Source organism: Homalodisca vitripennis, chromosome 5 (genome assembly GCF_021130785.1).
Source record: "Homalodisca vitripennis isolate AUS2020 chromosome 5, UT_GWSS_2.1, whole genome shotgun sequence".
NCBI lineage: Eukaryota > Metazoa > Arthropoda > Insecta > Hemiptera > Cicadellidae > Homalodisca > Homalodisca vitripennis.
In genome coordinates, this window is record NC_060211.1 from 73,176,624 (window position 1) to 73,301,667 (window position 125,044).

General features: G+C 33.0%; 3 protein-coding genes across 5 annotated transcripts; all 3 read left to right on the forward strand.

Annotated features, from left to right (window-relative positions):
- The first annotated feature begins 625 nt into the window (after positions 1-625).
- LOC124362361 (brefeldin A-inhibited guanine nucleotide-exchange protein 3) lies at positions 626-106,122 on the forward strand. Of its 3 annotated transcripts, none has more exons than XM_046816797.1 (31): positions 626-718; positions 912-1,025; positions 6,021-6,154; positions 8,877-9,011; positions 9,863-10,028; positions 10,528-10,654; positions 11,452-11,733; positions 12,989-13,121; positions 16,229-16,326; positions 17,149-17,333; positions 18,028-18,185; positions 22,681-22,791; positions 23,740-23,887; positions 25,636-25,781; positions 41,711-41,867; positions 43,651-43,758; positions 44,472-44,693; positions 47,319-47,544; positions 48,649-48,822; positions 57,690-57,854; positions 60,502-60,802; positions 61,291-61,470; positions 61,567-61,783; positions 63,996-64,146; positions 65,733-66,022; positions 67,407-67,577; positions 69,682-69,796; positions 92,782-93,010; positions 94,558-94,799; positions 95,221-96,334; positions 100,998-106,122. In XM_046816797.1, exons 2-31 carry the CDS (start codon positions 941-943, stop codon positions 101,211-101,213), a joined length of 6,186 nt encoding a protein of 2,061 aa, XP_046672753.1. In that variant the 5' UTR covers positions 626-718; positions 912-940; the 3' UTR covers positions 101,214-106,122. The 3 variants fall into 3 exon arrangements, with proteins under 3 accessions (XP_046672753.1, XP_046672752.1, XP_046672754.1); XM_046816796.1 differs by having other exon boundaries at positions 632-807; XM_046816798.1 differs by having other exon boundaries at positions 632-807; positions 48,649-48,819.
- Positions 26,145-26,927, forward strand: LOC124362364 (paxillin-like). Its single transcript, XM_046816800.1, has one exon. The coding sequence runs from the start codon at positions 26,316-26,318 to the stop codon at positions 26,877-26,879; it is 564 nt and encodes a 187-aa protein (XP_046672756.1). The 5' UTR covers positions 26,145-26,315; the 3' UTR covers positions 26,880-26,927.
- LOC124362363 (paxillin-like) lies at positions 39,105-40,041 on the forward strand. Its single transcript, XM_046816799.1, has one exon. It carries the CDS (start codon positions 39,305-39,307, stop codon positions 39,917-39,919), a length of 615 nt encoding a protein of 204 aa, XP_046672755.1. The 5' UTR covers positions 39,105-39,304; the 3' UTR covers positions 39,920-40,041.
- Positions 106,123-125,044: the final 18,922 nt, after the last annotated feature.

Consider the following 125,044-nt stretch of genomic DNA (forward strand, 5'->3'; position numbering starts at 1 on the left):
GTTTGAATTAATAATGATTTGTAATCATTTTATTGAAAAGTGTATGATTATTCTAAACTACTTCAAAGACTACAAATGCTTGTATAACTATAGTTTATAAAATGAATTAAACGTAACACTCCACACTGCAACTCGAGAGTTTCCATACAACCGTGTTTTTGTAATAGCAGATGAGCTGCTTGCTGACCATTGAATGTTAATACTGTATATATCTCATAATTATAAAATAAAGGTTTTGTAAAAACTAAAAAAGCGCAGTTTTTAGACAATAATATTACTACGTTGAGGAATTCCTAGTGCACCCGTCACATTTGTAAGTGTAACTTTCGATATTATAAAAAAGTCAACGTTGATTCTATTATTACCTATTATTAATAGGTAATTTGTTATTATTATTATATACTTCTTTCATATATTGTTATTTTAAAATACAAAAGAATCTAGCTTTATAATGGTAGTAATAAATAAAGATATTCTGATTTGAAATTATTGATGTCATTAGTTTGATCTCGTCTGAGATTTTTATATATATACGTGTCATTTCCTCAAACTTCCCCCCGATACTGTACCTCCTCAGCTGTAATTTGTGTGACAGCAGAATTAATTGGCTTGTCTATAGTGTGGAGAAATGTCGTCTGCTTTAGAATACAGAATAGTGAAGCGTCTCCGGTTTGACATTTGAGTGTAATGACATTTTGTTATCTGAATATGTCGTAAAGTAAGTGTTTCAGAAGGATTTAAACTCCTGAGCGGTTCCATCTTTACAAAATATGAGCTAAATTAATTATTACAATAAGATATACATTGGTAAATTTCTTTTACTTATCTCGTTTATTGTCATCTAAATGTAACCATTTCACAGCAGAGCTACGTTTAAAACAATAATAATTATTTGTATACTTTTGTTTTAGGTAAGTTTGTGCAGGTTTTAGAAATCAACATGGAAGATTTGTTATTGCAAGTGGCCAGTGAAGCAAATGGTCAAAAATTCACAGAGCTAAAGAAAGCTGCACAAGAGGCATATGGTAACATATTTTAAAATTAGTTTTAAATATGTAGGAAAAATTCATAAGGAATTTGAAAGATTATTTCCCATTTCACGGTTTTTTTTACTAGGTTTTTAATAAGCTATAATGTTATGGATTTTGTAAACAATTCAATTAATGCATTTAAATAGTGGAGCTTATTTAAAAAATTTTATAAGGTTTGAGAGCATTGTCAAAATTTAAGCAGGCCTAAGCAATTTTTTTGGTAATTGTAAAGTTAATGGCCTGAGCACCAAGATACGAGTTTCGCCTCATTAATCTATTGCTTTGTCCTGCCGAACAAAAAACAATAGTAGGTTTCATTGGATGAAAATAATAAATAATAAAGTTGTAGAAAAAAAATGGAAGTACTTTTCTGACGCAGAGTAATATTTCATTGTTCTATGGGCGTTACATGGTTGTGTTATGATCTTAAGTTAACCTCATATTGATTTCTGCTAACTTCAACTGTTACGCCATATTTGGATATGTAAAATAACAATAATGCTGGAATCAAGGGAATTTGACTCAAATACAAGACTTTTTGTTAATTTAGACCTTCTGAGAATAAAAGTTTATATACACTTTTACACTTATATACACTGACAAAAGTGCCCCAGGCCATCAGCGGAGGCTACAGCAGCATTTTCGGGGCTGTCCCGCGGTGATGGTGATATACAAAAAAAATCCCTCAAGGTTGTGCCTATCAATAAAAAGTTAAATTCTAAATGGTCATGAATGCCTCCGGCCATCACTGCTTTATAGGAAACGCAACTTGAAAAATACAGACAAATATTGTAAATTCACCTAACCATAACTTCCTATTATCTTGCAAGAAAAGTAGTGCTACTTCATGAATGTTCTAAAATTCATTACTTGACATTTTCTTAGCCTAATTTAACCTTATATTGTTTTTTTCAGAAGGATAATAGCAATTGGTTAATAACTTGAGTCTTATTTCTGCTGTAGATAAAAATAAATTTAAAAATAAGGCTGCAGTATAGTAATCGTCGAACACTTGAGTGATGGTCAATATCGAATCATCATTTAGAATGCTTTAAATTCTTTTAGACATGTTTATCCTGTTAAGTAATTGTAAGTACTATGCAGCTCAGACCTAGTGTAAACAAAGTTATATTAGCCTATTTTCTATAATTTAAAATGTATATATTTCTTTGACATATCAAAATATAGCTTCAGTATAATACAATATTAAAAGTCTAATGTAGTTCAGTTTGACATTATTGTTCCAAAGTAATTGAAACAAGGTTAAATCACATGTTTGGTATTTGAGTAATAGCCGCTAGAGACCAGAAATACTGTTGTTTGTCAATACCTATTACCAAATAATGTGTTGAGTTATTACGTTCCTGTAGCTGATACCTTGACCACTAGAGATGGGAAATACTGTTGTTGGTCAATAACCTATTAGAAAATAACGTAGTAATATATCCAGTAACCTGTTACCATGGTAGCATATTAGTATAAAAAATTAACTAACATCACAATTTGATATATAGCCTACTGATTAAACTAACAAATTTATAAACGTGTTCATTCAAATTTGACTATACAACACAATTATTGGTAGGCCTACTCCGAAGTCTTTATCTACTATTTATTAGTTGGCTATATATACGTATTTACTATAAATATAAAAAGTTAAATATAACCTTAACAAGCACTCACGTGATGTAAGTTTGAATTTGAGTTCTATCTCAGGGGAATTTTTTCTCATTTTGCCAGAAGTAAGAGTGGCATCAAAGGCGCCACCAGAGCTTGCATTGATCGCCAGGGGTATTTCTGATTGGTATTTTCCCGTCACAGATCACGTTACGTATGTTTATGTACAGTTCACAGAACGTGGTCTAAGGTCGGGAAAGTACAAATCAGAAATGCTTCTGGCCATCACTGCACCCCGCATTGTACGGTCCCACTTTATGCCTTGCACCCCGCACTGGCGGTGAAAAAGGAAAAAAACTTTCCTCGAGATTGTACCCAAATTCAAGAATAGAACACATAAGTGCTTCTAAATGTTATGTTTAACTCTGGTAGGCTAATAATATATTTATGATAACCTGATCTAAATCTACTTATATCGCATAATAACATTGCATAGTATAATATTTCCATTCCTGGCCTCATGCTTTCACGAAATGACCTCGGCTGTTACTGGTTACCGAGTAACCCAAAACCAAAATATTATGAGAACACCAAATAATTCAGTCCAGCTGTTACTGAAAGTACAGTATCCCGGTAATAGATTACCATTGAATTACCTGTTACTGACACTAATATTCTCTGTAATGGCAGCCGACAGCAAGTGCAGTGGTTATGCACATGTTTTATTTGTATCAGACACATTTCCTAGATTGCTTTTTATTCATCATAGCATTATTACTTTTTATACTGTAATTTGAAAAACAATATAATTTGGTTTAAGTAGTTGTAGAGAGGATTCTTTACTCATGAATATCAATGATTCAATATTATAGATCATTTGAGTGTTGGGTGCTTATACTTTAGCTGAAAAGAATGCATACAAATTGAATCAAACTTTCTACAAACCAATAAATAGTGTAAAAAACAAACATAAGTTTAATAAATAAGCAAAACTAATGTAACCATAACTTTTTATGTATGTACTATGTACTTACATACCACGTGTATACTTCTGATCATATAAAAATAGCTTTTCTTAATTTAAAAATATCACACAATTACATAACAAACTTATACGATTAGGAAAAAATAAAAATAATAAATAAAATGAATAAATTAATTTCCTAATATTTTAACTGCTCATGTAATCCGCAATCAAACACGTAAAAAACTTTAACAACTGATAAAATGTATTAGAACTAACGCGCTGTGTATTAGAATTAAGTAATAGACCCCTTATTGAAGAGACTGGACGGGACAGTAGATGGTGCTTAACTAAACTGTTCTTATCACAGAATATTCATATAAGCTATTGGAAGCAGATAATGCTGAAAATCATAGATAACAAGAAGTACAGTAAAAAATTATAACCATAAATGTATTATATTTAAATTATTAAAAAACAATGTTATTTGTGATTTCCACCCCCTAAAACCATATATATATATATATTTGTGTTCAGGAGTATGAGCAGATTATGTTAATAACGTTGAAATTTTATTTACTATTCCGGCCATTAACCCTACTGATACTAATTTTTTTTTACAGTAAAAATATTTTAACATCTCAACAGTTTAGTTTTAGGCTGGCGTTTTGAGGATGGCGCTGTAACAACATATAATTTGAGCAAAGCCTTCGACTTTGCTGTGCATCCTGTTATTTTTTTTAATCATATCTTTCTAATTAGCGACAAAATTGTATTTTTAGGGGGAGTTTTTCAACTTGAGCTACAGTTATAACAAGCATTCCACAGGAATTGATAATTGGGACTGTTTTAATCCTTAGTTATGACTAATGACCTTGTATTTAATGTGCCTGCAAATACTTCATGTTTGCGGAAGTTATTACAATTTTATCATCTGATAAATTGTTGGAGAGTTTAATGTTAAAGATGAGCAAAGTATTAAAATACCTATGCAAGAATCTTGTGCGGTGTAAACAAACTTATACTAAATCCTTCCAAAACACAAGCTTTGCATTTTTTATTCAAGAAATATTGTTAATAATATAACTAAAACTAAGGTATTAAGCATTTACTTAGATCTTAAATTAACTTGGAATGATCATATAAGACCATTTGTGTGATAGGCTAACCAGAACAATACAAATAATTAGTCATCTGATGGTTTGTATAACCATAACATATTTGTAAAATGTGTAATTTGCTATTTTTTATAGTGTTATGTTTTGACCTATGGTATATTGTTTTGGGGCTATGTTTATAAAATTAAAATAATTTTATTATTAGACTAAGAAAGGTTATGTAATCAGTACATCTTTGAATGCCTATGTTACACCAAAATAAATTTTTGAAAGTTAAATCTTAACAAACATACACGGCATTCCTATAGTACAAAATCTCAATCTTCATTCAGATCAGTAGGTATTACTTTGTTTAATAAACTGCATCGTGATGAACATAATGTATCTATAGTCATATATAAAAGCACTTCATACTTGGTTAGTGGAAATCGCTATTTTATTGTCTAGATGAGACCCTAAACCCACAACGGTAATAAATAAATCGATGATAAATTTTATTTTCTGGTAAGTGTACATAAAATAAAATTTTAATACAGGCCTAATTTTTTAAACTTTATACACTCTAGGTATGCCTGGTATAATTTTAACAAAAGATATGTTTTGTTGTTAACTATTACTTTATCGTACTGGAAGTCAATTGCCTTTATTGGTTTAAGGCCAAATAAATCCATTCATCTTCCTATTTAGAGAGTTGTAGCCTTACTGTTAGGCTAGGGTGAAAGTCAAAATTGTGCATCAAATTTGAGTCAAAATTGAAGAATTTGGTACTTGTTAGTTATAAAGATGCATGGTTTTTTAGCAGGGGAAATGACAATTAATATAACATAAGTTTTGGTTATTGTTTGGTTACTGTATTGTACGCAGTAGTCAAGTAGTCAGTAGTCAGTAGCACTAGTCAAGGTTCCCGCCAGATGTTAGGAGATAATGCTGAGCAGTTTAGATCAGATAATGCTGATTACTCTCATAGCTGTCAGTAGTAGCCTGTACGGATTTTATAGATTTCATGGAGCCTGCAGAAGTGTACAGGTCATCAACATCAAGTTGCAGCAAACTGTTGATACTTTGTATTTAAAACTGGATTTTAGCATCACATCCATTTTGGTGTAAGGAAAAAAGAAGAGTTAAAGATGCAAAAGTTTTTGCAGAACATGAGCAATATATTTCTTTTACTGGAAATATGGATTAAATTTCACGTATTCAAGTTGGAGTAAAAAGAAGATATTTTGATAAGCCTGTAAAATTAAGTCAAGTATTAGTATGGAACTGATTAACTAAAACGTTTTGTTTCAGACTTTCTGGAATCCCAACAGGGTCTTCTCCGAGATCCTGCTCATGAATTACGAGCCAAATGTCTGCATGCATTCAAATTGGCTCTGGAAACCAAGCGGAGCAAATTTGTTGCTTTTGGCCTCTCGGGATTGCATGTAAGTTTCTTAATGGCATACTGTAGGTAGTGAAATATTAAATTCATATTCAATATTTATTCATCATATAGTTTAGTTTAGTGAATTAAAATTTATTATAAATTTAGTTTTGCTCTTTTGCACAAGTGTGCTTTTTTTGTTTTATACTTATATTCACATTATTAGCCGCAGTCTACAACAACTTAGTCAGTAGGTACGGTCAACTAATTTTAAATGAGCCATTATATCCGTGAAGGTATTTTTAATAACAAGCAACAATAAGTGACAACAGTTATTAAAAAGTTATAGAAAATTAGACTAGATTCTGGTAGAGAGATGAAAAAGTGATGATGTGTACTAAATGAAATGAAATGAAAAACGTCTATTATAGATGTGATGTTAAGACTCAAAATTAGATATTAATAATAAACTACATAGTGTGTCTAAAAGATTTGCATTTAAATAGTCTATTAAATAGTCAACTAGATGTGAAGTATCCTGTAAATTTCAAGCTCCATGTTATACTGTAGGCCTAGTATTTAAATATATTGAAAATAAATTTGCAATTTACCTTATCAGCTTCTTACCCACAAATGAAACGATTATCCCCAATCAAAGTTAAGTAAATTCAAGCTACTTCAGAGCATTTGTTCTGAGATGAAAATAAATAAACTTCTTGCATCTCTTTTTATACATTTCAATGTATTTCTTATTAGTATGTTTTTTCCAACAACTTTGTTTTACAAGTAAGTTTTTAAAAATTTGTTTTATAAACTAATTCAGTTTGCAAGTGAGGTACCAATCCATCCTCACGCTCATCAGTCATGCTGCTGGTCATTAGTTTATCCATTGTTCGAAAATAATACTTAAATTTAAATAATTTATAAAACATTAATTAATTCATTGTATTTTATTCATTATTATAATATTTTTTACTTCAATTGGTTTTTGATCATCGGTTATTTAATTAATCATCCTATAATGAACTGCAGTTTTAAATTAAATTAAAAAATGATTAAATTAAACTAAAATACAAAAATAAATCAATACAAAATGTTTTAATATTGTTTTTAATTTAATAGGAAAATTAATTTTTAATACAATTTCTATTAAAAATATACAAGATTTATTACTCAAAACACAGAATTTTTACTGTCATATGAGTGTATTACCAACATATACAAAGCATGTATCTTTTTAAATTAAACTGGCTGAAAAATTCTGCTGTACTTTGCAGCTGCTGCTCCGCTCTCCTTTTCACTTTTTATTATCTTTTCCAGTGCTCTAGGACCTTTAATATACACTGGTGTTTTTAATATTTATTTCACTATATCTATTTAGGTTAAATTTAACATATAAATAAAAAAAATACTATTTAAAGCAAACCTAGATGGTAAAAATTTATTTTTTATGGTAATAGTAAAAAATCACAAAATACTCTATCAACCATATACATTCATTCACTGTAATTGTAATCCGAGGTCATACTTTGTTCGACAAGTCGTGACCTCTGACCCTCATCACTAAACACCTGGCTGCTTAAACTCTACTACCTACCAGCTGTCAGCCATCAACTGGCACCATGACGCACAGAAACTATTTTTAAAAGTTTTAATGTACTGTATTGATATAATTTAATAAAATGTTGTTCTTTGTGAAAAATAAATAGAATTAGATAGCAAAGTATAGGTGATTTGTTTAAATATTGGAATGCATTTTACTAGAGCATTTTAATATAGCTCTAGTTTATAAATGTTCATATTAGCTTTGCTCTTTCATAAGTATATCATACATTGTTTTGGTTTGTATGATATTTTACAAATTCTATGTTTGTAATAAAATTAAGTAAGTAAATGAGAATTAACAGTACTGATTATTGCATAGTTGGAACATAGTGGATGATTGAAAGGGTGGTCTGACCATTAGGGCTGTAAGAGAGTGTGCAAGTGTTTTTTTTAGGTTTAAAATCCTTTCGAGATCATGGATACCGGACAGAGTTTAATATCCACTGCGGAGATGAGCTATTGCGGTTGTTTTCATGGTGAAAGCGATTGGGAGGGTGAAATGTGAACTGATCCTGAGTTAGCCTGTGGAATACATTTTGAATGTCATGGTTTGACGATTATAAATGTGTCAAAAAAAGTATAAAGGTGATTTTAAAATAATAATGGCGGGATTTATTACTAGTCCTTTATTAATGCTACAACATATCTACCCATGAGTAAAAAATTTAAGAACCCCTGCAACTTATTACATTTATTTAGTAGTTAACATCAAGAATTACAAATTATTGCAATAATTCATGTGAACTCATAGTGGTATTTTTGGGTATTGCTTCTTTGTTGTTTAAGGTTACAAATGATTTAAAATTAGGAAATACTAAATTAATTACTATTAACATTTGCATAAAGATTCAAATTGCCTTAGAGGTTTGGACTAAGATACAACCATGGTCTCAGATTCTAAGTTTACGCTCACATCTTAAGTGTTTCAGTGACGATTACTGAAATCTCAGAAACAGGTCAACAGAACGTCAGGGAATACAAGGAATTTGCATATAAATAGTGATTAAAAACCTTAATTTATATTTAAAAAGTATTTATTTAACATAAACGACTAATGTTGATTGTGGCTGGACCATTGATAACAACATATGGATATTGTGCCTGTCTGTAAGTTCTTATAGGCCAGTTGCTACAGTCAATTACACAACTATATTTTCATCATGTGATATTTGATGCAGAGATTGTTGAGGGATGACCGCTTCCAGTCCAACTTTGAACCTGAAGATGACTCGTTGTGGCTTCCATCTCAACTGCTTCATGCTATTTCATCGTTTCCCTCCCAATCTGACGATACCCAAGTTGACATGCTCAAGGTAAGAGATTTACAGAATCAGAATTATTTTTTTCATAAAGTAATAAAGTGACAAGAGGTCACATTGTCAGATCGTAGCTATATCTCCTCATTATTTTCAGCAAGTTGATCACCCTCACTGACATCTTACAAAAGTTAACGTATTAAATCAGAACAGATATTATCCTGTGTAATAAGTGTTCATAATAAATTATTTTCAGTATTGAGATAATTATCAATACTTCATGGCTTTACCTTAATGCATATGGTTGTGATGTAATAATAGTTTTATTAAACTTTTTGAGTAATTACTATCTGTTATCAGCTGTGTGATCTGAAAACATATGCTCATTGTGATTGCCAAGTCTTCAGAACAGTGCTCGCATTCTAGTTGCTTAGAGACCTTGTATTTGGAAGATTTTAGAAACACCTAAAAATTCTATTGCTCAGGCACTCATAGATTTTAGATTTTTGCTAATTATTGTAAGGGTATCTAATCAAAGATACTAGTACATCAAAGTTGACAATGATATTTTCTTTTTAGTTTAAAGAAAAGAAGAAATAAATTTATATTATTATTATTTGCCTTATGAGCACTAATAGAATAAGAAAAATTTGAGTATTGAATTGTCAGTTTTGGTATCAATAACATCAATAACGTTATGTTTCAAAAAATGAATTAAACACAGAGATCCTTTAGTTTTTCTAGTCACAGGGCTGTAGATTAAAAATAGTATTTTATGAATCCCAAGTAAAGTATTATAATTAATTCTACAAATTTCTCTTTCCATATTCCAAGATTTTGATTGCTAACCTTAAAAAATAAAAAAATACCCCTAAATTGTATGATGAAAGTTAAATTTCGTGATGTAGGTACTATTGAATGTGGCCTGTTCTTCCTACTGGACCATGAATGGACGGATTATCATTCAGATCCTGATGCTCTGCAGTGAGGCGTACGAGTCCGGGAACCAAGCTATCAGAACTGCAGCGCAGGCTGCCACCAGTCAGACATTACGATCATTTTGCAACATGCTAGGTCAGTGTCGGAGATTTGTTTAAGTTTGCCTACTGAAATATGCAGTTTATCAGTTTGATTTTCTGAAATGTTGGTTCATTTTAGAACCTTGGCACTTCCTGGTCTTCTCTTTAATGTTTAATTGAATTCAAAAGAAAAGTAATTTTTTATTATCCATCACTATAATATCTTATTTATAATGCATCTTTATTTTGTTGCTTCCATTGATGTCGCGTTTATGTGACACATTGTGTCTTCATCGTTTATTTCTATACCGTTCATCCATTTGTGAGGTTATACACCCAAATTTTGGAGACCAAGCAAATATCAACCATTTAAAAACATTTGAAAGTTCACATTTAATACGATCATTTGTTTCATTAATAATATTTGTTCTAAAATTAGTTTGGTTAGAAGAACTATTTGGACTGAGAACAATTTCTTGTATTATGTACTTTAATGTTAGGCAGTAACTTTTTTAAACGTGCATCAGCATTCTGAAATCTTGAGGGTGTTACAGACGAGGAGTCTCAGGAGACAGCACAGAGCCCCCAGCTGCGGGAGGTTGGCAGTGGAGGTATCGATTGCTTCAATGAAGTCATTCCTATCTTGCAGTTCATCTGCAGTAAACTGGACGAGGCACAGAGGTATAATAATAGTAATAACTCATTGGCTGAGCATCAAAGCCTACCACTCAAAGGGCTAGAAAACTTCATTTCTCTCTGTCTGCACAATATCTCAAAAAAGAACAGACCTATAGACTTGAGATTTTGCATGAAGCCTAATTTCTGTATGGGCAATTTCAAGTTTGATAATGATACGTGTTGTCACTCTATAGGGTTTAGCTAAGCATTAGCAAACATTTTTACATTGATTTTATGGATAATCATGATAGCAACAGAAAAATCCAGAATAAATAAATTTGTTAGCAAATTGATTACAGCCATGTAAAGTTTTAACATTTGACGTAGTAACAAATATGTAGCTTAACTATCCATAAGATATCACGAGAAAGATTAATGAAGACTTAACATTTTGAATGAAACTTCACTCAATAGACAAAAATGAGTTCTATGATGGTGAATGTCTACCCATCATCTATAGCATTTGGTAGCATTGAAACCTATCACTCAGTAGACTGGCACAATTTTTCTGTTGTCTGTTGGAGGGATGTAAAAATTTCTTTTCTGTATAACTGACTGTCTGTCTGGCTGCTGGTCATCACAAGAATGAAATGCTATAGACTTGAAATTTTGCATGTGACATCAGTGAAGCTTGTTACATAACACGTGGTGTTGCATACTCCTTCCTACCTTGTACTTTTAGAAACATTTTTCCAAATGATAAGTTTGTTTGTTGTTTGGTTGGATGACCATTAGGTATCAGGGAAGTTTATCTTGTATTTCTACAATCAATATTTAACTGGATGTTACTATGTTGGCAGCACTGACCGCAGCAGCCACAGTGTGGTGTTTCTCCTGGAGTGTCTGCACACCCTGGCGTCCAGCCTGCCCCAGAGTATCCATGCCAACCGCCACTTCACGGCTTTCCTATGGCAGAAGTTGTGTCCTGCTCTCATCGCCTTTCTGGGCTCGCCGCGGGTCGACAAGAAGATCGTGTCCCGCCAGGACCGACAGGTTGGGGGTGAACTGGAGGTGGGCAGAGGTTCTGGTGGATTGCCATCTGCTCCCAGCTTTGACACTTATCAGGCGAAAACTGTCTATAGGTTAGTAATTTGTGTGAAGGATAATATTGATGCATGCAAGGTTCCGAGACAATCTATTTTTGTATTTTCAAATTTGAGAGCTTTAATTTGTTAATACACTTAGAAAATAAAAACCAAGTGTTCATGGTATAAACATTTGTTGTTTTAACTTTGGATTTTGTATATGTAACTAACCAATATTTCAGATATTGCATTGAGCGGAAGGTGAAATGGAGCTATACACAACATTCGCATTGCATCAACCCTTTCCTCCATAGCTATGTTTTGTAGAAAACTCTGCAGCTCTGCTGTGCTTCGGGATTGTGTCTAAAACATCGTAGTACACATAATTGTGCACCTGCTGAACCAATCAGAATGCGTTTTCATTTAGATTTCACTGCATGGCTGCCAGGAAACCAGAAAGACCTCTTTTGTGGTCTAGGTGTCTCTGACATCGAAACAATGCAAAGTTTTTTAAAAATCTTCATTGTCGACTTTTTTCTATCTCTTCAGTTTCCAGATTCCAGGAGTCAAATCAGTGACTGTTTCAGATTTCAGGTACTGCATTGAGTGGAGGATGAAGTAGAGCTAAATTCAATATTTGCATTTAACCAATTTTGTAATCATAGATTCTTAGTGTGCAATGTTTTGCTCTACTACACTTTATTTATCAATTAAGGATAAGACATGTACTCTTTGTGTTTGGTCCAGAAAGTGTGTAAAATATTTTAACTAATGTAGTTTATACAATAATTCTAGTTATTGTCCACTCATAAATATTGTTGTTTTTTTAATTATAGCCTACATTCAGTTAGTCCAGCCACATTATAATTTGGCCACAATTGTCTTGTTCTGTGGCGGCCAGATGAATTGGTTTTAATCTTCACTTTGTATTGGGCTAATATCAAATTAAGTATAAAAAATGTTAGTGATTAAAATATATTAAAAACAAAATTTAATTACAAAAGTAATTGCATGATATTTTTATTCAACATTATTAGGTAAATTACTTGCCTAGGTGTGTATTGTAGACTGATGGTTCGAAGTTATTCTTTAATGAATGTCGAATTTAATTTATGATCCTATTGCAAAATGTGAATTTATCTAAGAAATTTTGATTCTAATAATAAACGTTTTAGAAAGGAAATATGTTATTGTGACGTTTTATGATTTCTTTCCATAGTTTGTTCATCAATTATCATGTAATTTTTTTTATTTATTTATTTGTGTAAATAAACTTTAGGCAGTATGTTTCAATTAACTTGAATATTTACAGTATTGGGAGTCAGCTGGTGAGACTGGTCGGCTGTGTTGGGTCTCTACGTCCTGTACTCGAGTCTGTGTATTACCGCATGTTGCTATATCCTCCACCACAGCATAGACTGGAGGCCTTAAAAGCCCTTAGGGAGGTAAGATGTTGGCTTAGGTGTTAAATCCAAAATAAATAATTGTTTGTAATATGTTTAGTAATAAAGAAAATATATCATATTCTAAATGAAATACAGGGGTACAATTATAGTATTTTCTAAAATAAGTCAAGTAGACAATGCAAAATACACTTGTCTATGACTTACACCATTTTTCACGGGTATTGTGGCTTTATCATTCACATCTGTTGCAAAATTATAGTTAATATACTGGGTGAGTGGCAGTCCGTTTTCGGGTAAATTGCCGTGATCGTTAAACTTATTTTTAGAAAATATTGTCTAAGTGATAACCTAGCAACATGATATATTTTTGTTTTCCTTATGAACTATAGAATAAGAATAAATATAATATTTGGTTCCTTATCTTTATTTTCAGATGAATATCATTGTACATGTGTAAAGATTTTCTTTTAGAAAAAATATTTTTTGAGTTTTACTGTCCGTCACTTTGAAACTACTGGAGCTACAAAATAATGTCAAATTCATAGAATATACACAATTTTATTCTAAACATATTACTTCCTATACATTTTTTTTCTATTTACAAGAACAAAAAAGTTAGATGGGAAAAACTAAATCTATGTGCAAACTGGTTTTATTTACTCCGAGTCACTAGAAGGGGCTTATCTTTTCCTCCCAGTAGTGTAGGGCCTATAATAGTGGCTTAGTTTGTCATAGCACAGTGGATGAATGCCACAGTTGCAGCCTGGGCAGGGTTCTTTGCCTTACTAGTTCCATATTTAGTATCAATGCTATAAAGGTTTTTATTTCACTTTCTGTGAGGTGAACCCATTCTTTCAGCCTAGAAAATCGTCTAAGCTAACCAGAATTCCTTTTGTCCCTCATAGTTTTTTCAGCATAAAAGTTAGTTCCGTTTGTTATCAGATTCCATAGGTAATTGGTAAAGAAAAGGTAAAAATATTCTATAGGCCTTGAGTTTCTGGCAGGACAGTCTTTGATTCCAGGGTTTCTGACGCTGAACTCAGCTTCAATATTTCTGTCTGGCTCGGGTGGAAGTACTTGGATCCAAGTACGAGGTTGTGGGGGTTGTGGAAGTCTATGTACAAGGGTGGTTTCAGAGTCAGATGCACTTGAATCTTCATCACTAAGTTGATTTTCGTCTTCATTGCTTGACGAAAAATCTCGCATGGAAACATTATCCGGTATTTCATCAGCGGGCACATCACTTTCCTCGTCAGAACTAAGAGTTTCCTCTTGCAATAATTCAAGAATATCACTAGAACCAACATTGGTACTTTGGGATTATACCGACCACACCCAGACATGAATCGTTATTTGACATTTTGCTTCTACTGATTACTAGATTAGAAAACAGGAATTGTCTTATTGCAAACCCCTCCCCATCCTCAGACACAGGTCAAAGTCGAGCGGTCTAGTAGATAACGTGACTACAGAATCTCGCCGCCCGTTCTGCCCGTTTTGTACTTTCGTGCCGAAGTGTCTGTCGAGTGCGTCGCTTTGTTGTACTTCCGTGTACATTGCTGTGTGTGTAATAGATTAGTGATGGGTGACACTATGAGAATTTGGGATTTACCCAGGAGCGAAGAGGGAGCCATTCGTCTAAAATATGCGTGGCGGTCGGCAGTTGCGGCTGAAGGCGGAAATCCACTACACTCACTCATCCTTAATATTGCTGCATTCTGGGCGTCACAGGAAACCCATTAACAATTAATAATTGTTGTAAGTTTGTAATTTTGTAATTGAAGAGTTGCTTTTTCGTTCTATAATGTTTTTTTCTATAAATTTATATGTTTGTGTTCCTCATACTGGTGTGGTCGGTATAATCCCAAAGTACCCCAACATTTTTCATGACGAACGAATAACCTAAACATTTACTGGTAACACAAACAATGCGATAAACAATAATATACTGACAATAACAGTACGCAAAGTCACCAAACAAAACAGTGACGAGACGAGTAGACAGCTGTTCTCTCGTCTGCCGCCAGGTCAAACGAAAACTGTTGGATTCATTTAAGCCAGCAAACATTAGTAACATGAATACACACTATACTATATGATATGTATAGAAAATTTCATGGAGAATATGATAGTTCAAATTAGGCCTAAAAATAATGGACGGTTGCGGAGCAACAGCGTTAAATGTGAAGCGATGGCTGTGACGGTACTTGCCACTTCGCGGCGGTGTGAATCATACGTCTCAGACGGCCCTTGCCACTTATAGGGTTAAACATGTTATCCGATTTTTTTATAGTTTTAAAGTTGTTAATTTTTATACTAAACTATTGACTGTTATAATGTGGTTATGTAAACAAAATATAAGTGTAAATTGTTAAGATAATTTCTTAAATTTTTTTCAAAACTTCCTGACTTTAAATTTATCTGACTGAATTAGTCACTACACATATATCCATGTTATGTTGAAAAATCATTGAATATTAGGAAACTTAAAATTCTTGACAGTTTTAAAATATTTTTACGCAAATTAAAAATAAAAATCTTATTAATTTTTCTTGGACATATTAATGTTAAAACATGTACATTTTGTCACCTATTTACCCTAAAAACATGACAGTGCTATCTTAATCACACCATACCTCAAATTCCATTCAAAACGCATAGAGCCAAAAATATGTATGTGTATACAAAAAAGGATATACATACATACATTGTGACAACAAGGCAAACTCTACTAAGGCGTATGAAGTATCCTTAGTATTCTTCCATTTTGGTCTAAAATAGTTGAAGTGCTACTGAAATTGTTGGAGGCATTTTTTCTAATATTATGGAATATTGGAGAAAAATTTGTAAATTTCATGGGTACTCATAAATAGTGTTTCACTCTCTGACTTCAGGCCTCTAAAATATTGCTCTTTAAATGTAAAGTCCAATTATTCTGAAGTAGATCAGAAGATTGGAATATCTTCCAGTGACCATAACTTATTTTCAGAAGTGTTTGTAATTTTAAAAAGGATGTGCTATGACGTACTAATTATTTAATAGGAAGTCATGTGTAAAAGGGAACTGCTAAAAGAATTCATTAAATTACAATAATCATGACATAGCATATTATGAATATTATTAATGTTAATGGTATTTGATTTCAGTTACTTCGCAGTCCAAGCAGAATGATGGACTTTGCAGGACCAATCTTAGTGGAGGATGAGAAAGGCTGCCAGCAGAGTGACATGGCTCTGACGAGACTGTAAGTGAAACTGTTAATATTATATGTACAGTGGTCACTGATTGACTGCTGATTTAATTTGTTTTTTTACCACTTCACTTGGTGCGGAATTTTGTTTCCCAAAACATAAAGTTTTTAATGTATTTAAAATTTATACATGCCACTTATACATATGCCAATTAAGAACTTTGTTAGTTGAGAGAAAATTAAAACAGAACTGAAGGATATTGAGTATAATTCTGTTTCACTTTCTGTGTAATGCATTGTCTGAAATCTGACACTGGTACAGATTGGCTCCTGGAATTGACTTCTGTTCGAAGAGATCCGTACAAAGTTGGTGACGAAGACGTTCAATTGAACTCCGCATCATTTTGGCATCAGAGATACCTAGGCTATAAAGGAGCTCTGTCTGGTTATCCGGCAGGTATCCAATGTACTCCAGGTGAAGTCTATCCAGTGTACTTGAGATGAACTCTATCCATTGTACTCTGAGGTCTGTCAGATTTTAGACGCTGCAAATAGTGAAAGGTGAAATGGAGCAAAACTCAATATTTGCATTAAATCAACCCTTTTGTCAGTAGCTATGTTACATTTAAAAAATCAGTTGCTCACGGAGCCTTGGGATAGTGTCTAAAACATTGTAGTGCACTCATTTGAGCATCTGATGAGACAGTGACAATACCTCTATAATATATATTATGTATTGAACCCATATTTATATTTATGTAAAGGTTTATAAATCTTTTGGATATTTCTGGTTATGAGTAGTCAAAATAATTTAGGAAAAATCCAAGCCTAATTTCCTTACAATGGAAACTAAACCTGTAATTTATTTTGTGATAGGGTGATGGACTCTATAGAGGAATGCAGCCAGTGTACGGACCCGGCCATGGTGTACACCAGCGCCTCGTGTATCGTAGCAATGCTGACTACTCTACAGGAACTATCAACAGGCAAAGGGGTCACCACCAAGTACATGGACAAGATAAACGCTCTCTATCCCATTCTCGGAAATTGTGATTACAAAGGTAGCTGTGAGGTTTAACGTATTCATAATTTTTCACTTTCTGCGTTGTATGATTGATGGATATATGATATGGTTTTATTATTAAAAACATTTTTATGAGTAGCAAAAAATTGTATTTCAAAAGCGCGTGATGCACTAACTGGTGAAAGAACTTTTCAAATAAAATTTTGTGGCAGTTATTTGTAAAAACGATTGAAGTTTTAGATTCAGGATCATTAAAGTTGGGTTATTTGCAGTTTTAGAGGTATCTTTTAATATCAAGACATTGATGAGTAAAACTTAATATTCTAACAATAGCTAGTGTCCAGTCCAGCAGTAGAGAGCAGTCAAACAGATTTCCATGGTTTTGGTATCATTTCTATGAACCTCCAGCAAATACATTGAACAAATCTTGAATTTAAAACATGTGGTTCAAACTCTTAACTAATACATATAATTTGTTTTTAATGTTTTCAAATAAGTTAACCTAATTGTTAACCAGTTATTAATTATAACCTGATTGTTATTAACAGATGTTATAAACTGATTTTACAAATGATCAAAGAATGAAATGGTACAAGTTTTTGTTAGCATTTTGTCTGATAACAAACTAAAGTTCTCTTTATTGTTATATGACTGGAATTCAATTTTAAGCTTGTTTTAAAGTATAATTGTAATGCATCTACTATGTGGTAAATAGTCAATGTTTCCCTCAGGTGCCCTGACGTACGCCAGCATGGCTCGCCTGCCCCACCTGTATATGGAGAAGGAGATGAACGTAGAGCTGAGTGACGTAGAGAGCAGCAGCAGCAGCAGTGGTCACTCCTCTGGGCCTACAGAGGGACCTGAGGACGACTACCAGATAGATTCTGATGTGAGTCCAACAACTTAAACTATTTTGAGGAAACCTGTAAGGTCTAATGTAAGTAAAAAAGGCTGTAAAGGATAGTGTAGGGTCAACTCCTGTCTGAGATCTATCACATTTTGTCAATACTGTACGGTAGACCTTGTGTACTGTATCAATTCTCTTTCTTATTCAGTTTGTTACGAGATCAAATCAAATCAAAAAACATCTTTATTTCCATTATGGTACAAAAAATTTAGAAATCATAGGAGCACAATTTTTAAATTTATAATATAAAATTACTTAATGTAATTAACACCAAAACATAAAACTGCAAACAAATTAAATACTTATATATATATATATATATATATATATATATATATATATATATATATAAATATACATATATATACACATAGTATTGTATATATATATATATATATATATATATATATATACACATAGTATTGTATAGACTGCTCTAATGATTATGGAAATGTTTCCTCACATAGGTGCATAGCACCTGTGCGTGAGAGAATGAGTCCCATTAATTCAAAAATAATTTTCTTAGGGAAATAAGATGTTAAAATAAAATTGTTTAGTAAAAAAATATATAATAGAAAAATAATTCATTTAATAATTATAAATACTGATAATGCTCATAGTGGTAAAGAAGAAAAAGCAATATGAGGTTACAGAAGAGACGCAATAGCAAACATACTTATCAGTGAATGTAGGTAATTAAAATAAGGATAAACTACAAAATATTAGTTGATAAGAAATAAAAAAAACCGACAGACAAACGGACTCCTCAGTCAGGACAATGCTTGAGGCCTCTGCCCCTCCTTTCAATTAGCCTACCCCAAACTAATCTTACCCCGCACCTCTACCTACCACGTTGGCCACCAACACCACACGCTCACACTCACACGCACGAACCCACACACAACACCCCCCCCACACACACACACACACACACACAAAACTATCACCATGTGATCACAAATATAAAAGCACGCTCCCATCCTGTAATCCAATTTTGGACATTAAATTCTGTAATCAGATGTTATAATCCTTTCCATATAATCACGACCCACACTTTTTAACCAGTTTTTTACTTTTATTTTATAAGTTGATAATTTATATAAAAACATATCCTTGAGAAATTTTGGTAAATTTCTATAAATAATGTGAGAAACATAAAATGTATTTGTTTTTGAAAAAGTTCTATTTAGCCTGGGTGTAAATATGGAGGATGTAAAATTTCTTATTGCGTAATGGTGATTTGGAAATTCGAATATACTTCTGTAATTTTTGAAAATATATACAACAACTACTCTAACAAACAGCTGTCTTATATCCAAAACATCCATTTCGGTGAACAGCGCCTCCGATGCGTAATGCCTATTTTTTTCCCAGTGTTGCTTTAAGTATTGCTTTCTGAGTTACAAACAGTGGATTTAAAATACTTCTATAACTAGCACCCCACATTATGATCCCCTCCTCTAAAAGCGATTGAACATATGCGAAATAAGCTACTCTTATTTCTTCTAAAGTTAAAAAGTCATGCAGTTGACGAAAAGCATAAATGAGTTTTCGAAGTCTACCATTAACATAGTGAACATGTGCAGATGAATTCATTCTGTTGTCCAATATAACCCCTAAATATTTATAATTATCAACCCTTTCTAAAGATCCGTAATGACAAACCAGACTTGTGGGATTACCACACGTGTGTAGTTTAATTAAATTAATGAGAGTGTCACTGCTGTCTCTCAGGGCAATAGGCATAAATTTAGACTTAGATATATTTAAGGAAAGCAAATTTTGATCAAACCATTTTTTTATTAGATAAAGGTCACTATGCGCTTTTTGGAAAACTTCTTCCCAATTGGACCCCTCAAAAAATAGAGCAGTATCGTCTGCAAAAAGTGAAAGCTTACCAGAAATTCTAATTTTAGAAATATTATTTATATAGATTAAAAACAGAATAGGTCCTAAAGTGCTACCCTGGATTACTCCATAATTTACAGATGCCAGATTACTATTGATTCCGTTAATTGTGGTTATTTGCCTACGATTTTCGAGATAACTATCAAACCAATTAAATGAATTATTTTTTATTCCAACTAATTTTAATTTTTGGAGTAATTTGTATCTATCAACGGAATCAAATGCTTTGGCTAAATCGAGGAATGCCAATAAATATTTTTTGTTAGATGTTATTGCTTCGTTCAGACTCCTAGAGATATTAAAAAAAGCATCTGCGATATTTTTAGATTTTCTAAACCCGAATTGAGAGTCACTTAATATATCATTCTCTTCTAAATAAGTGACTAATTGGTCTTTAACTACCTTCTCCAAGACTTTGGAAAATACACTTAACAGGCTAATCGGTCTGTAGTTTGACATCAGGGTAACGTCATCCGCTTTAAATAATGGAATGACTTTGGCGATCTTGAAAACGCCTGGAAATTTGCCTGTACGTATACTTAAATTAACTATGTGAAGAAGCGGAATGCAGAGGAAATGATAATTTTCAATCAAGAGGGACGCGGATATACAATCATACCCCGGAGCTGAGCCACCACGCATGCTAGTAACGTACCGGTGAAGTTCTGTCTCAGTGATAGTGTGAATTGAGAATTCTGTGTTAACCGTATAGTCATTGTCATCAACGACAGGTGGACCGCTCGAGTCAATAGCCCGAGCTAAATTGTAACCTACTTGTGCAAAATAATTATTAAATTCTTCAGCCACCTGTCGACACTGCAGTTTCACGTCAGAGTCCGAGTTCATGGTTTTATCACCTGTAAATTGTGTAATGGGGAAACTGTTTTTTTTATTCACCCTCCCAGATAATTCATTTATTATTTGCCAAAAAAGTTTCGGATTATTCTTACTACTGATAATTTTTGATCTTTAATAGTTAAATTTTGCTGATTTAATTTGCGAATTCAATCTGTTTCTCAATTGTATGTAGTATTCTCTTAGATTCAGATTGAACGGCTGTTTTTTGAGGAGTTTGCTTACTTTATCCCTTTTCCTAATGCCCTTTTCCTAATACCAACTCTTCCGAAATCCATGGTTTAATTTTTTTTAGTCTATGCTTCTCATTTGTAAGAATCTTCTTCGATTTTTCAGTAAAACTGTTTTAAAATTTGTAAGAATAAGTTTGAACAAACATTGACGTCTGTGATATTTGTGACACAGGTCCAGTCGCAGTTCCCTAAGTAATTACTAAGTAACCTTTTGTCAATGATAGTAGTTTCACTAGGAGTCTTATGAATTTGTCTTGGCATTTTAATACTCAGGGCAGTACAGTGGTCAGTAATACTAGTCTCGATCACTGCTGTTTGTAAACTGTCAAAATTATCGTGTTTAATAAAAATATGGTCAAGACAAGTCTGACTGGCCCCCGCCTCTCTAGTTGGATTGTATATGCCACACATAAACCCACATTCATACAGTACGTCTAAGTATCTTTCGGTCTTGTTGTCAGGTGTCAAAATGTTAGCGTTTATGTCACCAATAAGTATATACGTTTTGGTTTTGGTAAGGCGGGAGTAGTGCTCACTGAGCGCAGCAGTAAAGTCGTCTAGATCGTTATCATGAGTTCTGTACACCGCCAGTAGGTTGAATTGTTTATTGTTATAAATCTCTTATGGATCCTCTTACATGTCTCTGATCCATGGAGACAGGGAAAAGAAAATCAGTGAAACTTAAAAGACAAAAAGTACATTACAAACAAAGATAAATTTAGGCCTTACTTCTTCGATATTACTTGATTGAAATTTCAGATCCAGGAGGGAAATTAAATTGTTGGGAAATTCTACATTTTCCCTACTCTGTGCAAATGACATTATGGATGTTCACTTATTGTTAAAAGCACACAACACACATACAGATAAAGCTGACAGGAATATGCACATTGCAGTGTATGCATCTAAACTCGGAGGTACGAGTTGGCTGACCCAAAATATGCAAGGTAATTGAAACGGGCAACATTGAGGATGTCTCTGTTAGTGTACCTAACTAACAAAACATCTGACGGACAGATGTTTCCTGCGCACACAATTAGGGTCACAATCTCTCCATGTGCAAGGGTTGCCTAACACATATGTACTATGGATATATGAAAGCAACTGTGTCTTAGAGGTTTTAATGCAAACATTTTGGCCTTGCAAGCTGTTAATGTAGTGATCTATGAAGTTTGAACCTGGACCCACTTACTCTAAATGTTTAAAGACCAGTTACTATATGATATGGAAGCCCAGTCAGATATATCATTATATTTATTTCTGATTTAATGCTCTGGATAAATTGTACTTAGAATGAATATCATTCTGTTAGTTTTAACAAATTTATAAAAAAATGTACAATAGTTCTATATTGTATTTTTTATTTTAATTGTGAAGGTGCAAAAGAATGGATATTTAATAAGAGAGTAGAAATTTTTTTTTAATAAACATACGGTTGTTGTATTTTTATTGATTGAAACATAATTTAATGTGTATGACAGATGGATGAGCTGGAAGCAGAGGCAGAGAGGAGACGGGAAGAGAGGGAAGCACAGAGACTGGAGAAACTGCAAGAGGCAAAAACACTCCAAGAAGAGGACACTCAGTTTCTGGTAAAAGATTTTTCATGTGGTCATCATAGCTATTTTTGAGCATTACTTTTAACCTATTGTCGTGCCACATTTTCTATTGCATGCTTAAGTGAAAAATAAAAGATCTCAGTAGATAATACAATGTTTAACTGTGCATATTTCTGTATTTCCATATTCCTATGAGATCACCAAAGACCAAACGATTGTGTTTCACCTCCTTGAAGGACACAATATTCAGGAATGTTTCCTGTGATCCTAGATATTTGTGTAAACATTGAAATCCTACATATAGACATAAATAGTCAGACACATAACTCATTGTCTGATCAATTCTGAATAAACTGTATTTCACTCTCCTTAGCCATAATCGTGAAATTCTTTTCCTGCTGTGTATTGTTTTTGGTCATTCAATATGAAAGTATTTTAATGACTTTCATTTTGAAAATGAAAATATTTGAGTCAATCCCTAAAATTATAAGGTACACAATGACCATGGATGGTAAAAATCTATTGCTGACCTACGATCTTGTGAAAATGCATCCAATCATAATACAAGCCATTGCTTAAAACCAAATTAAGTAATATTTTTAGAGCTATGTTTGGTATAGAAAATTCTATGTATAATATTATTTTTATTGGGTTCTATTTTTCAAATGATTAATAAAGTAGAACTTCAACAATCAAATATAAAATGCTTCTATACACATTTTAAATCACAAAGAACATGCAGAAAAATAATCTGTCAAAATAATGTGGAGCTATTTGACTAAATAGCAAAACAGAGAATACTAATATGTTTGGAAGTCCTACTTGCAGGCTTTCAATCTACCCACTAGACAGTGTTAGAATCCTGATATGCAAGTGGTAACCACGATTCTGCTGTAACTTGGAACATTGTTTAGTAACTTTAAGTTTATGAAGAATATCGTAATCTTAGTTTAGATCAAGTAAAGACAGAGTTATTTCCAGATGCCAGCGGAATCGATGGATGTGGAACGTCAGAATGCAAGGTACTTCATGAATGCTCTAGTTGCTCTACTACCCTCTCTGCTGTCACTGCGTTCCTCCATTCAGGTGGATGAAGCACTCCAGGAGTTTGCTTCTAAGTATTGCCAAGGTATGTATGTGAATTTTGTTGTGGTATAATTTACTTAAAAAATATTTGTAGATGGTTAATATACCGAATCTTTTATTGAACGATAATAGGGACCTAATAATCAAATTGATTTTTAATAAAAATATGTATTTAAAAATGTGGAATATTTTAATAGGTCAGATATTTAGACATGAAACTAGTAACAAATTAAATAGAAAATAATACCCAATAACCTGACTTATCTCTGTGAAAAAAAGATCAATTTTGGAATAAGTGTGTCCTTGTTGCCTGGCTATCTTTATCAGATCTCTTTCAGATTGCAAGACATAAGTTTATTAGTTATTCATCTTTGTACCTTATCGGTGGAGCTTCAGCGAAGCCTATCACTCTTGGGGCTGGAAAAATGTAATTTCTGTTCCTGGTTTAGTGGTCATGTGGTACAATAGTTTGGCAATTGAGGAATAATTTAAATCCCTTTTGGGTGCCATAGTGTTTCATACATCCCTGGTGTAAACATGCATAAGTGCCAGCGTCGTGCATGTTGTCAGTTTTTTTTTTTTATAATATTTTATATTGTACTATGTTATTCCACCTTAAATGTTCTGGCACAAAAAGTATGAAGTATGAATAAAAGCTTATGAAAGGTTCTTCACTTGTTTTAAGAAGGCAGTCTAACATATCCTGATTTTTTTCTAGATTAATATTTGATTTAGATTTGATTCTGTTACCTCCCCTCCTTCCACACAGCACCAAAAAGTAAGAGATGTGTGACTCAAGTAAGCAGTAGTAGACTGACTGACTTGATCCAACTACAAGTTGACCTTCAAAACCATTACAAAGTCCACTATTGTTTATAATGCATCAACATTGGAGTGTTTAGGTATTTAACAAAATTAGAAAGTATTCAGCAAATAATTATCAATAATATATTGATGTTGTGCCACTATACAAGATAGAATTATTCAACTTACAAAAGGTACAATTGCAACCAAATTATAGCTTTATGAATTTGTCACACCTCATTGTATCATAAAGGAGTGTAACTTTAGAAGACTTGTGGCAACATGGAAAATGTCCTTTTGAATTAGTGATTGTCATTTCTATTGCATATAAATGGTATCTTTTGTTATTAGAGTACTATTAGTTATCTGCAGCTTCACACACAATTTTCAAAATCCAAGCCTGTATTCATGTAGTGAATGCACTGTTGGTGTAATATAATGAAGCCCTAGTATATTTTTCAAACACAGGTAGGCCTATATCAAGTACATATTATTTCGGTGTTCATGGTTGAGAAAATCAGACTTATGCTCTGTAAAAATTGTAAATGGCTACTAGTCATGAAAAATGAGTCACATGAGCAATGGTCCTTAGCCACTAAAAGAGAGTAATAAATGAAAGTAATGTGAGAGGTGGAAATCTGCCTATCAGGCTATCACTGGGGTTTTCTCAAGTGACCCTGGTGCTGCCTTGACCCTCAGACATCCGGATCCAGGCTATCGCCAGAAGTGCATATCATCTCCAGCAGGAAGGGCACTGATTGGTGTATGGCTGCACTCATGGACATTGAAAAACCACCAAAGTGGTTCAGAAAAATGGTCTATTGCTCACGATCTTGCTCAGAAGTTTCAAATGTTCTTTTAACAAATTCTTACCAGGTATAAAACTTATTGAATTTAAAAATGAACTACAGGTGTAAGTGAAAATGTTATTATTTATTATGAACAGCGTTACAATGTTGATTTGTAGAAATTATTATTTGTTTTCAGATCAGTATGCAGAGAAAAATTTCCAAGTGACAATCATGAATGCTGATGGTATTTACTTAGCAACATATTCAGCCCTTCTTCTCAACCTCAAGCTAATACAACAGGGTTATTACGAGAATGAGTCCAAGAATGTGCCTCTGAATGAGGTATATTAGTATTTTATTATTGTTAGTTTAGTTCTTATTTTTTGTTTTAACTTTTAATAATAATTCTCTATGTATAACATTTTAATAATTGCTTTTGTTGTTATGCTTAAAAATAATAAACAATGGACAAAAATAATGTTGAAAACATAGTAAGAAGTATGAATAGATTGATATTTTAACGCTATATTGATATAAACTTTATTGAAGGATAAAAAGTTCAAGTATACCGTATACCTTTTATATTCTTAATAATACATTGAACTTTCAAAATTAGAAAACATGTTAAAAATTTACTCCATTTATGTGAAAGCAGTTTTTTAAAATTTTATACTTTAAGTAAACTAGTATTGTTGTAAATTTAAAACCATAGGAATAACATTTTAACATGTGTAAAAAAAGTAGAGGTGTATAAGTAATTAAATTTAATATATTTTAATCACCATTTTTCAATGGTGATTAGAAATGATAAATTTTTGTTGTAATTTATAATCAATTGTTTCCACATATAATTAAAAGACCAAATTTTCAACCACAATGAGCACTGTGAACATCGTGAAACCGGCGACTACGACAGTGGAGTGTGCTAGTTGCCATCAGCCGATAGCAGACATGATCGTGCAAGCGATGGACAAGTCCTGGCATCAAGAGCATTTTGTCTGCACCCACTGCAAGCAACCGATCACGTCTCAGCGATTCCACGTGTACGACAACCAGCCGTACTGCGAGGTAGACTATACGGAGCTGTTCCTCAAGAAGTGCACTGTATGCGGAGAGCCCATCAAGGACGTGGTGGTGATGGCATTGGCCAAGCCGTGGCATAAAGAGTGCTTCAACTGCACCGACTGCAGTGCAGCACTTTCACAGAATGGGTATCACGAGGAGGATGGCAAACCTTATTGTCAGCACTGCTTTGAGGTCAAGTTCTGCCCACGGTGTAAACTGTGTGAAAAGCCGATCGTGGATACATCTGTCATTGCGCTCGGAGACAAGTACCATCCCGGCTGTTTCCGCTGCAGCAAGTGTGATGAACCTGTGCTGGACCGTACATTCAAGATGATCAAAGGCGTCCAGGTCTGCTCTAACTGTGATAAACATTGAAATGTTCTGTATTGGACTTTTGCAATAAATAGCAGTTTACTTTTTGTATTTATCAAAGTTTTGATTTATTATATTATAAATATTAAATATTTATTTGATTAAAAACCAAAGTATACTTTTGTTGAATATAGGCTACTTGTAATTTTAAAAAGTACAATTACAGAGGTATGTTTCTATAGGAATGTTTTGTTAGGGAGAGATGTGATTACTAGATCGGGAATGTGGTAATTGTATTAATAACCACTTAGATTTCATTAGTACAGAGCGGCAATGATTATTCATGAATCAGATATTGGTTATATTAAACCAATATTTTTTATAACCAGGCTTCTAGTAAGTACAGTTGTCAAAAATTTAGTCAATCAAATTCTTCTCTTAAATCCATTTTATTGGTATTATTACCAGTCAGATCACATTTCTACCTATTCTATATGAAAGACCAAGAGTTTTCTTTTGTGGTTTTTTGATTTCTCACAGTTTGTTCCGAACATTTTGTTCAATACAAAAATAAACCGGCTAAACCATCTACTAAGTGAAGTATGCCCCAGCCTCTTGGTTCTAACAGAACACGGTCTCAAGCAAAGCGATATTGAAACCACAAAACTTCTAGGATACTCTCTCGTATCTGAATACTGCAGAAAAGAACATAGACTGGGGGGGGTTGCTATTTATTGTAGAGACAACTTAATAAACAATATAGAGGCCATAGACATGAGTAACCACTGCGAAGAAAACCTATTCGAGGCTGCAATGGCACATATTATAATCAAAAGGAAGCATCTCTTTCTCCTTGCGTATACCGCCCTCCTGGGGTAAACATTCAAAATAGCTTGGACATCCTGTCAAACATTCTGGACAATAGTCAAGCACATAATAGGTAGTTTATTCTGACAGGAGACATAAACATTGACAGATTAAAACCCAACAACCCGGACAGCCTGATGTTTGACAACGAATTGGCAACACACAACATAAGAAGGCTCCCTTTGCCACCAACTCGCATTACAGTTGACACAAGCACTTCAATTGACTGTATATGCACTAATATTCCAGAACATGACCTTAGTGCTACAATTTTACAAACTGGACTATCGGATCATACCGCCCAAATATGTAGCCTGGACTTTTGTAAAAATGACGACAACACACAAACTCTTCGGCGACAAATGGGAAGGAGAAACCTTGACCAGCTCAAGTCACTGCTTTCTATAAAAAACTGGGATACTATCTATAATGCTGAAGATGCGGAAACAGCATATAACATATTCGAAGGAGTGCTGCAAACTGCCCTTGACATCTCCTGCCCTCACAAGAAGAACAAAAATAAAACTAAGAGTAAACCAATTCACTACTATGACCAAGAATCAGCTGAGATAAAAGCTGCCTACTTAAGAGCCTCAAACACCTATGAAATTACCGGAAGGGCACAAAGTAAAGAAACTATGGTAAACATAAAAAAGAAGTACGACAGAAAACTAAGGATGTTGCAACAAAATGCAAATACACAGAAAATAATGACATCTGACAACAAATCCAAAGCTGTATGGGACATAATACATACAGAGACCAATGCCAAACAACTTAGCAAAACGTGTCCTAAGCTAAACATTGACGATGCAGTGGTAGACAATCCTCTTCAGGTAGCTGAACAACTAAACACTTTCTTTACTCAGATAGCAGAAGTGACATTACAGCAAAACAACCAACAGCCAGGAGACAGCAGATTAGAAGAGGACCTAAACCTCTTAAACCACCCTTTAATACAACCATTTGATCTGACCGCCACAACATGGGAAGAAGTAAGTCAAGTAATACACAACCTAAAAAACAAATCATCGAGTGGTACAGACGAATACTCATCAAAAGTTGTAAAGCATTGCGCAGTGGAATTGATTCATCCTCTTACATCAATTATAAATAAATCATTTTCCCTGGGCCAATTCCCAACAAAGCTTAAAGTCTCCAAGGTCTATCCCCAGCACAAAAAAGGACCAAAAACTGACCCAAAAAACTATAGACCCATTTCCTTAATATCAACGTTTTCAAAAATTATTGAAAAAATAGTATTGAAGAGACTAATGACACATCTTACACAACAGGACTTAATTACTGACTGCCAGCATGGCTTCCAGAAGGGAAAATCTACTTTATCTGCCATCATAAGTCTGGTCGAATCTATAATTGACAGCATAGAGGAGGGACAATTTGTCACTGCCTTATTCCTAGACTACAGTAAAGCCTTTGATTGCTTAGGACACAGCCTCATCTCTAAAAAACTTGCAGCTTTGGAAGTAACAGGTCTGGAAAACAAGTGGTTTGATAGTTATCTCAAAGGGAGATCCCAAATTGTGGAGATTCAGCATACTACATCTGGCGTCACTAGCATGTTCAGATCTTGTCCTCAACCAATTACTAGAGGAGTCCCACAGGGATCTGTGTTGGGACCCATTTTGTTTATTCTGCTGACTAACGACTTTCCCAGCTCTAATTCAAAATGAAAGTACGAGCTGCATAATGTACGCAGATGATACCACTCTTCTTCTAAGAAATGACACAGCTGAACAATTGTACAGTAACTCTATCACATCATTAGAAAGCGCCATAACCTACAGTAAATTAAATGACTTAGCAATAAACCCTGACAAAACTACACAGGTACACTTTAGCAGGAAGAAAGAGGTACCAGCAAGCATTCCCAATATATCAGTGGCTAACCAGATCAAGTTTTTGGGAGTAACTCTCGATAGCAGACTCACATGGGCAGATCATGTAAACAAAATATGCAATAAAATTAGTACAGGCATCTACGTTGTTAAACGTATTAAATGGGTAGGCTCTCTGGAAGCAGCAAAAATAGCCTACTATGCACTAATAGAGTCTCACATTAGGTATGGCCTTATAGTCTGGGGAACCTCCCAAGGAAACCTCAAGAGAGTTCTGGTACTCCAAAAGAAGGCAGTTAGGACCCTTGCAAACCTTGAGCCACTACAAACTTGCCGACAGGCCTACCAGACCCTAGGCATACTTACAGTACCTGCACTTTACATTTATGAAGCCATCTTGCACGTAGATAAACTACATCTGCAGACTCACATGGACCTCCATAATTACCCCACACGCCATGCCTCAAGGCTCACCCTACCTCAACACAGAACAGCTTTATACGAGAAGAAACCTTCATACATTGGCCGGAAATTTAAAAACCTTCTACCAGACTACCTCCGCAGCCTGACAGGAAACAGACTAAAGAACCTACTTCGAGAGTTTTTGCTGAAGAGACCTGTATACACCACTGAAGAGTTCCTGGAATCTGCTAACACTGGAACCACGTGATTTTAAAAATTGAAGCATAAACCTCCTAAACTCACAATGATGACACTATTAAACTGTAATTATCTAACTTTGCATTATGTATTATATTTTGACAAATTACTGTACTTAATGTTCATGTAATAAAGACATTTTCATTTTGATTTGATTTGATTTTGATTTCATCATTTTCATCAGCTGTTGTTTCCAGGAAAGCACATATGCGTAGTGTGTTGTCACTTAGATACGTAAGAGTACATTTTGTTATTTAAAGTCTTTTTAATGTTTGTTTCTTTTTCATTTTGTGGTTATATAATTTAATAAATAGTATTAAAATTTTTAGAAATGATTAATTAATGTATACTGAGCAATATTATTTTACAAAGTGATGTCAATGATTTTGTTGAATTCAGGTGGAGGTAAATATTTTCAAACGCTCTTAAAATAAAAAAAAAAAAAAATAAATACCAAGTACTGTATTTTATATCTAGGATTTGTTATAGTAAAAATATATATGTGTATAAACCACTTGATGACCAAAAAAGTAAGAGCGTATCAAAGTGTTAGATAACTACCACAAGTAGAACAAAATTTCAAATGTTCAAATAAAGCTTAAAAAACATAAATTTTACAACATTGTACATTTTTGTCTTCATAGGGAAATTTCCTACATTGGTAGTGGTAGGATTTTTGGTATGTGTAATATTTAAAAACATGTGCGTGCTTTTTTGCTGTAAAAATATCACTTAATAGAATTAATATTATAAATCGTGATTATTTTTTGTCAGTTGGATAGTGACAGTTTATACTTTTTTAGTGTTCTAATCTTCAATTTGTGATTTATGCACTTCTTGCTTGTTGAAGATTGTCCTTTTTCTACACACAGATGTGTAGTTTTAAGTGAAAGAATGATTTCATTTTTAATTTTTTTTACAGTAGACTCTCTCTAGTTTGGCCCCGGTTGGTTTAGCTGCTGAATAAATTGGTCATCTTCTTGGAAATAATAAACCACCCGTGGCCGTGGGATAGTTTCCCACAGCAGAAATTAACAGGAATCAACTTGTGTATTACATTTCCGGACAAAACGTAAATTAATCATCTCAGTTGAGGATTGATTTCATTGTTACATTTAATATGTTTTTAACTGTGTTTAACTGTGTTAAGTGTCTGCAGGAAAACACGTTTTAAAAAATGAGTTGTAAACGTAAATACAAACCGGTGAAAATGCAGGATAGACTTAATATTTTACAGTGCCTAGATATAGGTGAATCAGTGCAAAGCATTTGTAGGGAGTTCAATGTACTTAAAAGTACTGTTAATGACTGGCGTCATAACAGACAATCCTTTTAGGCATTTGTATGCAAATTGAAACAGTTCTGACTACTAGATCTACCTTAAAAAAACAAAAAAAACACAAACTGGTTGATGATGCATTGTAGCTGTGGTTTATGCAGGGGCGTAGAAGAGGAACTCCAATAAATGAATCTGTTTAAAAGGAAAGACAATTATTCTTCACACAAAACTTTGTGAAAAAGGAAAATTTTCAGCTAGTGATGGTTGGCTGACATGATGGAAAAAATGCCGTGGAATACATTTCCTAGGAGTGTAGGGGGGTTGCTCTCATCAACAGTCTCCTAATTTCTTGTGAAAACTGAGCCCTGAACAAGTTTACAATATTGACAAGACGGATTTAAACTACAAACTTTTGCCTCCGAAAACCATTACTTTGGCTCAAGAATCTTCAGCGCCAGAATTTTAATAAAAAGAGAATCACTGTTGCGTTATGCTCCAACTCAACCAGTTCACACAAGTTAACTCCATTTGTCATAGGGAAGTCAGACAAACCCAGAGTATTTAAGAAACTTAAATATGTCTTCTCTTCCAGTATACTACAGAGCTCAAAAGTCTGCCTGGATGGACACATATTTGTTCAAAAAGTGGTTTATGGCTGAATTCGTTCAAAGAGTTAAAGAACACTTGATATCTTAGAAGTTACCCATTAAAGCACTTCTTGTACTTTATAATGCACCTATGAATACCGTGGAGGACCGGTACTGCATGATGGCAGTGGCTTTGAATCAGTGCAGACGTTTTATGAGTTGGTTCCTCCATAAATCTATTAATTTAGTGTAATAGAATCACCCTATAAATGTTTAGATCGTGATTCTATATTGTGTACTGAAGGCTATAATTGTGTATAATCTGTGTGTTTTTGTAGTTATCATTAAGAAAGTGTTTTTATAGTATGTACTATTGTCAACATAAACTGAAAAAATGGCCGTCTGTGGTGGTATCATCAAACCTTTGGGCTGTAGGTAGAAGATCTCCTGCTTTGATTGTAAAAGTGATTTTCATTTTGCCCGTTTTCCTGTGTCAAAACTATAGTAAGGTATAGGGTTAGACATAGAATATTTCCAAAATGAAGGAAGCAGTATGTGAGATGTGATCCTTGTGCTGCCAATAGGAGGACCAGTTTGCGGTTAGAGTCTAGAGCTAACGATGGAAAGCTTTCATTACAGGATGTATTAACAGCAATGAAGATTTAAAAGTGAGCAAAAAAAAACACAATCAAAGAATTTAATATCTCCTATGAGTCCTTAAACAGTTAAATTAGATGGTTAAAACTAATGCCTTAAAACAAAACTACTTTGATAAATGGATGAATACTGAAGATAATAGGATGCACTTCTTGTAACTGAAAACAAACAATTAAAAGAAAAAGGTTATGTTTAGAGAGTAGATATTAGATCGATTTGGAGCAGTATTTCCAGAAAAAAAAATAAAAAAAAAAAAAAAATAAAAAAAAAAAAAATAAAAAAAAAAAAAAAAAAAAAAAAAAAAAAACAAAATAAAAAAAATAAAAAAAAAAAAAAAAAAAAAAAAAAAAAAAAAAAAAAAAAAAAAAAAAAAAAAAAAAAAGAAAAAAAAAAAAAAAAAAAAAAAAAAAAAAATAAAAAAAAAAAAAAAATAAAAAAAAAGATAAAAAATAAAAACAAAAAAAAAATAAAAAAAAAAAAAAAAAAAAAAAAAAAAAAAAAAAAATAAAAAAAAAAAAAAAAAAAAAAAAAAAAAAAAAACTAAAAAAAAAAATAAAAAAAAAAAAAAAAAAAAAAAAAAAAAATAAAATAAAAAAAAAAAAAAAAAAAAAAAAAAAAAAAAACTGCTTAGAATTCCATGGGACAAGTACCTATAGTCCTAGTGATTGAGGATGTTTTAACCTAAGGTTAAAAATGATTGGCCAAGCTCTTAGGCCATGGGACATTACAAGATCAAATGATTGACAATTGTCATTTTCTGGGTGAAAGGCACAAAAGGAGGGGACTCTGGTATTATTGTTAAATTTGTCCGGAGAATTGATGTAGAAAACTTACTTCAAAAAAGAGAAAAGGGAAAAATGTCCTCTCAAACTAGTGCATTAGGGTTACAGACAGACTCAATCAGTATTTATTAATGAATCCTCTCTCCCCCGCCAGAAGGAGGTTGTTTGCTACGGCAAGAGCAGGTGAAGATAAAAAAAGAGTACAAATGGTTGTGGGTAAGAAGTGGAAAAATATTTCTAAGGGAAGGAGGAACCAATGCACCAGCTAAAAAAAATTAAACTGTTGTAAAATGCAAGCAGATCTTGATGTATTGTAAGTGTTTAATCTGTCTGTGTGTATTTATGTATTATGTTTTGTTAGTGTATAAGTAGACTAAATTTTGGTTAATAGATATCAAAAATAGGTTTTTTTGTGTATTTTAGTTGTTGGAAATGCCGGATCATTCGCAGTATTATGAAGGACATTAAATTCTATTGATAAGGATACTGGATTTGTGCTTAGTTCATCAAAACATTAGAAGTTGAAGAGCAACTTTTGATATTTTATAGCAGAAATGTCAATTTTATATCATCAACCAAAATTTTTTATTTTACTGAAAATTTGGGAGATAAATAGTTTGGATGCAGTGTTTATATCACCTTCCAGATTTATAATTCATATTTCATACAAGATGAACAAAATTCAGGTCCTGGAGGAGTAGGCTGTCTTTGGTACATAATAGCATTGGTAACATTACCCTGGGAAATATTAAATTTACCTCTGCTGATGTTCTAGAAATATCATTTGAAATGTTCGGTTTATATTTTTTTTAAAAAAAAAAAAAAAAAAAAAAAAAAAAAAAAAATACTTCATGTATATAGGTTACAGCAAACAGACTCCCGAATCATTTATTAATGAACTCTTAAAACTCCTATTGTCTCCACAGATGTAAATCAGCTCTAACTATTAATTGTGGGAGATATGAATATAAACTTGTTAGACGATAATTAATATCACAGGAGAATATAAAACAATATTAGCGGTTAATGGTCTTGAATCATTAATACAATAGACCTACCGAATTACCGACATATCACAAACGTGATTGTCCATGTATTTGTTCCGAGTTAAAAACAGAAATAACAGTGAAAGCTGAAGAATCGACTGTCATATCCACGGATTCATTGTTTATCAGCTGTTTGGCCTGCGAGCTGAGTTGGTTCAAGGTCAAGCAAAGTGGTCAACTGATCGCATTGATTCATGCACAACTCGCGATAGTTTATTAAGTAATCGCTTGAGTGGTCTGATGTTTTATAAATGAAAGGGAAATGCTTCCAATGGCATTCGATGAGTTATATTTAATGCTTAATTACTTAATAAGTAAGAGTAAAAAATAATTAGAGGAAAGACATTTTAATAATAAAAAGATTAAAGCCATGGATTGATGAAATTAAGTTGTAAAGCGCTTTTAAAACGATGAAACTTGTTATTTTAAGGAGAGTACAAGTTGAACCTTACAATGAATTGATTCTAAAATCATTTTAAGGGAAATATGAACAACACTGCAATAAGATATTAGAATATTAAAAAATAATTATTTTCGTAATCTTTTCCAAATTATAAATGGCAATTCTAAAGGAAAACATGGAATTATTTTAAATGAAGTAACGGGACAGCAATATAAAACTTTTACTCCAATTATTTTGGAGATAATAATAAATGTGAAAATGACCAATATATGTTGTACTGAATTTAATAAATATTTTTTTGTCTCAATAGCTGAATATCTGTTTCTAATCAAAGCACACAAATACATTTAAATGACGTGCATCTATAAAATGTTTTTAAGTGACATTACGCAGTCGATGTTCTTAAGTTCCGGTTCTAGGAGCAGGAATACTCACTGTGATGAAGCTCTTTAAAAAAACCATTTACAGCACTGGGATTGATGGCATTTTTAGTTCTCAAATTATTAAGAAACATTCAAGAAAATTAGGTTAAGTACTAACGTATATTATAATATTTAAGTTTTCAATCAGAAAAATTGAGCTAGGAGGCTGTGGTAATCCCAATTCATAAAAAAAGAATCAAAACTAAACCGCTGGTAATTATAGACCAATATCCCTTCTTTCATCATTTCACTAAGATAATGAAAAAGATTATAAAGAAAACAGTTAATTACATTTTTAGAAAAACATAACTTTTGTAGTTCTAATTCAATTGGTTTCAGGCAGGGTTTAAATACAGTGTGGCTCTTTTAAAATTTATGCGGGAGAGGTCTCTGAGGGGATAAATATATGGAAAAAAAGGTAAGCGGCTGTCCTAGATATAACTAAAACATTTGATATGGTGAATCATGATATATTACTGCAAAAATATATAGGTGTGGAATTAGGGGTAGTTGTTTTTAACTGGTTCAAAAGTTATATTTTAAGAAGAAACACAGCGTGTAAAGTTGAATGGAGTGCTTAGCGATTTACGTGAAGTTAAAGTTGGAGTTCCACAGGGGTTCTGTTTTTGGGGTGCAGTTCATTTTTTTAATATATATTAATGATTTAATGTAGCGCAAGTTTGTTGGAAAAAGTAACTTTCTTTCGCTGATGATACTGCTTTCTCTTACGTTTGGGAGAATCATGGGCTGATGTAGAGTTGTAATATGAAACCTAGAATCTTTCAAGCTTTACAGTGGTGGTTTTCATAAAAAAAATATGATTTAAGTACCGCTATAACAATATTATTTAAATTTTTTAATTTAGGGAAGGTTATCATTTTAACAAATAGGATATTCTACAATGTATTGATTGGCATTTGTGAGTAGGAGTGGTACTATTGTATTAATAAATGTATTGAAAGTAAAAAATTACTGACAGTATTAAAATATTTTGGGAATATTTTAGATAAGGATTTTGTCATGGAAAAAAAAACATATATTAGATTTAAAGAAAAAATTAAATAATGTTTTGAGACTATTTTATTTTATTACAAAACATGTGTGATAAATGATACACTAAGAATGATATATTTTTCACTGGTGCTCATTGTAGAATGGAAAATATGCGAATTTCAGTTGGGGAGGGACAGGGACATAATACTAACACAAAATCCTTTGTTTATTATTCAAAAACATTTCGTTAGGCTAATTTTACGAAGAAATATAACTGAACGCCAAAGTTTTCCTTTATTGTATCAACTTAAAAATACATACCATGTAAGACATGCGTATTTTTATAAAGTCTTGAAGATTTATTAATCGTCGTAGCAGGAATAGTACAGATTTAAATGATTACAGATCAAAATTAAGACAATGCGTCAGATGTATGTGTACCTAGGCCATTCAAACCACATTTTTTACTTTTATAAGCTATAATTTTTGTGGCGCCAACGAATAATTTAAAAATTACCTAATCGCATTCGCTACGTCAATTCTTTAATAAATTCAGCTCTAAATTAGACAGTGGTTGTTGGAAATTGAAAAATAATAGACGAAATATTTTCTGAGGATAATTACAGTAAAAAAGTTTTTGTTTTTAAAGTTTATGGCAGATTAAAAAAATGTAAAATCTTCTTTGAATTATGGATATACGTTATTTTTTGTTTATATATTATTTAAAACTTATATAAATATAAAGGTTTGCTTATTAATTTTTTATGTACATAAAATCAAGTTTAAGGTTGATTTTTGTTTTGTTGTAGGGTAAAATAGACACAGTAGTGTTTATTCATGAAACTAGAATATTTTTGTTTAATGGTTTTATAATATTTGTATGGGCTTTAAAAGAAAGACAAATTATTTAATTTGAAAAGTGTTGTATTTTTTTATGAGTAGACTTTGTTGGTTTTGGAGAAATTATTTTTCAGTCTATATGTAATTGAAAATAGATCTCCAGGCATTTGTAAAATAAATTCAGTAAAGACCTCAATCAGGCTGTTGCCTTGAGGAGTCTATTTCTCATAATTATATTATATTATGCATTGTAATTGAAATTATAAGTTTTAGGATCTGACTTGGCAATTGTTTTATTTTATTTTTATGTATTGTATTGTGCCAATGTTACAAATGGTCTGCAATGATTTGTAACATTTTGTTGTTTTGAGAAATAATTTATTATTATTATTATTATTATAAAGTTCTTTCTGAAATCCTGGGTGAAATGGAAGGTGACAGCAGCACACGTCTTGTTCAGACCCTTAAGACATTTAACATTAACATCATTATTTATATGGTGTCAAAGTCTTATGATGAGATACCATCATCTATATTTACACAGTCCTGGAGAAAGGTCTGGCCGAAAGTAGAAGATACCGTAGAGATGAGCAAAGAAAGAAACCAGAGAGCAGAAGAAAAATGTTTTCTGAATTGGACGACTACCAGTCCATGTTGAATGATCTACTACTCCTGCCCAATTCTACAGATCTGCTAGAGAATGTAGTTGTGTAATGGGTTTCTCAAAATGATGATAAAATTGGGAAAGAGATACTCAATGACAATGACTTAGTCGAAGCAGTCACGACTTAAGAAAAAGAATTAGAAGAGAAAGATGAAGTTATCGAAGAGGGAAACAGAGAGGGAATTTTGAGCAAAAGAGGGAATGGGAGTGCTGGAGTGTGCAACAGCCTATATTGAGCAACAGGTTGTCTTATTAGCTGTTGACATAATGTTTATGAAAAAGTGGCGTGATTAGGCTTTTAAAAAAACAGTATAAAAGAAGGAGCAGAAAAAATAACAGTTTTCTTTTAGTATTGTTTGCTTCATTTATATCAGTTTTAAGAGCCAACGATGTGTGTCGATGTATTTCAAACATTAATTTCTTAAGTTTGGGATGAAGATTTTTATTTATTATATATTTATTCTTATTGTCTGATGTATTAATATTTTATGTAACTGGAACACCATGACAGTATAACAACACTACTGTTTAGATGATTATGCTGTACTTGATTGTTAAAACCATCTTAGAGTTCATATTTGATTCTATTGGTTATTAAAAAATACCGGCGGTTAGTCCTGCCATTTTTTAATCTGGCTAAGGGTCTGGTTCTAAGGTGGCTGAACTAGAGGGAGTCTACTGTATTTTTGTTTATGAAATAAAATTTGTTCACTTGGCTGGAAAAGGCTATAAATGTTTGTTTTTTCTTCATGTTGGGTTCCTCTTTTTTATTCACATTTTAGTTATTCATGAACGTATTGAAATATAGTGAGGTAAATATGGAACTAGTGTTTGTTTTCAAACTAAAACTTTGTGATATACAGAAAACTTTTGAAAAAATATTTTGGTTAGTTAAAATAATTATACTAAATTAAAATAAAATCTATTATATTGTATGTTATACATTAGTTTATAAGAAAAAACTAAAATTTAAAAACTTGTCCATTAAATACAAATTTTAAATACTTTAGGTGGCTTGTATCTGGGATTTTATGCATATATGGAATGGAAAGATCCGAGATTTCTCGCAGATGGCTGCCAAATATTCTCTGAAAAGAAATGTAGTTATTATCAAGTATTTCTATACTATAGTCATTAAAATTACATCCTTTCAATATGAACAAAATTATAAAATATGATTTTCCCATATGAATACTATAAGAAAAAGAAACTGAAGTTTTGATGTTTAAAATAGTATAGTATTGTTGTTTATCCATAGAAATAGCTAACAAAAGTATTTAAAATGCAAATTTCAACATATTTTGTCATAAATCATATGTTTTAGGAAATTTCGGGAAAAAATAAAATAAATTTTGTATGAGTATAAATTTTAAATTAAAAACTACAGTTTTATTCATTTTGTGGTGCTTAACAAAGTTTATTATATATAATGAGCTCTGTACATGTAGCAAAATCAACAACAAGTGCAGACTGTGTCTCTTGTAAGGAACCGATCAAAGATGTGATCGTGCAGGCAATGAACAAGACCTGGCACCAGAAGCACTTTATCTGTACCCACTGCAACAAGCCAATTGTCTCCCAGCGATATTACGTGTACGATAACAAGCCGTACTGCGATGTCGACTATACGAAACTGTTCCTCAAGAGGTGCACTGCGTGTGGGAAGCCGATCAGGGATGTGGTGGTGATGGCGCTCGACCAACCGTGGCACCGGGAGTGTTTCGTTTGTGCCAACTGTGGTGCGATGCTCTCCAACAAGGGGTTTTATGAGAGTGAAGGCCGACCAATTTGTGAAGAATGCTATGAGTCTCAGTTCTGTACAAAGTGTAAACTGTGCTCGGAACCAATCGCTGATGTTTCCGTTATTGTTCTTGGTGATAGGTACCATCCTGAGTGCTTTCGTTGTAAGGTCTGCAACCAACCTTTAATGGATTGTACCTTCAAGATTGTGGATGGTTGTCAGGTCTGTGCCAGTTGTGATCCATCTTGTGCTGATTGTGATCGATCTTGTGCTGATTGTGATTTATCTTGTGCTGATTGTTGAGTAGTGTTTTGGACACTTTTCTGACTTATTTGTTCTTAAAGAAAAAAAAAAAGTATAAAATGGAAATCATTTACTTGTTAAATTCATTTGCTGGTAAGGCATTACTTACACCTTGAACTGATCAAATCAATCATTGATTTACTTCCAAACTACATTAAAAATGTATTCTCCAAATTTTCTCTTGTTATCCCATAAACTTGTCTTCTATCCCATAAACATGTAACACAACTCCACTTACAAAATCCCCTGTCACACTAGTGTTCAAAAGCCAATATATTGATTTAAAATATTTGTTCACATATGATTTTCTTTTATTGGCTTTCATTGTTGTTTTTAACAGCTACCCTGAGAACTGGACAACAAAGAAAGAAGAACTTAATAGACTACTATAAAAAAGTTAATATTTATATTGTTGGAATTCAAACTCAAATACCTGAAGACAAAGCTGACGGTCCCATTGTTGAAACAGCTATTGAATAACTGAAAATCTAAGCAAAAGTAATTATTTTTGACACAGATACCAATTTGTTGTTATTGTTGGTAGCTAGGCACATAAAAATTAATACATTTATTTTTGTAAACAGAAAACTGGAAAATCTACAATTAAATTATATTGTGAGTGCTGTATTATTACCAAGTGGTCTAAAGCATTAGCCTTTGGGTCCGACTTTAAAATAGGTAGATTGCAGGATTTTCTAAATCAAATCAACTGAAGTCTGATTAGCCCTGTTTTCTACTAGTTCATTTAATAAAAATATTATTTAAAATGCCTTTTTGTTACATCACTAAACGATATTGTATAGTCTGGGTGTCTGATGTTGAAATGATGTAAAGAGTTAATTTTCAGCTTCTTCATCACCAACATTTTTTTGGATCTTCAGACGAACATAAATCCAGAATCTAGGAGTCAAGTCTGTGTCAGTGTCAGATTTCAGACACTGCACTAAGAGAAAGGGGAACTGAGCTAAATTCAACATTCACACTTTTAAAAATCAATACAAAATAAGATGAAAAAGTAAAATAAAAATGAAATTTAAAACATAAGAATGATAGTTTTTAGTTAAAAATTATATTAAAACCTTTGAAAATCAGACATCCGTTAGTTGATCTCAATCATCAATTTGTATTGTATTTTATTATAAATAAAATCTAACTCTTTAGGCACTCTTTAGGCTTTCAAAGAGAACTGTCAAAAAGCTTCAGTTTGTGGCACTTTTTTATGCATCTAACTGATTATATAGATAGTACAAATTTAATACAAATTATTTAATATTTGTATTTTGACTAAAACAAGTTTTCAATGAATAGAATAAAAAACTTGAAAAAATTTTAACATTTATAATGTTTAGAGGATAAGGTAAATAATCTTGATGATTATTAATATATCCAAATATCAAATTAGGGTTTAGTTTGGTAACTATTAATTCTTACTTAGGTACATATGTTTTCCAAAATTTTGATTAAAATCATTACTTTCTGTTTTGGAGTGTTGGGTTTATTACTGAAGAAGTTATTTCCAGATATAATCAAAATTATTTGGTTATTTGAACCGTCTCAACCATATTCTTTCCTATACTGGAAAATAAAGAGGGTGGAACTTTGGAAGATAAAATAACAGGAAACCATAATAGTAGTATTCTGGTATCTACGATATTAATCCCTCTTATCCATCCAACTGTAACTTATGGGACAACTCTTGACTGTAATCCTTGCATCTTTGTCAGTTATTCAACAAGGTTCATAAGAAGAGTTGCTCTTGCCTCTTTGCTCACTACTGGAATCTATCTACAGATGGAGTTTGTACAAGAGGTCCACGACAGCGGAGTGCTCGTCTACCTTTCCGCCACATGGCTTTCAGAACTCTACCAGCTGGTTCTGTCTGCCTCTCCCCTCCACAGTTACAGCCCGGAGTCTGCTGAAAACCTAGCCCTCATTAATCTACTAACAGGTTGCCTACTCGTCATCTAACACTTTCATTGCCAAACATCCACATGTCGCTTTTCTGTCGTCCACACTTATTTTATTTCTTAATCTCGGACACTCCTGTTGTTATTATTGTTGTTTATTTTTATATTTTTATAATTTTGTATTAGCTGTTCGCAATTTTTTTGTTTTGTTCCATTCTTTTATTTTACAGTTGTGCTTCAAACCTGCATGTGCTTCAATTAAAGTAGAAGAAATTAATTCATCACAAGTAGTTTAGGTTTTATAATGCGTACCAAGAGTTTAAAATAAGAAACTGTTTCTATCATAGTCATCCTATAAATTGTATGATCCTCAATATAATCATACATGATTTATAATACTGTACTGTTATAAAGAATAGTTTTTAAACATGGAAAAAATGCACAAAAATATATATTCACTTAAGATTTGTTTTCTTTACCATACACTTCCTCACTCCAGCAGTCAAGTAGTCTATCTTTTTATGTACGTTCCATTACTTACAGCACCATTTCGGATTTCGACCTTCCTCTACTTAGCATGCCCGAGTAGTCTTATAAGGCTTGTTTATAGTTGTAGTTTGTAGTTTATTCAAAATGTCATTTTCTCGATTCCTTTTATTTTTATCTTTGTTCTTCCCCAACAGACATACAATCAACGACTTGTATTCCTCGCACTTCTGTTATCCTACAGTTATGGTTAGGTCAATAAAATGCAATTTATAAAACTGTCAAAGCTATAATTTATATTGACAATATTATGTTATGATTAGATCATTAAAATACAATTTATTAAACTATCAAAGCTATAGATAAATTGTAAATATAATAGTCATATACTATGAAATGTGCACATTGTAATATTATATTGTATAAAATGGTTTTATCACAGTTTAATACATTATTTAAAAAAATTACCTAATAGAAAGTATTTTAATATAAGACATTTTAAATTTGTTGTTACAAGCTAGTTTATTGACAGTGTTTGCTTAAAACATTCCTAAGCAGCAAACCAACAAAGATATTATATAACATAAATTTTCCTTAAACATGTAATAATGTAAAAATGGTCAGAACAATGAAATACACCAAGGTAATATATTTTATTATTTACAAGAAAAAAATTTTGAAGTTTAAAAGTGTTTTAATGATACAGTATCAAACTGTAATGTATTACGAGACATGTGCATGTTGTGACACTATATTTAAAACAGTGACTAATTATGCATTACAATGATATTAATTAGTATAAAATACTTGTAAACTGAAATAGAGGACAAAATTTCAAATTTTAAATTAGCAGCTTCTTTACAGATTATTTTATTGCTACAAAGTTCCGGATTTAATATTTCTTTTGCTGCAAAAGTAATAAAAGAAAAAAGTTGATAATACTATGTTTTGATCTGCGCAGAAAAGAACGGAAAATTGTGTGACATCTTGTAGTGGTCCCAGTCTCAAACTCAGAACGTCACCATGCAAATAGCAGAAATGGATTTATAGTGATTGCTTCCTAGCATCTAGCTGCCTATAAAGTGATTTCCCAGGCAAGAGTTAAACTTAGTTCCATGCATCCTAGTCTTCCACACTGGTGCATCAAACTGCTCTTGTATTTTTTTGACTTTTTTCAATCTGTCTCCCTCCACTATCAAATCATCAGTTGTAGCATCAATACTGAGATTTTATTACAGCAAAATCAATGCTACAGTGTAAGTTAAACATTATTACAGCCAGTGTAGTTAGTGATACCAATAAGGTTGTGTGCTGTATGAGTTACTGTTGTGTTGGTAGACCTGGATGGGCTTGGAAGCAGTCAGCAGGGGGGCCAACTGTTATCGGACTTCCAAAGGCTGGAGAGAGCCACTACCAGAGTTGAGGTCAGCCCTGAAGTTGAGGCAGGTAAGGTAGATTTGAAAGTCAGGAAGTTTTTTTATTTGTTCTGGCTGAATTTTAGTAAAATGTACAGAATACCCATGCATAAGTGTTATAATTACTTTTAAATGAAAAGAAAATGGTGAAAAGTACAGAAAGATTATGTAGATGCAGAAAAGATTGTTTTTTTATGTGGTCTGTAAATTAAGTTTCAGATTCTTAAACAAAAACCCCACTCTTCATCTTCAATTTAATATAATGTTTTAGAAAAAAATGTTCTAGAAAAACATTTAAATCTTTTTTTGTTATAAACTAAAAACGTGAATTTGGCATGATTTTCTTTAAACTTTTACAACTGTTTTTACGGTAGAAAATTTAATTCTGAGTTAAATAATTCATATATGCTAATGTTTCAACCTTGGAGGTTTCTGGTTCGTGGAAGTGAAGAAAGCTTAGAAAGTTTACTTGCTCAGTGAGATTCATTTCAATGTTTGAAATTTTGGCATTTATGTTAAACTTGTCACCTACATACAATGTGTTTTTTTGTAGAACATATGGTATCAAGAAAATTGTCCTAATAATATAAACTTGTATGATTTTAATCATATTTGTTGAATTAACTTGTATAGATGTCACACAATGTTAAAAAGACCTACAAAAAGAAGAGTTTTCAAATTCTAGGATGAGATATTTAGTGAAGATTTATAAAACAGAATGAAGTTATTGAGTGTTTGCTGCAGGGGTGAAACTGAGTCGTCGCGTGCTGACGTGTTGCTGGGACTCAATGTTGACTGTCCTGTCTGCACCGCTCAAGGAACCCTCCCTCTCCACCAAGGGTTCCCGCAAAGTGTCAGCCATGCTGCTGTTGAGTAACGAGGCAGCCAAAGATGCCATCCGACGAGATGCTGTTGTGTCCAGCTTGGATGCTCTGCAGAGGGCAGCCACTCTCAGTAACATCTTGGGTAAATATCTCTACAGATATCCATGGCTATCTAAAAAATAGAATGAAAGCTGAAATACTCCTTGCATTGGAACTGCAGAGTTAAAGATGGTATAGAGGGGTTCATAAATTAGGTGTTTCTGAAGTGTGAATACAAACATTCCCCTCAGTATAGCTGTCATTTATTGTCACTTTCTATATGTACACTAGCTTTACTGGTTCTCTGACACTATTTTTTTATTTCCTGTATTCTTCACAATGTTTCAAGCAATGAATAAACCTGATGCTTGTAAATCTTGTTGAAGTTAATGGTGAAGGGATGAAAATGTGTAAGCTTTTAATTACGGAAGCAAATGTTTGTGATGAGGAACAATCTGAGCGGCAATAACGGTCGGACTCACATTGCAGCAAGATCGCTTGGCCTCACGTTGCAGCAAAATCGCTCATCCTCATAATGGAATAAGAACAAATATGTAATGGAAAAACTTTTTCAGGAATTTCTGGACCATGAGCATGAGTACGGAACCTACTGCTAAAACTGCTTATAAAACTGAAAATGATAATAAATTCTAGTAAATGTTTTGAATTTATAAAAATGTTGACAGATCAAATTTCTGAGCTGAATCAAAATCAACTTGAACTAAAATCAGTTGAGAATTATGCAAGCTTAGAATGCAACCCTAATCTTGATTATAAATAATCATATGGAGAACATTGTTTTTAACATGTTTAGTTGTAATAATAACAGTGTTTCCTATGGTAGTGTTTTTAAATCCACTTTGCCAAACACAGCCTCAGCGTTTTTGGCTGAAGATATCAGTCAAGTTGGCAAAAATAGTGTCCAAGTAAGTAAGGAGTAACAGACATTTTGACTTAACAAACCATTTTTGTTTCTGATCTACCTGCTGAAGGCAGTAGCAATTCAGTGCTGCCACCGAATACCTCAGCATGAAATAAAAATATAACAATATCATCTGGAATGAACAGGATCAAGAAGGCAGTTGTGTCCATCAGTCTAGTAAAGGAGAGGACAGCAAGTTACATGGCAAACTTCAAATTCCGTCCATTTTGCACTGCAGATTTGAAACAGTCATTCCTTCTCCTAATAGTGGCTGTTGAACGAAGATGTCATAAGTGACTTTATTGAAGTGAAATGCAATAAATGCAATTTCATGCAATCACTGAGAAATTTTATAATTTTAATAATTTATTTGTAAATATACCACTTAGCTGTTAATTACCTTCATATAATGCCTCGCTTTGATTTGCTTGATAATATTCAAAACCTAACCATCTAACTAGACCTAATTTTGTATTTTCTTGGTCTAATGTAACTGTTGAAAATGTACTTGTTATTGTGTCACAAAGAGTTTATCTCGAGCCTTGGATGTTTATGTCAAACTTTATTATTAAGTATATAATCAATGAAATTGTTGTTCCACTGACATATTTGATAAACTTAATTTTAATGTAAAGAATTTTTCTTGACAATTTGAAACAAAAATTAAACCAATTTTGAAGAAGGGTAGTATTGACCTACCAGAATGCTATCACACTATTTCAGTGGTCCCTTTCTTAAGTAAGATTGTTAAGTCCTGTATGTTCATTCAGCTTTACAGTTAATTTAGTGAAAATCACTTATTGCATCTTCACAGTACAGCTTTAGGGCCAATTATTCTACTACAATGGCAGTGGAAAAAAATTTGTATTATATTATCAATTGTTTTGCAGGTAAATTAATGGCCGGAGCCAGCCTATTGATCTCTGTAAAGCATTTGATTGTATTTTACACATAATTTTGTGTGAAAAGCTTTAATTCTATGGTTTAAAAAGCAATGAGCTTAAGTTGGTAAAATCATATCTGTGTAACAGAAAACAGAAGGTAGTTATAAACAATTGTTCTTCAGATTATTTAAATAAGATATTAAGTGTCCCACAAGGATTGGTTATTGGGCCTTTCTTGTTCCTAGTGTTTGTTCCCAGATGACACTACTTTACTATGTTCCATAACTTAGCCGTAAAGTGTTTTCATAGCAGAAATAGGCACTGAGTTTAATTGATAACTTGGCTACAAGAGAATTCTGTAAACCTAGCTTTAAGAAGCACAATATTTTAACTTTACCTTCAATGTATATTTTTAGTAATTTAGTTCATGTAAGATGTAATATTGCAGAATTTGAAAAAACAATCCAATATTCAGAGTCATAACACCAGATCCAAAGCTAATATAGTCATGCCTCATATGAGATCGAAATGTACCTTGAAAAGCCATACTTACCAGCAGTCAACATTATTTAATAAGTTACCAAACTATTCTTAAAACGTAGACAATTTAATTTTACGAAAAGAGTTTGTAAATGTTTACAAAATAAAACATTTTACTCTGTAGAATAATTTATGAACTATAATTTTGAAATCTAATTGACTTCGTACCTAATTCAATTATCTGATGTACTAATTGTCATTATTTACCTTGTGTGTTGACTTGTGCCTATTGCAATATATGTTTGTTTAATAGCACAAATAAATCTTATTGAATCTATCTTATGTTAATAAATAAAGTTTTCTTACTCAGTAACAAAATGGTTATTATGTAAAAATGGCTCTCATAGTTATTGTGTGTAACTGACAATACCTCATGTTCCAGGAATGCAGAGCCGATGTGGAGGTATATTCTCCCTGCTGGCGTCAGCATCTTGTCCTGAAGACTCAGACATCACCTTGTTCCCCCAGCAGCCTTCACCCCTGGCCCTGGCACTGCTGCAGAGACAAAAGAAACTCCATGCCTCTCATGCTCTTAGCATGGATGTCATCCTTTCACGTGGCCTAGAGTTGGGCAGTCACGCTCCTGATTGCTGGAAACATGTCTTCCGGTGATTATTTTATTTTTGTACTAGAATTATTTTAAAAAATCCAAACTATATGTGTCAAATCAGTTCCTTGTAAGGTATATGAATGTTTATTGTGTGCATTATACCAAAAATAGGACTATGGTCATCATATGCCCTGAAAAAGTCGGAAAAGTCCCAATGTCCTGATTAAAGGTAAAAGTGTCTTGATTTCTTCTTCTGATATACTTCATGTTAATGTTGACATTAAAAAAAGCTTTTCAAATTTACATAGTGCAAGTAGTAAAAATTAAAGAAATCTGAAAATATATTGACAGAGTATCAAAAACTGTTTTATTCATATATACCATGCCTATACGCTGTCTGGTTTGTATCATATACTACAAATTAAGCCATTTTAAAACTATTTCCCTGTCAAGAAAACATTATATAGTTCTTAATGTTTTTTTTTAATCATATAATGAGTGTAGTAAAAAAACTAGAACTCCTTTCTAGGTTATAGAGGGAGGCAAAAAATTAGCAACTGTCAATCTTTCATTTGGATGATATGAAATAATCACTTTTCCCTTGAAAGTTTAGAAACCCAAAACTAAAACCGAAAAAAAAAAAACTATCTTCATTGCAGGAGAAGGGTTCAGCTTCCTAAGTAATACAATTTGTTCTTATTACAAACTGTGTAAGCCATTTTTATAAGTTTGTAAATAAATTGATTTGTATGTCTAGATGCAGAAATAAACAAGCTAAATTTTAATGTAACTCCCGTAATTTTAGCTCTATTAGTTAGTTTGTGCTTAATGTTCAAACTTGGATATCTATACTTTTTGATCCGAGAGTAGACTGGCAACGCAGTGTGGTGTCTTATATTTTATATTTCATCTTATATTATTATTGAAAACAGTAGTTTTAAAGCTGTAAACTGATTTACCCAATGCGCTATATTTTTCACGCTTGTTGTTTCATAGTTGTTCTTTTACGCTTTTGTTGAAATTTTGTGAGAGCTTTTCTAAACAGCATTGCATTTACTCAGGGCAGTTCGCAAAATGCGACAAATGCGATTGCGATGTGTATTTTGATTAATAAGGTAAATGTAAAATTGTATGCTTACAACAATCGGGCTGTTGTCAACAGATGTTGCCTGCATGTTAGTCAGCTAGAGCACAGGTTCTTCTCCCAGTCGGGCCAAGCCCCAGGCCTGTCATTACCCAAGCTCAACAACAAGGCTGCCAACTCCAACATAGACAAGATGTCAGCGGCAGACCGGCTGCAGTTCAGCTTCACACCTGAGGATGATGACGAAGTGTGGTGAGATCTTACCATCATCTTTGTTTCATAGCCTAGTTGTTTGACAGTTGCTTGAGTATCTGTAAGGTTGTAAGCAGAGCCTGGGTTGCAATGATCGGCACAGGTTCTGTAATCCAACCAGTGGCGGATCCAGGTGAGGGGCCATTGGGACCATGGCACCCTCTGAGATTTTGAAAAAACACATTTTTTGGAAAAAGCTGAATTATTCTTGTATTTTAATCATTAAAAATAAAATGAATTCAACTGTATGAACTAAACTTTGAGTTTGAATACATTTCTTTCTAAAGATGTAATTTTTTGTTGTATTTAAATGCAACATTGCCTGCTTTTAGCACTGATAAACTAAAACTAAGGTTGCTTCCTCCAAAACTTAGGACTGGATCCATCCTTGAATTCAACTGTTATATATATGTTCAATCCTCAAAGTTTTTTTGAGACTGAGCATAGAGCAGCTTCTGTTACCATGCTGGGATACACTTTCTAGTTGGTATGGGCTGATAATTACATTAAACTTGACATAGAGGTTTTAAATTCATGATTGGAGACTTACCATGTTGGCATACACTTTCTAGTTGAGTTGGTATGAGCTGGTAATTACATTAAACTTGACATAGAGGTTTTAAATTCATGATTGAAGTCTTACCATGTTGGCATACACTTTCTAGTTGGTATGGGCTGGTAATTACATTAAACTTGACATAGAGGTTTTAAATTCATGATTGGAGACTTACCATGTTGGCATTCACTTTCTAGTTGGTATGGGCTGGTAATTACATTAAACTTGACATAGAGGTTTTAAATTCATGATTGGAGACTTACCATGTTGGCATTCACTTTCTAGTTGGTATTAGCTGGTAATTACATTAAACTTGATGTAGAGGTTTTAAATTCATGATTGGAGGAGTCAAGCAATCTGCATTAGTGATCCTAGCAATCTTAGATAGTTACAGATGGGCCTCTTGGGTCACAAGAATACCAAAGATGGTCTCTAAGAGAAAACCCTATGTTCTTGGAAAAAACGCTCCATCCACCCATCAGGTGGCCGGCCGACCCGTGTATGCAGATCCCTTGGCCAATTTGTACAAGATTGAAAAAGAGTTCTAGCTGAAAAGAGAAATTAAAATTAAAAAGATGCAATCTTACAATCAAATAACTTACAGGTTCTGAAGCTCTGAAGCAGCGAGAATTTAAATAGATTGTTTATGATAACCTAAATTTCATAATTTAGACGAGACAGGTGCAATTAAGTGAAGCCTTTATTATAAATGAAAACATTACTCTCACTTTCTTTTTTTTACCTATTACAGTAAAATAAGCACTTGTTCAGTGCACCTAAAAATTCTGATAAAGACAAAAAATCAGCTTAAATTACGTATTTGGCTCCATCAGACAATCCAATTGTTGATTATGTTGTGGTTATGCTAGCATCTGCTTGTTGTAGAAGGCTTTGTTGTTTTAATCCTTCATCCTCAAACAAGTATCTGACATGGAGAACTGTTTTCATTGAATACTTGAAAATAATCTTGAGGGTATTCAACATGATTTATAAAAATAATTTGGCTTGGCTTAGCTTACCGATATTCTAATTTATACTACATTTAATATGAAGCAGTCTTGGAATAACTGTAGTTTTTCTGGTTGTAGAGTTCTGTTTTTTATTGTCTAATGGGAATGGTTATCTGAGATAATTGTTTGAGGAACGCTTTTGCGTCATGCTGTTAGTGTTGGTTTTAATTTAAAATGTAAATCTTAGTACTTTCAGTACTTTACTTTACTTAAAGTGTAATAGTGTTACTTTTAACATTCAGGTTCAGGTCTTGTTGAATGTGGTAGCCTATAGCACTGATACAATATCCCACAAAGTGAAATAAAGATGGCAGTAGAAGCAGATTGTAGAGCTTTTGGAAAATATATCCAGTGAGGTATCTGACCAGTAAGTACCTTCTCTATACTTCCAGCTTGGGCCATCAGACACTTGATGTCAGAGTAAAGAGTAACTACTCGTATTTTAACTTAACTCCCCAAGATTTGTAGATCACAGTTCTGCATGATAAATACCATCCACCTATTGTTAATTTAGTTCAGTTAGTTGCTTGCCTCTTGAACAACACATGTTTTACAATTCAGTTAAATCTTTGATCTGTGTCACTCTTCTGCTTATGGAGAGGATAGTGGCATGGTTCGAAGCACAGCACAGTGTAGGGGCAAGTGTTTTTAGTGGTCAGATACATTTACTCCAGTGATTGTAATACTTGCTTGTATAAAAGTGAGTGATAGTTGGTGGTGGGGTAGGACTGGCAGTTGGTAGGTTGAAGAAGATTGTTTATTTATTTTTATTTATTTATTTATTTATACACGGTTGTCACCATTTTTACAAGTAATATAATAATAGAATCATGTTCCACAAGATGGCAATATATACAATCAAAAACAAAACAAAACATCATCTTAAGTGAATCATACTCATGCAACAGGAGAGAAGCCAAGAAAATTATGTAGGCTACATGCAAACAATACAATATGCCAAATACAATATGCTAAACACAATAAGCTACTAGGCATAAATAAACAACTGACAGACATGCAATACATTTGATTCATTATGACTAGTTCATACACGAGCAGTCTGTATAGATTCATATACCATAAAACAAATTAATACAACAACCAACAACATGCAACCAGTACATGCCATTAATATCTAAAATATACAGTTTATATACAAAATAAATATATTAAGTAATAAATAACAATAATATCTTACATAGAAAAACAAATTGAAAATAACTGCAATATCGGCAAGGTGCAATAACTATTTACGAATATAGTAGGGCAATAATCAACAAATACAGTAACTAGTACAATTCAACAATAAAAATACAAAAGAGCTATAAAACGAACTGGTATAACAAATGCTCTAACTATCCAGTATCAGATAATGCTTACATAGTGTAGCCCAATAATAAAAATATCCTTTTCAGCGATGACACACACTATTTGCAAAAAAGTCGTGGTGATGGCAGATTAGGTTACCAAGCCGGTGTAATCTGGGGATGACACTGTGAAATTCATAGTTGGTGGAGCAATGCTGTACACAGAAGATGTCCAGAGACCGAGTTCTACCAGGTACTCTGAGATTGATGAGGTGGAGTAACTCGAGCAATCGACATCTCCAGTGAGGATCTTCTGTAGAAACACCAGGTCATGCAGTCTCCTTCTCGCATATAATGGGAGCCAGCCCCAATTGATCCGCTACCAACTCCAAGGGAACTTCACTACTGTAGTTGTATCCCAGCTTGGTACCAATTATCCTAACAAAGCGGTCTTGTATGCTCTGGAGTCGCTGAATAGGTGTCCAAGTTGGTAGGGACACCACACAACACCATCCGTACTCCAACACAGATCTAACTAGCACTGTGTATGCTATCTTCATCGCCTCAACACTAAGACCGCTTCTAGAAGTCCTTATGATAAACCCCAACATCTTAGCAGCCTTCCTGGTGATTATGTCTATGTGTAATTCAGGGGCTTAGGTCCGAAGACAACCCAATTCCAAGGTCTCTAATGTAAGACTTACGGCAAAGTGTAGTTGTTGCTTAGACAGTAATCAAACATCAAAGACTTGGAGTTCCTGTGAAATGTTACAATAGCACACTTCTCGGCATTCAGTCTCATTCCGTTGAGTAGGCACCACTCTTCGATTCTCTTAAAGTTACGTTTGTAAACAGATGGCAATCCTCAATGGATGAGATAGGACAAAAAACCTTAATATCATCAGCGAAAAGTAAGCATCTTACGTTGGTAACATCCACCAAGTCATTGAGAAATACAGTAAACAAGAATGGGCCCAAATGAGATCCCTGAGGCACCCCCGATGTAGCATAAAAAGGCCGAGAAGTGGCACCCAAAAACTTCACAGAAAGACTACGGTCTGCCAGGTATGATTGAAACCATTGTAGAAGATTGCCAGTGATACCATAAGCGTTAAGTTTGGCGAGAAAGATGCGGATGACTCACAGTGTCCGAACGCTTTGGAGAAGTCAATATAAACCGGTGTCAACCTGCATTCCATCTCCAAAAAGCTGCGATGATAAAGCTTTCATACAATGCAAGGTTTAGTAGTAGTTGATCTTCCGGCTGCAAAACCATGCTGCGCAGATGTAAGAATGTGGCGAAAGGAAAATCCAATGCGATCTAGTACAAGTGATTCAAACAGCTTCCCAAGTGCAGGCTGTATGACAAACTGGGCGGTTAGTTTCGGACATCCTCAATATTTGAGGACTTGTGTATAGGAACCACAAAGCTGGACTTGAGTCTAATCCGGAAAAGCACCTTCGAGTAGAAACTTATTAAAGATAACGGTTAGCTGGGGAGCAAGAATATCACTGCATCTCTTGAGAATTAGAGGAGGTATATCATCAGGGCCAGTACCCTTGTAGGGATCCAGTAAAATCAAGCTTTCGCTTTACTTCATCAACTTCAAAACACACAAGAAGATAAATTTGTATGTAGATCAAAAACTATATGGGTGGCACAGTCACATTTGAAGCAGAGTATACGGAAGAAAAATGGTCGGCAAAAAGATCACAAACTGTAATTGGAGTTGAAGCCATACGATCTCCAAGGGTATAATGAAGTCAGATAATGTCCGATGACTTCCCAAAGTTCCATTGACAAAGCTCCAAAAGGACTTAATTGTTCCTGGGAATTGAACCATTTACATGTGCAATATAACCCCTATAACATTCAGAGCTAAGGTCCCTGCAGAGAGCGCGGACATGCCTAAATTCCTCGTAATCTGAAAGTCGATTAGTGACCTTGTATCGCTTGTGAGCAGTCTTCTTAAGAATTGTCATCCTCTTCAACTCGGCCGTGAACCAAATGGGAAACCTTGATTTGCCAACCTTCCTAGTAGGTGTGTTTTCGATCACAATACTCCGAATCTTGTCCAACAGATCATTGAAGAAATCAGAAACATCAGGCAGGTCATATTGAACAGTTCCAAGTAAAATAATGCAATCTTCGAGCAATTTCACCCACATTACATTTAATAAAATTTGTAGACTACACGTTGGTCATCGACAGTCATTTGGGGAGAAGGTATTTCACAACAAATAGCCGGAGAGGTGAGCAGGTTCAATAGGCAATAGATGATCAAGGGCAGCAGTAAACCAAAACAGAGGGGTCAGAGCCAAATATGAGATCCAACAACACCCCGCGCAGATTGAGCACAGCATTTATCTGGGTTAAACTATAAGTGGCTGCCATTCAATAATATAGGAAGCAGCTCCATTAGAAGCGAGAGGATCAATTCGAGCCCAATCCACATCTGGCAAGTTGAAGTCCCCCAGCAACAAACTGTGGCAAAAAGTAGTACCATCTGAGAAAACTTCATCGACTGCATTTGCAGTAGCGGGTGTAGGGTGACAGCGGGGCTGTTGTGGTGGAATATAGACTCCTCCAATCAGTATAGGTAAATCTAACTTATTGGCCTTAACAGACAAAAAGATGCATTCAATATCTTCTACAGAAGTATGTATAACATTAGATCCCAGATATGTCCTAGTGGCCACTAGAACCCCACCTCCACTTTCTTTATAACTAGTATGAGAAGATCTGTCGTGGCGATACACATTAAAATCATCAAGACCCAATTCGGAGCTATGAATATCAGAATTTAAGTTTGTCTCTGTGAAAACCAGTATATCATAGATGCATGTAGCTGCTGCTTTACAGAGGTCATTTAATTTGGTACGGAGACCATTAACATTTTGGTAATATTACCGTGAGATGAGATATCCGAGAGTTAGCTAGTTTTTTGGACTCTGTTTGACTATCTTAGGAATGCCGAGAGTTATACTTGATTGTGAGACCAATCTCACCAGTGTCCTCTCTTCTCCTCAACTCAGTACTAAGATTAGAGAGATGCTTTCTTTCCTGAGGGGTTCTGTCCCCGGGAGAAACTAATTCCAGAGAGACGAGAATCCAGGGCGTCTAATGAAGATTGATCAAAGTGTTTGGCAAAGTCGGTGACATCATTGCAACTATTTAATGCTACTTTCAAAGGTCTGGGCTTTACAGCAGATGGTTTTTCCTATACGGAAAGACTTAAAAGTCATATCCTTGCTAGCACAAAATTTGCTTATCAAGACGGCAATAAGCTGATTGTCGTGCTCAACTCTTACAGCCAACGTTTTACTACTGCTTTCAGGTAAATCATGTATGATAATGTTTCTAGACCGACGAGATCTATCACACATCTCCTCCAACACAGACTCAATCCCGACCCGGGACTCATTGCCAGTCTGTAAATCCTTCAAATGGTCCTCAAGTGTCTCCACACGTTTCTCAATATCAGCATTGCGGGGCTCGAAATTGTTTAACTTTTCGTTAACTGAAGCAAGTTCATCCTTAATGGCGCCAATGTTCGCCAGGAACATCCTTTAAGTTATCCAATTTGGTCAAAACAAGTGCCATTTGCGAAGCGACCACATCAAACCGAGAAAACATTTTGTTGAGCGGATGCTGGTTTGGCTTGGTACAGTTCACCCTATTACAAAAACCATTTAACTTTATTATCAGTGGCCAACTTGCGATACTCCGTATCAGTCACATTCATGCAATGGGAGTGAAACCATCTACCACATTCCTTCTCACACTGAATCCCTTTCTCAGTGTCTAAATACTACCTTCATACAAACCAAACAGACAGCCACAATCAGGCAATAAAGACATGTTGGAGTATAGTTAATTGAACAGAAGAATATGCGCTAAAGGCCTTCAGAAATGAACTTTGACAGGGATGAGCAAAATACACAAAGTATCGATAGCTACTCGATCCACCAACGATGAAAGTGCATTTGCTATAGTATATGTGAAGAAAAGAAGAGATATGCGATGTACATCGAGAAGGCTGTGGCGCTTGTTGCAAACTGACGTGGAGACTTTACACGATGACAGTTGTTTGCTTTGACAATCGTTAGTGACAATACAGGGATATAGAGCAGAGTTATTCGTAAAAATATTTATTCTTAGATGAGATTAGTGAAACATTCAGACTTCTACAGACACAAAATCACTTAGCTGATCAAAATTAATCAAGTTGAGATCACAAAATCAGCAGGACACACGTAATGAAAGCATAAATTGAAGAGTAAATCACAAGTAATCCAAGCTAAGCAACATGCATGCAACACGGTGATAAAGTAGCTTACATGCACAGTTCATACGAATTGCAAACTGTAGGCATCATGCATAAAAGACGTGCTGGGCTAATTGTTTGGATAGAAGGAAGAATAAGATGTGTTAATCTTTTTTTCATTAGTTTTGTAATTTATTTTATTGTTTGTTAAGATAGTGTTATTAATTGCTGTCACAAAACTGTTCAGCCTTTCTCTGTAGATCTTAAAATTATTTATTTTTTACAATTTGTTTCTGGAGTTGTCATCCAGTTTTGATCATTATTTTTTTAAGAAGAAGGTTTTTTTTGGTATAACACAGAGTAACTGACAGGAAAGCAGTACGCTGCATAGCTTCAGAACTAATATCTTCACCCTTGAACTATTAATCATGCCAATCTAAAAATATGATTAAGTTTTTTATTGTCTAGCTGGGTAGTACTTTAGTTTTGCTAAACTATAGATGGAAGTCCTTATTGAAAGTCGAGCATGGTATTTGGTAGACCTAGTCCATGTTTTGCATGGAAAATCATTGATAGTCTACTGGTCTGCTAACCTACTTGAATCCCATTTTTATAATCACAGGTTATCCCATCTGTCAAGGTGTTCAACAGATGGGATTGGATTTCCTAAAAGTGTAGGCACAATATTCCACAAAGGAAATTGTAACCTTTTCAACTTTGCTGAACTTCCTAATCCCAGCAATCTATGATTACAAGGACTCTCGATCTAATCTTTGGCCGTCTAAAAGGGTCCTGCGATTTGGCTGCTACAGCTTTATCTTGTGTTCCATCAGCGTTTTCAAACCGCTCCAAATCGTGCCAGGACCGATCACCGTGAGTTGCCATGATTAGGCTTTCACAGTTCCCGCTTGTGTGAACCACTCCTACGGGCTGATTAATAGTAAGAGCTCTAATATGATACAAGCCGCAAATTTTATCCACTTTTATGCTCATTATTTAACAAACAATACCGTTGGACGCATACAGCCCCTTGCTGCTTGTGTCCGTGGCCAAGACTTAAAATCAATTCCTATTTTTAGATGCATCTGTCTATTATTGCAAAAATCTTTGACATTTTTTGTGAAATAAGGAATGGTTTTAAATAGTTTCACCATTTCACCGCTTCTGAGAAACGAAATACACCAGTATTCAAGCTGAGTTGAGACACTAAAACCGGCAATAGACGCCCAAGTGCCCAGTGCTAGGCCACTGCACGTGCTCATGATGCATTTTGGCACAAGATTCTGAAATTGGCCACTCTGTGTGAAAAACAGCAATGTTTTCTATTTTTATTCATAATGTTTATAAAAAATATTGACCGTGAAATTAATATTTTTGTACTGTAAAAACTGTGAAAGAGCCGTCAATTTGATGATTAAGATTGAGTGAGTACCTGGTTGAAGTCTCGATGATCCAACATGAAAATATGTCCATAAATTTATGTTGTTTTTAATGAAACATATAATCTAATTATTTTATTTAAGCAACAAATGTGAAAATAATATTGTGGTTTTATTAGAATCAGATTATGTATAAATATATAAATGATTTACAACACCAGATTAATTATTTAAAATGATTTAGTTAGTTGAAAGCAAGTTGGGTTTTAAGTAACATTGGAATGGTGTAATTTAATTTTGTTATAAATTCTATGATTGTGTTGTGACACAGTTTGATTTATTTTCAGGGTCGATGTGTACAGTTTCTTAGCCACCACAAGCAGTCCAGCTATCACATCACAGACTGTCGCTGAGCTCATAGCAGAGAGCAAGGCAGATAGCACTGCACATGGCATACTCAGCCAAGACTACGCTGCCAAGGTCATCTGTGTTCTGTCACAGGCTGTTGATAAGTGAGTTTCGAGTTCAGTTCATATGAACCTTTTTACATTGGTTTGGTAACTAGGGATAGACCATCCAAAAACATTCGATTCCGATACCAAAATTGTAGTCTTGATATTCAGTCTGTACCATTTCCTGTAAAGATTCGATACCTGTTTCCTGTAAAAATTCGATACCATTTCCTGTCTTATTTGTAACTAAGAGTATAACATGCTAAATGTTTAGTTTTGTTACTGCTAATGAAAATCTGGTCCATAGTAGGAGCCAGCTGTTCAAAACACCCGTAGCCATGATAAAAAATGTTAAGATATTAAAATACATATTTACCACAATTTACATAGTATATATTCATTTAATCCGGCACAGCTGAAAGAAAAAGTGACATTGTCAATTTATGAAATAGAACTTAATATCACAGTAATTAAACTTTGTCAAAGTAAAGTGTATAGATTCATGAATTAAATATGTGTTATGTTATTAAATATTAAAATAGAATTTTGATTTTCGGGGTGATCATTAATACATTAATCATTAATTAAAGATAGTACAAGATCCAGAATTGATCCTTGTGAAACCCTAAAATTAAATGATTTTTATTATCATGTAAATAACATATTATTTTTTAATACAACTGTTCAACAGCTTCAAGACGTAAAATAAGAGTTGTTCCAGCGTCAATTAGAAAAAGATTGTAATGAAGATTTTTACTCTAGAGGATTTCATGCACCACACAGTCAAAGGCTGTGGATAAGTTGCAAAGTACAGCAGCTGTGCCCTGCGACCTATCCAAGCCCTCTGCTTCTCTATTCACACAATCTGCAATAACAAACTGTAAAGTTTTGTTTTGTTTGTACAAATTATTGTGTTAAAAATGAGATATTATTTGGTCTGTCATTATATTTTCAAAAACTTTGGAAAAAGAAGGAAAAATTGATATTGGTCTGTAGTTATCTGGATTGTACTTGGATCTGCATATTTAAGTTGGTAAGAAAAATTTTACCGGTCTTAAATTATATATTTATTATAATACAAAGGGATAAAATGATGAAATATACAGCTTGTTTAATCAAATCCACAGGAATTTCATCCCGACCTGGTGGTTTTTTAATTAATTGTATTACATACTGTATGAACTGGAACAGCTTTATGAGGATATATTAATACAAAATAAGAACAAAAATTAACAATAGTTTGTTTGTTATTTGTTATTATTTGTGGTGGGTTATTCGTGTAATGCCAATCTGCTGTTGTCTGCGAATAGATACAGTTGACTGGTATCAGAATTGAGTGAAAAAAGCCACAGCATTAAGAATTATATTATTATCAGTATTAACCCATCTCTATTGCGAACAGAGTCCACTGTCAATGTTGGCTTATGGTCCTTACCTGTTTAAATTCTTTTGCCAACTCAACATAAACTAAAAATCGTATTCAGCACTTTTCCCTTGACTGCCTTGCCCTTGGTAACATTGGTGTACCTAAGTTTTGGTATAGCATATGTTTACACATTTCCAATAAACTAGAAAATAAACTGATAAAAAGATACCCTACCAATGTTTTCTTGGCCTAAAATACTCAAAAGTAGTATTATTAGAATTTTTCTGCACTATAATGGCTAATATGAAATCATTACTAAAGAATAAGATAAGTATTGATATTGTGTTACTAACATGGAACATCACTCATTAGGAGTTTCATGCGTTTCTCTCGTAGTGTTCAGTCTTTTTTAATTTTGTTTATTATATTATGGTTTGTACTAGTAGAAGTGAAGATGGAGAATATTATTGTTGTTTTTATATTTACCCAGTTGTAACTTAGAGGATTTGTTCAGTGTGGTTATCCTGAGGAGCTATTTCATTGAGTCTATTTTGGATGATGTGACAGTTGGAATTTTTCATGCTATCTCTGACAGTAAATCCACGGACACATATATCACACATTCTATTACATTTTAATTGTTGATTGTACAAAATTATTATGAAAAAAATTAATAATAATTATGTATGACTACAACACAGTAAAGTAATGAAGCAGCACAATTGATAATCAGGCACTCAAGGTGTTAAATTGTGATTGGAACAAATTGTTCCTGTAGAACTTAACTAATCTAGATGTATTATTAAATTAGCTACTAAATAGAGGCACGTCAATGGGCTACTAGCAAATTACAATGGACAGGACCTGCCAACAAGACTCAAAGGATTAATCAATATATTATTCTATTTGTTTTGAAAGTACTTACTAAAAATATAAAAGTAATACCTGTATGCTGTGCTCCATGGCCTCAAGAAAGTACTAAAAACCGTTGAAATAAGTTTTGTAACTACTCACATCTGTAACAAAAACGATATTTTAGATAACTAATTGAAACCTAAGGTTAGATTTTACATCCTTTAACGTTTCACCTTAAATATACCTTGTGTATTTTGAAAGAAGCGAGTTAAAAATGATCACATTAGTAAATGATTTCTTAATTTTACAGTAACATTCTAATACAAAATATTGATAATTATGTTGAAAGATGTCTCCTTAAACATAATTTATTTTTAGATTTTTACATATATACACATATGTAAGGTTAAAAATCAATTTACTAGTTTTCGAATAAACAATCAAACTAAGTTTATTAAGTATGTTAATGTGTTACTGCTTGTGCAGAATGTTCGAAGAGGCTGCACTGAAGCTGAATCTGCAGGCCTTGACCAGTTTCATGAGGGCATTGTGTACAGCATCACAGGGCCAGCTGTTCTCCCGCCACCCGCTGGGAGGGATAGGGGCGGGTGGGCCACGCAAGTGGTGGGCACCAGTAAGGCTGCCTCGCCCCTGGACACCCCGTGATGCCGATACATCCCTGCTTCTCACCAGAGTGGGACAGGTCATGCTGAAGACTGTGCGAAGTGGCAGACCACTTATCCACATAATGAAAGTCTGGTCCATCGTTGGCCCCCACCTCATGGAGGTAACTGTTTATATAAGAGTATATTCTCTTTTAAGTCAAATTAACAATTTAACAACAAGTTAAAACACCGGAAAACATACTGTAAAGAAATGGATATTCATGAATTCACTGCTACTGATTTGCGATGAAAGTGGATGCATGAAACTATGTAAAATCGCATAAATGGCTTTATAGATTTCTTGCTTCATTTGTGTAATATTAGATTACAGTCAAATTGTGTGCATGATCTGCTTTAACAGTAAACACTTGTGATAAATCCAGTTACATTTGTGCAAGACCAATCCTTTTACGGATTTGAAAAATCCAAGAGTGATCACAAAGAGTGTGTATGAAATGTTCAGTCCTTTTATGTACAATGTTTTATTTCTTAATAATTTACTTTTAAAGAGAGACCTTAAAAACTTTTTGGTTTCTTATTATTGGAAATATACAGTATTTTAAGACATGTTTGGAATAAGCTGTATAATCTGGAATGTTGATGATTTTAGGCTGCCTGCCATAAAGAAAGAGTGATTTCGAAGATTGCTGTGTCATCCATCCATGATACTGTCACTGCTTTGCTTAATGAGCAGAATGAGCTATCGTACTTTCATTTCAACGAGGCCCTCTTCAAACCGTTTGAGAATCTTCTTTGCCTCGAACTGTGTGATGCTGATGTTCAAGATCAAGTAAGTACTAAGGTTACTACATTTCTGTATGGTAACAATATGTAGTTGTGCTTTTATAAGTATTGTATGTGATTTTATTGTCATCAATTATTACAGATCGTCAGCTGTATCTGTGAATTTGTGGAGGCCAATCAAAACGAAATCAGGTCCGGCTGGAGACCTCTATTTGGAGCCCTAAGAGTTGTCAGCAGCAGTCATCTAGGATCTCTTCTGGACGTCTTCAGAGTATTCCTGGACACAAACAACACCCTTGTCTTCTCCAATGCTGCTGTAGACTGCATACTTTGTCTTCTAAAACATGTCAAAGGAAATGGTGAGTTTTTTATTTGTTTTGTTTTTAAGTTCTGAGAAGAAGGTATCTTTATCACATGGAAATATCATTATCAGATTAAATCCACAATTTCTAATACATTTAAAGAACAAATAAGAGTTTAAGCACATATCTTAGCGTAATAGAGATATTGGATAGAGATCCAGAACAAGTTTGGAGAAGAAGAACTCCATTCACATTGTACCATTGTGACACATCAGCATGGTGGATTTTTTATTACTGGATACCTATGGTACTACAAATATGGAGTCTGTAAGATTTGGTTTTGTGTAAGATACAAAGTTTTATTTTGTTTTTCGGTACAATTGGTGTTGTAAAAAAATTAAATATTAATGGAATTAAATTAAAACTAATCATCTCTTTAATTATATGTCAAATCAATCAAGTTTTTTTACTATGTAAAATATAGATCTTTCTACATTAACTATAGTAATGATTTTAATATTCATGTGCTCTCTATTAGTTTCAAAATACTTTGTTAGTTAACAAGGCTATATATTTCTACCTTTAAACTTTAAAATGTCAATTAGACAAAGATTTGTTAAAATTTTATTCATTAAAAAGTTAGTAATATTATAGCATTGTTTGTTAATAAATACCATTATGAATTACTGTGTTATAATTGTAGAAACCTCATCTCTAAAAGTATTCATTGGTGTGAACAAGTTCCTTGAGATTATAATAAACAAGTATCAGAATCTTCCCACATAGTTTCCCAGCAGGGTGCTGCGAGTTTAGACTTTACTAATGTCCATGTTTTGAGGAGAAAGTGGATGAGATGTAGAGTATGCATTTGAAGGTAACAAGTACTGCTTCTATGTCTATGTCTGGATTGCCAATAAATCTGCTTCCAGCTGATCTTAGAGCAATAGCATAAGTAGTGGCTTTAAATCATAAATATCGAAGTGCAGTATGCTGCTCAGTGATTTATCACTTCAACTATCTGAAGCAAAATATATTTGATTTCTTCTGTGAAATCTCTGGAGTTAAGAGAATCTTTCAAGTAAGTAGTGATTACTTGATTTATGACAATCAACTCCCATTTCTCGATTTAATAATTATGAAAAATACAACTGGCCATTTTGAATTCGATATATACAGAAAACCAACACAAAATGACAGATTCATCCCAGTTGATTCATTTCATCCCCCTTCACAAAAAAGAGCAGCTTTTCACAATTTAATCCATCGGCTTTTACATACTCCATTATCAACAGAAAATTATAAAAAAGAAGTTAAGAAAATAAAGGAAACTGCTTTATTTAATGGCTACAAAACTAACATGATTGACAATATGATAAACAAGAAAAAGAAAATTATTGAAAGAAATTCTAGAACAACTTTATATCAAATCAAAAGTAAAGAACCTGAAAAATGGATATCTGTTTCCTAAAACAATCTATCTACAGATATTACTAAAAGTTTTAAGAAACATGCCAATATTAATGTATCTACAAATTCCAAAATTAAATTAAAGAATTTATTAGGAAATCCCAAGAATAAAATTAATGAAGAAGAAAAATCTGGAATTTATCAAATTAATTGTGACAATTGTGATTTAAAATACATTGGCCAAACAAAAAGAAAGTTAAAACAGAGATCTAAGGAACATAGGGAATGTTTAAATACCAACAGGAAGAAAGATCAGCCATGGCAAAACATGCACTTCAAACTGGACACTCTTTTTCAAATGCAAAATTATTAAAAGAAGTACAAAATAAAAAATTCCTTGATGCATATGAAACAATTTTTATAAAAAAGAACCAAAATAATCTGGTAAACAATGAACCTGGGCCTTTTCAAAATTCACCGTTACTTTATTTGATTTAACTAAATATAAACTTTATTTTTATATATACATATAACATACTGTGCTGTCATAGAATATTACCTCTTTGTATTTTAATGACATATGTTTTTATTTAGTACAAAATTGTTTATGTTACTATTGTTATTATTACTTTTATTCAGTTGTGTGAGTCCGAAGATGTACTCATTGAGTACGAAAGGCCTCACAAAAATAAAAACTTTATATTATTGGAGAGTTTGTTTAAATTAATATATAATTTCCAATAAGACAAGAGCTTCAAGAATGTACGTTTTACAATGTTTAGATATTTTTAGATTTATTTGTATACTTGTAAAACGGATAACATGTGATATAATGATAAACACTTGAATGATATAATTTCAGATAACATGACAGAGGACATGGCTGAAGAAGGAGTAGATGACAAGGCCCTGGAGTTGTGCAAGGCAGCACTTAAGTACCTCCACCAGTGCAGTGGCATCTTAGGTTCTATGTACAACATGCCAGCCTGCCCCATCTTTCACACTTCCCACAGGTAGTGACTATCTTATCTGCATTGTGTGCTTTCTGATACATTTTTGTATAAAATGTATAAAAGACACATGCTAAATCATTTGAGAATGCAAATTTGAAAATGTTTAAATTAAAATGGAAACAATTTACATTATTGAGTTATAATACCATACTCATTTTTAACGTAGTGGAACCTTGATCCATCGAACCTCAAGGGGAAATAAAAAACTTTGATGTTTGAGAATTTCCATATAATGGCATTCAGTGTATCAAAGTTATTTTGGGGAAGACTTTGTTATAAAGACGTCCACAACAACTATATTAATAATGTAGTTTTGATCATAAATACTTTATCGGGAAATGTGTAGTAATAAGTTATAACAAGTATTGTACATAAATTTAAATTTATTAATTTTAACGAACATACAATATTATACTACTACTAATAGTACTAATAGGAACATGAAGTAATAATTTAAAAAGTTATATAAATACAGTATGTTGTCACTGCATTTTTACACAAAATACTTTCATTGTTGAAAATCTTAACACATACAGTTCACTGAGTTAACTTAAATTTGGTTGAATCATGGTAAAACAGTGGAATCCATGGAAGAACAAGACACTTTCACTAAGAATCTTCACTGGTATCGGGGTAGGAACAAATGTAGAGAAGAACCGTCACATGATCAAATGGGAACACGCAATGTGTCCACCAATGAGAAACGGCAGTTAATTCGGGCGATAGGTACAATGGTCACTTGGATAAGCTCACCAGTGTTGGTTCTGGCAAAGGAATGCCCTAAACTATTTTAAAGATAACAGAGAGTCTTCTACTGAATATTAAAAACTAAAACCTACTCTACTGGATATATTGTAAATATTAATTTGGCTGAAGCAGTGATTGCTTTAAAAAGTGTTTCGATAAACTTGTTTTTGTTGCAAGCATATGATGGAAGATTTATGTAATAATAATTGAATTTTTAATATAGATAGTTATTGGTAGAATATAAATATATAATTTATCAAATGTAAACTAAAAGAACTAACAATTCATATGTAATGAAACTTAGGAATCTATTAATTTATTATATTCTATGTAATAAAAACTAATCTTGCTTTTGAAAGTTGCCATATTGGTCAACAGGATGCACCAAATAAAGTGTTCCAAATTGAGAAATAACCGCTTGTGTCTTTTTTTCCAAGAGATTCTGGAGCAAAAGAATGAGTGGTGGTGGCTCTAATTTCTTATTTGCTTTGAATAAATAATAATAATTTGAGGTGAGTTGTAGAGAGGGCTTAATAGCCCTAACTCTGCCTCTGTAATAAAGGCATTTTCTTTTCATTTTAAGAGTAACACAATTAGAGCAATAGGTTGCTCGATGATAAAATGTATTATATTTCTTCCCTAATATGCCCTGGAATCAGAACAGTTTTTACTCAAAATTGTGGCCAAACAGCATAAAAAATCCTGTTAGTCATACTGCAAGATGGAAGAGCAAATTGTAGAGCAAAAGTGCGTATTCTTACTTTTTTCCAGAATTAATTTAAATTAGGAGTTTGGTCCTTTAACTGTGTTCAACAGCATAATTGTGGTATGCTCTGTAGGATCCAGCTGACGATGTCACCACAGCGAGTGGACCCGATCATTCCTCACATGGAGCTGATGAGATTTGACCCCGAGGTGGAGGCGACGACAGAGCTGTGCTATAGTGCCCTGGGAGTGGGGGGTGAGTGTCACGACGTGAGTGGACTGGACCGCCCCAGCGGAGTGTTGCGAGTCTGGGTGTTACTCCTGGAGGGACTGTGTGGAGCCACTGTATCCAGCTGTCCACAATACCAGCCTCATATCCTGGACACTCTCTTCACACTGTTCCGGGAACTGCTGGTGCACCCAGGTAGATTGTTAGTCTTTATCTTGTCACAGTCAACAATTTTAAATAAGGGTAGAAAAATCATTATCTGGTTTTTTTGTTTATTAGTTAAATGTCACATCTTTGCTACATTTTTCACACACACATAAAATCTGACACACACAGATGTACATTTTTTCATGTGTATCTTTGCCACATGAAAAATAACTCTGATTCTCTTAAAATTAATAAAGGTGTGAGGGTAAGTAATTAAAATATTTCATGCTCTTATCAAGGGGTTGATCTTTATTGGTCTCATTAGTATACTTTTGGGACAGAATGTTATTTATTTAGATAGTTGGTTACTCTTATGGTATGCATACTCTTTTATTTACATTATATCAATGGTGATTATTTTAACTTGTAAACCACATCAGACTATAAACTTTAGATGTCCAACGCAAAAAGCCTTAGCATTGCAATGACCTCAGTAGTAATAGTAATATTAAGAATAAAACAGAACTGAGTGTTGGGTCTTAGTGGACAATAAATAGATAACCTTCGTATATTGCTTGAATTTTAACTTGAATTTGTAGCCCTTAACTGCTATAATCCTTATACAACTCCAAGTTCTAGCAACAAGTTTGTTTTGTTGCCTTCAAGCAAAATTTTAGTCCTAGAAATGGTGAAGACTATCCTATATTTACTATTATGAACCATAGTACAACACATTATGAGTAGAATCCTATCTTGTAGATGTTCTTATTTTAAAGGACATAGCTTATTTCTTGTCTTTAATTTAAATAAAACAATCCAATAAATTTTTTAATAAATTATTGATTCCTTTTGTAGAAAGACCTTTTGAATCAAAATTCCAAAAGCTATTGTTTAATTTGAATTAATAATAAAATCCTAGTTTAAATCTTAGATTTAACAAGTATATTAAAACAGATTCTGCAGCCAACATTCAACAAATGTTTTTACTGTCCATTTACTTATACATACATACATATATCTGTTAAAGGAACAGCACCAATGAGAACAAAAACATATTAGCATTTTTGCTTGTAGTTTTTTCAAGACGTTCATATGAAGGCTGCTAAATTGCAGAAACTCCAACTTATATATTGCATATGAAGAGCAGTACATCGAGTTCCATACATGACAGTTATAGCTCAGTGAAAAAAACGTCTACAGTTAAAGCAGTCAAGAAGTAAATTATGAACAAAATGTTCACATTCTCTTATAGTAAGACTTTAAATGTTAATTGCTAATTTTATATTGACTGGACATGTAGCATAATTTTCAAGTGTATAATGGTTACAAGAAGAAAAGATAATATAAAAATTTAGACTAAGAAGTAATATGTTGACATTACAACAACAGAGGGTTAGGTCAAAAAAGTGTACAAGGCATTTTTCAATTGCAGGGTTTGAGTTTGGATTGTACTGCATCAATCATCTGCTGCTGCCCATGGTCCAGAACTGGTTACGCAAGACCAGTCGTCAGTTCCGTGGCTGGGACGTGTACAGCAGCAATTTCAAGCAGTGTTGTGGCCTCACTACAGATCTGGTTGTCAAGTATATCGTCTACTTGCATGGTCAGTTGATGACACAAGACAAGTGGTTACTATTCAATTTATTCTTACTTCATTCTTTTGGATTTTTATTTTGTTAGAAATTTACGTTAAGTTCAAATTATATTGCTGAGTAGGAACAGGGTTGTCCAGAGGGTACCTCCGTTAAGCTAACACTGGGATAAATACAGAAAATGTATTGCTTACATCCAAAAACTATCATAGATCTACAATTTTTCCATATTTGCCAGACAGATTAAAACATTGTCATATCTCTGAAATAGCTCAGAGATTCCTAAGTATTTAATTTTGCCATCTTAGATTGCAGCCAATCTATGACAGCATCTACGTTCTCATTGGCTTGAAGTGTTCAGAACAAAGTTTCTTTTTCTTAGGCGTAAAAGATGAAAATCATTGTGCCAAGATTGGGCTGGAAAACATCTTAATTTTATTGGACTCTAAGAGTTCTATTCGTTTTGTGTTTGTCACAAAGCTGGTCAATAGATTATGTGTTGTTTTTGGAGGTATGTCTAATAGTATTCAAGATCTCAAAGTAGGAGTCTGAATTGACTGTCATTCCTCATTGAAAGAGTTCTATAAAGAACATTTCTTTGTCAGCCCAAAATCAAAACAGCCAGGGTCTTTTTGACTTTGTCTTTTGTTTGCCAGTATACTTCTTACTATTGATTCCTCTTTAGAATCTGGATTTATAAAGGATTCCTAAGTTTCATCTGTACTCATAAATTCATTCATTAGGGCTATTTCTTACTTATCATAATGAATAATGGAGTCGAGAGAAATGTTCAGTTTAGTTTATAACTCTCACTGAAGATATATGGCATACAAAAAACATATTAGTCAAAATTTCAACAACATAACCCTGGAAAATTTGTGGACAAAATTCTGGTGATTCAGGTATTATAAAACACCAATTTACCCGAACTCTTTAACCATATGTCGACCAGTTCTTGTTAACCATTGGTGCCCATTTCTGTCATCACTGCCATCATCATAGACATGATTGTATATCCAATTTTTAAACAAATTACCTACTGTGTGCATTAATACAGTAACCATTTGACCCCAATACTTTAGAAACCACAAAAAAAAAAAAATAAATAAAAAAAAATTCCTGAGTTGAAAAAACAACCAGTTACAAATAGAACAAGCATATTTAAAATTTTCTTTTATATAATGAAGTATCAATTGTTAGCTACATGTAATTTGTACTCAAATACAATAGTTCTTTTTAGTTTCTATCAGATGAAATTCCACTAATAAGAAGAGTTGAAACCTGAATAAGAATAAAAATTTATTGTATACCCCAGAAAGACGAAATAACTGTACTTTCCTAGGTAATAAAATAAAAGTTAAATGTTCTACTATTATGGTTATTATAGCCTACCAGTGAGTGTGAAAGTATGTATGCATGTAAACTTCAGGTTGTGTGAGAAAGAGCCTCATGGTACTAACTTTCTCTAGTAAAATAAAGAATTTACTCATTCATTCATAAAATTGATAGCAAAAACATTATGAAACTGTTGAGTTAAAGTAAAAATAATTTTGGTTATACTAAGTAATTCAGTATATAGGCCCAAATTTATGGTATTCATTAAAATTGTATGTGGTAAAAAATTTCCTGTGTATATTGGAGGTGGAAAGTTCCTTATACATCTTAAAAGAATTGCCACTATTGTTTCCACTTCGTGCAGTCACACCTCTCTATCAGACTGATAAAATGCTACTTCCTCCTATAATAACCGTGGTAAGAATTTTTTTAGTGTGTGTCACTTATAATTCATAGACAAATAATAAAGGAATCCTAAAGTTTTGTTGAGATTATTTAGTCAAAGAAATTGGTCCTGTCTATGTGTATAAAATTCAAGATCTAATCCCGAGTTTCATCTTTTCACTGTTGATTTGTAACTTGGACATGTATATGTTAAAAACTTGGAGATTACTATTATAGGAAGTATGCAGTGCAGTTCTGACAACTAAAGAGAATTAATTCTAATAAACTTGAGCTTTTAAAAATCCTATGTTCCCAATTTCCAAATTATCAAATTACAGCCACACCTTCAATGGTACAATGTTGCCATTGTCAACCAATTTATGGTGGTTGTTCTAGAAGCAGACAAGAGCGAGTATGGGAACCTTATGCTGAAGCAGTTGGTACTAGTGATGGTGGAATGTGTTGTCCAGCCTGTTGAGAGCATCGCTAGGCTCGGTTGTGCCTGTCTTAGGTATGTCCCGTTTATTTTTCCACAATTTTTAAACGGAGTAGATTAGTGGTTTTGTTTTTAATTTATATTTTTAATGATATTGGAACAAAAATTTTGTTCACATAACCTAGCTATGTTGGGAAGGGTTGATTCAATATGAAAGTTGACTTTAGCTTCAATTTGTTTTTCCGCTTAGTACAGCGTCTGAAATCTGACACTATAACAGATTCTTGGAAACTATTATGAATCTCTTCAGATACACATGACTCCAGGAGACAGATTCTTGGAAACTATTATGTATCTCTTCAGATATACATGACTCCAGGAGACAGATTCTTGGAAACTATTATGTATCTCTTCAGATATACATGACTCCAGGAGACAGATTCTTGGAAACTATTATGTATCTCTTCAGATATACATGACTCCAGGAGACAGACTCTTGGAAACTATTATGTATCTCTTCAGATATACATGACTCCAGGAGACAGATTCTTGGAAACTATTATGTATCTCTTCAGATATACATGACTCCAGGAGACAGATTCTTGGAAACTATTATGTATCTCTTCAGATATACATGACTCCAGGAGACAGATTCTTGGAAACTATTATGTATCTCTTCAGATACACATGACTCCAGGAGACAGATTCTTGGAAACTATTATGTATCTCTTCAGATATACATGACTCCAGGAGACAGATTCTTGGAAACTATTATGTATCTCTTCAGATATACATGACTCCAGGAGACAGATTCTTGGAAACTATTATGTATCTCTTCAGATATACATGACTCCAGGAGACAGACTCTTGGAAACTATTATGAATCTCTTCAGATGTAAATCACTCCAGGAGTCATGTCTGTTACAATGTCAGAATTCAGATGATGCACTAACTGGAAGGCGAACTGGTGCTAAACTGGAATGTGATCTGGAGCTAAACTCAACATTTACAATATTGTTGTTGAGGAGACAATTTTTTAATTGTATAAGCATACAAGAAAATCTTTTCCAATCCATATACATCTCACTTTAACCATGTTTTATTTGTTTGAGTTATTCATGTTTGTTTGTCTGAATGTTTTAAACACAGAGTATAACAAAAAATTAAAAGACTGAAAAACCAATGTTAAAAGTTGGTGACAATATTTGATTGCTCTCTTGTGAATAATATCAACTTACTGGAAACGGGGTATTGTAGTTTCTGGTTTCAATGTGTGGTAGCAATTTCAAATTCTGTAATATGATATTGATCCCATGTACAAAGAACTTTACTTACTTTGATGTGCAGATGTTAGAAACAAATATTATTATGTTATGATTGTGTTAACAACTTGTAATTGTTTATGTTATGGTTTACAGCAACTAAGTCAATCCCGTTTTATATGTTGGGCTCTTAAACTGAAACTGTGTTTCTTTAAGCTGGTGTAAATGCCTAGGTTGTGGATTATATGTATTAAACTCTTATTTTACTTATAATTGCATAACAATAAAGTATGATGATGTAATAATACAAAAAAGAAACTACTAACAAATAAATAGTTGAATAGTATTATACTTAAATTATACTTACAAAACATTGAAAGTTTGATATTACAGTATAAGTTTCAGTAATTTGAGTCTCCATAGTTCGAGCTTCCTTGTAATTCGAGGTTCTATGTTGTAACAGAAAAAAATATAGAACAATAAATAACTTTTGTAAACGCTGTGTGAGAATTAAGCAGGCCGTTCAGTAGGGCGCATAGTTTGTTACGTAACTGACTCGTGACTTGTGTGACAAAGAAGCAATGACTTCACAGTGAAGGCTTACGCAGCACTAGACGCTCCTTTATGCTATGTAGAACAACGAACAGAAGCATCTGCAGCCGATACTATATTACTTCAACGTTGGCGGTGTTAACATTGAAGGTGTTATCATTGAAGGTGTTAACAACTTACGTAGCTAGAGATGTATCATAGTTTAACACATTGACTGTGGTGGATGCACATTACTACTATACCTGTTGTTCTAAAGTCAGCACATGACTACTACTGCAATGAAGATGGCGTAACAAGTATTATGTAGCTAAAGATGTATCATAGTTTATTTAACACATTAACTTCGGTGGATGCACATTAAAACTTTACCATATGTGAGTTAATCAGGTCTAGTATCAATTAAAAGTCATGCACATACAAATTTGTTATTACATGTGTTCCAAAAAAAAAACATAATTTAGTATACCATGTTACACTTTTGCCATCGTTCAGTGAAACAAGAAATCAGTAACACTACGTTTCGAGATCTGCAATCTGATCTCTTCTTCAGGTAAAGAACTAACCTAATACATAATTACAAACTAGGTTAAAATAAACAAATCTTACAAAAGCGTTGTGGCACGCCTAAGTCAGGAATCACAACCTGCATGTTGTTTGCAAACTTCACTAACTCTATAAACATGCACTTAATAAAAACTATACAAAACACTAATCATTAAAACTGAACTAACTACGGAATACAGGTCACAATACGTCTTCATTCGTCTACTAACCACCTACGACTGACCAGAGGGACTAGCCAATGGTAATAGTCACGGCAGTCTAAAACAAGATGGCGGAAATACAAAGAAAGGGGGACAGGAATGGGCCCTTTTGTTATTATGGGTTCATGCAAGATGAACTTCTTAAAACCATATTGTGACTCCGCATTGGTTTATTACAGATATCTGATCCGGTTGATACTTTTGGTGTGGTTCCCGATGTATTATGTTGGCTTCATCCCAATTCATATGATGGTCTTCGGACCAACAATGGTGTGCAATTTTTGACTTTTCTGTGAGACCCTCTCTCGTGTTTTCTTTGTGCTTACGTTTAGTGGTCTTTTTGTCTCGCCTATGTATTCCCTATTGCAACTACATTTTATACTGTAAACACAGTTTTAGGAATCCTGTGTGCCATTTTTGGGTTTTGTTTTTACGAGACTTTGTCTAAGAGTGTTGTGTGTTTTAAACGCGGTTCTAATGTTGTACTTTCTACCTACTCTTCTAATTTTCTCCGATAATCCCGGCACATAAGGGATTGACATAAATGCAAATTGAGGGTATCCATTGCTTCTGAGATCCGATTCGATTTTCTTAAATTCTTCTTTTAGTCCATCTTTATCTGAGCACAAGCTCTTTGCTCTATCAAACAACGAGTAGGCTACTCCTTCTTTGACAGATTTTTGATGGTTGGATTGATAATTTAAATATTTTCCTGTGTGTGTTATCTTTCGAAAAACAGTTGTCTTAAGGACATCCCTATCTCTTAATACACACACATCCAAAAAGGGAAGCTTGTTTTGGACTTCCACTTCCATTGTGAAGCGGATGGAAGGAGAAATACTATTAATGTGATTCAAAATATTATTTAATTCAATGTCTCCATGAGAAAAAATAACAAAGGTATCATCCACATACCTCCACCAAATTTTCAGTTTGAACTGAGCTGAAGCCAAAGCTTTTCGCTCAAATTCCTCCATAAAGATATTGGCGAAAATACGAGACAGTGGAGAACCCATTGCCATCCCCTCATCTTGACGGTAAATTTTATCCTCTAACTCAAAATAATTGCATTGAGTGCATAGTTCTAACAGTTCCATAATTACTGGCACGGGAAGTTTAGTTCTATCCTTTAATGTTTGGTCTTCTTTGAGACGTGATTTAATAATTATTCCGAGAGTTTCTGGAACTGGTACATTTGTAAATAGACTTTCGACATCAAAACTTACCAGTTTGTCAGTTTCAGTCAACTTTAGGGATTTTGACTTCTCTACAAAATCCCTGGAATTTTTGATGAAAGAGTCAGTTTTTCCTACCAATGGCGTTATGATGTCCAAGAGGACTTTAGACAATTCCCTGCAAGGTGAATCATGAGAACTAATGATGGGCCGGAGAGGGATGGTAGGTTTGTGGATTTTGGGAAGGCCATACATATGGGGGATTTTGGAGTGGTGAGGAGTTAATTTAGATCTAAATTTATCTAAAAAAAATTCTTTATGTTTTCTTAAGGTGTTTGCTACTTTGCGTTCAAATGAATCAGTCGGCTTTTTATTTAAAACTGTATATTTGCCAGTATTTAAAGTTTCCGCAATCTTTTCTTTATACGCTACTGAGTCAAGTACAACAATAGCGTTGCCTTTATCGGCTGGTAAAGCTACGTTTTCCTAGCTCCGCGACTGGGCTTTTTGCGCTGCGTGCTCCGTGCTCCGTAACTGACGAAACCACCGGTTCTCTGTAAACCAATGAAGGTGTCTTCCTAGCTACGCGTTGCGTGCTTAAGCCTTAACCGCGCTGCGTGGTCTTTGCTGTGCAACTGGGAGCACTGCCTCGAGAGCAGTCAATCACGCACCGCGCAGCAGGACTGACGACTGTGTGTATATTATTATTATTATTATATACACTTTCATGTTAACTTGAACAAATTTAGATGAATCACATTAATACTTATAGTGAACAGATGAGATAATGTACAAGTTCTACTGATGGTAATACAAATCTTTAAATTTGGCGTTTTTAAACCTGAGGTAGTGAACATTAAAATAAATAAACTCTCTTCCCCTTAATTACTAAGCTACAAAGTTTGCTCACATTACACAGTTTTTTTTCTGATACAGAGCTTTTATTTTATTTGAGTAGTAAGCTCCATTAAAGTAATCAGTAAAACTGCTTCTTACTTTAAACCCTTCTGCTTTAGCATAGCCTCCGACATAAGCCAAAGGGATCATGTTTTGTGTAGGAAGTTCGTGCTGCGGATGAGTCACTGGTCCTTTGGGGTTGCGTGCAATAAAGTCATCCCTGATCCAGTTATGAAGACAGCAACTTACGAATATGACTAAGTCGACTGTTTCTGGTTTCAAGTTTATTGGTGTGAAAAAAATTCTGAAAATGTGACACAAAATACAAAATGCATTTTCAGTTACTCTTCTAGCACGACAAGTGGCGTAGTTAAAGTGTCGTTTATGAACATCTGCGATTGCTTGTTTGTGCGTGTAGGGTTTCATGACATCATTATCCAGTTTATTGCTTCATCTCCTACTGCAACAAATGGTAGCTTAATTTCAGAAGAAGTTAGCTTTTCAGGAGGTGGGAAAATAGTTCCTTCTTGAATCAATTTCCCCATTTTAGACTTTTTTAAGATTCCAGCATTTCCTTCTTTGCCGTATGCTCCGACACTGATCAGTACAAATTTGCAGTTTGCGTCAGCCATAGTAAACAATACAATGGAGAAAAAGTTCTTAAAATTGTGAAAAAGGTATCCTGAATGAACTTTCCTCACGTGTTTTCCGTCTATTGCAGATATACAATTTGGGAAATCTCAGTTGACCCAGAATTCTTCGGCTTTCTGTTTCCAATCAATCTCCGATGGTGGTGGCAAATGCACATGTTCTATTTTGTCCTTGACAACACTGTCAGAACGTCTGGGACAAAATTTGATACTGTAGACGCAGAAATTCTGTATTGGCAAGCCAATTATCGGTATAATTCTCCCGTAGCCAGAAACCTAAAAAAATAAAATTTTATAAAAGAGTAACAGCAATGTCGACATCCTCGTCCATTTCCAAGAAGAGCAATAACTTTGCCAAAACATTCCTTTCCTGTCCATATCAATGAAAACTGTACATTTCTTCAAAAGATGAATCTAGACGAGGAGAGAGTTTAAATCGCGCGTTACGCTGCGTAATATGACAAATCCTAGGAAAACACATTTGCGCTGCGCAGTATTTAAGTGCGCTTCAACTAAACACGCTGCACACTGGGCCTTAATTACGTAGCACGGAGCAAGCCCAGTCGCGGAGCTAGGAAAACGTAGCTTAAGATTTTGACCGTGTCGTCTTTCCCAAGGATCGACATGGCCTTTTTCTCCTCAATTGTCAAATTGTGTTTTGTGGGAGGAATTTTTCTGAGTAAAAGACTGGCCTCACAACGAAACCGGTCACCCTGTTCCTCAGATAACTGTGAAACAGCCGACTCGATTCCAGTTACGAAATCCAGTACCTTTACCGATTTTATACCACAGAAAAGTTTAAACCCTTGGATAAGACTGATATTTCCGCTTCATTGAGGATTTTTGAAGAGAGGTTGATTACATTTTTATTATTTGCATCCGTATTCACCTTGCCATCTTTAGGCAAATCACATTTTTTGGGCCTAATTTGGTTTATAATTTATATTCAAAATAAAGATTTAATGTAAACATCTATACTTAAATCCTCTCATTGCAAATGGAAAGATGTAATGTACAATATTTTACACTCGGTTTACTGAAATAAATATTTATTTACTTGTTTTACACGTATATGCGCTGTGCCATATTGCTATCCGTAAGCCGCACCATGGATTGTCAGACGAAACGGCGATAAGAGAATGGCATAAGTTATTGGTTTATTTTTGGCGTGATACGCAATCTAATTTGCTCCCCAATGGTCTCAAATCAATACATTTACGCATTCTGACATATCCACAACACTTTCATGAATTTTAATGTACACAATCCATATGTATGCTGCACGTTAAAGGTTAGCTTTTAAAGAATTTATGGTTAAGAATTAAATTGAGTATAATTGGTCTAGTTTAATATTAGATTTTACTCTAGGGTATTTCAACTATGTCACTATTTTGTAGTGACTATATTTGTATACAATGTATTTGTGACAAATAAATAAATAACTGAATTTCATTTGCATATAGTTTAGCCAGAACCAGAATATGGATAAGGTTCAGACCCTGCGTAAAACAGCAACAATCTCAATTAGTAACAAGGTTTACTATCACCCCTGACTCATTTTTTCCATGAGTTCGGAAAATACATGTCACTGTACTGTGTACAGCTTACTATAACAGCTGGTTATATTATAATTATAATATTAATATTAAGGAAAGACGAAATATTGAGGAAACTTGCTGTGTTTGGTTAATATTATAAAATAAATAATTACACAGTTACATCCTCCAAACTAAGTTATTCAGGAGGAATGTTAATTAATGTTACATTCAGTGCTGTTCTCTGCTAACTAAATTAGTTTGTAGAACTGAAACGCATCATAAGCCCACCTTAACTAAAGGGACCTTGTGGGTAGACTTATGAGTAAATAATTGTATGTAGTAATCACCAGCTGATGATCTCTAACTGCGATAAGTGTATGTAATTTATGTTCTGGCCTAGGTTCAAAACTATTAATTAATCTCATGAGCACCAGAATTTGACTTACTAATTATAACATGTTCTTGATTAATTGTGGAATTTAAATATATTTAGATCCTGATATAATTCATATTGAAGAATTAAAGTAAGATTGTAGTTGAATCCAAAGAATCTTCAGAATATGAATTTGGCTACCTGATAAGATAATAAAAAATAAAACAAGTGAATTTATTCTAAAAAATTACAATATGAGTACATTAAACAAATTTATTTGTAGACTTTTGCTCTGAGAGCTGTGAATTTGTTTGTTGTGTTGTGGTGGTATTTTAAAGAATGTATTGTATGAATAGTTATAGTTAAATATCGTAATACCAAATTCATGTCATTCTAGTGTGCTTCATTGCATGAAATTTATTTAGTTTCAAGTTTTATTCATAACACTACAACTGCAGTCAATGACAGTATGTTCTCAACCTTAAATAAAATGTAAAGTACAGTATTTCATCTGCGAAGATTTCATGCTGGTAAGGACATGGATGCTGTAGTCTACAAGTAATTTTGTGATTAATTATGTTTCATTAAGGGACAAGAAGATGATTAACTAGTTTTAAAAGGGTGGTCCAGGAGGATAAAAAAAAATTTTAACAAGTAATTGTGGACCTAAAAACAAGACAAAAAGTTCATATAAACATATGTATGGAAATGCTTTGTTAACAAGATAAGGAGAGATTTTCCCCAGGTTTTCACTCCGAGGATTAAATGAAACTGAACTGAAGCCATTAGAATAGTAATTAAGACAAAACATGTGATTGTTTCATATTAATTTTGACTTAAAAAATTAAATAAACTAGGTTCTAGAACTATAAAATTAATTTGTAAAAAACAAAAATTTACTGTCAAAAAACAAGTTTTGTACAGTTGAGGTGCTGTAATTTCATTAAATGGCCAACAAATGCATAAAGTGCATGAAAAAAATTATAGAGAATTTAATACTGAGAAAATTAATGTAAATAAAGTCAATAGAAAACAAATTTAATTATAATAAAACAAACACGGAAGCAAATAAACTTTCATTAGTCTGAATGCAAAACAACAGCTATTATTGTAGTTTGTCAGGTGATCACTTTAATTTAAAATAATATTTTATTAACATTCCAACACATTTTTCTTAGAAAAATTAGTTGCATGTTTTCCATATTGTACTATAAAAGAATAAATTATTATTATTATATATCATTAGCAATATAGTAATGTAATTTTGTAACATTGTTGCTCTAATATGTATATTATTAGTTATACACTGTATCCTCTGGTGGAGATACTCCATGACAAATAATTATAACCAGATTATTTGTTTTTTATCATAAATAATAATAATTAAATGGAGTTTGTGTTCTGTCAAATGAAATTGTAGTCTTGTCATGTTAACAATTTTTTTTTTTTTATTTATCTTTTTGCAATCTTTAATTAACAATTAATTTGATGTTTTGTACATGTTTACATTTCTTAATATAATTTTAGTAAGAGCACATTTCATCATAAATTTTCAACAGTTAAACCATTTTATATTCCTGACTTTAGCTTGAATTGTTGTATCCAACAAAAATAAAATACTTCTTATTATATACTGAACTAAAACACTTACACCTTTTATTTGGTTTCTTGTCCGGTTCACCAAAATCCCCGTAAACTGGGGTCTTCTTTCAATCCGGACTACTAACTATGTGCCTACAAGGCTAAACTACACAAGATAATGAGCAGAGCTCTCCAGTAGTTTTGTTCTAACATTACAAGACAAGTAACCAACTAGGTTTCCTATTGGTCAGCAAGTTTCAGACCTCTGAACCAATCAAAAATTTAGTTTCTTACAATGGAGTACCATTGTTTTAAATGTACAGAACTGAACTTGTCCAACTCAAGCTACTTCAGGGATGACTTATTTTAACATTATACCAATCTTAGTTTTTATTTTTTTTTTATTAAACTAAGCATATTACATATAAAAATATTTGGTTAAATTTTCAATTTTTTTTATTAAAAAATGTATTATTGTAACTATTTGCATATACGGTACAAATTTAAGCAAGTAGATTTTTGTTCTTATTTTTTTTACTGTATACATATTTTGCTTTATACTTTGTGTAGTATTGTTTGGATTGTGATTTACGTACTTGAGTCATGTGATGTAAGAGAATACATAAATAATTATTATTATGAAATTATTATTAAATGTTTTTATTTATTATTTTATTGCTATATTATTAAGTTGGTAGCACTGATCATTGTTACTGTTCTTGGCTTCTTAAACACAGCATGATTTATTCGTAGGCACTTGGTCATGTTAGTTGTGGTTAGTGTTATTGCATTTTTATCTGTGAGAAAAATAATTAAAAATTCCATTTACTGTGTCTATCAATAACTAAAATTAAATTAAATTAAAATTTTTATTTATAGATTTTTCCCTTTTGTTTTACATTTCTCTTCTTCTTTTAATAATTTCACATATTTCTCACGTTGAATATGCAGATATGGTTTATGTGTCTGTCTTTTCTAATAGAAATTCTACAGCTTCAGTTGCAGAATATCAATGTCGGTTTCCTCAACATACAGTACCAAATCATAAGATATTTAGCAGGATTTTTATTAATGTTCATGAGACTGATTGCTTTTTTACCGCAAGAATTTCATCTAACTTAAGAGCTTCAAAATGTAGATGATGCTGAAAGTACTCTTTAAGTTCTTAAACATAGTCTTACTGCAAGTTTGCAGAGAATATCTATGCAACTTAATATCCTAAAACCTCATGTGTTGTGAAGTTTATACTTGCACGGATTATATCCATTTCATATACAAAAAATTAAACTTCCTTAGCCAGAAGACAATGCTGTGCATCTAAAATTCTGTGAATGAGTTAAAACGCATCATCATATTGTTTTAAGAATACTTTTTACTGACAAAGCTATTTACTCATGATGGTGTAACAACATCAAGAATTTCCATCAGTGGTCAGATAATAATCCTCATGCTACAACGGACAATAAGTTTCAGTGCAGATTTTCAGCTAATGTGTGTTGTAATATTGTGATGATGAATTAATTGGCCCTTTCATAATAGAGAACCGACGCAACAGAAATATACATTTAATCTTTACGAAATAAATTGTTTACTTCTCTGGAAAATATACCACTTTTAACACAGATGAATGTGTATTTTCAACATGACGATCTTCCTCCGCATACTTACTGCTCATCGAGTTACATAATTCTTAAATGAACACTTTGTAGTCAAACTGATTAGTGTTGGAGGATTTATTAACTGGCCGCCAAGGTCCCCAGACCTTACCCCACTGGACTATTGCTTATCGGATTGGATGAAAAGTGAAGTTGACAAAGTGAAAGTTAATATACAACATGAACTGATTACTCGAATTTTTATGTTCTTGCAACAGTGACACAAAATATTTGGAAGCATGTTAAGAAGCGTATAGACTGTGATGACAGTTTTAGCACCACACTACTTCCAAAACATAGCACATAAAAAATGTAAAATCATAATTTTTAGAAAACTGCAGATTTTTGCAAATATGAGAATTGATCCATGTTTCATTTACAAAAAATACTAAGGCTCAGTTAATTTTTGAGATACAACTTTGAGATTTTGCATGTTTGCTCTTTTTGAATACAGGATCAAATTATGTTTGAATTTTGAGATATATAGATTAGTATTTTTTATATTTTTTTTAAATAAAAATGTAAAGTTTACAATGTTAGAGATTTGTCTAGTGTTTAAAGACAAGAGATATGTTTGAATTAATACATAGCAGTTACTATACACTTCAAACATACAGCCCTTTATTTGGGAGCATTAGCATATTTAAACTATTACAAACTATTACTATTATTGATGGGGGGGAGGGTTATTGGTGGTTGTTAGATTGTCGAAAATTGGAGTTTTGTCTCATGTGTAATATATACACATAATCAGAGAATTTTAAGTGTTGTAAATTAAATGTTTTTGAATTTTCAGTAGGCCTTCCTCTTAAAATGAACAAATCATACCAATGCACACAGAAATCAGTAATCAAAATAAACATGTGCGTCAGCTCCATGCATACTATTTTTAAAACATACATTTAATACAACTATCACTAATAATAAAAAAAACTAAACAAAATAAATGGCATAGGTCACAAAATCAACAAAAATTCCATGCTTAAAACACAAAGATTCTTGGTATAGATCTGGAACTGAAATAAAAATCTAAGATCTTTTAAGTTAACTAAAACCAATCAATTTATTGTGTAAATTCAGGGATGAAAATCAAATGAGAAGAGTTAACTAAGAAACACACACTCTTCAGACTTAGAAAGCTAGCAAAAGTTTGTCTTGTGCATCTAAAACATTATTTTAAGAGATAATTGTGTATTTCAATTAAGAACAAAGGTTACTTAAAAATACCATAAAATGATAGAAAGTTTAACTTGGAAACCTAATCAAAACCATATTCAAAAACTTTTTCAATGGCACCTAAAAATAATTAGATAAAAAGATAGGCCTAAAATATTTAATTTGCTAAAGATGGCAGTGCGAATGTGATGCAAATAATATAAATGTCATCATATATTATACGGCTTCTCTATGCCAACTATCATTCTTTTCTAGAAACCACGACAATTTAAAATTACAGTCAATATTAAAACTACTTCAATACACAATGAAGTCAATACACGTGAAGTCGAAAAGTTTAATAACAAAATCTGATCTTCCTTACAAGATAAGTCCAAAACCTTTAGCCATTCAAACCTTGCTTCGCACAACTTATATTTATGTAAACCAGCCGAACTGTCCAAATAAAGCTGTAAATGGTAGTCATAAACTGTTCATAAATTGATTCAGTAAACATCCACTTTTTCCCGGGAAGGTTCATCCTATTGACAGCATTTTTGTTGCGTACGAAACTAAGTAATTATTACAACCCTGAAAGCTATACCAGGGTTTCCTCCTTGGGTTGGATACAAGCTCATTATTTCAAGATGGAAAATCTACATAATGGGGAGATGTGGGGCAGATAAAATTTTAATACACTCTCTGAGCGTCTATTTACACTGAATCTCAGATGGAGCTTTATTACACAGCACATGGTGCCAGGAAGGGGAAGTTTCTATGAGGATGTTAATTATTGCCCTCATGACTCTATTAAGCTGTACATTGACCTGTCATACATGAGCACTGTTTAGCCAGACAGGAGGACACTATTCAGTATTGGGATATATCAGAACCATGACAGAAGTACACAGTGCATGGTGCCAGGAAAGGGGAGGATGTTAATTATTGTCCTCATGACTCTATTAAGCTGTACATTGACCTGTCATACATGAGCACTGTTTAGCCAGACAGGAGGACACTATTCAGTATTGGGATATATCAGAACCATGACAGAAGTACACAGTACATAGTGCCAGGAAAGGGGAGGATGTTAATTATTGTCCTCATGACTCTATTAAGCTGTACATTGACCTGTCATACATGAGCACTGTTTAGCCAGACAGGAGGACACTATTCAGTATTGGGATATATCAGAACCATGACAGAAGTACACAGTACATAGTGTCAGGAAAGGGGAGGATGTTAATTATTGTCCTCATGACTCTATTAAGCTGTACATTGAACTGTCATACATGAGCACTGTTTAGCCAGACAGGAGGACACTATTCAGTATTGGGATATATCAGAACCATGACAGAAGTACACAGTGCATGGTGCCAGGAAAGGGGAGGATGTTAATTATTGTCCTCATGACTCTATTAAGCTGTACATTGACCTGTCATACATGAGCACTGTTTAGCCAGACAGGAGGACACTATTCAGTATTGGGATATATCAGAACCATGACAGAAGTACACAGAACCTGTGTGTCGCCCCCCCAAAACGATCCTGGAATGTGCTGTTCTTTCTAACTCTGGTTTTCACTTCTGCTGTTGTTTTTTGAAGGAGGCCTTTAAATGTGAGAGACTGCTCTAACATGACTTTTAAGTACTGAGGAGGTCATTCAGTTTAAGTTTGGCTCCACTGATACTAGTATTAAGCTTAAAATTAATATTACATATGTGATTAACCTCTCTTAGAAAATCTAAGGACTAAACTTTTCTGTGGCTGAAAAAAATTTTAATAAAGATACTAAACTAAGTTTTTCATTTAAGTTTATTAAGGTTTAAGATAGAATACTTAATAATTTTTTGAAATATTTTATAATTTTTCTAGTTAAACTGAACTAGTTGTACTGTGGCTAATTCAAGAAGAAGGAATGTTTTAAATTTTCAATATTTCTTATATAATGTAAAATAATGCATTAAAAAAAAATAAAGTTTCTACCTTTTAAAAGAAAAATGTTTTCAGAAAATTTGAACATTTTGTAAAACACCATATATATATATATATATATATATATATATATATATATATATATATATAAAATTTAAGAAAAAATGAGTGTTACTATATACTTTTATGCTTAGTGCATTGTCTGAGATGTGATTTTGTCAGAGACTAGTCTCCTGGAATCTGGAGTCAGCATCCGTCTGAAGAGATCCAAGACAAGTTGGCAATAAAGAAGCTCGAAACAAACTTTTGCATTGTTTCGACATCAGAGACACCTATAATACAAAACCGAGTCTTAATCTAGATAAAGAGGTGATTTCATTGTCTCATCAGGTGCACATTTGAGCTTCTTTGTTGGTGACTTGTTTTGGATGTCTTTCGATGGATGCTGACTCCAGATTCCAGGAGTTAAGTCTGTGAGTGTCAGATCTCAGATACTGCACTAAGCAGAAGGGGAAAAGGAGCTGAACTTAACATTAACACCTGTGTTAAAATATGATATGAAATAATTTTTTAACATAATTTTTATTGAATAATTAAATCCGGCCAATGGTAAATATTTTACATGAATTGGCAATCGTGCTCCAGACAGTAGGTAGAGTTCACTTGTTATCAGTTGAACAGTTACCATCAGTATTATTTGAGCCTTGCCATGTCTTAGCCTGATTTGTTAAAATTTAAAATTAATAATAATAAATAAAATTAATTAATCCATTTCCCCTTTAATGTAATTGAGAGCCTGGTGTCAAGTGTTAATCTCATTGTTCTGTGATGTTGAACATTCGTGTTTTTATTAATAAAATACTACTAACCTTAATAAGTCAAAATGAAGACACTAATATAGTAATAAAACATTTATTTAGTGATCAATCACTCAAAATATTTTCAGTTTTATAAAGTGCATACCAAGAACGACCCGTTATCAGGAAGCCCACGAAGTATGTCAGGGTAGGTGTAAGCGATATGTCCTCCACGTTACACAAAACGTGTTAATTTGTCTCAGATGACCGAGCGGACTGGAGTCGCTATGAATGCAGAGATTGTTTTGTTGTGATCGGGTGACGGTAACGGATACCCGGCTCCAGTCACTCTGCAGTCTTTGCTCACTTTCCTGCCTGACCAGTCCGTCAACATGTTACTACCATTTCATGCATATTTTATTCACTCAGCTTTTGTTTCACGCCTCGTATAGCTACAGCTCAACTGATATATCGACATATAATACCGGCTCGAATATATGTCATTTCTTCTCCCTCAATCTCAGAGAGTCTTTAGAGAGATCAAGTGTAGACAAAAACACAGTGGTAGGAGCATTTTTGCTCTCATATGTTGTTTCAGATTAATTTTGTGAAGAATGAATAGTACTCCTGTTCACCTTTGGATTTTACCAGATATTTTGCTCAATTTTTGTTAAAATATTTGATTAATATGTTTCTTAACCAATGTTTATAAATTGTTGGGGCTGTATTTATAAATAAAGAAAAACTTAACTATTAGCTATAACTTAACTAAGCCATGTGTAATATTGGGTGATATTCTTCTAATAACTAATGGGAAAATCGAGTGACCTTCCACTAGACTTGTTATTGACCCCAAAACTATTTACATTTTGCTGCATTTATGTCACCAATTAATTTGAAATTCTTGTGCTAAATAACCTTCCTCCACTCTCAACAGCTCATGTTTTAATCTTGTTCCTACTGTAACATCAGTTTTAAGCCAGACATGAAGTTCAATTCAATGAGATGTATCTCATTATAGTTGGTAAATCATTGAAAATCTAATTAGTCATTGGATTGTGAAAGAGATTTGTGTTGCTATCACATGTTTGCTATAGAATATGTATGAAAAACACAATTCACATAGCACACAAATCTGAAAAATTGATGTTAAATTAATGTCAATATTTTATACACTTGTATTTAATATTTTAATAATGAGTAATAAGTCAATTTGCTTGTTTGCTGTAGTTAAATACTGGTACAAATGTAAAATAGGCAATAGAAATAATATTTCAAACCAAGTTTAATTGAAGTTTCTTTTTTACAGAAATAAAATAAAACTACTAAATAATTACATTATTGAATAGAACATTAAGCAACATAATCATTATGTTATTTTTCTTTTACATTTAACTGATAGTATATCCATAGCATATTAAATTAATGTACAATTGACAGTAATTTATTTTGTAAAATATTGTTGTAAACTATTAAAAGATTAAAAATTTAAAAATACTGTGAAAATCTACTTCTGTTGTAGATTGCCAGTTTATTGAGTCAAATCTACTGTAGACTAAATTTTCTCTTTTCACAAAGGAAGGTGAAAGGAAGGCTCTTTTCACATACACAGAGCCTAACCACCAAATCTATCAAAAGTACCTTGTAAAATGGCAATATTGTATTTACAATGCTTTTATTCCTTTAATAACAAGGTAGGAGTACACCATACCACATGCTGTACAACAGGCTTATCTGAGGCTGCATGCAAAAGTCTATACCTAGGTACATGTTTACAATTTCACTGGTTTAAAATATCATAAGATTGTACTCAAATTGTTTACAAGTTAATTTATTCTGTGATTTTCTCGTTGCCGTCATAGTTACCCAAAATGCTAATGTATGAGAACGTTAAGGTTTATTGACCATTATACGTAATGTACAATAGATGATGTCTAAAAAAACAGTCCTATATTGGCCTAGACACAATGTTAACAAAAACCATTCACCAACATTTTGCATTAAATAAAATTTCATTTTTACGACGTGTTTGTTTTTTTAATCGCATGACAACATGACAATTGGACAGTGCCCCAAAACTAGTTTTGAAACTAGTCATCATTGACAAAACGATAGAAAGGTACATAATCTTATTTAATTTAATAATCAGAACAGTTAATACACACCCTGCTGATTCTTCTGTTTCTCCACAGAGTCTGGCATCATCAGTCTGACTTTAACCTACTTTAGTCATAGTCATAGTCAAACCATTTTATTCCATGATATGTAAAATTTATAAAGAATAGCATCACTTCAATAAAACTAAATACCAATATTAATTTAAATATTTAAATAAAACATTGGCGACATGAGTTTATTTTAGTGTACTGTAGTAATTTACATCTTAACAATTTATCTTCAGTTCTTCATCAAATTAATTAATTAATTTTGTATTAAAAATTCCTCAAAAGCATAAAAATAAAACTTAGTTAAAAAATCTCTTACTTCGTTTTTTTTATTTTAACAGATCTGTTTCCATTATAAATTTTGTTCGTAGATTATGTAAATATCTGTATAATATGTTTATTTTTGGAAAATTCAAGATTGTGTTGATAGGTATGTTTGTTAAAACGAGTATTATGTCTATGTATATTTGTTTTCAGTAAAGGATCAAAAGATTGTCACACAAATTATTGATTCAAATATATGTAATTTTTATACTGTAAAAATGCCAAGTTCATTAAAAACATGTTTAAACAGAATTTGTGTATCTTAAATGTTTCATGACATTCAAAGAATTTTTTGTAGGACCAACAACCTTACTAAATTGCTTATTGTTGTTACTCCATATAATATGCTTATTCCTTAAACTAAATGTGAGTGGATCAAAGAGAAATATATGAATATAAGTGAATGTAATCACACAATTTTGTCATTTTGTTGGAGTGCATAAGGACTACTAGACATTTATTAATAATGTGATCTACATGTTTATTACAAGCTAAATTCTTATCTATTATAAGTCGTAGAAACTTTGTGTGGTCTACTTGTTGAATTTTGTCATTGTCTATAAAAATGTCAAGGTTGAAATTTGATATGGATTGTTTTGCAGAAACAGAAATATAGTTAGATTTATCTGAATTAAATAAAAGTATTCCTTTTGTCAATAAAATCCTTAGACCAATGAAATTTCAGTTCCAACCTTCATCAGATGTTTCTGAATAGTACCATGTTCTGTTATCATCCCAAGTACTACTCACATATACCTTTCTTGCTTAAACATAGGAGAGTAATCTAACCTTTTAGCAAATGGAGAGATAATCATTTTTAATTGTCTAAGTCCTGAGGCCTTTCTCCATGTCTTGAATCTGATCCTCTTTTCCCAGGCTTTTACAAGAGCTTTACTATAGGAGAAGACTACTTCACAACCTGGCTCTAGCTCTAACAAAAGGCTCTCTGAGCTATCTTAACCAAGGCATACATCATTTCATTCCCAGGAATGTCTTTATGACCCGGCATCCAACCAAGGATAACTTTGTTCCTCTTTACCAATTTCATTAAAGCATTCCTGCATTTCCATACTACCTTTGAGTATACTGTTGACCTTGTACTTTACCAACTCTTCTGATTCTGTGTGATAAATGCAATCCAATACTCCACGAGGACATCCAGAATAAGACAAAGAAGTAATCAGCTTCTCTTTAAAAAAAAAATCTAATCTGTGTTTAACAATAATATAATATTGATAACTATGTAACGAGCACTACATATACAAACACTAATTATTGTTCAATGTCCTTGATATTAAACTTGCTGGTAAAGTTCTAAATTCAATACTATACTGAAGTAGTAGATTATTTTGAAAATTGACATGATTAAGAAGGAGAATATACAGTCTTACTCTTATATATAGTAAGACATTATTTATCCTACTATTATTTTTAAAAAATGTTGCATATTCATTTCATATTAACTTTTATTGATGTGTTAAATAATCAGTTACAACTTTCTTTCGACATGAATAATGTAGAATATTGGAATAGATCTAAGTTGACCAATATTTCTTGAATGGACGGTAAAATATGTGTGTAATAAAATCTCAGTACTTGACATCATAGAGAAAAATGGAAAAAGGTTTTAGAACTATCAACAATAAGTGATTACAATATTTGTACTTAATATTTTTTTATGTCTAGTAAGGTTTTATAATTGAGGCTTTGCAAATTACTAAGAAGTCAATAAAAGCATAGCAGCAATATAAGTGTAAAACAATAGCAGTTATAATTTATTAGAGAGTTAAGATAAACTTGCTGCTGGAATATCACTTATGTTTCTTTTATAATGGTAATCAGTCTAAATATATTAATATATTTTAATTGCAACTTCTCTTTTGAGTGAAATTTGGATCTCAACTATTCCACAGTATAGACCAAAATTGTAACGATTTTAGAGATCTTTATCAATTATAAACAACATTGATATTTACACATTTTTAGCAATCTCCCAAAATTTCATAGTGACTGATGTTTAAAGTTTCAAAAGGAAATATTTTTATCTCTGCTATTTAACATCAAGAAGCAAGCAGAAAAAGGCTTCAAAGTTGTGAGGTTTGTCTCTCTGCATAATATCTTGACAATAAACTGACCTGTACTATTGACGTTGTGCTTCAAGCTTCATTTCTGTATAAGGAACTCTGAGTTCGATGATGGTGCATGTCACTCCATGGGATTTTTTTATAGAGGTAATCACTTCTTACCTCTATATCTAAGAGGTCTTATTACTACTCTCATATATGCATATGATACTATCCTCCAGCTACATGAGAGATCAGAAGACTGATTTGCAGTGAGCTCAACGCAGTATATAAATACTACTCCATGAATGGCTTTGTCTATCAAAAACTAGCCAGTTGGCATTTGGGATAAGAGCAGCTGATGCCCCAGTCTCGGCATAGGAATAGAATCGCAAGCCACATTCCTAGGAATAGTAATAGATTACAAAATAAACTGGATTCCACACCTGGACAATCTCTCCAAAAAAACTAAGCACAAGTATATATGTTATAAAACAAATTAAATCATTCAGTAGTACTGAAGCAGCCTGTAGAGCATATTAACCCTTCTTTCTTAACTCGGACAGATGGAAAACTGTATAGAGGTGTTCAAGAACCTGGGGATTTTAACAATTATAGCAACTGATGCCCAGAAGGTAGTACTGTTTGTGGATGGTGTAGATTTTCCGAGAAATAGAGGTATACATTAACATCATATAAGAGGTGGTAACCTCCACAACCTTCAAAATCAACATCTTCAACTGTATGAAAGAAACCCATCATACAATGGACAAAAGATTCAACCAGATCCCACAAGAGCTGCAGTTAAAGACATGTAAACCACGAAAATCAGCATTGCATGAATGGCTATGGATCCTCCTTTATTTTATTTACTGGAAGAATACCTACAAAGATTATTTTTACATTAGTTCTATGTAAACAAACTCAGCACACCCATAAGAGATTCAAACATGACATATTAACACATGTAGTCTAACCATCTCAACACATGCAACAGCATTTTATAGTGACTTGGTGTGTGTTTATACTTGTATTAATTAAAGACTTATATGAAAATCAATTTCATGAACAAAAATGTGAATATATCATGTAGCAAGATATGCTGGGAAAGATTTATTATGTAGACTTTAAATTTTGCATTAAACTTAAACTTGATTTCTACAGAATGAGTTCTATGATGTATTTGTGTCAACTTCTTTTTTGTAAAATTGTCTGTTTGTCTGTTTATGGAATATCTGGAGCTATAGATTTGAATTTTGCGTGTAACCTCAGCATACTCCTGCCTTGTAAATAGTGTACGTACAAAGTTATGAGAATAAAAATACAATATAATGCATTTACAAAGTTAATTAATTACTATTTAGTTGTAACATAACCTAGTATGATTGTATTTATTGTATTCTATCAGATATCCATTCAAATAAGAGTTTCAGTATGCCAGCATTATCTGTTAAATTTTTTTTAACATTTCTTTGTTGCTTCATAATATTAATGTAAATAATTTAAAATGGTAAACTTTTACATTCATACATTTTGGTAAATTAGTATAAAATAATACATAGCAAAGTGTTTAGAGCAGAGCATATAGCAAATCAAAATGTTTTAAAAGGTACAATCTTTAAAACAACCATACCAACCACTATATTAACATGCCAAACATTGTTCACAAATATCGGTGATATCCAAATTAACCCCAACTTTAATTTATACAACCCTGATGTTACTATTACTACTACTCTAATAATTAGCATGTTAATACTCTCAAAGATTATTATGCATTTTCAATTTGATATTTCAAGAGGATTGCCACAGATGAAACACCAGAAGGAATATTTTATTGGGATTTGTCCTATATTTTTATCTGAAAAATTTCAGTTACAGTTAATATTTTCAATTTATAATGAAATAGTGCTAATAAGTTATTTGATATTTCACTTTTAATCTTTCAGTGCCTAGAAAACAGCAGTAAAGGAAAACTTTCGGTTTGTGTTAAATTTTTTGGTTATATGTTCATTTCCCAATGATGTGGTATAAAAGCAGAGTACATATTACAAAACGTTGAGCTGGTGATATCTTTGATTACATTCCACAGAAGGCATTGAAGCACTTGATTTTGCCATGCCACAATTTATAGCATTGGATGGGTTATCTCTTGTGTAGGTACGGGTGGGTACAATATAGTTAATGGTGATCAATGGTGCCCACTTTGGTAGTCATCACTTAAAGTTTTTAACACGACAAAATGTAGGTCTTGTTGGCCTAGAAATGTTCCTTTCTCCATCTGCAACTGTTGAAAAATTAGCCAGGTCAAGACGAACATTATGTTATCTACTGAGCCAACGTAACTGTGCTAATGGTAGGGAGAGGTGTTGCAGATGTGATGGATGGAGGGCTACGATGAAGAGTGGAGTGTGAAGGTATTGGGCAGTAGGCTAGGATGTAAGATGACTCCTGGGGATGGGTAATGTGAAGTGACAGGCTGTCACATGTCGTTATACACGGGCCTGATATCACTTTCCTCCTTGGTTACAGGAGCAACTACCTGCCCCCTCTCCTCGCCCCCAGTCTACCAGCCTGGCCTTTCATTAATAACTTCTCTCCTCCTCCTTCAAGCTATAAGGTTGGCTGTCCATGTAAGGCTTTGTGAATCACCAGACACCAGTCTTAGAACTGGCGAGCACCCTAAATACAACAAGAAATGTACCTGCAGATTAACATTATTGACAATATTTTCAGCAAAAGATTATTAATATGTATTATTCCTATCGTTTCATAAACTTTCCTACCCATATTCATCATACTTTTAGTTTAACCTCTCACCTTTTTCATGTTAGTTTTACATGTATTGAACTGTCAATTTATCACACATTCATCTTTTCATTTAATTTATTCTTGTGGTAACATTATTCAACCTTCTTGATATTTTCTAATGACAATATATTAAGTTTTATTATCTTTTCTATTTGGGTTTTGATATTCAGTAAATTAAATTGTCTATAAATCTGACTATGCCTTAATCAACAAAATTCTTGGCAATATATAATTTAATGGGACCAAACAGATTGTCTGTTACCATTGTTTAGTTTTCTAAGTAAAGTAGAAAATTATGTTCGATGCTATTTGTACACATCTAGTTACAGCACTTTTATCCCTCTCTATATATGTACACTTAGTCAAGGAATATTACCACCTTTAAACCAGATCATGTTTGATTTTTTCAGATCCTGTCCACAAACCAATGTTAGATTATTTTGTATTATATTGTTTGGTGCTTAGTATTTTGTGATCTTGGAAATCATGCAAAAAAGATTGTCTATTAATGGACCTTAATTGATCTTTTTGTTCACTTAGAAGAAGATGAGAAAACCCCTCATTTTGCTTAGTCTTAAAAAAGACCTATGTGCTGCTTTTCAGTAACAATTTATTCAGGATGAGTAAGGCTGGGTGTAAGGGCTGTCTCCTGTCAAGATCCTAAGAGGAGGGGTAGCAGGCACTATCTCAGTCAATTCACCTTAGAAGAAGGGGAGATAGCTCTGTTCCATCCTCTTTAAGTCAAAGAGGAAACTGGCGGAGAGAATGCTCCCTCATATTGAAGCATGAAAAAAACCTTCGACACTAAGGGAGCCTCACCCACATCAACAATCATTCTCTGCAGTAAACCTAAAATATTACATATGTATATCCAATAATAAAGTCATAATATAGTATATTTGATATCAAAGATATAATCCATTTCATTCTTTGTCAACCATCAATATTTTGTATTTTGTCCAAACTATTGTGTTAATATCGATTGATTAAAGACAATCAAGATGAATGGTAAGTATCCAGGAGGATATCACACTCTTTGTTTTACAATAAACAACGGAGACTACACTTCAAAGAATTTGTTGGATTACTTTGAAGATAGAATTGTGTGATTAATGCAATCCAGAATGGTGATAGTTGCCGACATTGGTTTGACTATAAATTTCATTAAAATCTGAAGCCTTTCAATGAGAATTATCTTTGACAATTAAGGTTAAAATTTCCTAAAACTAGTTTTGGAACCTTCTCCGCAACTTTTGAGAACCATTTAAAAATCCATTAAAACCTTTTTAATTTAGGTCACCCAATAACTACCTTCACTGTGGGGTTATCCAGAAACGACTGAAGGTGTCTCCTGATGTTGCAGGCATATAGTGCTGAGTGCTGCCCCTATGCTGACCCCCTGCCAGTGGGAGGTGGTCTGTCTTGGGTTACACAGAGCCTGCTCTCTCTCGCTATTCTCTTTACATCAGCTGATGGCCGGGTTCCGTCCTGGCTCCCACAGTTTCTACGGTGATGGCGCACACGTCAAGGTGGCGGCTCGCCGGGACTCCACCCCCCAGGAGTCACTTAGGCTCAAACAGCTGGCACAACAGGTGACTGTCGTGGCTACAACTATTTCATACCACATAGCTGCATATTGTCTTTGTGATTCTGCTAAGACTTCAAAGAAGTGTAAACTTCTCTAAGAAATTAGTCCTTTGCAGTTTAATTATTTCTAAACCATTATATTATGCAGCATCTATAAAAAGTATGAATATCCAATTAGGACAAAAATTTTATCAACAATTATATTCTAGTCCCTTTTATATATTTATTTGATATTTGTTTTTCTTACCAATTTTGTACTTGAAAACATATCTGTTAACCAATTAATCTGTTGGCAAAAATTATACATAAAAGAATTAGTATAAAAGAATGTTAAATTATTCTTTTATACTTTCTTTATACCACAAGTCTTGTGGAAGGTTAACTATATTTAGTTTAACTAAATAATTATACTATTAAAGCCTAAGAATAGATTGTATTCATTGTATTTTTATGTTATCTTACGAAAATTTCAACATATCATGACTATTTATCCTGTGATGAAGCAAAGATAAAGATGAGTGAAGAATTATAGTTTTACTTCAACATGTTTCAGAAATAAGGTTCAATTAATTTTTAAATTATTGTAATTAAAATATCAGTAAGTATGTAAGTACAAATTTGGTTTGGCATGGAATCATATGCTATTAAGTATTTATCCAATTATACTCACTAGTTGTATCGTTTTTACGCTGATTACTCAGCTGGAACAACTGCTCAGATGAGCGTAATAGTTGAATAGATTCGATTTTGTAAGTGATTGTACATACTTAAAGAGAATAATGGGTTTGGGATCTTTAGGAAAAGGTGGAAAGATGAAAGTTATTTAAGTACTTGTTTCAGGAATGGGAAAGAAAAGTAAAATATACCAATGAACAAGTAAGTTAGGTCGAACATTAGGAATGTTTGATGAGGGGGGAGGGTTGGTGTGAGGCAAAAAATTGATACAAAAGAATGAGTAAATTCTATAGATACTAATCTTTTTTATCATAATGTATTTTGCACCAGCATAAATGGAATAGGAGCATGGACTAGGGAAAGCAAAGAAAAGATGAAAATGCCAATTATGGCAGTCTTGAGAAGCAAGATGTGTTGTAAAAGGAGATAAGGATTGTTAGATTGTATGATAAAGAATATGAAAGTAAGAATAAAGATCCAAATTAAGGGTAGGATGAAAGAGTTTCGGGTATGAAAAGAGATAATGGAATATATGGCAACCAGAAAAATTCTTTAGGGAAAGACAGAAGACCAGAAGATAAACAAAAAAATAGGCAAAGTGAGGGAGTGTTATTTGAGAGGACAAGAGAAATTCAGGAAGAAAGAAGATGGGATGTAACGTGTGGTGGTGGAAACTCCTGCTAAAATGCTTAAAATTATGGTGATGAGGAGGAGAAGACCTAAATGATATTTTTTCAAGTTAGATTCATAAAAATGTTTCACCATTATTCATATTTATCAGAATTTACCATTACATGTAATCAATTTTTAACTAAAGGACTAGTAAACCTCTGAATGGCTGTAACATAAATACCTTAACATTCAACTGGTGTTGTAGGTGTTCCTTCTGGAGGGCCAGAGAGGCGAGGACTGTGTGCTGCTGGCAGACGAGGGATGCACGGATGACCGCAGTTACATCCTGCTGCTGTATCCACAAGATCTAGCACCCTCAGCTAACCCTGAACATTATGTGGTCAGAGTGCCATTCCGTAACCTGCTGGTGGGTCTGCTCTCTCATCAGATGTTGCTGCAGACTGTGGGTAGTCTACTGATACAAGGCACTCCTCACGTCATACCTAGGTCAGCATCGTCAGTGTTTTGAGGTCTTTCCTCATTGTAGTTGGCTACCAAACTGAAGTGAAAAATAACATACATTTGTTTTGATAAAATTGTACATTTATTAAATTAAATGCATATTTGAAAAGATAAAAAGGAAAATTTATCTGATTCTTTAAAAATTATTACTAACAACTTAAAAATACTTCTTCCAAATAAACCATTGAAGCTTTTACATTGATATCAGTATTTTGGATAATCTCTTCCAATGTTTGGCATTCTAAGTATTATTGATCCTCTGCACTACAAATATTTTACAAAACCTGTTGATAATGCGAAGTAGTTATAATAAATAAAATCTGAAGCAGTTTACAATTTACACAATCTTTAGTAACCCTAACGTTTTACTGTATTCTATTTGAAAGTATTTCTTTTTGTTTTGTAGTCTGGCTAACGTGCTTCTTCAGTCACCTGCTGCAACGCCCAGTGATAAGAGTGACAGAGATCAGCCAGTTCTGCCTGGCATGATGCCATACATGTCTCAGCAGCATGTACAGATCTTGCTGTCATGCTTGGACCTATCATATGATGCCGCTATCCAGTTTGACTCTCGACCTGGTCTCAAGTTCCTGATACAGAAAGTGGCAGGGATGGAGCGAGCAGCCAATCTCTATCGACAGGCTGGAGCTGCTTGGATCCTTAAGGTAGTCACTCTGTTCGACCTAAGTCTCCATGAGCTGCGAAAATCTGGTGCGACCTTAGATTGTGTCAAGAGAATCATAGAGGACGAGGATTCCAAATTGAAGCAAGAACTTGATAAGGTAAAAAAGAGTCCTGGTATGGAGAAAGGCGACAGCATGATGGAATCAGCTTCTGTCGGTAATGTTGAAAGTGCTTGTAATGACATGACAACGTTCTTGTTGCGTTTGAGACAGAGTTTTGACAAACTTTGTGACACTTACATTGACGTTGTGCTTGACAAGGATGGTGCTCATTCTGCGGTGGATCGCATATCCGACCAGCCCATATTCTTCTTGATCGCACAGACTGATGATTTTCCCGACATTAAGTGGAAGGATTTGTCTGAAAACATTCTGAGTAATTTAGAAGATGCAAAGACAAGTGAACAAGGTACAAGTGAAGACTCTAGTGGTGACAATGATGATGGAAGTGATGAAAGCGATGACAAGCCTGATGAGAATGAACAGCAGAAGGATTCACCTGAAAAGGATTTGAAAGGAAATTTGAAAGATGTTAAGAGACCGTTCATGTTTGCCGACCTAGCTCAGCAGTACAATGACTCAGCAAGTGAAGGAGAGCCAGAGAGCTCCATCCAAAAGGATGATAGTGTGTATAATGTGGCAGGAGGAAACGAGGTGGAAGGACTCATGGAAGAGTATAAGAGGAGGAAGCAGTTGTGTGCTTTGCCTCTCTCAGCACAAGCAGAAAAACGGAAAAATCCCTTCAATCAAAGGAAGACATCTATAGACCCTCCTCTGGTTCCCACAGATCCTCTGCCTCCTGAGATTGAACAACAGAGGAAGAACAGCATTTTCAAGGTTGGTGTATTTTATTATCAGTATTGAACTGATCCAATTCATAATAGTATAATTGTTATACTCATGGGTAAATTATAACGCAAGAGCCACTTTGTATTGAAGCACATTACCTATATTTTCGTGAAGAAGTTTCTTCTAAGAAATAAATCAGTTGTCTGCCACTATAGTTGTAGTGGACATCAAAAGGTTGAGTATGTAGAGGGTTAAAAAATCAAATGTTACTTTTTTTGTTAATCATACATACTTATAATCAACATCACATACCTTAATAATAGTTATATCAGCATTAGCCAATCAATGAATACTAATTCCTTTATTTGTACAAGAGTACAGATGTTAATTTAAGGCCACATGGCTCTTTCAAACTTTTAACTTCAAAAAATTCAACTAATAAATACATAACTCCAGTCAAAAACACTAATAAACTTACATCCTGGCTACTGTTTTAAATTCATTTAAAAATTAAACTAAAACTAATACTTTGCATAGTAACATATATTACACAACAAACAAAAATGTATTTTGAGATGCTTTCAGTCAGTCATTCATTCCACCCATGTCCACACCATCTGTCTCGGCAACCATAATCACCTGATCTAAGAAGAGTTTTTTCAAAGCTGAATTGAACTGTGCTGAGATTAGAAATCATCATTTTAATCTATATGGTCTTTATATTGTTGGCTAACACTGATGTATGTTTGATTTGCTTAACTGGTGGTTGGTTTAAAATGTGACAAGTTACAAAAATGACCTTTCAGAAAAATTATATTTTAATTCTATTACACCCATAAAAACTAGTGTAAATGATAATTGATTTCTTTCTTAGGGAAATTCCTTGGTCAGTTTCAGAGAAAAACAAGGTAGTGTGTTTATGTTATGCAACTTGGCTCAGAGGTCTCAGAGTATTATTTCAATGAAATTTTTTAATGGATAAATCAAAATATTTGCCAAATAAATAAATTGGACCCGGAAATGTTTTCACGCAGAATCAAGTATTCTGAGAGGATCTTTTTTACCATGTTATAAAAGAAGGTTTTAGTTCTGGTTTGGTGGCTTGCTTCAGACATTTTCTTCTTTTAATAACTAGACTTATAAAAATGGATTGATTTACTACTGGACTCCTTGTTCTGACCTGAAGTGGTAGAAAATGAAACAAGAATTGATTAACTGAGTCATAGCAATATAAATCAGCTGTTTATTTAATATCACAGAGGCTGTTCTATTGTTTCACAAAATTGTCAGCCCAATCAAAATCACTGTAATGAAGGTTGCAATAATCTTACAGAGATAAGCCTAACTACTAGGCATAAGTAAAAGTAAAATTAATACTCCCTCAACCTCAAACTCATAGAGAGAACAGGTGTAATAATATGGTTAGATAAAAATCATTTTAATTAAATTTGTTGATATACACTTGTTTTAGGTAATTAAATATTGACAAAATTGAAACAGAACATAAATAAAATTATACAAAAATATTTTATTGCTCAAAGTAGGCACATAAAAAATTACATTACCAGTTTATTTATAAATGTTTACCTACTGATACCACAGCCATATCAATATCAATTATACAGTATGTTCATCAAAATGTGCACTATGAAAAACGAATGTAATAAGAAAACTTATATTCAAAGATTAGTTTATTTAATTTAGAGATGCACACAGATCTGGCTGTATTACAAATATCAATGATGTTGTATTTAAACAAAGACAAACAAAATGCATCCATTAGATATATATTTAAGTTTGTTATTTAAACTTCAAATGTACTATAGTACAATTATTTTCTATACCATAAAAAAAGAAAATAGCTTTTAAAAATAACGTTTTAAACTAGCTAAAGCTTGGGTATTTTTTAAAAGTGATTCCTATAATAAATGGCCGTCAAGCAGTCCAATTTAATCAAGCTAAATGAGACTAAAATGTGAAGTTTTATCTCTGGATCAATATTTTCTGTTCAAAAATATAACAAGCATTGTAAGTATTAGTGAACTGTGGAAGCTTGCACGCTGACTTAACATTTGATGAGGATCAGAACGTATTCTTGTGACAGATCTGCTAGTAAGGGTGTGGACGGATGCTGCCCGGGCCAGGTGTGGAGAGGTGAGGTTTTGAGTGATGGCCAGAGAGACAATGAACAATGTTCACACCCAACATCTCACTCAACACTAATCACTGCTCATCATCCACAAATTGGAGATTATGGCAAGCCTTCCACTCGCTAGAGGCCTGCCATTCCATAGATTTATTCACTTTTTCAGCTTCACTTTGCAGGTGGAGTTGTGAACCCATAATATTTCTGCACCTGTCCTCCCTAGATTCAGTTACTAATGTCAAAAAGTATTGATTTGTTAAGCAATGTCAGAATATTATTTTTACAATTTCACTATATACCATATGTTATTTTTGTATGTGATCAAACAGCTACTAATATCTCTTAAATATCTTTAATTATCAGAAAATTAAGTTTTAAAACATATTACTCCTTAAAGAAACAAGAAATAATACATTTTTGTACTTCTCGTTGGAATTTTTGAAAAAATTAATTATCTAGGTAAAAAGTTGTATTCCATTAATTATTTAATTATTTTGTAAGTTTAATTTTAGATAATTTGTTCAGGCATGACATTAAAAAATAAGTAACAAGAATTAATTAGAATATCTCTAACCTATCATAAATATTAATGTTATTTACATTTAAATAATGTATTTAAAATAGTTTCAATCATTACAGGGTGTTAATTATTAATATAAAATAGATATTTTCTAAGGCTAAAGTAAAATTATAAATCTTACATAACACAATTGCAGTAACCTTTTTAATTTAGTAAAAATTCAATAAAAATATTATCTTAGAAACTCTTAGAACTTAGAGTTTTATAGTTGCCTTAGAACTATTTCTTGATTCCTTGATAACTGCATAGTGATTCAGGCTAGTTCATATGACTGCCATTTTTTATTGTTATAAATAACAACTAAGGGACATCTGAGAGTTGATTTTTATGAATCAGTTTGGTGACAATATTACTAAATGGTTCAGCGTACTATAGTGTGGAACATTCTGTGGTTTGGCCTTCCTTATTATTATTATTTAGCCATTATCTTGACTATTTCCTTATGTAATGGAAGAAAACAAAGACTGAAGTAAGCAATAGGTATACATTAAAATGAAGAGTCATCAGATGCGGTGGAGGCCTGTTGCAGTAGGACCAGACTGTACTCCTCACTTAGGACTGATTAATCTGGTCTTGCCTCACCTGCACTTTACCTACAGCAGTCTTAATTACTCATGTGACCAGCCCTCCTAACCTCACCTGTCTCTTATGTGTTGGCTGTGATGAGGTTTATCATGGCAAGCAACAGAGACCATTTATAACATTAAACTGTTTGAAGTTCAGCGGAAATTAAAATTATTTTCTTGTGTTTACTTTTTTATTACAATTACAATAATTTTTATTTGAATTTATAAAGTAAATTATAAACTATTCTCTAATATAAACGTACAGGTTGTGGAATAAATAAATAAGTCATTCAAATTCAAAATATTCTTTATTTACAGTTTCATCAAGAAATTGCAATGGCGTCATATAATAATAAACCTAAAGCTAGATAGTCATGAGTAAAACCTTTGATTGTATTCTACACAGGAGATAGATCATTCATATAGACAAAGTGCGCTGAAGTCTGGGGATTTTAGTTAGTTCTGAGGTCCGACGTTGGGGTTGCGTCATGTAAAATTTTTACATAATACAAACAGCTACATGTCACTCTCTGGGCATCTGCCAAATTAAAAAGTAATTAGTGCTTGTAACAACATAAATATCATATAATAGAACAGAAAAAATATTAACATAACAAAATCCACTAACAAAAACAATCAGCAAAAGACAATTAGAATCACTAAATTAATTTGTAATTAAATATGTGCAAAAATGTTTACAATCAAATCTTGGATGTAGAACCAAAGGTAATTATTAACCAATACCCAATTAACTGTTTTGTTAATTGTGTTTATGTAATGTCTTTACACTTTAATAAGCCAGCCCAATTTTAGGAGATGCTTCAAGATGGTGGCCATTTAATTTATGAAAATGTATGTTCTAAGCCAATTAGTGTTCACACTATATTCGATAAAAAATAACCTGCAAAAAACATAAAAGTTTAAAATTTGATTTCCAAAAGTCTTGGAATTTTTCAATATCTTAAATTTTTTGTCATCTCATGATGTTTATAGACAGTTGACAGTGACGTGTAGAAGCCAATTAAAGGTACTAAAATATTTGATTAGAAATATTTCAATTATAAAACATTACACAGAGTCTAAAACATTAAAATACTTTAAATAGTTAACAAAAAAGCTTTAGTTTTCAAAATTTTAGGAATAAGAATTCAAGATGGTGTGATGCTTACACTATCTAAAATGTTAAGTCCTATTCAATGAAGTGATTGTACCAACTTCTGTATGAATTAATTTGGGGACTGTGTAAACAGTTATGTGTAAACTGTGTAGTATTAATACACCTTTATATTTTTAAATCTCAACAGAATACTATACAATTAGCTGTCACCACAGTACTTGTTCTAAGACCGTTAATGAACTAAATTTTACCCTCAGGGAAAGCTGAAAGAAAGGAGAAACAGTGATGTCTCCATGTTTCAGGATAGCGAGGCACACGTTGCAGTCTGGGCGGAGATGTTGGTCTCCGTGTTTGACTTATTATCCCAACTGGATGATACACGTTTCCGCACACTGCTGCCTGTTCTGTTTCGTGGGGTGCGCTCGCTGACTCAACACGCGACACACCCGACCCTCAAGCTTGCCATCGCTGAGTTCTTCCACAGAGTAGCTCTCATGTATGGTTTCAGCCCAGAGTAACTTACGGTGCCGCCACCACAGCCTTTGTGTAGCTTGTCGTCTAGTCAACTGCTTGTCATAGTCTAACTCAGTGTTTTTCAATTATTAGCGATTAAGTTGTAAATATCTTAATATATTTTTAAGAACAGAAATGAAATGTCCGGAAGGCCTAATGACTGTAGTGACGAGTTTGTTTTTGCCCCTTTTCGGTTTCATGCTTGATCTCAGCTTTTTAACTTGCCCATTGGAAATATATTGACACTTTCATAATGGAGGAACTAACATTGTTAATTTGAAAATCTAAACATTTTTCATTGGCTGAGCGTGAGCCATTATCTCAGCTGGTAGGAAAGAGCTGTTTATTTGTTTTATCTGAACGATGTCCTTGAATCCATTTGAGGTACATTTTTCACATCCACTTTGCAGGAATTGTAGGAATGCAGGAATAGCCCACAAAGGGTTTATGAAAATAATGCTTGTGAGTATAATTCATTTATATATCAATTTAAAGCTATCAATATGTGTTTTATAACATTACAGTATTATGTTTCAAGGATTGTAATCCATCCTCTTATTCAAGTTTCAACATTTTTTTGAGTATACTTAACCCCATACCTTAAGATCTTTTTATACCTGAAGAAAAAGAAACTGATTACAACCCTTAAAACATAGTATTATATTTTCTTAACATTGCGATGGTAAGCATCTGAAATCCTGATATGCTTTTAAATCATCCACTGCCAGTAATAAACTTTTAAGAAAAAATTTTAAACTGTTGAAAAAAAAAATGATTAAAAATTTCAAATTGAATTTGACAACCTGAAATAAATAGCAGTTTTTTTTTTAACTCTCAGTGCCAACATATGGACGTTTTAAGAACTCATAAAATACTGATGTCAAATGTTCTGAATGTTAAAAAAACTGATATAGAAAATTTCATATTTTTATGTACAAAACCTATAGCATATTGATTTATATGAAAATAATCATTCTTGGTGTTGAAAAAAAGGATATTTGTAGTTCTTTATTAACACTATTAAAGAAAAGTTTGCAGAAATAATTACAAACATTTATAAGATTTATTTCTGTTTATTTACCTTAGCCTTTAAGCTGTTTTTGACTGCAATCAAAAATAGTAATATAAACATTTTTTAACAAAACAGAATATGAAAGTTGCTAATAAATAGTCAAATTATGACTTTCTAATAATTGTATACAACTTTTAAAACACAATTCTGAAAAAATCCTTTGCAGTCTTGAATTGGAAAGTTTTTACAAAATGTGTAATTGTTATTTGATCTATAGCTGTGACTGATTGTCCCATGAAGCTTGAAGTAAGATTTTTACTTAAGTTAAGAAACAAAATTGTAGTATGCTGGTACTGAGGATCATCTTTGTAACTTGATTCTTCCAATAGTCGGTTGTCATTGGCCGTGAAGGTGTAGGTGTCAATGTGATGTAATATTTTTGTACTTGATTTGAATCATCTAGAGTTTCTTTTTTAATAAATCTACTAATCAAAACTAGCCAATTGATAATTTTTAGAGACATAGTCAGGAATGTCTAGTTATTTATTGGCAAAGACACACAACATTCTTGCCATTATTTTTATTAGTGAAATAAGCCAATATTTAAGTTTTTACCCTTAAAAATCCATATATTGAATTCCTGATTTTCTTAAGAACAATGCAATATGCTATATCTCCAGTTTCCCAATTAATAAATATGCAAAATTAACATATATCCATAATTTGAACTCTGTACATCAAGTACAAAGAAAAACCTATTCATTAATTCTATTGTTTTTGATAATTATGACACTGATGTACCTAACCATGTTTCTCATTATTCTCCTTATGTAATTATTGACGTTTGTACCATTTTGGCTCTAATATGTCACATGAAGTTAATACATTAATTTAAATTTTTTATGGACATCAACCATTTTGATTGTTTACAAGCTGTACTCAATTACAGTTTTATGTATAGAAAATGTAAATTGAATTGTGATAAAATCTTCTATGAGCATTATGAAGTTCAGCATGCAGAGTTTACAAAATGCTTCAAATAAAAAAGTTCCTCCATTTTGAAAGTTAAAACCACACTGCTTCTCTTGCTAGAAGTCTGTGAGTCATAGCTCTCTATTAGAATTCAGTGTTTTTTATTTTATCCACTATTCTTTCCATTTAAAACACCATTATATTGTTTTAATTGTTTGTATATAATATATATTTTAGCTTATATTAAAAGAAGAAAGAACCTATATATATACATAATGTCTATATATTTAAATATCTTGGCTGTCTTTGAGCTTTATGGATTTGCATGCTGAATACAAATAAATCTACTATTTTTCACCAAAGTGCTAATTATTTTAATGAGTACTACTTTTGAAGTATATTTTTGTCTACAATGCTAAAGTGATAATAATTTTAATTTTATTTTGCATACCTGTAGTTATATCTTGTCATGCGTTATATGTTCTGAATAGTTTATGTAAAATCGTCTGCTTAATTTGAAACTACATTAAGTTATACAACATCTCTACACTGTGTTAATACTTACTTTTATAGTACCTGTAAGAAATGTTTTAGCTCAAGGTTAATTATTACATACAATACAAAATACTTTGCTATATGGACAGTTATATCAAGTTTAATTGCTTAAATTTGTCTTTACCATATCTTCATGTATTATAATTTAAGTATTATTTTAAATATTAATCCAGTGCTAAAATGTCATTATATGACATTTAGTGAGTAACAATGAATCAATTACTCAGTATACAATGCATTGGCCATAAAAATTAAATACAATTAAAACGCATAAAATAATCTATTTTAAAGTGTCGTAGAATTATTTATTAATTTATAAACACATTTTACTATACAGAGACAGTAAAATTATTAAATATCTTTTAGAATTATAAGCTATATAAACTGTATTAAAACTAAAATGGTATATAAAATAAATAAATGTAACTATACATATTTACATATTTATAACATTTTGACATCTCAGTAAAAAGAGAAAATGGGCTTTGTTTGAACTACAGGACATGTGTAGCGAGACCCAGTACAAAACAATGTACTGGAAAATAATTTTGCTCTAAAAATAACAATGTTATAAATATGTAAAAATTAATATTATAAATAAATAAATACAGTACAACACATATAAATTTATAACTCTCATTGATCACAAATAACTATATAATAAATGTAATGTATTAAACTAAAAATACGAGAATTTTATGTCACCTGAAATTGTTACATAACTAAAACAAACTAAATATTTATGTTTTTAAAATAAGCAAGTTGTTGGAGGACTGTAATTAAAATGTTGATTTATATTGGAATTATTGTGTGGTAATTTATAATAATGCTGACTTTTATTCTTTTGCCAATTAAATTCACTTTAATGTTTCTGTGTTACAGTAACTTCCAACACTTCTGATGCGGGTTTATGTTAGTATTATATAATCCTAAGGTTTTATACTGATTTAGCTTTAACTGACACTTGAAACAATCACATTATTGTCTTGTCATATTCACTTGTACACCTTGAAGTAATATTTCTCTCTATACCACATACATTCACAACACTACTTGCCTATACAGTTTAGTAGTGACCAGTATTACCGCAGACAATACTGTTAAGATTGATTTACAATGTAACGTGATACGCAATGATATGGGACACAATGTAGGACCAGTAACAAAAGTCTAACCTTGGCAGGGGCGTATCCAGAGGTGGTGCAAGGGGGATGTAAATATTTTCAATGATATATGCATGGTATATTCAAGCCCTTGTGATGAACTAGGACATTTCTAAGTAGCAAAAATAATGAATTTATTTTGTAAAAAGCTTTTAATATAACTGCTTTAGAACTAGTGTCTTCCAAAGTTACAATATTTTTGTTACACTTTTCAAACCAACACCAACACCAGGAGGAAACAACACCAGAATTCGTATTTTTAGTGTCAATTATTTTTTGACCATAAAGTGTTTTATAAAATTCAAGCATTAATAATATGTTCCTGAAGGATATTTTGAAATTCAACTAAACCATCAAGCTGGGCGCAAAACAGTAAGGAAGGTTAATCTTTGTGTTATTACCTTGGCCACATCCTAAGACATAGAAATTTGGCACCAACTAGCCATATAATGAAGTCGTAGTATTATTTTAATTTTGGGCTATAATATAGCACTACTAATGCTGGTTGTCATCACTAATACAAATGTTACAGAAATATCACTAGATAACAGATAACAAACATAATTAAATTCAACATTGTATGAGTCAAGAGATTGTGTTTGCTACCAGAAAAAAAAATATTAACACGTGAGTAGCAGTGGTGGCGTACTTGCTGAGAACAAGTTTATGTATGTAAAATATTTAAAAGATTAAAATATTAATTTCCTGAATTTGTTTCTACTGTACAGGAGAATGTTTTTTTTCAACTTTGGAGGTTACTAGCTATGGGTGATTGCACTTTAAAAAACTTATTGAATAAGTAACCATTTTTAAATTTTTTAATGGACGTTAAAAATGGTTACAAGAATTATTTATAAATGTCTTGTATTTAATTAGTGGTGGATACAATTTAATTATTTCGTAATGGTTGTTGTAAAAATAGAAAAGTGAATACACTGTAATAATTATATATATCCACCATCCTCTGTCCCCTGAAATAAAATTCTAGATACGCCCCTGACCAGAGGAAACCTTATGAAGTAATAGATGCTTCCAGTAGATGTACATCATCAACGTAGTCTTGACTCCATGTGACTGCCTGATAAACAGAGTATCTATGTATAATCAATATTTTTGTGAATGTATAAATGTACAATCGTTTGTAGCTAATTAGGCCTGTAATGTAGCTACCAGGTGTAGTATCTAATGCAAATATAAATCATTGCAAACCTATTGCATTGTTTCTTTCAGTCCTTTCATGTTCTGTGTTAATTAATATTAACAAATCACTTAAATGCTTTAACTCTGTATTTTAGCTTCTTGCATAGTTTTTGTTAGTACTGGCCAATCATCTGGAATTGTCATGTTGAGGAACCTGCCTCTAAAAACCAATCGCCATGTTGTGTTTTATCACTACTCTCTGCTTTGTGTTGCCATGATACAGCAGGTTTTCTAAGTCATCTTGAAATAATTTACAGTATTACCCTTCAGTCTTTTTTTATTCTTTGTGTTGCTACCTAGGAGTAATTTATAAAACTTTTTGTACATCAGTCCTTTCACAATGTAAACCCCTTCCTAAAAAAAGTTCTCTATAGTAACATAAGAAAAGTGTAGAGATTTCGCAATAAGCAAGAATGTAAGTTAAGTACATAATTATAATTGCATGTTAGCATACACTTTCGTAAGCATAAGTCGTAAAAAAATGAAAAAGCTTTTTCAAAGAATTTAAAAAGCTTCTCAACAGTGAATTACAAATAAGTTTTTTAAAGAAATCTTTAAAAGTAAAAAAAATGTGAATGAGTTATAGCATTCAGATTATTATATGGTTTTGAATGTATGGCGAAACTGTAATTAATATTTTTCAACCATTTTAGAACATTTGTATTAAATAGATAATTTGTAAGAACAAAGACTTGTTGTACATATTTACAATTTATGTTTTTGTTTTTTACTAAATATCCACCAGGTGCACACATCAATGTGCACATAGACATATGATAGAGAATACAAAATTTACTTTATACTCACAATAAAAAGTCTAAACATTAGATCATTTCAAAATACTTGTTTTTTAAGTTACTAATTCTGCACTCAATAATAAAATAAAATATAAAAGTAATCTGTTTGTAAAATGTGAAATCCAAGCTTACCAGTTTTTAATGAAACTATCCGTTAATGAAAGTCATGCAGGTCACTGATTTCACCAACAATTGCAATACAACTGTACAATGTAGCCGACAAATAATAAAACAGTTATTGAGAATGAATGTGTGATAGGTTTGTAATTGAGTGGGTTGATCTGACCAACGGTGGTTGGTGGCTGGTGTTGGTGGTTTTACGGTGGTGGTTACACTTCCTTGTGGCTGCCACATTCTCCCTGTACTACGTGAAGTATTGTACCAATAGACTAATACCTTTTATCTTCTTCTTGAGGCAGGTCAGTTCTATGTACATTCCGTTACCAAACAATGAATTTGCTCCATTCAAAATTTAAACTTTGGAACCAACCCGTAAATTAACACATCAAAGTTGTTAAGTCGAAAATGATTCAAAACATTCCAAATTGAATGTTTTTTTAGCAGTAAAGGGCTTATTCCAAGACGTATTTGTATGACTAAGAAATATTCAAAACTATTGCTGTGACACAAAAGAAGTCACAGGAAATCCAGATGTTGTATTCCATTTAATTGTCAAAACCCTTTAAGGGACAAGTAAATTTTACTATAATTTGTTGTGGTTGTGTATATAGTGCTGGATTTCTAAAAGAGTTAGACAATTGTGGATATCCTCAGAGTCTGGGTGTACAGAATACCCTACTGAAAGAAGTAGTCCAACTTTCTTCCTTTATTTAAATAATATTTTGAATTAGTTCAAACTTCTCAAAATCAAAATTCACACTGTTGTGCAATCTGTTTTTATTTACGTTATTTTTGTTTTATTTTTTAGTCACATATATTTTAGATGATTTCCCTAAAGAGAGAGCAAGTAACCCAAATTAAATTTACGACGAGGAGTTGGGAGATATTTCATTTTATCATTTTGGGAGGTTTTTGTAACCAAAATCATGGAATATGAATAAATATAAGCATATTAGTTTTTATGCAAAAACTGCCTATTGTAATAATTGCCCTCATGGTATCACTTAAGACAAATTTTTGCATAATTTCACCGAATATGATGGCCAGAACCAAAACTACCCTCCATTATACTACATAATACGGCTTGTGGAAATGACAACTGTAGCAAAAAAGCCCAAACAAGTTGAATCTGGTACAAAAATTGATCTAATAAATATTTTAGCTAAAAAAAATGAAATTTTTCATTAAATATCTTGGTAAACTATTTCATTTCAAATTGGTGGCTTTCAAGCTTAAAGAAAATTCTCAACTCCATTATTTATGAACGTACAAAACCAAGTGTTCTAGAATTATTACCCACTATTTCAAAATCATTTTGTAATTAACAAATAATTTTTTTGTATATTGAAAGGTTTTCAAAATATAGATTACATGTAAAATCCCATTAGGATTTTCCTTTCATCAGAAACTGGTGACCTTACTTCATTGACTACCTTGGCAATTTTGTTTCAGTTTGGCACCATTAAAACTCTTAAAAAATTCACAACTCGTTAGTTATAAGCCTAGAAAAAATACAATTTACAAATAACATTACGCCATGTTCCTTTTTCCCCTGGTAAAATAAGATATTACTTTAATTTTCTTACTTTTTCTTTTAATATATTTTTTTAATCATATTCAACTATTTGTAATTTAATATTTGTTATATAAATAACATTTCATTCTATTAATGATACTATTAAAAATTAATATCCTTGCCCTCAACTGTTCTGATCATAATTTCTCTTGTATTCATCAATATTTCATATATTTTCTGCCTTCAGAGAATACAACTAAAAGAGCTGTAACTATAAAGTTAATTTACCAACTGTAAAGCAATTGCACTATGGTAAAATGATGAAGATGCAGGCATATTAATTATGTAAAGTTTGTGAAACTGTGATTTTTTATTGCAACAGTCGGTTAGTGTGATTTGAAGCATGTAGCATATAACTTTATATGTCGCTTCAGTGGAATTTCATGAATAGATAAGTTTATAAACACCACATCAACCTAAAGATAATGATGAATAATTAGCAAGAAGGAAATCTATGAAAACGCTTAAATACCCAGCTGTAAGCAAAATGAGCAGTAAAATCATACATAGTAATTTAAAAGAATGGATTGCAAAATATACATGCACCATATTTTTTACAGTTTAGTTTCAAGATGGTGATCATTGAAATTTTGGAAAAGAAATGGTTGTATTTCAGACATTGTCGATCAAAATGGAAAGTGCTTTGTAATTCTCAGTTAATGTACAACAATATCTGTTTTTGTTATTTTTAGTTTATTGTATGGTTTTAAGATAGCATAAACATGGCATTTAGCATTTTCATAAAAAGGTTAATATAAATAATTTTAGAACATTTTCAGATGTTATTTTAATTTTTAAAATGTTTATACTGAACAATAGTTAATGATTTTGGTCTAAGTGGATTTTAAGGAATATCAATATTTATAACATTTTATCATTTATGGCCCTGAGAAGGGTTGAAAATGACATTCATTTGCAAAATAATTCTTGTAAAAAGTGTTTGTTCTCCCTTAAAATGCAATTAAAAGATTGGGTAAAAAAGTTCCACACTATACACACTATAAATTCTAAAGGTTGTGGAATCGTATTTGAACGCTGTTTATTTCTATCATACAACCTTGAAAATATCCACCAAACTAAAGGTCAAACCGTCTACAGCTCAGTAGAGGAAACAAAAACTACATACCCGTGTGTGTTACAGAACCCTGAAATTTATTGATTAGGACAATGGGCGTAGCAAAGACAAGGGCGTAGTGGTCTAACAATAGTAGAGAGGAGACTGAGACCATAGTAGGCTACCGAGGGCTTACCGGGACAGTGGTCCCTTTGAGCGGCCCTCACTTAATTTGGCTTGGTTAGCAATGCTCTGCGACCTCAGGGCTCTTACACAATTGAACATTACTTATTCACCGAAGTGAACACGGCTGCCTAATCAGGATAATGTCGGCGTGAATAAAACAGCGAGTGTGCTAGAAGCGTGGTACTGTTAATTACAAGCCGGACACTTGTAGTCGCGTAGGGCCAAGGGTTGTGACACCTGTCTTGTAGACCAGTCCATGGGATTAGTGCAGCCGCCTACTCCTTGCCGTGCTAATTACTTACGGCCGGTCACTATTGTCGAGGGAGCTTTCAAGAACAAGAAGACTAAGATAGCCTATGTGAAAATTAGCCGAAAAGTATGAAAAATTATTGTTTGAGACCTATCGGAAAATTTAAAGCCAGTGGCGTAACTAGGACTTGCTTTTGGGGCGAGGGGGGTGAATCTCATTAAAGAGCAAACCAGGGAAGGTATAAATGAATCTGAATATCAAAATTTGAGTCAATTAGATACGATGAAATTCTATTCAAATATTAAACTGCTTTCAAACAAGGTGGGAGGAGCATTGTTTGGGGGGGGGGGAGTTCATCTCCCTCATTACTACCTCTTAGCTACACAACTGTTACTTGTTAAATATATATTAGGTATATTTATCGCAAACTTAATAACGTTTAGTAATATAGAATCTATGTCATCATAATTAATTCAAATTCATGTTAAGACAATTGGAGACCAATAAAAAAACCATCTTAAAACGATTATCTTTTGTAAAAGTTTTACTTGTAGAAATTAAATTGAAAAAGTGATGCTCCAAAAAACAAATGATTAATTTTACACGTTTGCTTGATTGAATGTAATAATAAAATTCTAATAATAGAATATTTTTGTCAGAGTAAATAGTAAGTTTTATGAAGATATGAGAATAGTGGATTACACCACAAATTAATCAATAAATCCTCAAAACAACAAATTGCGAAAGTTATACGAGTATGTTAGAATGTGATACAATTAGATCAAAATCAAAATACCAAAAGTGATATAGCCAAGGAACCATTGATAAACTAGATTGAATATTAAAAGAACATAAAATAAAAACTGTAGTATTCAAGCCGGCAGTTCGAATCTTTGACGTACGATTCTACTCGTATTATGTAGCCTACGCCTAGGGACTACGAAATTCTTTGTAGTTGTGGCTTAATGTCTACCTACCTGGAGAAACCAAACTTTTAATATCCAGATGAACATATAAACATACAAGGCACACAAAACACCAGGACAAGGAAAATCAGCAATTGTAGAACACAGTTAAAGACGTAACATGCACTAGAAGTTAACAGAATAAAATATTTGCAAAAATTGCATGCTATTATCCAAGTATAATAAAAGAAACATCCATACTTCCTGAGAAATATTCAAGAGGGAAAGTAAGTGCAACATAGAAGACAGCGTCAAATTATAAAAAAGCTGGCAGCCTGTGATAAAGATGCTTTATTTATTGTTGAACGGTCATACTGATTGTTGCATGTTTGAGCTTCCACCAAATACGATACAGCTTCTCCACTTATTTTTATTAATGAGCGTGCATTGCTAATTTTTGCCAATTATAAAAATGAAATGAATGGTTTAATGACTTAAGACTTTTCCTCACAGTGAGTCCAAAATATCTCAAGATGTTAATTTTGTTGGTAATCTTACGACGCGGTATGTATCAAAAAACTTAGTCGCAACACCGAAGTCTAGAACTAGGAGAAATAATTTTTTGATCGCTTTTGTTTATATCCCAGACAATGTATGAAGTGCTCATACACAAGCTTAAAAGGTTATTCAGAATTGCAATTGTCGGGCAAAATAATTGGAAAATTTCCAGTGTTTTTTTTTTTATTTCTTCACTTTGGTTTTGCCGTAATCTGCCATCCTGTATTTTTTTTTTAAATTCCAAGATATTTTTTATGAAACTTGGCAACTAGATGTCTGAATATTACATATCCAAAAATAGGTAGTTTTTATATTTGCCGAATTCCATAAGGGTAGTCATTTAAATATGTAGCCTACAAGTCAAATGTCATAAAAACAGTAGGCCTGAAATTGAAACACTGGCTGCCCTACGTGTTTACATATCCTGGCTTTTAGGCCCTTTCTTTGTCTCGACCACTATGATAACTGGATTGATCATATCTTCGTGATATTCTTTCAATTGTCAATGGAAATTGATCCTCTGCCCCAGCTGCTCAGAGTCCTTTTCTCACCACTAGTCAAGGTGTTTGTTAAATTTATTCTTATTTAATGATTTTCTTGTATACTACAACAAGTCCATACCTGTAGCCAGTGAGTATGTGATCGTGTCTTGGAGTACAACCGTTGGACCGGAGCCTATCACTGAGGGAGCTTTCAAAATTTCGAGAAAACAATTGAAGACTTCAAATTTTTACGAAGCTTCAATTCTATATAGGCAACATAGAGACTGGTCGTTTTAAGAATCCGGTTGAGGGTTAGTAAAGCCTAATACTCACGTAGTTGCTAGAGAACGGAGACTTGCAATTTCGCATGAAACTTATTTTATGCTGGACAATATTAAGTTCGATGATGGATGATGTCCACGCAGGGAATATTCCTCACTCTACCGTTAAAGAAGCTTGTTCCAATAAATAAATCTTATTCTAGCGTACTCCTACCTAGTTATTGATCTGATTATTTTATTTTTCTCTACTCAACTTGTGATTTATACATGTGAACATTTTTATAAATAATACAATACGCATTCATCTGTTATTCTATCACAAGACAAATATGTGATTAAATCGCTGTTTCCATAATATTTCATATGCATTTTGTTACTGAAACAAAAACACATATATGAATGGCGTTACTCTTTGTCCAGCGGGAAACTAGCTCTCAAAATAGGTCATTGGGGTTTTTACTTTTACAGGAACAATGATTATCAGCCGGATTAAACCTCCGTCATTTCCTTAAGGAAACGGAAGTCGGTTGAGGTCTTGTTCTAGATAAGTAGCCTACGGATTATACCGCAAGGCGATGTAATTATTGTGGAACGCCGGAAGCGAAATTTTCATCTATCACTTGATAAAACTTGCCGTTACAAGTTATAGTGGATGTTCGGTTCATTCAAATTGTAGTTTTGTTTTTATCCTATACAATGCAGACAGTAGACAGTGAACCCTTGATTATCCGGCGAAGTCTACTCTCGCTAATCCGTCAGAGTAATAATCCTTGTATGTGAGGAATAATGAGGAAATATCCATAGATACTCATGCATCATCAACCTACCATGCGAAAAAACGTCCTCTCCCTCCTTCAGGAAAAACCTTTCGTGGCTCAAGGTTAATCCCAAGAAAAAAAATATCCATTTTTAGAGAATAGAAGTCCTTCTGAGATAGTACATCCGAAATTTGTACATTACATTTTATTTTTGATACGTTGCGGGCGTCCATTCGGTGATGTTTGTAGTATTTTTCATTTTGAACCAAAATTCCTATTTGTAGACACAACAAGTATGTATTTAAATATGTTTGATCTCTCCACGAACGCTACATAATATTTGTATCAGAGTTTAGGATCTCTTACAATCAGACTGAAAGAAAAAAAGATTGAAGACAAAGGGAAGAAGACATTTTTAGTGGATATGTAAAACATGACTGGAGGAATGAAAAAATTATTTATAAATAATTTTATTTTCCAAAAAAATTGTCATTAAAAACATTTGGTATTCATAAATTATGTGATACAAATCATTACCATTAAATCATATATAAAAAAATAATTGTGGTAAGTTGTAGATTATTATAAAACGTGCCACTTCATGAAGATAATTCACTGTAAAAAGTTTTATTTTTAGCCGTTTTTACTACCTGGTTACAAACTTGCAACACGTTTCTTAATTTAAACGCCTGAAATTCCTCGATTTAAATTAAACGATTCAAATTATTTTCCTCTATTTAGTCTTCAGGGGAATGATCTCAAACGGCTGCAACTTCAAAATAAAGATTATTCCAACCAAAGACGATTGCACCACCAGTAAGTTAGTTACGATTACGTTAATTATAAATAGTTATTTGTAGGGAAGTGTCACTGTTTAATCTTAGACATGAGGTTGACCGCATGTGTCGATGAGTAGGTATGTGTGTGACCATATCTTCATTACATTTTTATACAAATAATTCATCCCCTCCCTCTCTCGTTGTCGTGATACCATTTGCACATTCAAGCCCATATTCTCAACCACAGTCAATGCAACTAAAGATGATGTACAATAAATACTATAATGATTATAAAAATTTGAGATGCACACGCAATTCACTTTAGAGAACATTATATTGCTTAGAACAGTATAAGGATTCAGTCTAAAAGATAATCCAGCTAAAGCAGTCATGTACAGTTTTAATAATTTTACTCTTGCTTTTTAACTTTGAAAAATGAATTAATAACCTAAGTACATGATTCGCGCAATATTATTGACGATTCCCTCTAAACTGAAAGCTTACAACCTGTTGCGTTACCGATGTAAAATGTAGACTAGTCTTGTTATCTGCCTACATAGATTTTGTATTGAAAATATGACACGCATCTCATTGTGTCAAATAACATGTAGATCTTTATATACAGTGGTCCGGGTTGTTATGACTATAGTTAGAATTTTCACTTCATATTGCGGCTTGAAATATTTCTAAACAATTAAAATGTTATGTATTTCGGCATCGCAAGAAGAGCCATATTCGGTTAGAAAATGTTAAACCGGAGAACCTTAGACATGATTTAAAGAAATTGAAAAGTGAGCCAAAATCGTACCTAAAATCCATTTTAAGATTTTATGAACTCTAATGCAGACCCAGATTCAGTAACCGATTTAGCGAAGTATAAAAAAAGTTAAAAACATAATCCGGAGAAAAAGAACAAAACGAAGAAACTACGACAGTTTGGAAAAAGCTATAAAACTAAGAGACCATAAAATGGTGCCAACAAAGAACCCGCCTAAAACAGACCCAAACCCTGTAGTCGAACCATTTATTAATATTTGAATAAAAGAAAACCAATTTCAACTTTGTAACTTTATGATTTATTAATTCTAACGTTTGGGGTTGGATTATTAAGGACCGGACGGGACCTTTAACACCGTTTCGTTATCTGCACGTCCTCAGTCTACCTATATGTGTGTTAGCTCTTGATATAAAGGTCCTAGAGACTTTAACGTGGTAGTAGATTGTTCATAGTCAAAGGAAAAACTCTACTAATGCTTGGGTCAAAAGGACAGAACATTTTTCATCAAGGTTGAGAGGCTATCAGTAACCATAATCACGTGGAAAACTTAGAATAAACTAAGTTTGTGAACGACTATAACTATAACTAAGTTTATTCCTACTATAGGCCTACTACATTATATCGGTGCATTATTTATAACATTTAGTTAATTATTTGCAATAATTTCTGGATTTAATATATATTCTGTCACGAAAAAGCAATTATTAAGGGCACAGCAAATTTTAATTTTGCTCCTGATTAAATAAATAAATAAAATTAGCTAATTTAATTTTAGCGTACGGCGGATTAATATAACTTTTACCGGAAGTGAAGGCAGTTAGCTTAGACACGTAAAAATAATACCGAGAGCCTATTGTGATCGGTCTAAGACGTTGGAATTTGGGTTTGAGTTGGAGATCAGCCATATGTTTAGGTCAGTCGGTGACCGTAGCACTTTAAATCAGTATCATCCTTGTACTGTATCTTATTCCATCCTTATTCTGTTTGATAAGATCCTTGCAAAGGCCAGTGTGGCCCATGAGAATGGGCAGAATAAGGTTTAAAAGAGGGCCGGCCATTTATATAATATATAAAAGGAAAATTAGAGCTTACAAAGAGAAAAAAATATTGTTTTGGCATAATTAATCTGTTCTTGAATGTAGTATACAGGGTGAATAAAAAGTCAAGACCCCACCCCCTATTTTTTTCTAAAGTTTATATAAGAAGATATCCCTCAATGTGGAAATGGAAGTTTTATTTGATGATTTTGGAACTTTTTGAGACCCCCAAGAATCTGGGATTTTGGGGTCAACTCAAAACTTTCTACTGTAAACCTCTCTCAATTGACTCCTCATTTGGAAGAGGATAAACAAAGTTAAAGAATGGTTGAAACCACAAATCACTACCACTTTCCCATCCAAAATAATAGGTCGTAACATTTTTAACTAAGTCTACACTTACACTTACACCACTAACACCAGTAGAAAACTTTGAAGATTTAAGAAACATAAATGTCGAGACCTGTAACCAAATACCACTTCAGACTTTTCACAACATGAGAGAGAAACTCAACCTAAGCTTTTCTCACTACAAAATAGCTCCTGGACTTTAGTTTGAATGTTTGATTGGACTTGGCAACATGGTCAGGTATTAGAAATACTACTCTGGTAACACCGGATATTATTTAGGGATGGGAAAGAGATAGCGATCTCTGGTTTTCACAATTCTTTAACTTTTTATGCTCTTCCAAGGGTCAATTGCTTATGAGGGGTCAATTGAGAGAGGTTACATTATACATTTTTTGAGTTTCCTCCAAAATCCGGCATTTTTAGGGGGCACAAAACATTTTCAAAATTATTAAATGAAAGTTCCTTTCCACATTGCACTACTAGCCAAAGGATATCTCCTTATGCTCTTCAACTTTTTTGTTGGTCACCTGAAAGGAGTTTACGTTGAAAATTTTGAGTTGCCACCAAAATCCCTTTGGGAGGACACAAAACATTTTCAAAATCATCAAATGAAACTTCCTTTCCACATTGTACCCAAAAGAAATCTTCTTATAGAGTCTTTATAAAACAAATAGAGGGTGACTTTTTATCCACTCTGTATACGATAAAAATCTAGTCGTCTCCTTTAACAATTTACTTTTGCTGATTTAACTGTAAGTTATGTATGTTGAGGTAGTAATATTTAAAATCCGCCTAACTTCAAAATAGAACCGATTTTTCTCCGCAGGTACTGACGTTAGATAACGTTGTTAACACATGATTGATACTGTGCCACATTTAAATATTAACAGAGTAACAGGTAGGTTGGGGCTCAAATTTCAGGTGTTCACGAAGCGAAAGGCAGATTTTATGAATCGACAGCGCAGCGATGCTGAAGTGGGCTGAGGAAGAACAGTGTCGCGAATGTGCGGTGGCTGTGGCTTCGCCTCCCATTAAACTATCCAATAGCTGATGTTTTACTACTGCAGAATGAGCCAATAACCGAGTTTACGGCCCTGCTACAATGACTGAAGCTGTGAGCCAGACAACTCTTAATGTTAGCCAGTTACCTTTACAGCGGCCTCCTCATAAACTTCGCCCACCGGTGGAACTGCGACTCTGATACACCTCGGAGATGTCTCGGTGGCGGGTCCAGGTGGTGATCAGGCTTCAGGCGACCGCAAACCAGAAGATTTTGGCAACCTCTTCACTCACTTGTTAGTGAAGTTTTTGTCTGCACGTGGTTTACTTGATGATTTACGACACACCCTTTTTGAGAGGGGGAGCAACAAAGAGGACAATATTTTATATAAGAATAAGTGAAGTTATCATATTTTCTATAAGAAATAACAAAAAATAAATATTTCTGCTAGAAAAATACAAATTACGTAAATCTAGATGGGACATGTATAAAAATAAGGCATAATAACTACAGAAAAAAAAACTGAATGGAAGGCGTATTAAGTATTTCCTGTTGAGTAGCAACCTGTTCTAAATTGATTACCAATTGCAGAAACCATGTATGCTGCCACTAGAGGTGCAATACTAAATCACACGTTTATTTCTCCAGCACAACTTATTGGCATAATTATATGGTCATGGCATCACAAAATAGTGTTGCATACTTCATCCATCGGATAGACAAATTATCAACAGATACTGGTGCCGAACAATAAACAATCATTTAAGGAGGTTCCTGCATGTCAGATTGGCAATTATAATCTTCAAAAGTAAGTTGTTTGCAGTACCAAAAAACATATAATAGTATATACCATTTTCGGTAGATTTTGTAGAAATATACCTATTGAAATCACCCTGGTTGACGGATATATATATATATATATATATATATATATATATATATATATATATATTTATATGTATTTTCAGTAACGGTATAAAAAATTTGGTTATGATATCTCTTGTCGTTTAAAAGTTATAAAGTCATCCTAAGACTTAATGGTCTTATATATATATATATACAGGGTGACCATTAAGTCTTAGGACGACTTTATAACTTTTAAACGACAAGAGATATCATATATATATATATATATATATATATATATATATATATATATATATATACAGGGTGACTATTAAGTCTTAGGACGACTTTATAACTTTTAAACGACAAGAGATATCATAACCAAATTTTATATACCGTTACTGAAAATTGTAAGCTACTTTTATGTGTTCATGGTGGTCGGATTTCACCTTTGGGGGACGGCCCGTCGGGGGTTATAAAAAAATCTTTAATGACAGCCTATGTTGAGTCGTACATCATTTTAAATGTCTACTTGAACTGAAAACAATGCCGCAAACCGGAAAAGGTAGATCCAGTCGGAAGAAATCGCTGTTCAAAGTTTAAAAAATGTTTAATACCATTATTACATAAGAAATAACTAATACTGTAGCTGTTAGAAGTTAAGGGGAATACATACATAAATACTGTAGCTGTTAGAAGTTAAGGGGAATACATACATAAATAGTTATGTGTGCATGTATGGGCTTATGCAATATAACATGGGCTTGTGGAAACTATAACTACCGTAATTTTTAATAGATCCAGACCAAACTGGCTGCCTAAGTACTTGGATAAATTCTTCCATAGACTAAAAAACGTTTTAAGATGGTTGCTATTCGAATTTGTTCAAAAACAAATATTTTCCAGTATTGACCCAAAATTAAACTTTAAAAAATATATTATTAAATCATAAATGACTTTTATTCTTTCACCTTTTTCGATATCTCTTACAATTTGCAGTACCTACACATTGCTTAAATGAGTTTACTATTTCAAACAGTTAAGGTTTTAAGATTGTAGGCAATTGTATTTGTGCAAAATTGGCACTGTCTATTACATTTTTAAGCAGCTTCAAGCCAACTCTCACTAAATTTTTGAGAACTCTTTAAATTTGAAAATGGCGGCTGTTCACTGTTTTACAAGTATTCAATTGAATCGTTATAAGATAATATATTTTTTTAAACAAACTTAAGGAGTGGTTGTAATTAAATTAAGTCTACGATTTTAAAAACAACTTATATTTTTATTTAGATTTGTGTCTTGGTCTCAAGATGGTAATGTTTCTAAATATTTGCAGTTTTTACGAGTATATTATCACGCCAACCCTGAGAATTATCAACCATCAGCTGTGCAAATTAAACGTCTAAACTAATTATGCATCTTCAGTTTGACATTCCGCGATGACAACCTCATGTGAAATGAAACCTTTCTTCCGAATGAGCCGAAATGGATATTTAATGTAATGCATAACCACCATGGATTTCATGTTTTGCCAACTTAATAGCTGGCTGTAGTGGCGGCCAGCTTGATGTTATCTCCATAAGAACAATATTAAACCTTATGTAATTTTACGATCTTATTTTTGTCGTAGAAATATGGGGAAGTATCTAAACACTTTTTTGTTTTTTCGACATTTTCATAGGTTATTCAGAAAAAAATCTCAATACGGTTTGTACTTCATCGTTTGCGTATTCAAAAATTATATATTTAAAAAAAGTAACAAGCGTTTGGATGCATATTAAAATAGCTTTAAAATGAAACATGTCCCATAACGTTGCGATCTATAAAATAAGGCCGTAAAAGTGCATGAGGTTTAACATTTTTCTAAAGGGAAAAACTCAAAGTCGATTTACTACAGGCGGCTCTTAAGAGTTGGACTTAATCCTCTGATGTTCAGCTCTATACAATGGCGATCTCTATGTTTCATGGTTTCAAATTATGCCAACACTATTTTATTTTTCCAAATTATCCTTTATTTCATCCTTCACCTTTTTCTAACTGATGGGTCGTCTAGGGCAGACAGTGGCATTCTCCATCTCAACTCTTTGGATAACATAGTATTTTGTCTTTTTTCGGTAGGTACTTGGCATTCTGGCATCCGAAACTAGATTTTAGTGGAATATCGCATAATGAATATCAGAGCATACATTTTAAATCCTCACGTAAAAGTATGTAGTCACTAAGGCATTAGTAATAATAGTTTACTAACAATGAGTCAATCAGCTAGTAACGAAACTAGAATTGCTCGTTGATTACGTTCACTTTTCATTAAAATTCACCTTAAACGTTTACTTATGTATGCCGGCTTTTTACTTTGATGTTTTTTTACTAGGAGCCTTATTTATATACAAAAGTAATTTTAAAGGAGAGAAATAAACAAATTTAAGAGAAATGTTTTAAACCCATTTCCTTATTTTCGTTGTCCTTGCATAGAAGTCATGTCCTCTTCGTAAACGACAGCCCTATCCTTAAGCTTCGGTAAAGGTAAATCATTTTTAGTTTGAAGATTCAAGTTACCGGTACGGAGAATTCTATGAGGATTTGAGCCAAAAGTTCCACACTTTGTATTGAATTACGGGAAAACAAGACAGTTAGATTCAAAATTTTACTTTAGGGCAATCCCATCCTTTAAAATAGTTATAATAATGCATTGCATCCATCAATGTATACAACGTAACCTTCGGTGTATCTTTTCATACCTATACATTGCCTTAGTTAATACTTGTTGTATGGACCTCAATTAGGAAGTCTAAACCAACCATAAGTCATTGGATGTAGGCTATGCTATTAATTTACAATGGAGATTCACTAATGTTCATTGGTTGTACTGAGTAACCCTAAAAAAAGTAAATGTAAAAGTTTACGTTCGTGTTCTATTCTCAGTAATCGACTAAACTCAATAGTAATTTGGTTAGAAATGGTATGACCTCCACAATTTTATTCTAAGTAGTTATTTGGATTTAGACCTTAAAGACAATGCCCATTTGTTACCCTGAGATGGTTACCCAATTTGCATTTAGTCAGTTTAAACATGGTTTTGTTTTGGATGAAAGAACCCAGGCTCAGTTTTGAAATAATTTACTTGGATATTAGTAACCAAATGGAGCATTAGTTTATAGAAAGAAAAAAGAAATGTTTTCCACGTTATGCCTTTAGATGTATATTTCGGTTCATTCACTACTTTTATTTGAATTTATATATGGTTTGGAGAATTTTAAAGGACAGCCTTTCGCTTTCTAAATCTTGGTGTTTAATTTGGAACCGATATTGTTTAACTTATTTTTTACTTTTAATTTAACATTCACTTGACTGTTTCTAAAAGTAAGTCACAGTGTCACTTCAGTGGTCCCTTTACAATGAACATTAGCCACACACTTCTGGTTAATCTTGAGTATCACGAGTATCCGCGGAGAAAATCGATTATAGTTACATTATGCTAAGATGTCTCAATTGGATTTTTTAGTTTCAAATCGATCTATCACTTTAAAAAAGGGATAAGAATAATTAATTTCATCTCATTACAATGTGGTACTTTATATACAACAGAATTAGGTTCTAAAAAATTACATTTTCAAAAGAAACATTTTAATTTTAAGTGTAGTCAGTTAGGACCTTTATCATTGTTACTGGTCACGGACAAGATCAATAGGTGAATCATCTAAATACTCGATGTCACTGCCATCTCCTTTGTGCATTTAATCAGGAATTAGAGCTTAGAAAGCTTGAGCATCGGTCAAGAACTGTTTAGGGTGTAACAGATCTTTCAGTTTTGCATGTTTGAAAGATAATTTTTGTTCATATAGGGTCTTAAGCCGCTAATGATCATTTTTCTACTTGGGCCTATTTGTTTCATTTATTTCCTCCACATCGTGATTCTTAATTACCCCACTTAAGTAGTTAGCCTTGTGTGAAATAAATCTTGGGTGCTCCTTGTTAATTTTTATAATTCTTACGGCTTAAGTTGGAAATTGTACACTTTTTATATAGTAAACCTAATATGCTCCTTTTCGAGGAATACTCTAGTCGTACGTGTAAAACACTGAAGTCTGTGTTATATATTTAATATGAACATTAAAAGAAATGAGATTCAATTGGCGGCTGCATTACTACATATCAGATGAAGCCGTGCGCAAGCTTTGTTTGCAAAAACTATTGATATAGACTCAGTTTCTTTCTTTTTTCTAGATCCTCTTCTGTACTTTCTTATCTATATATATAAAAATGAATGTTTGTGTGTTTGTCCTTTATAGACTCAGAAACTATTTGACCGATCATTATGAAAATTTGTATGTATATGTATTTTTCCACGTAGAAGGTTTATATGCTATGCCCATTGATGTAACTCACCACCAGGAGGCGCTGCAAAATATATACGTTGTTAAAGCGCCTGCACATTGTAAACTACAATTACGAGATAGTTGTGTATAATAACCACACACTATGTGAAGGCGCTAAGTTTTTATGGATATTTGTCTTTCAAATGAATTTCTGTTTGGCCTTATAGCTTGAATGTTAGACCACTTTATAAGTACATGTACGTGTACAATGGCTATAAACATACACTTTTGGCAGATTTTCTTGATAGTGTCAACAAGGTAAACTCTACATCGGCGTTGACAATATAGTTCACTTGAACCAGAAGTGCTCATACACGAGCAAAGCTTACAAAAAGCGTGCGAAGCCGCGGGGAACAGCTAGTTATTAAATAAAACTGTGCGCTTCTTATAAGTGAACTTTCTTAACCTTCTCCTTTTCTAATAGCGTTTGATTTATTGATTCTTTAGTTTCTTCAACAGCAACCATAGTAATCCTTTCTTCTAAAACCGATATTTATACTATCAATAAGTCACAATAAGTCACACCTGTCTTTTTGGGGATAGCAAAATTAAATATTAAAGTTTCCAACCATAACATCACGAAAAGTAGTCAAACCAACAGGAATTTTTTGTTGGATTCACAACACATTCCATAAAGTTTCGATTAATCTAGCCCTTCATATACTTTAGAAGTGTCTTTTAAAGAGTAATTAGATTTTCTTCTTTGAGAGATTTTATGAAACTCATAACTTTTTATTTGATCTCTTCACAACAGTTCTGTTTGTGTGCTTATTGCTGCGATCAACCTTACATTCACTAAATTCAGTCATATTTATCGTTAAAGTATGAACTCGATGATTGGTAATGCCATGTAAGGATATAAACGCTTTGTGACAAACGCTGAAGTCCTTACGTGTGCAAGAACACGACAACAGTAAGAAGAGTGGAAACTTACCTCATATTTATCCTTCAGGTTGCGGCACCGTTGGGCAGGTTCAACAGTGATGAGTCCACTCATTTTCATTTTGTGCATTATATTCTCCCAAGAGGTTAAAATTTGTATTAATAGTTATTGTTAATCAGGCATCGACCTCAAAACACTTGAAGCGTAAACATTTACAGCCTTCACCAACCTCGTGGCCTTGATTATGGATCCTTCAAAGAGGATCTTCAGATTCCTCAGACGGATCCATAATCAAGGCTCGTGAGTAGCAGCACGTAGTTTTTTTATAACATCATTCACTTTATCTGTGTTCTTCCTCTTCTAATTATTCACCACATTATTTGACACACTAGTCCCGTGTAAATTACCTGTGTCACTTAGCTCACTGAGACATTATGACTTTTCCAACGAAAATTTGTTATGAAACAGTAAAAATATAGTTGTACTACATTTGAGGATATATCCATGTTCAGTACAGCAACATGACAGACACCAATCTGATTTAACAATGTATTGGAGGGGAGCACACTTGGACTCTGACCTGTCTTGCCTGTCGGCACTCTGACAATGATCGCTCTCTCCCGATATCCTGTATATTTACCCCTTAATAACATTGGAACTATATCTTTCTTGCGTGGATAGTATCGTATGGCCACTCTGTCAGTTATGAGCCATCTGTTTGCACTAAAAATTCAATTTCGCAAAAAAATGGACTATGACCAACCTTTTCTCCAATCTCCTCGTACTCATCTGTACTCAACTTTATCCTTGAAATCAACGAAACTCTCCAATCCCCCTATACCCATCAACATTTACCAGTTTCCTCGTACCCATCGATACTCTTCAGTCCCTTCGTATCCATCTATCGCATCCATCTCTACTGTCGCTTCGTACCCAACGAAACTCTCCAGTCCCCTTATACCCATCAATATTCACTGTTTTCTCGTACCTATCGATACTTTCCAGTTCTCTCGTACCCATATATACTCGAACCCAACGAAATTATCAATTCCCTTTATACTCATCTAAACTCACCATTTCCTCGTACCTATTGATACTTTCCAGTTATCTCGGACCCATCTAAACTCTACTTTTCTTTCGAACACAACAGAACTCTTTAGCTCCCTCATACCCATCTACATTAACCAGTTTCTACGTACCCATATATATATATATATATATATATATATATATATATATATATATATATATATATATATATACAGGGTGATTCATGAAGTTCTCCCCCCACTTCTACAGCACATTGTACTAGTAAAAAATAATGAAAAAAATGTTATATAAACATAGCTCCGAAAACGCTTCGTTAGCGAGTTACAGCTAGCGAAAGATTTCGCCTGAATTCCTGGGTAAAGAGTAAAATAAAGTAATACTGAACTTTTGGAAAGGTTATTAAGTAAGAAATATCGTGGATTCTTATGTATTTTTTACCTGATAAAGCTAATAAAATAGGTTTCAGAACTGTACCTGTAGTAGTTTTTGAGGGATTCAGGGTTAAATTCAAAAAATTGGGGCACGAAAAAATGTTTTTTTTTAAGTTTGATGTACAATAACTTTGTTAAATTGGTAATAAATACATAAAATCAACGAACATTAATTGTAGAGACTTTAATTCTGAGAAAATTGATATAATCAAAGTCTAAAATAAAACAGAAATAAGTACCAAAAAATCGATTTTATTCAGTATAATACATTACTAGTTTTAAGCAAAATTAATCAGGTTGGGCCAACGTACGCACCTTTTTATAATAGATGTTCGAAAATGAGGCCATCATTATCAATACATTTGCAGCACGTTTGTGTATTGCTTTTGTTGCGTTTCTATGATTTTTCAGGACTTCCCTGTATCTGCACAGCCGA

Coding starts and splice junctions, on each gene's coding strand:
- LOC124362364 (XM_046816800.1), top strand. CDS start 26,316: ATGAGCACTGTGAACATCGTGAAACCGGCGACTACGACAGTGGAGTGT.
- LOC124362363 (XM_046816799.1), top strand. CDS start 39,305: ATGAGCTCTGTACATGTAGCAAAATCAACAACAAGTGCAGACTGTGTC.
- LOC124362361 (XM_046816797.1), top strand. CDS start 941: ATGGAAGATTTGTTATTGCAAGTGGCCAGTGAAGCAAATGGTCAAAAA. Junction 41,868..43,650: donor CCTCATTAATCTACTAACAG/GTTGCCTACTCG, acceptor TTGTGTTGGTAG/ACCTGGATGGGCTTGGAAGC. Junction 60,803..61,290: donor TTGGCCCCCACCTCATGGAG/GTAACTGTTTAT, acceptor TGATGATTTTAG/GCTGCCTGCCATAAAGAAAG.